Source organism: Ochotona princeps, chromosome 1 (genome assembly GCF_030435755.1).
Source record: "Ochotona princeps isolate mOchPri1 chromosome 1, mOchPri1.hap1, whole genome shotgun sequence".
Classification (NCBI taxonomy): Eukaryota; Metazoa; Chordata; class Mammalia; order Lagomorpha; family Ochotonidae; genus Ochotona; species Ochotona princeps.
Genome location: NC_080832.1, coordinates 131,123,014 through 131,252,081, shown reverse-complemented (window position 1 = coordinate 131,252,081; position 129,068 = coordinate 131,123,014). Strand labels below are relative to the sequence as shown.

At 46.7% G+C, this 129,068-nt stretch overlaps 1 protein-coding gene and 1 pseudogene across 4 annotated transcripts; one reads left to right on the top strand and one right to left on the bottom strand.

The window, feature by feature from the left end:
* Window positions 1–26,768: 26,768 nt before the first annotated feature.
* GFOD1 (Gfo/Idh/MocA-like oxidoreductase domain containing 1) lies at window positions 26,769–128,414 on the bottom strand. Of its 4 annotated transcripts, XM_058667939.1 has the most exons (3): window positions 81,448–81,751; window positions 57,721–57,954; window positions 26,769–29,848 (listed from the first exon to the last, which is right to left on the bottom strand). In XM_058667939.1, exon 3 carries the CDS (start codon window positions 29,790–29,792, stop codon window positions 28,929–28,931), a length of 864 nt encoding a protein of 287 aa, XP_058523922.1. In that variant the 5' UTR covers window positions 29,793–29,848; window positions 57,721–57,954; window positions 81,448–81,751; the 3' UTR covers window positions 26,769–28,928. The 4 variants fall into 4 exon arrangements, with proteins under 4 accessions (XP_058523922.1, XP_004593166.1, XP_058523917.1 ...); XM_004593109.2 differs by lacking the exons at window positions 57,721–57,954; window positions 81,448–81,751 and adding an exon at window positions 127,369–128,414; XM_058667934.1 differs by lacking the exon at window positions 81,448–81,751 and having other exon boundaries at window positions 57,721–58,212.
* LOC118758326 (U2 spliceosomal RNA) lies at window positions 30,705–30,812 on the top strand (annotated as a pseudogene).
* Window positions 128,415–129,068: the final 654 nt, after the last annotated feature.

Genomic DNA, 129,068 nt, shown 5'->3' with positions numbered 1-129,068 from the left:
TAATGCTAATGCTAAGGTTTGCCCTAACAGTAAATCTAAATTCCAGCCTTAATCCTAAAACTAACTTTCACCCTTGTCATAATGATATACCTAAATTCTAGCCCAAATTCTGACTCTTAGCTTAGATTTAACAGTAAGACTAACCCTAGCTCTAACTATAACTCTAACCTTAAATCTAACACAAGAATCACCCATGACATGAATTATAGTTCAAACCCAGCCCTAAACATAAACTTTACAAAGATGACTTGTTTGCTGGGAGGTGGTAGTGACTGCAAGGAGGGGGGGATCACAAATAGGTGATTACCTAATAACGCCACCAAAATCTGCAAAAAGAACATTGTTAGAGGTTTCTTGAGCACCCGTTTGGACAGTAGAATCACCTGAGCCTAGTGGGCTGGTTTTGGGGTGAGCAGGTGGGTAACACAATAGACCAGATCCAGCATTCAAAGCCAAAAAAACATGGAAGAGAGTATGGACTCACATATGGTGGTCTCTCTCTTTCAATGAAGTTCTGGGGTAGATCCAAAGCTGCCTGCCACCATCCAGACTGTAAGTGAAAGATGATGATATTTGTTCCCTGCACTGAGAGTGAAGTCTCTTTTAAAAATGCAGGCTAGGACTCATTACATTTGGAAACATCTCTTCTTCAAAAGGCTGTAAACGGGGACCACTGTGATAGCTCAGTTGCTAAACCCTCCCTTTACAAGGGCCAGGATCTCATACGGGCCCCAGTTCATGTCGTGGCTGCTCCACTTCTCATCCAGTTTGTGAACTAGGAAAGCACTGGAGGCTGGTCCTAGCCTTGGCACCCTGAACCTATGTGGAAGACCCAGAGGAAGCTCCTGGCTCCTGGTTTTAGATGGGTTCAGCTCTGGCCGTTGTTGCCATTTGGGGAGTGAACCAACAAATGTGAAATCTTTCTGTCTCTCCTCCTCTGTAAATCTGCCTTTCCAAAAATAAATATTTTTTAAAGGCTGTAAATTATAAAGCAGCAGGAAATAGGGCCTGTATCTCAAGGAAAAGGCAACTCACCTTGCACAATTAGGGTCTGCTTTACGTAGGAAGGAGACAGCTGAGCAGCTCTCAAATGAACTGCTCAGAGAAGCTTGCAGTCACCCTGGCCCTCCCAACCTGAGATTATCTCTGTGAAATAATAATGGGCTGAGTGATGAGGGAAGGCCCTTGAAGGAGCCACACAGTACTGGGAGAAGGCGGCATTTACCAGACCCTACTGCGGAAACTCTCGCCAAGCCATAGAAGCAAGCCCCTGCAAGGTGGGAAGGACTGAGCAGCAGTTTTCCCTGGTGTTTAACAGGGAGCATGTGGACAATTTGCCTGGATCACCAAAGCCCGTTCAGTGAGGAACTCGCCCTGTGCCCTGTCCACAGCCAGGTCAAAGCACTCCCTCCCTGGACTTCTCTGTGATGTTTGTTGAGGAGGGACTGAGGGGATCCACCTGGGGACAGGCTTCTGAAGACCGGCCTCCAGAGTCGGCAGGTAACATCCTTCAGTAGATGTAATCTGAGGTATTTAATGTTTGTTTTAGTTACCATGAATGAGACTGCTTTTTTCCTTAGCAAGTTTGCTATGGGTGTGTATAAATGCTGTTGATGAGTTCTCTTGGAACCTCTAGGTTGTATTCTCTGAAATCACATAAAAATGAAGCAGGGATACTTTCCAATTCTCCCTGTTTGTGTGCCTTTCCTTTCTTTGGGCTAAGTGCTAAGACTTCTGGTGCTATATTGCATTGAGCAATGACGATGGATCTCAAAGACGTTCAGCTTTCCCCCGTTACATATCATGGATTACTTTTCTTGAGTGAATATACGTTCCCTCTGTACCTAATTTTGCTCAAGGTTTTTTGCTTATTTGTTTTGGTTTTTTAGTCATGAATGCAGTTGAATTTTATGTATGTTGAATGTTTCTCCACCCCCACATCTATTGAGTCGGTCATGTAAATTTTTTTTGGTCCCTCCCTCTGTTGATGATCACATCAACTTCCTGTTTATTGGCTTGCCTCATCCCTGCTCCCCTGGGATATATCGCACTGGGACATGATGAGTGATCTGGTTAAGTGTTGCTGGGTTCGATTCGCCAGTATTGTGCTGAGTGGTTTTTTGCACTAGTATTCATCAACAATGTTGGCCTACAGTTCCCTATACTGTGTCTCTGATGGGTTTGGGGCCCAAAGGAGTGGTGTTTGAATGGGTGGAAGACAGAGTTTTCCAAGTCGCAGGGCACTGTGTCTCAGGCTGTCAACTTCACAGCATCGCGTTTGGGAAAATGCATTTTTCCCAAGCCTCTTATCTGTACCAAAGACAGAAACAACAGTGGCTGAATATATAACGATGCTTTCATGCACAACTCCTGGGCGACCATGAGCACCTCTGGCGTCAGGAGCTTCAGCCTGATTTCCGCTGTGCTTTCCACAAGGAGAGGATGGGAGGCCAGAAAAAAAGTCTCTATCCACTGGGAGGCAGGCTGAGGCAAGAAACCTTTCACGTCCGCGCAGGAAAGAACTCTGCTATCTGAAAAAATGCATGCAACCCATCCTGCATTTAGCTTCTGGGGCTCACAAAAGGAGAGGTTCCCAAAGCGTCCAGCTGCCATCCATGAAAGGAACCAGGAGAGGGAGCTGCAGCTCTGTTATCTGAAGAGCGTTAACTTTTTGTTGTTAAACACATACGGAATTCTTTTTTTTTTTTAAACATATATTTTTATTGCATTTCCTTTTTTAAAAAATTAATTACATTGCATTATGTGATACATTTTTTTATGCACTGGGATTCTCCCCACCCCTCCCAAAACCCTCCCCTCACGGTGGATTGCTCCACCTTGTTGCATTTCCATAGTTCAAATTCAGTTGAGATTCTTTCATTGGAGATATTTACCAAACATAAAGTCCAGCATCTTATTGTCCTCGTAAGTTCAATGGCTTCTTGGTGAGACCATCTCTGGTCTGAAGGCAGAGCCAGCAGAGCATCATCCCAACCAATTAAGAGTCCCAACATAATATTTCCAACCATTTACAACATTGTGGCATTAATTGACATGGTATTGATTAACCAATATGTTAATAGGAAAATGCAGGTTTTCTACCACAACCTGTGACTTCTTCATAGACATTTCAATTTTGGTTTACATTCAACCATGTTCTATACACCTTAAAATGACTTAGATTGCTATTCAGCTGTCTCATGCCTATTTTAATTTTAGTCTTTAGCAGTTTATAGCATTGAAGCATGATTTCACTGAACCTGGCTGTTTTTCAGGTGATCTAACTCTACAATTCTAACAGGATATATGTCAACAGTTTAGATGAGCATGTTTAGGAGGGGTGTGCAGAGAAATCTTCCACACTCCAGTGAGGAGTAACTAATCTTTGTGTCCCACCCAGTGAGTTATAAGTGCATCCCCGCTGACCATTTCCTGTCTATTTCTAAGCTTTCCTTGTTGTTCTCTGTCTATTCTAGTTTGGTTTGTTTGTTTGTTTGTTTGTTTGTTTGTTTGTTTGTTTTGAGGGGTTTCTGGAGCATTCCTGATGGTTATTACAAGAGGGGGTGGGGACCCAAAGTTGGAACCAGGCAAGGACCAGAGAAAGCTCCTCTCCCTAGTTCCCCAAGGAAGTTTACTGTTCTCCTGTTTCTGCGGACTGCTCAGGTTTCCTGGTTGTTGTTCCGATGACCTTGGATCCTGCAAGGCAGGACTTGAGCTTCTTCCATCCCATGTGGTAGATCCAAATGGGGGTGGGTGACCTCAGAGTTCCTGGTCTCCGAAGGCACTCCATTTCCCCGTGGTCTCCTTGGCAGTAGGGATGTAGTCCTCGGTGCTCCTTGGTACTGATAGTCCTTGGTGAGTATCTGAGAGTCTTCAGGGTTGGGATAAAAGCCTCCTCCTGTCCGCCTGCCACTCTGGGGTCCCCCCTGCTCTTTGCGTGTGACCTCCTGTTAAGAGGTTGTTAGGATTACTCCTGATTCCTCCATATGCCTTTGTAGTTTTACTATTGTCTAATGCTAATTCGAATCTGTTGTCCATGAGTTACCGGTTATGATCCTGATAGGCTATATTTCCTGTCTGCCTCACACCTTCTAGGGTGATGTAGGATTTCTCTGCTCTCCCTCCCCTTTTCCAAGTATCATGGAGCCTTACAAGTACATCAGGTTTAATTTTCTTTTTCTTTTTTTTTTTCTTGCCCTAGTGTTTATGTTTACTATTGCTGGGAATCACCAGAAATTCATCTCTGACCTACACAAAGGCTGGCCTTATTCAAGAGTATCCCTAAGCAGCTTTTTCTGATCGTAAAAACTCCATAGCTCGCCACCAGGTGGCCAGCAGGCAGAGCCTGGCACCATTTGGTGCACTGGCCACCCAAAGCCAGGGACCTCCTCACTGCCTTGTGGCGGTGGTCTTGGCATGCTGAGTCCTCATTCTCGGATCCGGCCAGGGCTGCCCCGAGCCCTGGGGGGCAGCCAGCCGCCTCTAGGCCAGCCAAGGTTCCAAACCTCCCTCACTCGCCCCACCTCTAGCTTATGGCCGAGGGGCAGAGCTAGCCCTCTAGCCCTGGTCCGGAGGTTCCCTCCTGGCGGGCTTGCCCAGGGGGAGGTGGTAGCTCTTGGGCCTGGGAAATAGCCAGGGACCCCCCTCACTGCCTTGTGGCGGTGGTCTTGGCATGCCGAGTCCTCGTTCTCGGATTCGGCCTGGCTGGACCGCCCCCCCAGGGTCAATACATACGGAATTCTTACCACTTCTTAACTGTGGAGGTCAATGACATTCAGTGCATTCACGTAACTGTGCAACCACCACCACTATCCATTTCCAGAACTTAGATTAAGAAAAAAAATTAGAATCTTTAAAGGCAGATTTCATAAAGCTATGGGAATTTATGAATAAGGATCATATATGTTGATGTGAAAAGATGTTTAAACCAATGACTTATTAAAAGAAATAGGGCGAGTGTATATGGTATATCCACTGTGTATATGTGTGCATGTGTGTTTGCATATCTAAACTTCAAGAAGGGGACAGAATGCTCTGCTTGGCTTATCTATAGCAAGAAGATTGAGGGGTTGGGTCATGCAGGTTTCAGATTTTCATTGTAGACAATTTTTTACATGTTGAGCTTTATCATAGACGTTCATGGTGTGTGCATTTCTGAAACTCTGGTCACCTGTCCTATCTAAAGATGAATTGGCTGTGGAGTGGCATCCCAGAGTTGTGGAGTGGGATCCCAGAGCTGTGGAGTGGTATCCCAGAGCTGCATAAGCTGGGATGGCTGTTTGGGTTAGCTACGTAACTGTATTTGGGAAGAAGCTCATGAAGTGAGCTCTCCTTCTTCAGGCTTTGAACACCTTGCTTAGCTCTCTGGCTCTCAGTGTATCTGTTTAGAGCCTTTGAATCGCATCCACTAAGCAGTAGAAATATTTTCTTGGGGGAGCAGGCTCCTGTGAAGGGTGTTTCAGCTAGACCTGGAGGCTCTGCTTTCTCCAAAATGTTGTGTTTACTCCGGCAGTCTGCTGAAGTGCAGGACTGTTTCTGGGAATTGTGGTTCCTTCCTCTCTTCAAATAGGGTTTTAAAATGTGTCAAATAGTATTCTGTGGCTACAGAGTAACTGATCAGAGTATAGTTATCCCATCTTTAAGAATTGATAGATCCATGTGTGGGCTTTTTGTAATAAGACGTGGGTTTTTTAAATATTTTCTAATTTATTTTTCATGATACAGCTTTATAGGCATAATAGATTCAACCCTTCCCCTCCCCCTTCTCCCATCCCCATTTTTCCCTCCGACCATTTGTCCTTGTGTTATCATGACATTAAGACCATCTGTGCAAGGTAAAAGCTTAACTTTGCTATTTAAATGTATCATAACATGGTAAATATGGAAAAAGGTAGAAAACCTAGTATTGTAATGTAAAAGTATATTTAAAAGTTTCATTGGGAGTCTTAATTTTAGGAGTAAAGATGAATACTGTATAGTACCTTTTCTTCTTGATATGCTAATCACCCTTGTACAGTTCACATATATAGACATATATATATATAGCACTCTTTGTACTAGCTGTCTTATCAGAGAGAATATGATATTTGTTCTTTTGGAATTGACTTATATCACTAAGAATAATGGTTTTCAACTAGGATCATTTTGTTGTAAATGGTAAGATATCATTCTTTTTATGGCTGAATAGTATTCCATAGAGTACATATATCACAATTTTTTTATATATTCCTCAGCTGATGGGCATATAGGTTGTTTCCATGTCTTACCTATTATTTTTTTAAAGATTTATTTATTTTTATTGCAAAGTCAGATATACACAGAGAAGGAGAGACAGAGAGGCAGATCTTCCATCTGATGATTCACTCCCCAAGTGACTGCCACAGCCAGTGCTGCCCTGACCCGAAGCCAGGAGTCAGGAACCTCCTCCAGGTCTCCCACGCGGGTGCAGGGTCCCAAGACTTTGGGCCATCCTCAACTGCTTTCCCTGGCCACAAGCAAGGAGCTGGATGGGAAGTGGAGTTGCTGGGATTAGAACTGACGCCCACATGGGATCTTGGCACGTTCAAGGTGAGAACTTTAGCTGCTAGGCCATGGTGCCAGGCCCTTACCTGTTATGAATGGTCTGTTATAAGCATATGGTTGCAGGTCACTCTCAGAGATTTCATTTTGTGTATATACATTCCTAGAGATAGAATGGCTGGGTTGTATGGGAGACTGCTTTTCAGTTGTCTGAGAACTTTCCATACTGACTTCAACAGTGGTTGTACTAGTTTACATGAACACCAACAGCGGATTAGCAAAACTTCCCCTCCTCCCATCCTCATTCCGATTGTCTTTGGCTGATTTCTTTATGCAGGTCAATCTCACTGGAGTTAGGTGGGAACTCATTGTGGTTTTTTATTTGCATTTCCCTCATAGCTACAGAATCTTAGCATTTTTTCAGCTGTCCATGAGCCTTTTAAATTACATCTTTGAAAAATATCTGTTCATGTCTTTCACCCATTTCTTAACAGGATTGTGTTTTGCTATTGTTCAGTTTCTGAAACTCTTTGTAGATTAGCCCCTACCTGTTGTGTAGCACATAAAATTTTCATCCATTCTATTGATTGTCTCCTCACTTTATTGATCATTTATATTGCTGTACAAAAGCTTCTTACTTTGATTTATTAATTTTTGCTTTAACTGCCTGTGCTTTTTGGTGTCTTCTCTAAGAAGTTTTTTCCACATCTACATCTTTAGAGTGTTCCCTGGTTTTCCTCTAGTAACTTGATAATGTCTGGACATAGATTTAGATACTTGATCCATTTAGAGCTAATTTTTATATAAAATGAAAGGTAGGGATTTTATTTCTTACATATGCAAGCATATATGCACTTTTCCCAGTAGAATTTGCTAGACTATCTTTTCTCACTGAGTTGTTTTCGGTTCACTTGTCTAAAATTAATTGGTTATAGATGTGTAGCCTCATTTGGGGGATTTCTATTCAGTTTCATTGATCTTCTCTGTTTTTGTTCCAGTATCAGGCTGTCTTGATTACCACTGTCCTGTACTATGTCATGAAATCTCGTATTGTGATTTCTCTAGCTTTGTTTTTTTTTTAATGATAGCTTTGATTATTCAGATCTCTTGTGTCTCCATATGAATTTTAGTGTCACCTGTTCTGACTCTGAGAAGAATGTCATTGGAATTTTGATTGGGATCACATTAAATTGTAGATTAGTTTCAATAATATGGTTATTTGGTAATGTTGATCCTACCAATCCACAAACATGGAAAATTCCTCCATCATTTTCATGTCTTTTTCTTTCTTTAATATGTTATACTTTTCGGGTCGCTCCAACTAGGCTGCAGCTCCCACCTTTTTATGCAAGGGCCGAGTATGTGCTGGGCTGGACTGCAACACCCATTGGTTCCAATGGAAGTCGGGACTGAAAACAGAACCAACTCAGCAATTGCAACCACCAGCTGATCGAGGCGATGGACTGTGCCGGGCCCTGTACTTGCTAGTACATACAAGAATCTGGTCTGAGAACACCTCAGGCAAAGTTTCTTTGCAGATCTCCCCAATCAAAATGCTAGACTCAGAACCCTAACCAAGAAAAGACAGAAGACAGAACAGGTCAATCAACCATCTCAGTTTTATGTTGGCAACGAAACACGGGGCAAACGGAGACTCTATGATGGACTGTGTCAATCAGTGGATTCTTCAGTGACCTCATAGTGCTTGGAGTGGCAAGATTGGCAGTGATTCATAACTGGTGAATTATCAAAACCACTTGAGCAATTACCTTGGAGCATGCCCTACATCCGGGACCTGGGGTGGGTGGGAAACTGGGTGGGGCTTCTCCCTTAATATCCCCCTTTAAACATGAAGGAAACAATATGAAAATAATAATCTTACCTGCTTTTCTATAGTCCTTGAACCTTTTTACCCTAATTAACTATATAAAGATTGTCAAAAATAAAAAAAAAATTTTAATGTTATACTTTTCATCATAGAGGTCTTTCATGTCTTTGGTTAGGTTTATTCCAAAAATTTTAAGTTTCTTTCTTACTATCTGAATGGGATTGATCTTAAAAGTTCTAAGACATGAAGTTGCCTACCCTAAGAACATCAATTTATGTGTATTGATTTTATATCCTCTTAAATTTATGAATTTGAATAGTGTCTTTGTGAAATCTTTTGATTACCCTTTATAGGAAATCATGTAGTCTGTAACTAGGTAATTTAACTTCCTCATTTCTAATTTGTGTTCCTTTAATTTCTTTGTCTTACCTAATAGCACTGGCTAGGACTTCAATACTATGTTGAACAGCAGTGGTAAGAGTGGGCATCCTTGATATTCTACCAGCTCTAACTTCGGACCAGAAATGGTCTCCCCAAGAAACTGTTCAACCCATCTGGACAATAAGTAGCTGGACTCCATGCTTGGTATATGTTTGCAAGGAAAGAATCTTGATTGAATTTGAACTGTAACACTGCATCAAGGTGGAGGAATCCACCAGGGAGGAGGGGCGTGGGGAGGAGTGGGGGGGATTCCCAGAGCCTATGAAACTGTCACATAATGCAAAATAATTAATAAAAAAATCAAAAAAAAAAAAAAAGAGTGAGCATCCTTGTCTGGCTTCAGCTCTTAGTGGGAAAACTTCCAGGTGTTCCCTTCAATATGGTGCCAGCACTGGATTTTTCTTTTTTTTAACATATATTTTTATTATACTATTTATGTATCTGAGGTGAAGGGGGATATTGAGGGAGAATCCCCACCCAGTCTCCCACCCGCCCAAAGTCCCGGATACGGGGCATGCTCTGAGATACTTGCTCAAGTGGTCTTAATAGTCCTCCAGTTATAGTTCGCTGCCAGTCACATCACTCCCAGCTCGATTAGGTCATTGAAGAATTCACTGATTGTCACAGTCCATCACAGACTCTTCATTTGCCCAGTATTTCACTGCCCAACGTTTAGCTGAGGTGGTTGATTGACCTGTTCCGTCCTCTGTCCTCTCCTAGCCAGGGCTCTGAGTCCAGCAGTACGATTGGGGAGATCACCAAAGAAACTTTGAGGTATTCCCAGATCAGATTCCCGCATGTTCCAGCAAGCACCAGGCCCGGCACAGTCCATTGCCACGATCAGTTGGTGGTTGCAATCACTGGGCTGGCTCCGCTCTCAGTCCTGACTTGCACTGGAACCAAGGGTGTTGCAGTCCAGCCTGGTTCTGCCCAGCACACACTCGACTCTTTAATCAACCAGTGGGGTCTGCAGCCCACTCGGCCCGCCCCCCACCCTGGCCTGCCAGTATGCATAGCAGACTAGTCCAGTCTGTCCCGCTTCCTGTTTGGCTCCAGTACCTGTCAATGGACATTGAAACTTAGTTCCCTCCAACCAACTCAACTATCCAGCCCTCACGGATATTGCTGAGTGCCTCTCCTTCTAGCCACCCCAGCCCCCGTCCTACTTTTCATGCCCTCCTGCGGGAGTAGTGACCCAAGAGGGGGAACCCACCACTTCCCTCTTGGGTCTCTCTCAGCCCCAGTTTATGATCTCTTTGGGTGGTTCTGTGGTTTGACTTGAAAGAATTAGCCCCCAGTGCCAGCTTCTGCCAGCTGTCTGCGGTTAAGCCCAAACAACCTTCACCCACTCCAATTTATGCTAGAACCAGAAGGAATAATCAGCCCAACCTGGCTTTTCCCTGATCTAGTCCACATGCGGCGCTCAGGTGTTGCAGCCCTGCCCAGTCTGGTCTGTCCCCATCCCAGCCCACACTATCCAGTGAGAGTAGCTGTCCGGCGAGGGGACCAGCCCCTCCATCCCCCCGCTGGCTCTGCCCTCTCCCTTCCTGGTTCTCACATGTGTTGGTTGGGTGCTGCATTCAAATTCAGTACAGGTAATCTCACCCTGGCATTCCATATCATGCACTAGTTTTTGTCGCGACCAAACCTGGCAGGACCCACACTCTCCTCTGGTGTTCGGGTTTGCCAGTGGATGACATGAACTGATTCAGCCTGGTCCGCCCCTGACCCATGCCAAATGTATGCCAGTGGGAAACTTTCCATGGCCCGTTCTGGGCTGTTTCCTATCATACTTCTTGCGCTTATTTTGCGCATACCAGGGGGTCCATGAGCCAGCCCTTCTCAGTTCACCTTCTGTCCTAGCAGGAACAGTGGCTTTTCATGGCTGGCTTTCACCCCACTCTGGTTTCCGTTGCTGGATGTCTCAGCCCAGCCATGGCTCGTCCATACCCCTGTATAGCTCGCACATGGCTCAGTAGGGGATTGAGACCTAGCCAAGTCAGTCCCACATCCACCCTGGTTCCCCAGGACACCAGATGGTGCTGGGGTGTGGCCCGGCCCAGTGCATCCAATCCCAGCCATACTAGTGCCATGGGAGACTACAACTGTTTTCTAGTCAGAACGCTGCCCCCATTCCAGCACATGTGCCCCTTGGTGGGAACCTCAACCCGGATAGGGTGTCCCCCCAGCTGTCCAACTTGGCCTGCTCCTAGCTGCAGATCACACACCCGACAGTGGCTGTTCTGACTCAGCTTGTCTCAGGACCTCTCCTGTCCTGGCCTCTGCCCCAGACACCGTGGCTCAGCATCCACGACTAAAGTAGACCTGCAGGTGCAAGCGCAAAGAATTACATGTCCCTATCACTGGCAATCGCCAGGAATTCATGTTTCACCTATACTAAAGTTGGCCTAATTCATGAGTGTCCCTTAGCAGCTATTACAAATCATAAAAGCCCCAGAGCTTGCCGCTGGGCAGCCAGCAGGCAGAGCATGGCACCAATTGGTACACTGGCCGCCACTGCCTTGTGGGGTGGTTTTGGCTCGAACCCTTAGCCGGATTCCACTTAGCCAAGGCGCCTCCCCGCCCACTGGATTTTTCATATGTTGCTTTGATCACGTTGAGAATGTTCTTTCTATGCCTAATCTGGCTTAGATTTTGTAGAATGAAGTGAAATTGAATTTTAGCAAATGTTTTTTGTGTATCTGCTGAGGCGATATGGTTTTCATTCATTTTGTTGATGTGCTGTATCACATATATTGATTTGTATGTATTGAAACATTTCTGCATTCCAGGCATAAATCACACCTGGTCTGAGTGAATGATCTGTCTGATGTGTTGTTGAATTCTATTGGCTAGCATTTTATTAAGAATTTATGCATCGGGCCCAGCACCATGGCCTAGCAGCTGAAGTCCTCACCTTCAATGTGCCAGAATCCCATATGGGCATCAGTTCTAATCCCGGCAGCTCCACTTCCCATCCAGCTCCCTGCTTGTGGCCTAGGAAAGCAGCTGAAGATGGTCCAAAGTCTTGGGACCCTGCACCCATGTGGGAGACCTGGAGGAGGTTCCTGGCTCCTGGCTTCGGATCGGCACAGCACCGGCCATGGCGGTCACTTGGGGAGTGAATCATCGGATGGAAGATCTTCCTCTCTGTCTCTCCTCCTCTCTAAACATATCTGACTTTGCAATAAAAATAAATCTTTTAAAAAAAAGAATTTACACATCTATGTAAATCAGGAATATTCATCTATAGTTCTCTTTCTCTATTGTGTCTTTTTTCTGGTCTTGGAATTAAGATGATATTGGCCTCATACAAAGAATTTGGGAGTATTGCCTTCCTTTGTATTGTTTTGAATATATTGTGGAAGATTACAGTTAGTTCTTGGAAAGTTTCGTAGAATTTAGAAGTGAAGCCAACCAGCTCTGGGCTTTTCTTTACTCGGAGGGATTTGTTATTACTAGTTCAACCTCAGTCATCGTTTTTGGTTTATTTAGGTTTTCAGTGCCCTCATGTTGCAGTTTTGGTAAATTGTATGTGCCCAAAAATCTACTCATTTCTTCTAGGGTTTCCAATACGTTAGCATATAGTTGTTTATAACAGCTCCAGATGATTCTTTGTATGTTGGTGGTATCCATTGGTATTTCTTTTCTCATCTCTAATCTTATTGGCTTGTATATTTACTCTTTTTAGATTTTACTTTTTCTTTTTGGATTAGATCAGTCAACAGTGTATCTACTTTAAATTTTCAAAGCATCTCTTCAATTCATGGATTTATATTTCTTTTGGTTTGGTTTTGTTTATTTCATCCCTAATTTTCTTTCTTTCTGCTAATTTTGAGTTTATCTTGTTATTGTTCTTCTAGAATCTTCAGTTTTATCGTTAACTTGTTTACCAGCCTTTCTAGTTTGTTGATATAGGCACTAATTGCAATGAATTTCCCATTGCGTATGCTGCTTCCCATAGGTTTTTGTATGCTGTGGTGACGCCTTCATTCCTTTCTATGAATTTTATTATTTCCTCTTTAAATTTTACTTATTTAATATATTATTTCATGATACAGTCCCATAGGAGCCCATGTTTACCCATATCTCCCTCCCCAATCCCCATCTTCCCCCACTAGTTTTTCCCATGTCATTACAATAGTATGGTCCTTCACAATCAGTTGTAAGTCCATCATTCTGCTATTTAACTGTATCCTGACATCGTAGGCAGAGAGCTTAGCAGCATCCTATTGTCAAGACACATTCGACAGTTTCATTGGGAGTCCATCTGTGATTTGCAAGTAGAGATGCAAACTGCATTGTATATTCACATCTGTATACGGTAATCTCTACTACACAGTTATTATGCATCCCCTTAAATGAAAAGCCATAAAACAAAATCAACAAGGATAAAAGTAGAAATAGAAAATTGACAACAATATGAAGTGAAATAATATGCTGCTGAATGACCAATGTGTCACTGAAGTAATGAGAAGGGAAATCAAAGACCTTCCTGAAGCAAATGATGCAATGATGTGACTTGTGGGTCAGCAAGGAAATTAAGAAGAAACACAAAAACTTTGTTTTGAATAAATGAAAATAAAAACAAAATATCAAACCCCCTGAGATGTAGCAAAAACAGTGTAGGAAGGGCTGTTGATATCATATTTTGCATGAAGGATCATTGTTGGATCCTGTTGGCTAGTATTTTGTTGAGCATCTTTGTGTCTCTGTTCATTAGGGATATTGGTCTGTAGTTCATCTTTTATGTTGAATCTCTATCTGGCTTTCGTATTAAGACAATATTGGCTTCATAGAAAGAACTTGGAAGGATTATCTCCCTTTTTTATTGCTTGGAATATCTTGTGGAGAACTGGGGTAAACTCTGCTTGAAACCTTTGGTAGAATTCTGCATTGGCTGGGAGATATTTAATTACCGATTCAATGCCAGCATTTGTTATAGGTCTATTTAGATTTGTAATTGCCTCATGATTCAGTTTTGGTAGACTGCATATGTCCAAAAATATATCCATTTCTTCTAGGTTTTCTGATTTGTTGGCATATAGTTGCTTGTAATAGTTTCTAAGAATTCTGTGTATGTCTGAGGTATCTGTTGTTCTGTTTCCTTTTTTTGTCTCTGATCCTATTGATTCATATCTTCTCCCACCTTGCTTTGATTTGTTGGGCTAGCAGGGAATCTATTTTGTTGATTTTCTCAAAGAATCAGCTCTTTGAATCATTGATCTTATGCACAGTTCTCTTGGTCTCTACTTGGTTTATTTGCTCCCTTATTTTGATTATTTCTTTTTTTCTGCTAATCTTGGGACTGTTTTGCTGCTGTTTTCTAGCTCCATTAGTTGTAAGGTTAGCTCATCTACTTGCTGCTTTTCTAATTTCTTAACATAAGCATTGATTGAGATAAACTTCCCTCTTAACTCTGACTTGATTGTGTCCCAAAAGCTTTGATATGTTTCATTGATACCTCCATTTGTTTCAAGCATTTTTAAATTTTGCCTTTGGTTTCTCTACAACTCATTGTTCATTTAGCAGCATATTATTCAGTCTCCAGGTACTTGCATGTTTTCCTGGGTGTTTTGACTTCTTGGTCTCTAATTTTGCTCCTTGATGTTTTGAGAAGATTCATGGTACAATTTTGAGGTGTTTTTTTTTTTTAATTTGCTAAGGATCTTTTTGTGAGCTATAACATGGTTAACCCTGGAGAAGGTTGCATGTACTAATGAAAAAAATTTTTTATTCTCAGTCTGTAGGATTAAAGGTTTGGTAGATATCAGTTGAGTCCATTTGCTCTAATGTCTGGGTGAACTCTGTTGTTACTTGCTGAGTTTCTGTCTGTTGATGTTAATGGGATAATAAATTCCCCAGCTATTATTGTATTGGAGTCTATTTCTCCTCTTAAATCCATTATCGTTTGTCTCACATAATGTGCCCTGGCATTTGGTGTGTATACATTTATTATGGTGATCTCTTCCTGCTGCATGGATTCTTTGATCATTATGGGGTGTCCTTCATCTCTTGTAATGTTTTTCACACCAAAATCTGTATTATTTAATATAAGAATGGCTACATATTCTCGTTATTCATTTCCATTAGCCTGGAATATCTTTTTTTTTTTTTTAAAGATTTATTCAGTTTATTACAAAGTCAGATATACAGAGAGGAGGAGAGACAGAGAGGAAGATCTTCCGTCAGATGATTCACTCCCCAAGTGAGCCACAACGGGCCAGTGCGCGCCGATCCGAAGCCGGGAACCAGGAACCTCTTCCAGGTCTCCCACATGGGTGCAGGGTCCCAATGCATTGGGCCATACTCGACTGCTTTCCCAGGCCACAAACAGGGAGCTGGACGGGAAGTGGAGGTGCCGGGATTAGAACCGGCGTCCATATGGGATCCCGGGACGTTCAAGGCGAGGACTTTAGCCACTAGGCCACGCCGCCGGGCCCAAAAACTGATTTTTTTCATGTGCATAATTTAAGGATATTTTCCTTACATTTGACTGAAGAGAGATTATCATGTGTCATGGTGATGATCACTTTTGGTTAACCCAGTTGAGAGTTCTGTGCCCCTCCTGTATGTTGTTTCCTAATTCTTTCTTCATATTAGGGAAGTTTTCATTCAATATTTCATTGAATATATTTTTAAATCCAGCTTCTCTTTCCGTGCCTACTGGAACTCCCATGGCTCTTGTGTTTAGCCTTTTAAAAATGTCTCTTAATGCCTGAGTATTTTTTTCAGTCAGATTAATTTCTGGTTTTTTAATTGTTTCCCCACTGTGGCAAGAAATATCTTCCAGTTCTGAGATCTTTTCTTCTGAGTCACTCATTCCATTACTGAGGCTTTACACTGAAATTTTCATTTATTGCACTATTATTAATTTCTAACATATCAGCTCTCAATTGATTCATTGCTGCTATTTCCTACATAACGTATTCCTTAAATCCCTTGAACTCCCATATGTGCTTCTCATTGTTGATAAGAAGCTTTATAACAAGTTTTTAAAATTCTTTATCACCCATTTCCTTGATGTCTTCTTCAGTTTACTCTGGGGTTTATAAAGGCTTTTGCTCCTTTGCAGTGGAGGCATCAGTAATATTCATTGTGCTTCTGGCTTTTCTTTTGCTCTTGGTCATTGCTATTCTGGTTAGCAGATTCCTCTCCTTGGGACTGGTTTCTAAGCTGTGTTGTCCACTGGTTTGCAGGTCAATCTTATTGATTGCATTTGGTACCCCGTTCTTCACTTGCAATCTCTTGTGCCACTCCCTCCAGCAAATTTCAGTCCAGTTCTTATGCTAGGCTTCTACCATGATCTCCTTAACCCCAGCTCCCGGCTCTCCACTCTCCAGCCCCTGTGATTCCATGATGTGGCCGCACCTTTGCCTATACAATCTTTCTCCCACTGCCGGCTCCAGCAATGCCTGGGATTAGGGAGATACCAGCTGTCCTAAATCATGGGGTGCTGGTCTTGCTAAAGCCTGCTGGCTTTTAGGTATGAGGGCCACCCAGACCTATTTCATTGGAACCCGTAGAATACCAAATCCATAGTGATTTCCCCATGGGACCAAAGAAATGTGCTGAGCCAGAATTGATTTTGCTCCTGGCTTAACACATATGCAGCTCGCTGTTGTCCCTTCAGTCCTTCAGCTTTAGCCACAGTGTGTAAAATGGCTTCTGATCACTCCTGGCTTTGGACATGTGCAGTTCACTGAAGCTTTTGCCACAACATAGTGCCTGATGTGGCACTGGTGGGGTTTGTTTGGCACCTTGTTTCTGCTCCACCACTTGGGGTATGCTGCTCTGTCTCTGCTCATGGTCTGATCACACAAATCACCAGAACAGGCAGTTCTTTGCCTTGGTTCACCTCCTGATCTTGTGAACTCCCCTTGCCACCTGGTCATCAGTAGAGTTCTAATCACCAATTGCCAACAGTGACACTGCTAGGGTATCTGGTCACTGCAACATCATTCCATTGTCTCTCTTGCTTCACCATGTCAGTGGGTCTCCAATGTCCCTCTACCATAGGTCTGTCCCCTCCTATTTCCTGAAAGCTGTCCTCTGTGCTTCATTCTGGCTAATTATTCTCCATCAGTTTAAACCTATCCTCATCCTATACTGCCATCTTGAGAACCCCCCCATTTCATCTTTTTGTTTTCTTATTTCCTTTATGATTTTTCTATGACCCATTCTGTGTCTATAGGATGAAATGTTTTGTAAACGTCAATTAAGTTCATTTGACTTATGGTATAAGTTAGTTCCGCTGTTTCTTTGAGTTTGTCTTGTCAATCTGTCCCATGAAGTTAGTGGAGTCTTAAGACCACCCCCCACTTATTGCAGTGATAAATAATAAAAATATGGTGAAGGAGAAACCCAGATGTCCCAGAAAATGCACTGAAACATTTTGAGGAGAGAGGAACTAAACCGGGGAGAGCACTAAGCCAGAGAGTTGAGGAAAGCATAGACCAGGGGCTGGTGGAATCAGTGAGCACCCACTTCTCTGGCAAGCCAGCGTTCCCAGGAATGTTTGCACGTGCTATGCTGTAGCAGGAGAAAAAGCAGTTGGTGATCTTTTGAGCTAGGTCTTTAAGTCCTGACAGAGGTAGGAGCTGCCATGTACATACAAAAGCAGAAGGCTAATCCACAGGAGGTTCCTGAATAGAAAGCCAAGGAAGGAACCAACAAATGGCAGCTCTTGAGTGCACTGGCATTTTGAGGTTTGCAAATAGGAAGAGCAACAAGAAAGAAGTGGTCCAGGGTACAGTTCATGTCCCACTATGGTGCTTATTTAACACAGTGACTGGCATTGAAACGCTTGCAGCAAATACCAAAGTCTGGTAGCTTTGGACAAACCTAGACGCAAATCAAACAGATTGTTAAAGTTTCCTCATTGTTTTTCATCTATCATCTTCTTCCTAATTCTCCTCCTCCTCATACAAGCTGTTTCCAGAGCGCAGATTTAGGCTGTCAGCCACCAATAGCTCATGCCATCTTTATTTACCTTCAAAACCTTCCATATCAGCACATAGTTGTCTGGCCTTTCATCTGGTTTGGTTTTTAGCTTTGGTTTTTTCCTTCCATTCTTGCCCTTGTTGTGAGCTACCATTGTTGTTATTACTGTCTCCTCCCCTGCTGTCCCTTAACTGCCAGATCCTTCCTCTGTCTCCTTTCTTCCCAATGCTTCCCTCACTTTTGCCTCCAGCCAGGATTACTTGAACAGACAACAAGAAGAAGCTTAACAGAGCAATGATTCTATTATTCTACACTGCGGTCATCATCCACACTTTCAGGATGACGCACTTTATTTGAGAATACAGAGACTTTTATACCGCAAAAGAATGCAGATGTCACACAAAGGCTTTCATTAATTCTTATGTGAAGCTAGCAATTCTTAAAATAATTATTCCAATGTTAGTAAAACTAAAAAAAAAGTAAGAGAGAAGACATTAACACAGCATATTGGTATGTTTTGCTCTGTTATTTACAACTCAAGGAAAGCATAAGAAAAGATAGTATTGAGGTCAGGGACACTCTCTTCTGTAATTTTTAACCAGAGGAAGTCACAAAGGAAGGATAGCACTGTGCATTTTGGTCTGCTACTTGGTGATCCAAGGTTAGACACAAGCCCAGGTGTTCCTGGCTTGTGAATTGCTCCTTTGTCCACTGATGCACTCAGCTCCTTCACCTCCTCCACCACCCAAATGGCTTAGCACCTCTTGGCCAGGCTGGCAATCTTCTGCCCTTTGTAGATGAACACTGCCTTCTGCTTCACAGCATGAAACCTGAAAGGCAAGTCTAGAGTCCTTGGTCCAGCACCACAGAGGGTGAGCCTCATCTTTTAGCTGCTGCATCCTAGACAAGTGATCTTGAAAGATCTAGAAGGATGGTGGAGGTCTCGGTCTTGTCCCCTCCCTTAGTATCCCTCAATCTATGATGCCGTCTTGGTCTTTTATTTTTAAGGGATCTGGAATGATTCCCCATCCCTGAGGAATCTCAACTAGCCTCTGAGAACTCTTGGTTTTGTCTAAGAGGCAGTTATTGACTTAGGGGAGCCCAAGAATAAGCATGAACCTGTGATATTCATACACTTATTGTGATGTACATGTATACTGTACATCAGCTGCAGCCACTGCGGCCTTGCTGGGATTACTCTTTCCTAGACCCTGATGGCCAAAGATGAGCGAGTCAGAGATAATGGAGTACACAGATATCTGCTTTCACGCTGTGCTCCTGGGATAAAGCCCATCAGTAACCAAGAGCTAAATTAGTCCAGTTTAGTGATATGTGATTCATATCTGTGGGTTCCATGTTACAAATGCAACCAGTTGTGCATGCCACTAAAGAATAACCTGAAGGACTTGCTGTGCAATTGTCATGTTTTTTGACACCAGTTCAGAGACCATGAATGCAACCCCTGTGACTTGGTAGGATATGGTGAAATCTCTGGTGTACAAAGCAAGAAATTGGCCTAAATTGGGAGAAACCAATTTCCAAAGAGAATCTAAAAGTTGTGAAGGAACAGTTACCTCCTGGTTGGAGACTTTATATCAGTGCTCCAGAGATCTGAGCCTTGCATTGAGCATTGACTGATTCCCAGGTCACTTTTTGGAGAAAATCTTCGAGACCTGAATCTCAAGACAATAATAACTTTTGTTTTAGGTTGTGCTGTGACTTAAACATGGTTTAGCTTCTGAATTCATGCAAATGTTAACCCTCAAAGTCATAGGTTAATGGTACTAAGTGGGTAGGAAATCCAATTATGCTAGATAGAGGATTTCCTAATAGGAAATCCTTCAGTCATTTGGGAGATGAGCCACGAGAACAGGGTTGGTTATTAAAAGCCTAGCCGCGCTCTCTGCTCTCTGCCTTGACATATCAGCCTCCTTCTAAACATGTTCCACTATTGTCATCCTCACCATACACCTAAACCGATGGGTTGCATCTGATCTTGATCTGGGAGCTCCCTAAACCATAAGCTGAAATTCCTTCTTAAGAGTGGGTCTTGGGGCCCAGCGGCGTGGTCTAGCGGCTAAAGTCCTCGCCTTGAAAGCCCCGGGATCCCATATGGGCGCCGGTTCTAATCCCGGCAGCTCCACTTCCCATCCAGCTCCCTGCTTGTGGCCTGGGAAAGCAGTTGAGGACAGCCCAATGCATTGGGACACTGCACCCGCGTGGGAGACCTGGAAGAGGTTCCTGGTTCCCGGCATCGGATCGGCGCGCATCGGCCCGTTGCGGCTCACTTGGGGAGTGAATCATCGGATGGAAGATCTTCCTCTCTGTCTCTCCTCCTCTCTGTATATCTGACTGTAATAAAATGAATAAATCTTTAAAAAAAAAAAAAAAAAAGAGTGGGTCTTAGTTCCAGCACCCACTGGTGCTTGTGAGAACCAGGGTAGGTGTAGGATGAGCGGGGCTAGGTCTCTGCCCTTGTGGAGCCATGTGTGAGCTGTGTCTGCTTCGTTAGGCTGTAGCACCCAACAACAAGAACTGGAATGGGTGAAGGCTGGCCAGGAAAACTCATTGCTCCTGCTGGGACAGGAGGTGGACTAAATAAGGCTGGACCATGGACCCACCAGTATGTGCAAGATATGGCTTTTGGAGAGGTTCTGATAGAGGAGCTTGGGGAACTCCTCTGTCAGGACACAGTCCCTGCAGGTGAATGAAACAATTAAGACAGGGAGCAGCCCATATCAGGCCAGGTTTCTGTACCCACTGGCATACATTTGGCTCAGGTCAGGCACGAGCCAGGCTGGGCTAGTTCATATCACCTGCTGGCAAATCTTAGAACCAGAATGGAGTGTGGGACATGCCGAGTCAGGCCGCAATACTAGCCAGTCCACATTAGGGCCAGGACTGAAGGCTGGCTGAGAGCTGGGTTAGGTTGTAGCCCCCGCCAGGGTGAGCTGGAAATAAGAGTGGGCCAGGCCATGCTACAGCACCCACTGGAAAACACCAAGGTGAGGCAGGCCATGTCAGGCCAGGCAGCAGCACCCAACCAGCACATGTGAGACCTGGGGGTGGGGTGGGGATGAACCCAGTAGGGGAGTTGCAGGGTTCTCCCTGTTGGGCCACTACTTTCATTGGTGAGCATGAGAGCTGGGATCAGGGGTAGACCAGACCAGGCAGAGCTATAACATCTGTTGGCCTGCACGTGAGCTGGATCAGGGGAAAACCAGACTGCGCTAACTATACCTTTTGGTACCTGCATAAGCTAGTGTGGGTGTGGGTTGGTTGGGCTTTGCCTCAAAATCGGCTGATAGATGCTGGCATGGGGGAGGGGGGCAAATTCTGTCAAGCTAAACTGCAGAACCACCTGGAGAGTGCAAGATCTGGGAATGGGAATGGAATCACCTCCCTCTTGGGTTGCCACTTCCACTGGTAAGCATGAGCACCAGGACTAGAGATAGGCATGGCTAGACGGAGGGGGTTGGGATGAACCAGGCTTCAACACTCATTGATATGTACAAGAGCTGAGTAGGTTGTGGAATAGACTGACCCAGTCTGCTGTACATACATGCAGGGGGGCAGGCCTGGTGAGGATTACTGCAGGTCACTCTGACTAGGCTGCAGTTCCCACTGGTTTGTGTGAAGGTCAAGTGTGTGTTGGGCAGGATGAGGCTGAGCTGCAACACCCACTGGTTTGCATAGAAGACAGGGCTAGAGACAAATGATCCAGGAATAGCAACTACCCATATGTGCGTAGGCTGATTTCGGTGCCAGACTGTGCCGGACCCAGTTTTGGCAAGTGCACACAAGAATCAGGTCGGGGATCACCTCAGATAAGGTATCTTTGGGAATTTCTGCCTCCATCCACTCCCACCCCCATCCCAATTGAACCACTGGACTCCGAACTCTAACCATGGAGAGCATTGCATTTTCCATGGTCTGACCATCAAGTACATGTGTCAGAGCTAAGCTTCTTCAACGGCTTAGATGGAGCAGTAGACAGCATACCCAGCTGAACAAGGAGGATACGGCAGAGTATTGGAGCCTGCAGAGGACGCCTGGTACCATAACGAAGGACAGAGGACAGAACAAATTGATCAACTACCCTAACCAAGTGTTTGCAGTAAATATCTGGGCAAACGAAGACTCTAAGGTAGATTATATCAGCCAGTGGATTCTGCAGAGATTTCATCATGACTGGATAGGCAAGATCGGTAGTAATTCAGAACTGTTGAACTATCAAAACCACTTTAGCAGGACCCTCAGAACATGTCCCACATCGGGGACCCTGGGATGACTGGGAGACTGGGTGTGGCTTCTCCCCAATCTCCCCTCTCCCTCCACATACAGGAAGGAAAAAAAGAGAATGTGGAAATAATAGTCTCATCCATTTTCCTCTAGCACTTGACCCTTCACACTATAATCAACTATGTAAAAACCATCCAAAAAAAAAAAAAAAAAAAAGAAGAGTGGGTCTTAGGAACTTCATGGTGGTAATGAAAAGCTGTTAGGAGTGGATAGGGTTTTGAGCTTTGACAAAGCACTCTCCTTTGTTTTGCTTAGCACTAATTTTATACCCCACTACAGAACCCTAAGGAATATGCGTGTTAGATGTGTATAGTAATAATTTGTGTACACAGAGCATTGCTGTAGTTCCACATTATTACTTGATTTTGAATAGGAGAACCTGCCCACGAAGGCAATGAGATCTCAGGTTTTGTAACAGTATTGGCTTTTAAGTAAAAGCAAAGCGTGAACTTGGTGTGCATTCTATTAAGACTCAGCAGACATTAGAAAGGCAAGGCTAGTCCTTCCCTCTCTCCCCTACTCCACCATCCTTCCCAGTGTATATAAACTCCAAATCAGTGTGAGTTCAATTGAAGATAATTGACAAACACTACTAAGAAATAAACAGAGAGGTTCTTTGAAACAGTCAAATGAGCCTGACAACGGGTCTTTCAATGTCAGTGTTAGCTATTCAGTTGCCATCTTAACATAAGGGAGAGTAGATGTGTTCCCAAAGTATAGTTATTTTGTTATCCCTTCTTTGCCTGGAGCAGCATTTTCTACACACTGCGCACACTCACACATGCACAAACACATATTCTTTCACACAGGTACCCAAGTTCTTAGGCTAGTAGTTCCTCTCCATTTATATATTTTAAAAATGAGGATATGAACCAAACAATGATGAAGTGCCTCTGGTTCTCATGCTCAGTGATTCTCAGAGGCAGGAGGCCAGTTGATTCCCGCTGCGTAGTTTCAAGAATGCCGACACATGAACACTCCCTCATGACAACACACACACTCTAGCATTCACCAACAACGCTTCAGGTCCCACAGGTGGTCAGGGGCCTAAACAGTGAGCATCTTGGTTTAGAAAATCAGAAAGAACCAGAATCATTATCATTTAAATATTTATTTGCCACTTTCATTCTTTTGATCCCATCACTACAAACTATGGAGAATGGCTGGAAGCCATGTGTGAACATGCAGCTGGCTGAGTGACACCCATGGCTCAAGCAAGGCAGAGGTCACAGCGAGCTTGAGCTGCAGGGTCTGGAACCACAGCAAGTGATCCATTGGAGGATCTCAGCAGAGAAGGCCACCTCCCAACTCCCAGTCATTTTACCTTTAAAACACTAAGAATGGCTGCATTCATTATCTTTTTTTTTTTTTTTGCTCTAATAATAAAAAACCAAAACCTTCTATAATTTATAGGTTATCTTTTTACTATCTACATTATATATAAAATATAAGACTCTGTTTACTTTATAACATACACCTTTTTTTCCTTGATAAATAACTCTTTAAAATATCTAGGATACATGCCTTGACTTTTTATATATGTTTGGTTTTATACATATATTAACACACACACAAATATATACTCATGATTGTAAAACAATAAATATATACTCAACAATGACAACCAAACCAATGTAATTTTGGTTTCAAAGCACAAGAAAGTAAAAATAAAAATGAAGTATGTTAAAATCACCAGGCAGCAAACAGGAAGTTGTAATGACTAGAAACTTCTCCCTCCCCTGGCAAAGCGTAGGACAAAACACTCAGTCTGGATGCCTGAAAGAGAAAGAGGGCAGCAGAGGGGACAGGGAAGGGCACAATCTCTGTCCTTTAATCTGGGGTCTAGGCTCAGCATCACAAAGAAGCCATCACTTTGAGAAGGGGCAACAAAGTGGCTCATGCACTAACTTAGTCCCTGTGGTGGCTGCTGAAACATGGATGGCGAAAGGAGACCAGTGGTTGAGCCTCCACAGACTAGCCACTAGTCTCTGGCCAGGCAACCTTCGGCTGCCATGCTAAGCATCGAGCCATTGTGGTATGTTCTTATCACTCTACTTACTGCTGATGCAAACAGAAAGGAGTGCATCGCATTCAAGAGTGGTCAGTAGTGTAGTACTCCAAGCTTCTACAAGCCTAAAGGAGGCTCCTCAGAGGCTTCTCAAGGGTGCCAACAAGTAGGGACCATGATATGGTCCCTACCGAGAGAAGGCTAGTGGGCCTCTGCCTCCCACTCCTAACAGATGTGATCCGTCAGCCACAGTACTGGTTTCCCCTCTGGACTCCAGTGGGACCACAAAACCAATCACCTTGTGAAGATGCACAGGAAGTCTTACCTCCTCGGAAGATCCCTAGTCAGTCTGGCTGTCCCAAACCTCCTGGACCCCCACCTGTTGGCTCCTGGCCTGGGATGACACTGATGGGCATATGCACACCACTGCCCCAGACACTAGAATCACACTGCACATGTACTCATGGCTCTCATCACCCTCCTCCTGCTTCCAAAATGGAAACTGAAATGCAAGGGTCTGAGGTTGCTGTTTGTTTTGTTTTTGTCAATAAGTTCCCTGATGTCATGGCCTCTGTCCTATGAACTTCAGGGCTAGAACAAAGAAAGTAGATGGTAGGGGGCCCAACACAGTACCTTAGCAGCTAAAGTCCTTGCCTTGCACACACTGGAATCCTATATGGGCACTGGTTCTACTCCCAGCAGCCCCGCTTCCCATCCATCTCCCTGCCTGTGGCTTGAGAAAGTAGTAGAGGACAGCCAATCATATCCATGTGGGAGACCTGGAAGAGGCTCCGGGCTCCTGGTTTCAGATTGGCTCAGCTCCAGCAGTTACAGCTACTTGGGGAGTGAATCAGTGGATAGACAATCTTCCCATCTCCCCTCTTCTCTGCATATCTCACATTCCAATAAAAACAAATCTTAAAAAAAAAAATAAGTAGATGGTGAGCGTAATTGGAGTTGTAAAGTAGTTGGGGCCTAATTTTGTGTATAGGGGTAGAGTTTAGTGGGAAAGAGGCAATAGAAGTAGAATGGGCCTCAGGAAATTCCAAAGACAAAATACAAATGTGTGCACCCCTCCCCCATTGGAATCCTTGCCAAATAAAATACAAATTTGAGGCCAACATTCACCTAATAAGAATAACACAGCTTTTTAAATAGCTACTTTCCTGAATATGGTCAAGGCATAACTGGTTTTGTAATACATTTATCTTTTCCAAATGACTGATTTGCAACAGCTCAGAGGAATAGTATCTTGCAGGTATGAGTTCCAATTCCAGCTTCTCTACTGACAGCCCTGGGACAAGCCATGCCACTTGGCAGAGCCTTCTTGCCCCACCTGAGTGTGCTGAAGTTGCTGTATGAAGCAAGGTACCACGTGGAGTTAGAGAACTCGGCTTGCCATCCAGGATCCGCCCCCATTGAGAACCAATCCTGGTGATACACTCCCTGGCGGGGGTGATAATAAAACTGAAAGCAAGGCATGAAGATTGGACGTGGAGGCACATTCCCATGCAACTGGATTTATTTCCCCTCCAGGAACTGCCAGAATCCCCTTCCCGAGAACAGGCATGTTCCTATGTCACATCCAGGTGTCCCTAGCACCATGTTCCAAAGACCACCTACAGTAGTTGCTCAGCAATGTTTCTGAAATCCCCAGCCCTGAGGTATGCTTCATCACCTGCATGTTAAGTCCATTTCAAGGAAGCTAAGTGGTAATTCCATTGTGGAAGGGGAAGGAAAATTGACTGCTTCTCTTGGAAGTCCCATAAGGAAACTGTGGCTGACAGGAACGGGAACCACGTTCTGCAGGAGGGTTTCAGTCAGCTGTGTGGCGCTGCAGTCTCTGCTCATCCATACCCCCATGGCTCCTTGAGGGGGTTAGGGAAAGACTCCCTCCCTCCGCACCAGTGTCTGATGAGAAGCAGGCCTTGAGCCTTTCCTCTTGGGAGGCAGGTGTGATTTGGAGTCAGGGTTCAAGTGACCAACTCCCCAGCCCCAGCTTCTGGCGAATAACTGTGGTTCTGCGCAAGTTATTTTCTCCTGTGTTAAAGGAGAATAACAATACCTGATACTCTGGGGTTGGTTCATAGGCAGAAGGAATAGAAAGGAATAGACTGAAAATACTGTACACAGAGTAGCTGAGCTTTGGAGATGGCCAGTCTTAGAGGATGCCCCCAAAGTGTGCAGACACCTGTCACAGTGGCCTCTTCTGCCAGGTTGGCTAAGTTGTGTATGAGATACGCCTCACAGTGGTCACAAACTCTGAACTGCCTGGGTAAGCGCAAAGCACTCCCAGGTGCCAAGTGGACTTTCACCAACGCTGTCACTGAGAACCTGGAATTCAGGCCAGCTGCTACAGGTAACCAGGGCCGTGCACACATGATGGGAATAAGGGAGGAAACTCATACAAAGAACTAAAACACCGCCTCAGTTACATCAGGCCTTTGAATACATTAAACAAGCAGAAAGGAGTTGGGTTATTTCTGTGATTCATCTTGATGGCACCACAGCCCCCGAAGGCACAACTAGGGGTGCTGGCCTCAACAAAATCCCTCTGCTGTGTGGTGCTGACAGCTCATGATCTCAGCTTCCAGTTGCTGTTTGCAATCAATTCCACTTTGACGCAGAAAAATGTTGGAAAACAAAGGCAAAAGGAGCACTAGGGAAATACCGTGCATCTGTTGACCAAGATTTCTTTTTAATACTGAACAAATTAACTGCCTAGGCCTGTTCTTATATTCCTACATCTATTTACCACATGCATGTCAGCAGCTAAGAGTTTAATACACATATTAAAATGTCTCATGCTTCTCACAGAAATCTATCCCCTTTCTGTCTAACCTAGTCCCACATGAGAATGTTTGTTTTACACGGTGCATATTTATCACTGCACTGAGCGGCATTTGCCTGGGGGAGAAAAATCCTCCAAAGTAGTGTGGCTAAAAGTACAGAAAAATATCCTCATTTGTGTTTTAATTGACTCAGAAAAATAAGCCTCCTTGACCTTAATTACAGTCATGAAGGCTAGCTAGTAGAAAACAACCATTCTTTCCACTCACTTTTCACAGAAACCACTTCTGCAGAGGATAACCTGGGAGAAAAAGAACCGCAAGGGCACAGGACAGGACTTCCTATCCAGGGCTTGGAGCCTTCCACCCCATTGAGCTCCCTGTGTGGAAGCAGCAGTGGCAATGCTGGGACACTGAACGTGATGTCTGCCACCAAGTGAGGGACAGGAACAGGTCAAAGAGTTTCAGCTCTCAGGCCCTCCCATGTGACGGGCGGACAGGCAGGACACAGTGCGAGGCATGGTTCCTCCCAGGAAGGTGACACTTACTCCTCTCTGCTAGAGACACATACCCAGCAGTCGAGGTATGTGTCGGACACACCTCTGGGTAGTCAAAGGGAGGAGGATATGATTGGTGGGATATTTTGTTCTCAGATGTCACTGCTGTGAGGCTGGGGGACAGGGGACTCCAGATATCTGATTCCCTCTAGTTCTACATGGAGAGAAGTCCGATTTGCAGCTGCCTGCCTGTGACCGAAAACCATGCAGACAGACACAGGAGTTACACTGTACCGGATAACAAAAGGATCACTCTTCATTCTCAAAATGGACCTGACTCGTGTTTTTAAGTCCCATGTTTTTGGAGAATGCTTTTAGGGATACTGGACCACAAGACCCGAGTGTGTGTATGTGTGTTTTGCCATCTGCCTTTGACTGCCCTGGCCTTCTATTTCCCCATCCATAATGAAAGCTCTGTAAATAGAGGGTGAAAAGACAAGCGAGACAGGAAAACCAAACAGAATTGTTGTCTACCATCTGCCTCCTCAATCCTAAATGTACTCTTGCTTTGGACACACTGAAAAGTCACATTCATGGTTATCCTTCAGTTTTAATATCTATTCACAAATGTGCAGGCACCAGAACCCTGAAAGCAAAGGCCAACCTAAGAAAAAAAAAAGTATTTGTCTGTCTCTCTCTCCATGAAAGAGGATTCTGTCAAGTGCAACAGAAGGTTTCCCTTTTAAATCCACACAGATGGGTATGTCTCCTCAGAGTCCCCCAGCGTAGTTAAGAGAAGATGGGTTAGTTAGTGAACAACACCAGTACTGAGGGCTAGACCATCCTGCCTCTGGTCTCTCTGTTTACTCTGTAGTACTGATGCATGGGACTGTTCCCAACCTGGTAGCCTCCTGGCTGTGGCCCAGAGTCGCCTCCAAGCTTCCACAGCAAATGCCTCTGCACCCAGTTCCACCCACCCTGCGTATTGGGTGGTTAAGGGGGTTCCTTGCAGGTGCCCACTGCTAACAAGCTCAGAGGCTAGCTTAGTCTCTGTCCCACCTGTTGTCACACAGCCCATGCTTGCTGACACCTTTGAGCTTCTGAACCTTGCTCATACTCCCAGACCCATTCCAGAGGAGAGGTGGCGGGTCATTGAAGCAGGGCTTCCTTAGCAGAGACCCAATCTATCATGAGACCTGTACCCTTTGCTGCTCGGCACTTTTCCCTTCTCAGACTTAAAGACAGCTGTATAGGTAGCTTGCCCCCTCCTCCACCTCTTCCCAGATGGGCAGGCTTGCACAGGGGAGTGGTGGCTAACCCAGCTCCCACTAAGTGCCATCTGATCTAGTGCCTTGACCTTGCAGAGTTTGTCCCACTGTGTGTGGGTGGATGAGGTAGGGAGGGAAGCATACCCTCCTTGCTTCTCACAGTAAAGGGCAGCAGAAGCAGCTAACCTACCTGTAGGGTGTGCACAGCTGTGCAACCCCACCCTGCTGCACTCCCAAGCCAAAAGCCTCAGCTTGCCTTCCCCACACATTCCTGCCATCACCCCCTTCTCTGGGCACCCCATGCAGAAGGTCCCAGGCCCTCCCCAGCCGGCATCAGCAATAAAGGGACATCCGGCTGCGGCGCATGGCCTCGCTGATCAGGTAGGCAGGGCTCAGATCAGGCTCCTCAGTCATGACAGCAATGTTCTGCCACTCCCCGGTCTGGCTCGATCGCTTGATGGTGTCCACCACACACAGGGCATAGAGGCAGTCATCGAAGGTGGCAGCCATGGTGAGCGGCCGGCCATCCCACGTGCGCCTGTCAGCCTGGTCCTGAAAGGCCTGGCGCACAGCCTGCATCATCTTGATGGTGCCTCGCAGGTAGGGCGACGGGATGTCACTGAAGGCCTTCTCAGGCAGCAGCGAGTTGCTCACGGGCGTGGCATCCTGTAGCAACAGCTCCTGGGCGGGGGCACTATTGCGTTGTCCATACAGGTCGGTGCCCATGGCCAGCAGGCGCCCAGCTGAGCCTACCACCGTCACGTGCTGCTTGAACTCACCCGGCACGTTGAAGTTGAGGGTGACAGTGCAACAAACGCCACCCTCCAGCACCATCTGGAAGGTGCAGAAGTCATCGCTAGTGATCTGACGGATGCCCTTGATGTGGTCCGTCTGCTTGACAAAGGTCCGCAGCAGCCCATGTACCTTGACCGCCTTCTGGCCTGTGAGGAAGGTAAGCAGGTCGATGATGTAGGTGCCCACCGAATGCAGGCCACCACCGCCCATCAGATCGTCGCAACTCCAGTTGTACTTGGTGCCCAGGAGGCTGCCACTGTGCACCTGCACCTCACACACCAGCAGCTCGCCCACGTAGCCCTCCTCCAGCAGCTGCTTCATGCGCACAAAGGCCGGCAGGAAGCGCAGCACGTTGCCCATTATGCTCATGAGCTTAGGGTAGTAGTGGGCAGCTGACATCATGCGGAAGGCGTCTAATGGTGTCGCTGTACGGTCACAGATGACGTTCTTGCCGATGCCTGCCGGGGAGAAGGGGGAGGAGAGAGAGGGTCAGTGAGGCCAACACCCTGGTGCCTGCTGCTTCGCACGGGACCACCGCATGTCGCTGTAAGCAAAGCCCACATTCTAGGCATTTCAATGTTAACTGTTTAATATTTCTATCCATATGGAGAAACGTAGACTCTCACATCTAACTAACCCACACATGGGGACTTTAAAAAATTGGCAAGAAAATGAAGTTTTGTTTTGTACCCTCTTCCCCATGCACATTTTTGAAGACCCTCCCAGAATGCATGGATTTCAGGATTTAGGGGGGAAGAGTGGGGTGCAACCAAACTAAACTTTTAATTCTATTTTCCATAGATAATTCTGAAGTGATCTCGAACTTTACAAGTGTGTTTTTAAAATATTTGCCAATATTTTAAAAAAATATAAAAGGCTTCATTTGATATCTATAGACACCTATGGTATCTTATATGCAAACATGGTTTCCTTAGAAAATATTTCATCCATGGGCCCAGAGTGATAGCGTAGTGGTTAAAGTCCTCGCCTAAAAAAGCCCCGGGATCCCATATGGGCGCTGGTTCTAATCCCGGCAGACCTGCTTCACTTCCCATCCAGCTCCCTGCTTGTGGCCTGGGAAAGCAGTCGAAGACAGCCCAAAGCCTTGGGACCCTGCACCCGCATGGGAGACCTGGAAGAAGCTCCTGGCTCCTGGCTTCGGACTGGCTCAGCTCCAGCAGTTGTGGTCACTTGGGGAGTGAACCACTGGACAGAAGATCTTCCTCTCTGTCTCTCCTCCTCTCTGTATATCCGCCTTGCCAATAAACAAATAAATAAATAAATCTTTTTAAAAAAGAAAATATTTCATCTTGTATCACTTCTAGGCTTTTTAGCTGAGATAAAGTGTAGTGTCTGTGCTTATTAGTTTAATATTTCATCTATTAATAGTTGTTAATATTTTATATGTAATTTATACAATATGTATGCAATTATGTTTTATTTCATAGGCAAACAATTTTATTTAAAATGTATTAATACACAGAGACTGCTAGAACTTATACGAGAGTTTGGTAGAGTGGCAGGGTACAAAATTAATGAACAAAAATCAACAGCCATAGTGTATGCGAACAGCCCCAAGTTGGAAAAAGATTTAACCAGCAAGATACCATTCAAAATAACAGAGAAAAGTATGAAATATCTGGGAGTAAATCTAACCAAAAATGCAAGAGACCTATTTGAAGAAAACTACAAACTACTTAAAAAGGAAATTAAACGAGACCTCGAAAGATGGAGTAACATCCCATGCTCCTGGATAGGTAAAATCAATATCATTAAAATGTCTATACTGCCAAAAGCAATATATACATTCAACGCAATCCCAATCAAATTGCCCAAAACATTCTTCATGGAACTGGAAACAATGATCCAAAGGTTCATCTGGAAACACAAAAACCACGGACAGCTAGAACCATCCTGAAGAACAGGAAGTTAGCAGGGGGAATCATAGTTCCGGACCTCTGGACATACTATAGGGCAGTGGTTATCAAAATAGCCTGGTACTGGCACAAAGACAGAGAGGAAATTCAATGGAGCAGAACAGAAACACCAGAAGGGAACCCAAACAGGTACAGCCAAATAATCTTTGACAAAAAGACAAACGACAATCCAGGCAAATGGGAAGGTCTGTTCAATAAATGCTGTTGGGACAACTGGTTAATAGCCTGCAGAAACAAAAAGATAGATCCACATCTCTCACCATACACTAAGATCAGATCTAAATGGATAACAGATCTAAACCTACATCCAGAAACCTTCAAACTTTTGGAAGAAAATGTTGGAAATACTCTGCAAGATCTAAGGGTAGGTCCCTACTTCCTAAGAAGGACACCAAAAGCAACAGAAATCAAGACCAGAATAAACAAATGGGACTTCATCAAACTAAGAAGCTTCTGTACAGCCAGGGACATAATCAACAAAGTACAACCAACAGAATGGGAGAAGATCTTCGCGCACTACATAGGTGATAGAGGGCTAATCTCCAGAATATACAAAGAGCTACAAAACAACCAAAATGTCAAAACAAACAAGCCACTCAAGAAATGGGCACAGGAAGTGGGCAGACACTTCACAAAGGAACAAACCCAAATGGCAAATAAACATATGAAAAAATGCTCAAGTTCCCTGGCAATAAGGGAAATCCAAATTAAAACATCAATGAGGTACCACCTAACGCCAGTAAGACTGGCCCACATGAATAAAAGCACCAACAACACTTGTTGGCAAGGTTGCGGCGGGAAAAGGGAACCCTACTCCACTGCTGGTGGGGCTGCAGGCTGGTACAGCCTCTATGGAAATCAGTATGGAGAACATTCAAACAACTCAAAATCGACATACCGTATGATCCAGCAATAGCACTCCTAGGAATATATCCAGAACAATTGTTTTATGAGAAACCAACATGCACTCCTATGTTCATAGCAGCACAATCAGTAATTGCAAAAACATGGAAGCAGCCAAAATGCCCATCAGCAGAGGATTAGATAAGAAAGCTATGGTTCATCTACTCCATGGAATACTACTCAGCTATTAAACAAAACAAAATGCAGTTCTTTGTGGCCAAATGGGCCAAACTGGAAACCATAATGCTAAGGGAAATGAGCCAATCCCAAAAGATTAGATACCACATGTTTGCCTTAATTTAAGATGATATGATGTTATGTATAACATGTTATGTTAGGTTTGTTATATGTTGTGTATATACTAAAATTGAAATGTCAATGAGGTGGTCACAGAAGGTGGTTAAGAACTCGCATTTAATTTTAACATATTGGTTACTCATTACTATGTCAATTAATTCCATAATGATGTAAATTTTCGCTGATGGTATGTTGGAGCTTTTAATTGACTGGGATGATACTCTGCTGGCTCTGTCTTCAGACCAGAAAGGGTATACCTAAGAAGCCGTTGAACTTGACTGGACAATAAGATGCTGGACTCTATGTTTGGTATATACTTGCAATGGGGGAATCTCAACTGAACTTGAACTGTGGTTATGCAACAAGGTGGAGGAATTCACCACGGTGGGAGGGTTTGGGGAGGGGTGGGGAGAACCCAAGTACCTATGAAACTGTGTCACATAATACAATGTAATTAATGAATTAAAAATAATTAAAAAAATAAAATGCATTAATACATACATGAGATAAATATATATGTATAGTATATGTATACTCATTATTTCATATTAGCATATATACATATATACTATATCAAATATGCTGTCCATATCTGGACAGAACCACAATACATAAGTTCAAATACTAGCCAAGGGGAATGTGACTTACAGCACAGAAGAATGTCTTTATGATAGCTCTGAAGCTCTAAGCTGTTGGCTGTTTTATTCCCCACCCTCTCCTCTCCACTTCCCAGGAACATATTTTTGAGTATTATCTCGTGTGTTTATTTTGCATTCTGGATTAGGGCTGGCAGAACAAGGATGTATTTGTTTGATGTTTTCTTCAAACCTGCCTGCCTCTGGGAAGGTGGGCAGCATCTGGTTCTTCCCCAACTCCCCCTGCCCCCGGCGTGGGATTTGCTGCTCTTGGCCCACAAAGCTCAGATAACATAAACATTAGTCTAACACTGTAAAGAGTAGAGAGTATACAGGGAGACACCAGGTGTCTTTTGGAGCCCCTCATGAGGCGAAGCAGCTTGGAACCTGGAATGAACGGGATCAAAGCAAAGGAGGGTGGCAGGGAACAAGGGGACTTATGCTGCAGAAGCTGGAGAAGCAGCAGAGAAGGGCAATAGCTCTACCTTGACAGAGGACCCCTGGAACTCAGAGGTAGTAAGTACAGATTTTCCAGCAAGCTACAGATGTTGGGTACTAGAGAAGATACAAGGAGCCACTGAATCCAAGCATGCACCATCCATGCACTCACACAGACCCTCCAGCTCAGACCTGGGTACTCCAGTCACAGATGAGAGAGAGGCCCCAGAGGCTACATATCCCTGTTCTACCCAACCGACAAAATCCATTAACTCCTGCAAAAAGCTGAGCTAAGCTGCTGTGGCAGAAGTTGCCTGTCCAGGGAAGGTGCCTGGACAGGACTGCGGCCTAACACATGGCAATCTCCCATTGAAAGAGGTGGCACCAGCGAAAGTGACAGAAAAGAGACAAATTATGGCCATCTATTTTCATGTGCACTTCTAGTGCTGGCCCTGAGCACAAGGCGCCAGTCGCTACAACAAAACCCACATCCCCTTGCTGCCTCTTCTTTCATTGGGACAGCATGACCATGCATGAGCTATGAGCAGCTCTCTGAACTCCAGCGACCAGGTGATAACGGAGGTTCTGATAGGAGATGAGGCAACACAGGTTTGCAATGCCAGCAGAGACTTGTACCTGCACCAAGTAATGCTCTGGTAGCATGATCTGAATGGCAATAGGATAGGTATAAGGTTTTTATGTAAACAGATTGGTGTTTCACTGCAGGGACAGGTGACAGGTACTGCCAGTATCTGCTTGACCCGTGATGGCTTTAGGCTATTCTTTGTGACGCCTTACCTCAAGGTCTGCATGATCAAGATGATTGGCTCCATCTCCTTAGTGTGTATTCTAGTGGTCATATTACTGGCACTTGTCTATTTCTTCTATTATAGATATAGATTATAATCTCTTGATCTCTAATTCTTGATCTCTCAAGCTCTGCATTTTTCTATATAATAATATCTGCCCCTTTACCTCTCCATCTCCCTCTACATATATAATCCATAAGTCTGTATGTATTATACATATTGTATCTAAAATCTGTATCTCTGTCTATATCTTTCTCTACAAAGGGAGATACAGAGAGTGAGAAAGGGGTAAAGGAGAGGCGAAGATGATAGAGAGGGAGAGCAAGAGACACACGGATATGGAAACAGAGAGCTAGAGCTAAAGAAAGATACAGACAGAAACAGAGCGAGAGAGCCAGGCAGAGGAAGAAGGCCAAATATAAAGATACCAAGACAGACAGATACTACAGTGAGAGACAGAGCAAGAGAGGGTGAGACACAGCTGCAGAGACAGACACAGTGACAAGCACACAGTGCAAGGACAGAAAGCAAGACGAGCTGGAGAGAAAGGAGAGATACCCAACAAGAACACAAACGACACATACAGACAGAGTGAGAGGGTAAGATACAGAAGTACAGCGACAGGTAGAGTGAGACAGAGCAAGCCAGAGACAGTGAGACACAGCAACAGACAGCAATACAGATTCAGAGGAAGCAAGAGTGAGATGCAGATAAAGTAAGAGAGACGCAGAGAGCGGGACAGAGTGACAGAGATACAGACAGTAAAGAGAAAGAGAGAGATGGCTACAGAAAGAGAGCACGAGGCAGGCATACAGGGATACAGCGAGCAAGAAATGGAGCAAAACAGCAAGAGAGAAATAGAGAGCTACAGCTAGTCAGATACGGAGCAAGACGACTGAGACGGATCAAGATAGAGTTGCAGAGACACACAGAATGAAAGAGGTGCAGAGATAGAGAGTGAGAGAGATTCCACCTTCACTGCAACTTCACTCCCCAAATGGCCACGTTGGGTTGGGGCTGAGTCACACCAAAGCCAGGAGCCTGAACCTCCATCCAAATTGGGTATGTGGGCCCAGTTTCCTGGGCCATCTTCTGCTTTCTCAGGCACAGTGGCAGGGAGCAGGATATGAACTAGAGTAGCCAGGACTCAAACTAGTGCCAATATGGAATGTCAGCACTGTAGGCGGCAGCCTAACTCACTGCTCCACAATGCTGGCCCCTGGGTCCTGTCATCTCTTAACTCACTGCTATGCTCCCGCTCCCAACAAGTAGCATGAGCTGCGTATGACACAACCCAGGAAGTTTCTCCTAGCCCCAATTCTTTCTAGTCAATCTTTGCAATATCCATGCTTCAGAGATGGGACCGGAGCATATATGACACACTCCAAAATCATCTGCGACTTCCAGGAATCTATCTCAAACAAGTCACCTAAAACACAGGTGCAGCTTCTTGTCCAATGAGCTCTTCAATGCATTATTTATTAAAGCAAAGTGAACAGTGCAAATGCCCAACAATACAAGAATGGACAGGTGAAATGCCCACCAGCCCTATAGTAGAACACTGTGCAATCAGAGAAAATACTTACGAAGATGGGCCAATGGCAAGTGGGATGACACTCATGTCATGTTCCTTGAGAAGGGCTCTATTAATAAACATGCTATGACCTCAGCTCTCTACTTAAAAAAAAAAAGAAAGAAACAAAAAAGCCTGGAAGGGAATCTCTCAATATGTTTACACTAAGAAGTAAAATTAATTTTTAGATTCTTCTCGATACACTTTCTCTGTATTTTCTGTTTAGATTTTTGCAAAGGGAAAAAAAATCAAAATCCTTGGATTAAAAAAAAGTTAGGAACATGCTTCTTTAAATGCAGTATTCACACTGGTGGTTAAAAGAGCTCCCATGGTCCAGGAGATACGGGAGAAGAGGATTCCCATCTCCTGTGCCCTTGGGAGCCCGCCACTGGCCCAGAGCATTGTGCATTCCAGTGGCTCAGGATCCCTTTCTGAATCTGGGTGGCAGTGGTGGCCTCCCTTCAGCACATGCAATTCACACATACATACACCCCACTTGACTCCCAGCTTTCTTTACAATTTGAGCTACAAGCATCTTCAGTGTCCTTCTTAAAGCTCTTGGGACATGGTACCAAGTTTAAGTCAATGCTCCCAGTTCAAACGACCCTGTCAGGAGGCACCAGCAGACCCTTCACAAGTTAGTAAGGCAAAGTTCTGCCTTCTCCTTGCTGTGTAGACCATCCAGTCAGCCATGGTTCTGGCTTTGCAGGATTCCTACACTGAGCAGCCACTTGGATTGTTCCTGGAGGAAGCAGACAACTGCTCTGTGTATCACCTATCGTGTTCAGCCTGGGTTCTGGATCTGGCTCTCCAACAGATACCAGGGGCCTTCAAGACTCTTCTGTCCCAGCATGCTAACTTTCTTGCCACCACCAGAGCAAACACTGGAATGGATTCTGTTTCAAAGCCCCCTCTCTATCTCTAGCACTGGAAAGAGTTCAGTCAGGGCAGTCTTACCCTCCCCTCCAAAGCACATGCTATGACATTTCTGAGGCAGGAGGGTCGCTAGGTTCCACCAGGGAGAAAGAAAATGAGGGGTCCTGGAAGAGGCAGAGAGCTGCTGGTATGAGCCCTGGGGGAACACCAGGTCTAGTTCCCAGTGGGGGACCCCAGAGGAGCTCGCCTTGCCTTAAATGGAAGCTACCACCTGGGCTCACTGTGCACTGTCAGGGGGAAGAAAGAATGAACTTTCTCACTCATGGATGGACAGAGCTGACAGTAGAGACAAGCACATGCCTCTGACACCTGCAGCCATGCACCCCTTAGAGTGCCAAGCCAAATAAATGGTTCTGGCTTCAGACTCATGTCCTCTTTGGCTAAAGATCCAAATGGCAGTATTGAAATTGGAAGTAAACAAGAGATGGAAAATGTTCAGGCTCTAGTCCACTCCAGAGTGAGCTCATGAGAGGCACAGGGGGAGAATGAATGTGAGAGGGCGGCCCTCGGCATAGTAGCCTAGTGGCTAAAGTCCTCTCCCTGCATGCGTCGGGAACCCATGGGTACTGGTTCGTGTCCTTGGCTGCCCCACTTTCCATCCAGCTCCCTGTTTGTGGCCTGGAAAGGCAGTCAAGGACAGCCCAATGCCTTGGGGCTCTGCACCTGCATGGGAGACCCAGAAGTGGCTCCAGGCTCTTGGCTTCAGATCGGCTCAACTCCAGCAACTGTTGCCACCAGTAGACAGTAGACAGAAGATCACTCTCACTGTCTCTGTAAATCTGACTTTCCAATCAAAATAAATAAATCTTTCAAAAAAAAAAAAAAACCAACAAGTGTGAGAGAGCTTCAGTGAGGCCCTCTGCTGCTTGATGGAGCGAGGAAACGCTAGAGCTACTCTGGGCACACCCAGAACACTGCAGCCACCTACTGCTTCTGTCCGGGGATTCTGAGCCATTGTCCTGCCACTCTGCACAGGTGGATCTGTCCCTGACTCCAGAAGTGGATGTCTTGCAATGTTGCCATTTTTGTTGACCTGTTGGGCAGCAGAGAACACATCAAGGCTGATACTTGAGTTTTCTGAAGTCTCTGTTGTCACCCAAGTGGGCACCAATCCCTGTGCACAGGGAAAGGAACTTAAGCTGGGTGTTCTGGGCACCTCAAGGCTCAAAGTAACTTTGAAACTATGACCCTGGGCCCAGCGTGGTGGTGTAGAGGCTAAAGTCCTTGTCTTGCATGTGTCAGGATCCAATATGGGCATGGGTTCTAACCCCAGCAGCCTCACTTTCCATCCAGCTCCATGCCTATAGCCTGGGAAAGCAGTAGAGGACAGCCCAAAGCCTTGGGGCCCTGCACCCACGTGGGAGACCTGGAAGAGACTCCAGGCTCCTAGCGTCAGATCAGTTCTGCACCAGTCATTGTGGCCACTTGTGGAGCGAATCAGTGGACGGAAGATCTTCCTCTCTGTCTCTCCTCCTTTCTGTATATCTGACTTTCCAATAAAAATAAATAAATCTTAAAAAAAAAACTATGACCCCTTGTTATCAAATGAAGCAGGAACCACAGGTCCACAATCAAATGGGACCAACACTTTCCCAACTGTCCTGGTTGCGGGAGGAAGACGAAGGATGCAGAAAGAACTCTGAGGCAGGACACCTGCTCTCCAACTGAAGCTTCCAGATGACAGTTTACTGCCCCCATGACAAGTCCCCTGGAGAAATAAAACTCAGGCCCCTCCCCTCCCAAAGCCTATTTATCATGTGTGCCATGGAGCCAGAACAACCCTGTCAGTGCCATGGGGAGCAGGCATCCCTAGCCAAGACACCCTAAGACCCTTTCAGGTGGCTGATCCACCTCTGGCACAGGATCTCCAAGCAGGGGCCTAGTGCCCAGTCACACAGCTGTCTTATCACCAGGAAAGACCAAGGCTTTTGCAGGGTGGGGTGGGGGGAAGAGAGGTACCTATACTTGAGCCAAGAGGCATCTTCCAGGAGCCTAGGCAATGACTTTTCCACAGACCGCTTCTTAGGACAGCTCTCTGCTGTCCCATAGAGCAGGTGTCTTCGGCTGCCCTTGATCAAGAAACTGGTCCCTGGGTACCCTGGAAGATAGATGTCCTGTCAAGAACAGAGACCTCCCCCTTGGCTTCCTCAGTCTGAAAATTCAGAGCAAGCCACCTTTGCCTGCCCAACTCCATCAAATGCCACCTTATCTAATCCTAGTTGGGGTCTGGGGCTGGAGCTACTTTCCCTCCCACTCCTTGCCCCACTGTGTCGACAGCCCCATGTCTTCAGGACATCAGAACAGATACTCGTTCTGCCACCTGGCACAGCCCCTGGAGTGTCACCAGATACTGCTCTCTGCCTTTCAAAGCCAGAAGCTCCTTTTTACACACATTCTGTTCCATCAGCACTTGTGTGCAAAGCTCAGGGACACAATCCAAGTAAGGAAGACCAAGGCGAGCTCATCACGGTCTAGCAGGGGAGGCCACCCAGGAAATGGGTGACAGCAGTGTGTAGAACAAGCAGCCAAGGACAAGGAGAGGTGGGAGGAGGGGCTACCCGGCTGATATGGAGCTGGCAGAAAGCTCTGCAAAGCAAGGTTCTGAAGCGTGTGCAGGAGTTGGCCCATCCAACATTTGGAAAACAATCTAAAACTTCATCTGGGAGACCAGCATGCTAGTTTCGTGGCTAAAGTCCTTGCCTTGCATGCGTCAGGATCCAAACTGGGTGCCTGCTTGTGTCCTAGCTGCTGCACTTCCCATCCAGCTCCCTCCTTGTGGCCTGAGAAAACAGCTGAGGACAGCTCAAAGCCTTGGGACCCTGCACCTGCGAGGGAGACCCAGAAGAGGCTCCAGGCTCTGGGCTTCGGATCAGCTCAGCTCCAGCCATTGGCAGCCACTTGAGAGTGAACCAGCGGGTAGAAGATCTTTCTCTTTGCCTTTCCTTCTCTCTGTAAATCTGACTTTCCAATAAGGTAAGCAAATCTAACAACAACAACAACAAAGCCTTCTTCTGGGGATCTGAGAAACTACAAAACATGGACTGTTTATAACTGTTATAATGTTTATAAACATTATCTAAAAAATAAATAAATAAATAAACATTATCTTTTAAATCTTTACTTGCAAGACAGACACAGTGGTCCCTCCTCAACTAGTTTACTCTCCAAATGCTGGCAATAGACAGGGCTGAGCGAGATGGAGTCCAAAAGCCTTAAACCTAATCTGGGTCTCTGCTGTACATGGCAGTAACCCAATTACTTGAGTCACTACCTGCTGCCTTCCAAGGCACATATTGGCAGAAAGCCAACCAAGTCACTCCAATATGGAATACAGGTATTACAAGCAGCTCCTTACCCAATGTACCAAATGTTCACTGTTGCATGTATGTATCTTGTTCAGTAGTTTTCTCAAAGGAATCTATTTCTGGGCCCAGCACTGTGACATAGTAGGCTAAGCCTCTGTCTGTGGCACCAGCATCCCATTTGGACACCCATTTGTTCATGTCCCAGGAGCTTCACTTTCAATCCCGCTCCCTGGGAAAGCAGCACAGGATGGCTCAAATCCTTGGGAAACTGCACTCATGTGGGAGACCCAGAGGAAGCTCCTGGCTCTGAATTGGCACAGCTCCAGCTGTTGTGGCCATTCGGGGAATGAGCCAGCAGGTGAAAGACCTCCCTCCTCTATCTTTCCTTCTGTCTCTGTACCTTTGTATGTGTGTGTGTGTGTGTGTGTGTTAGTTTAAATCAGAATCTGTTTCAAAAAAGATCAAGCAGAACTGGAGGATAGCCTGAAAAAGAAAACAGGTTCAAGACAAGTATGGTTCAACCAAAACTAAGCATAGGACCAGCCAGAGTCACTTAACATTCCTTCCCTGCACCCCAAAGAGCAGGAATGCTGAGGGGGGTTCACCCTCTCCTTGAACTGCAGTTCAATCCAGCTCTGTCTCCTTCCCCAACACTCACACTCATTCCAGCTTCACACAGAATGAGAAGTGGTAGGGGACACAGTGAGGCTACTCCCAGTCTGTCCTCCAGCCCGCCTCCCATCCCTCATACCACATGGGAGGAGGGCCCTGTGGTTGAGCTGAAATCCACAATTCTTGCCTACCGCACCAATTTCTTACATAAACACCAATTTCCAATGGAAAAGACAGGTGTGATCCCTAATAGACACACACTTAAGACAACAGCAATAGCCATGGTGGAGCAGTTACTTTGGATCAGAGGAGGCTGAGAATTTTGAATCCATTCCTATGTCTTGGTCCATACAATCCCACAAGGCAGCTACTATGAACCCTGTACCCATCTGAGATGTAGCTCTCTTACTGCTTTGCACCTGTGTGCCCCAAGAATGACACCCTAATTCAGGCTACCATTCTCACTGGCTACAGGTGCCTGTGTGCACTGGTGTATGCTGCACACAGCCCAAAGGCGGCCCTGCACCAGAATCCAGTGCAAGCATCCGACATCTCCAAGCTGCTTGATTAAGTTTCTGTCCTGATTTCAAATGTGAACAGAAAACGGGTCAGGGTAACCCATATTCTTCTTCCTTTGCCAACTCCCCTTGGTCATCAGTGGGCTTAGAAAGTGGGTCATAAGGAATGGAAGAAACACAGTCTTTGCTGGCAGTGATAGGATGGGATACTGAACTAGGTTAGCTGTTCAGTGCTGTCAGCATCCAGGCCTCCCATGAGGCCTACCCCGTCCCACTCGGCCCCATGTTTCCAGGTCCCTCTTGAGCTCTCCTTTTGCATAGGGACCCCTCTGAGCTTTGGATATTCTCAAGCAAGTCCATGGGTATTAGTACTATCTATTGACTGAGCCCCTCACATCTGCGCTAGGGACTGTCCTTGTGAAACACTTTTTTGGTAAATCCAATTAAGTAATGTCCATCATTGCAGCTCCTACAAGGCTCAAGTTGAGAAGGAAGATGTCATTCTGGCAGGTCACTAGATCAGCTCATTCCAACACAGGGAAGAGTAGGGTGACGGTTTAGAAGCAGTAGGTAGGGATATAGAAACCAGAGACAATCCAGGTTATACACCTTGTTCCCAGGTAGGAAGGCCAAAACAGAACTTCACTGCACCAGGGTGGCACTTACAATCTTAATGTCCACATGAGCATGCAGGTGTTGGTTGGATGCAGGGGGCCAGGGTGATAGTGACCAGGGACAGAGAGGACTTAAGAGCCCCTGTAATCAGGCTACCCCCACCCAGACACTCAACTACCTAGCAAAGACCCAAGCCCAGAAGGAAAAGTGGGAGAGGGTGCCATCTTAGGAGTCTGCCTAACACAGGTAGCCCAGCCCAATCTGCTCATTCCCAGGACCTGACCAGGAGATCCAGAAAACCTGACAAAAGAGGAGGAATCCCAAGTGTTCCTGACAGACAGGAGCGCAGGCAAATATCTATACCTACTTATCCCTCCCTTTGTAAGCAGGCTCTTTCAGTACTTCTTACTGCATTGAAAAGAATCAGTGAAGTCCTCTAGGGCTTTTTAAACATATTATTTGTCTCCTTGTTGCCACGAGATTGTGTCCTCAACTCTGGACTCTGTAGTGGGAGCAGGTATAGGGCCAGTGCCTCATCTCTGGCGTCGAGAGAGAACACAAGAAATGAAAGAGGAATTAATGTGGCTGCATATCTGCTGTATATCCAGTCAGGGACTTTCCATCGGTCCATTTAAGAACCATTCCAGGGACTGGTGCTGTGCCATATTGCATGAAGCCACTGCCCATTCTGCCAGCATCCCATATAGATGCTGCTTTATGTCCTGGCTGTTTGACTTCTGATCAAGTTCCCAGCTAGGAAAAGAAGCAGAAGATGGACCAAGGACTTGGGCCCCTACCACCTGCTTGAGAGACCCAAATGAAGCTCCTGGCTCCTGGCCCAGACCCTGCTGATGTGGCCATCTGGAGAGTATATGAGCAGATGGACCAAAAAAAAAAAAAAAAAATCACTCTCTCTCTCTCTTCCTAACTCTAACTTTCAAAGAAATAAATCTTCACAAGCGTAAGAACCATACCAGCATCATTGTCCCTATTTCTACAAAATGGGGAGACTGGGGTTTTGAGATTACAAGAACTCAAGGTGAGGCATATGTGGCAGGGCCAGGCTGACAGCTTCATCGCTATGATCCCAAAAGCTCAAACAGCCCCTCTTTCATCTACAGCATGGCTACCAGAGGAAGGGCACAAGCTACCAGATGGGTTAGCACTGGGGACCCCTCGGACACTGTATTGAGAAGTGACTTGGGATGACCACTGAGAGTGCAAAGGTGAAGTACATGAGGGCAGAAGAGCTAGGGAGCAAGAAAGGTCAACCCCAGGGAGGATGGGGCAGTTGTCCCCTGCAAAGGCCAATCTCTGCTCCACACTGTGGCAGTGCACCAGCCAAAAGCTGTAAAGAGCTCTCCAGGAAGGCATGTGGCTGGGGAAGCCAGCCACAGTGACGTCAACTGTCTTGGTTAAAGGTACTGGGTGGCAATTGGCTTGCCACAGGCTTCACTGCTATGAAGCAGGGTGTTGGCGGGAAAACCACCTCAAAGTTATGCTTGCCATACATTGGGCATCCCAGGAATGCAGACCCTTAGTGGGCGGCAAAGATAAAAAAAACCACCCTGGTAGTCAAATCCTGTCCAAGAAAGGAAAGCAGCCCAGTACCCCAACCTACCAGGTGATGATCAGAGTCAACTGGCAGTCAGCAGAGTTCAAGTTCCAAACGCTTGATAGCTCACAGCTGGTATGTTCCAATAGGAGTGGCAGGCCTGCCTTCTTCTCTAACTGCTGACCAGAGATAATCTGGTTACCTAGCAACCAAGCAGCAGTGATGGGTGTCAAGTACTGTGAGGCCAACTTTGACTGAGCCCAGGCATGTGCCAGTCTCGTGTGTGTGTGTGTGTGTGTGTGTGTGTGTGTGTAACTTACAATGGGATAGGCAGGAGAGATTCCACCTAGTCACTGCCTCCCTGAGTTCTGGACCTGGTAACCTGGAGATGCTATCAGCAATCTGCAGGGGTCATTGGAAATGACATGAAGCAGTTCATGGAACAGTAATGTCAAAAACCAGCAGATGATGATGATGGGAACATGCCCTAAACATTCACTGGTTTGCAAAAGGATGCCAGGATGGTAGGGGTCAATGAGAAGCTCCCACATCTGCTAGGAGAGGGTACGAAGCCCTGAATCCTATTTTGTTCTTTCTCAGTACAGCAAGTTGAACCAATCATCAGGTTCTACGGCTAGAACTGGCCAGACTTCAGCATTACCTCAAACAATCAAGGAATCAAGGAATCAAGGGCTGTCTATGTGAGGCTAACTTCTACTAGTGACAGGGAGGGAGGAATGAAAAGGAGATGTAAGGGGGAGAGCATCAGGGAACAGTAGGCTAAGTCAGTTTTCGTTGTTGACATCCCAGTCTGGAGACATGGAGGGAGTTCCTGGCTCCTGGCTTCAGACTGACACAGCCTGGGCTGTTGCAGGTGTTTGAAGAATGAACCAGTGGATGGAAGACACTCTTTCTGCCTTCCAAGTAGGGTGTAACACCCCCCACTTCTCTAGTACATGTCCAATGGAATGACATTTAGACTTGACCAAGTTACCTGTGATTCACCTCCCCCAAGAAGATCCCCTGCATTTCTTTTGCTCAGTCAACTTCAAACAGGTCATCCTCCCCAGGCACATTCCCACCCTCCTCATATGTCTGCTCCCTGTTGTGTTGTGCTAGCACCACCATGTAGGTCCATCTTAGGTCCTACCTCCTCTTAGACTTCCTCCCCCAGGACCCCAACCCATAGAGCTCCCTGCTGCTCTTTCACTTGCTGCCTGAGCCCTCTATGGCCTTCTGTGCCTTTATCACATAACACTGGGAATCCTTAGTTATATCTTCTTGTATACAGAAGCTCAAGCCACTTGTGAATTCTGTGACAGCAAGCAAGCTCCCCCAGACCTGGGTTCCAATTCACTTTTGGCTTATATAAAGTAAAAGTCATAATAGTTGGTAGAGCCATTGAATGAGACCATGTTGAGTTCCTAGAAGTGCTATATAAATGCCAGCTGAGACTAATCAGGCGGATAAACCCTTTGCAACAATCAGGATACTGTCTATGTGTTTCTTAAAAATCTTCTTAATGAATTAGCTAATTAATTAGAAAGGGCATCAGCAGAAAAACAAGAGCAAATGTCCATTCTCTGATTCACTCCCAGCTGCCCACAACAACCAGGGATGGGCCAGACTGAAGCCAGGATCCAGCAGCTCCATCCACTTCTCCCACATGGGTGGCAGGGACCCAGCTATACCTTGGCCTTTATCTGCTCCCTTCCAGGCACATGAGCAGGAAACATGTTCAGAAGTGGAGGTGAAGGTGGGACTTCATCACAAGCACCCTGATATAGAATGCAGGTGTCCTACACAGTGGTTTTAACCTAAGCCCACAAACCTGCTCTGTGTTTTCAAGTCCTCCAATGACCTAGCACAATGACCACCCTCAATACATCTTTGTCATTTGAAGTTAGCCCAGCAAAGGAAGGAAGAAATAAATTCAGAGAAGGATCAAAGGTTTACTTCATTATCATGGTTTTCAAGGATATAAAGGGTCATTTCACAAAGGTTGGTGGACTTTGAGATTCTTTTGTTTCTTTGAAGGCAAAAAGTGTGACCGGAGCTTAAATGTCAACAGTTTTGACTAGAACTTCCTGCTGGTGCCAGCTTCAGTAAAGAACACTGACAAACGTCACAGGCAGGGAGCCAGATCAACAGCTGAGTCTTACTTCAGAGTCTACACAACCATCATGGTTGTGTAGCAGGTAAAGCTGGCACAATGTACACTGGCATCCCACACAGGTGCCACTTTACAGCCCAGATGTTCCTCTTCCAATCCAGCTCCCTACTAGCAGTCTGGGAGAATCAGTGGAAGATGACCCAAATGCTTAGGCCCCAGTCACCCACATGGAAGACTTGGCAGAAGCTCATTACTTTAGCCTGGCCCATCCCTAGCCATTGGAGCCATCTGGGGGTAAAGCAGTGGATGGAAAATCTCATCTGTCACTCCCTTTCTCTCTGTATAATTCTGACTTTCAAATACATAAGTAAACCTTTTTTTTTTTAAAGTTCCACCACCTGTTTAGACAAGTAACTTGGCCTCCCTAAACCTCAACTTCCCCATCTTCAAAATGGGTGTCAACTTGAGAACTTAGGAATCTGGCATATAGAAGTGAGATGTTGTGACCAATGGAGTTGGCTTCATAAGAAGCCAACAGTGACTTGCAGTAGGAACTGTTGGGCATGTGGGAACACTATTTGAAATTCAGAAATCAATCAGTCCAGAAACCACTGCAGTGACCATAGCTCCACCACTGACTGGCGTGGCTCACTGCCCCTGCTCCTTTAATGGATGCTACTTCTGGTCAGCGTGCTTGACTCCCACTCTTGTTGTGGCCTTACTGGGGCAGTTGGGAGTGAGCAAATGTGGTGGTGGGTAGGAGCTCAGAAGTCAGGGAAGAAAAGGAAAGGAATGAGGTGGCCATGCCCCCAACCTGCCATCTTGGTGAAAGGTACCCCAAGCTGGTCCGGAGGGTGGGGCGGGTACCTGAGGCAGCTACAGAAGGGTTCTACGCCTGGGGTCAGCCTGGAGGTCCCTCTGATCAGTCTCCCCCCTTTCTTGAGTCTCTGACACCAAATTTAATAAAATCTGCTTCCTGTTTGTTTTTGAAATTCATTTGAAAGGCAGCCAGACAGCTCCTATTCATGGGTTCACTCTTGAACTGGCTGGACAAGGCCAAGATGGGAACCAAGGCCCTCCAGCCAGGTCTCCCCAAGAGGGTGGCAGGAACCCAACTACTTGAGTCTTCAACTTGCTGCCTCCCAGGGATGCCCTCACCTCAAGCTGGAAGTGTAATCAAAGCTGGGACTCAGAACCTTTCAAATGGGATGGTGGCATCCCAACAGGTATTTTATGCTTGAGTCTTCCAAAACTATGAAGTCACTTGAAAACAACTGTCCTTAATTGGGGAAAGGGAGATAAGAAGAAAGAGTTACTCAACTAATTTGGACTCCATAAAATAGCACATTTTCTTCAGCCAACTTCCTTTTTGTTTAAAGATTTATTTTTATTAGGAAGGCAGATCATATTTATGAACAGAAGGAGAGACAGAGAGAAATATCTTCCACCTGCCGGTTCACTCCCCAAATGGCCTTATAGTTGGAGCTGAGCCGATCTGAAGCCAGGAGCTAGGAGCATATTCCAGGTCTCCCACACGAGCGCAGGGTCCCAAGGCTTTGGGCCATCCTTTACTGCTTTCCCAGCCCACAAGCAGGAGTTGGATGGGAAATGGAGCAGCCAGGACAGGAACTGGCATCCATATGGGATCCCAGAACTTGCAAGGTGAGCATTTAACCATTGAACCATTTAACCATTGCCAGGCCCTTTAGCCAACTCTTAAAAACAATCATGTGTAGGTATTTTGCTAGCCATCTTACTGTTACAGTCAGGTTCAAAGCTATTTGTCTTCTCATTAGTCATACAATATCTTTTTCTTGGTTTTATGGAAATGATTTAATTTCATGTGAATAAATGAGAAAACACCAGATGCCTGAAACGCATACCTAACCTACAAGGGGTGGACACAGCCCAACATACATGACACACTCTCTCATCTGTTAGGAAGAAAGACAGCTGACTCATATTTGCCTGTGTTTCTGGAACACATCTCTGGCAGGGAACCACGACAGGAGAAAGGTAGTGGAAAGGCCCTTGCCACTCTGAACCTGCTGATGATGCAACATGACCTACCAGCTCAAAAACAAACAGAATTAAAATTTGCTTTGCAAAACGAAAAGAATAAACCCTTGTAGTGCTCTGTGGGTGGGGAGTGGAAGTCCAAGTCTCAGGAAGGAAATCCGGCTGGGGGAGCCCAGGACCTGCTGTACCCAACAGCCCCACAGCAGCAACCTTTGCAGGGCCCTCTCCCACAGATCTGGGAGAAGCAGCCTATAAGCCATCCATGAAGCCCAGCAGTGACGAAGCCTGTGTCTCACACTGCAGAACCCCGTTCTGGCTCCAGCCCCTGACTTCAGATCCCCACCAGTGCAGTCATTGGGAGACAGTGGTGACAGCTCAAGCTCCCACCCAAGTGGGTGTCCTGGGTGGAGGTCACGGCTCCTGATTCTGACACTGGCCCAGCGACAGTCAGTGCTGACATTTGGGAAGTGAATCAGCAGATAAGAGCTTGTACTCTCCCCTTCTGCTCCCTCTCCCCCTACCTCTCGGCCTCTGAAGCAGAAACTGCAACTCGTATGTTATTACTTCACCTCTGATAGGGCAGTCTGGTTTTCTCTTTTCTTACATTACAATAGAGATTCATGAATTAGCAAGAAATTTCAATACTGTGGTGTCTCAGAATGGTCAGCTTAGGTGATGGTAAGATGCCAGACCTGCTCCAGTGGACCATGTGAACGCAGATAAGAGCTCTCCTCCCAGAGCCCTTGCTTCCTCTTTAGAAAGTCATGGACATCTGATGTCAAGACAAAGATAATGTAGATAAAGTGGTCAGCCTTCACACACAGACATTAGCCCCTCCTGGCTGCAGTCAAGCCCCGCAGCCACCCAGTTAAGCTTCCTGGTCTCTGCTTCTACTGGAGAGACTTCTGAGTATCACTCTATCCTTTCAGAGTCATTTCCTGGCAACAAGCACGAATTCCAAGAATTTCTGGGGTTCTACGCAAGTGTAATCTGGGCAATTCCAGACGCAACTGCAGATATTCGGTTACAGGGGAAACCAGACCTGGGACACACAGGGGAACGCAGGAGTGTTGCCCTTAAATGTCGCTCTCACCTTCCCTTTCCACAACAGGTTTTGGCATACGGGAGCCTGGGGAACAGCATGTCTGTGTATCATTCCCTTGTTTTGTATAAGGAATCTTGAAGACGCCACCTAATGTGCAAGCTAAACGAGAGACAATTTTCCAATTGTAACTGTCCCTTCTGTTTGTAAGATATATTTAAAAGGTAGAGTTAGAGGAGGGAAGAGAGCAAGATCTTCCATTTGCTAGTTCACACCCCAAAATGGCTGCAGTGACCAGGGCAGTGGCAGATTGAAGACAGGAGCTGGTGCTTCCTCCAGATCTCTCATACGGGTGCAGGGGCCCAAGGACTTGGATCATCCTCCACTGCTTTTTCCCAGGTATATTAGCAGGGATTTGGATCAGAAATGGAGCAGCCAAGACTTAAACAAGCATGCATATGAGATACCAGTGTCAGCAGCAGTGGCTTAACTCTCTATGCCACAGTGCTGGTCCCAGGTACCACTCATTGAGCACCCACGGTGCTGGATGCTTTTCCTTCCATGTTCTCTGCCAGATCAGATCTCTACCTCTATTGTGTGCACACACATAGTTAGTTCATTGAATCTGCTAACACCTGGGTCAGGATCTGAATTCTAGTCAGAGAACCCACATATTCCCAGCTGTGACTCTGAAAGAGTATCACACGGAGGGACAGAGCTCTACCACCACCACCACCAGCAGCAGCAGCAGCTCTGGCTAGAGACTCCATGTCCCCCCTGGCTAGGCAGCTGAATGTCAACATCATGATCTGTACAACCTGTCAATGTTCCCTTACACACAGACTTTACAGATGGGATTATGCTAAGGCTTGAGAGGTAGGGAGATGATCCCGGATTATCCAGGTGGGCCTGATGTGATCACAGGCTCTCCATCAGATGGAAGCACGAGGCCAGGATGGGTAATAACAGCTGCATATTGGATGTGGGGGGTGGCAGTGAGCCAAGAAAGGGCTCGTGAGCCAAGACAACAAGGGCTGCATCCAGAGATAGGGGAAGCACAAGTAGGAGACACAGCACCACCAACATACAGAATCCTTCCCCCAGGAACTGTTGGCAGAACAAAGCTGTTTTGTTTCATGCTGTTTGCTAGGGCAACAAGAAAGCCCATAAATACCTGGGGACATTTCAGGTCGTGACTTCCCAGGAGGACAGTGGGGAAGAGATTCTGAAGTGGCTGAAAATCACAGGCGGGCATGACTCACTGGACACTACCCAGGGATCTCACAGAGCCACTTGGAAGCAGACTGCTGGGCACTCAGGAGGGCCACTTAGGGAGCAGACGAGCAGGCCTACTGGGGAGCCCCAAAGCTGGCCCCTGGCACGGCTCCAGGCCCCTGGCTTCTCCCCTGGAGAAGCGGACCTTCACCTTCACTGCAAGGCCTGCCACTTCCTCTTTTACTTTCAGGCTTTGTGTCACCTCTGGGGCAGCTTCTGCCACTTCCTGAGGGGTGGAGACACAGCAATGAATCATAAAACCCAGAAGCAAGCTGCAAGGGATATAACTCAGGCCCTGTTAACCATCTGCAGGGCATACATTTGCTCCGCCTGCTGTCCATGCAAAACAGGAAAGTAGTCCAAGGTGCCTTCCAAACGCCTGTGAGCAAAGGGGAGGAAAAGTCAAGCCACTGGGGCAAACATGTTTGGAATCAATGCATCATTTTTGCTAACCTGCATTTTCCCTGAGCTTTCTGAAGGGACCGTACATGCAGCCACGCACCAACTCAGTTTTGGAGAAGGTTCTATGCTCATGCAGTAGGTGTCTGGGGAGTGACAAACTCACCCAGCTTTACCCTGGAGCTTCCCTTCTCTTGGGAAATTGGGAGAAGAGGGGAAGAGGATTTTACACCAACCAGATTTTATAAGAGAATAAACACAAGCACATTTAGAGCCCCAAACACATTTTTGCACTCATTTTAAAGGAAGACATTTCCAAGTATCAACCACACTCCCAGTGCCTGGCTTCCAGAAAATGCATTTCCTTTTCTTTGTCCTGAACACAAACTTTAGAGGAGAATTAGAAAAGTTAGGTTTATAGAGAATGCAGATGCCCCAGGAGACCTAGATGGAGCTCCTGGATCCTGGCTGCAGCCTGGCCCAGCTCCAATTCTTGTAAGGCACTAGAGAGTGAAACAACAAACAGATGTCCCTCTTGCCAAATCCTTCCCTTGGCCTCTCCCTCTCTTTCACCTCTATGCATCTCTCTACTTTTCAAATAAATAAACCGATAAACAAATTTCATGGGAAAATGGAGTTAATGGGTTAGTGTCGGGGCTGGCATTGTGGTGCACTGGAATAAGCCCATAGCGGAGCACTGGCTCCAGTCCTAACTGCTTGGCTTGCCACCCAGATCCCTGCTAATGCACCTGGAAAAGCACCAGAAGATGGCCCAAGTACTTAGGTCCCTGTTACTTCCATAAGAGACCCGGGTGGAATTCTGCAGACCTAGCTTTGGCACAGCCAGGCACTCGTGGCCATTGGACAGGGAATGAACCAGTGAAGCAGTAGGTGGGAGATACTGACTGCTTTCAAACAGTGTCACTATCTGCTTCTCAAGCACCAAAATAAATCTTTTTAAAATGAAAAGTTTGTTTTGTTCTCTAAGATGTTGAAACCCATACATAATTTTTCCCACAACCAGCATTTTCCATAACTTCTTAAAGACTCTTGTATGGGGAGCCCAGTGCAATAGCGTAGTGGTTAAAGTCCTTGCCTTAAACGTGCCGGGATCCTATATGGGTGCTGGTTCTAATCCTGGTGGCCCTGTTTCCCATCCAGCTCCCTGCTTGTGGCCTAGGAAAGCAGTGGAGGACGGCCCAAAGCCTTGGCACTCTGCACTTGAAAGGGAGACCTGGAAGAAGTTCCCGGCTCCTGGCTTCGGATTGGCTCAGCTCCAGCTGTTGCGGCCTCTTGGGGAGTGAATCATCAGATGGAAGATCTTCCTCTCTGTCTCTCCTCCTCTCTGTATATCTGCTTTTCCAATAAAAAAATAAATAAATCTTTTTTAAAAGATGACTCTTGTGTGTATTTCAAAAATGTCTTTCACCAGAAAAAAAGCATTTGTCAGTACCATTTTCCATTATCTTTTCCCAGTGCCTTCCTCATGCCTGGCTTCCTACATGAGCATCCCTCACATGGCTTCTTACTTTACCATGCTTCCTAGTTACTGTGTCTTTCAAATGGAAGGTTTCTCACAAACCTGCCTTGAGCAGGTCTATCAGCATCGTTTTACCAATAATGCTGGTAGTCATTAGCAGTTTTTTAGCAATAGCGTATTTGAAAATTAAGAAATACACGGGTTCTTAGCCATAATGCTTTAGCATACTTAACAGGCATATGGGATTAGCATTATTTTTACGGGTACTGGAAAACCAAAAGCATATATGATCTGCTTTATTGCAGCATTTGTTTTATTGAGTGGTCATGACATCTTGGAGTATATCTGTTTGTGGCAATTATTACTAGATTAATGATATCAATAGACATCTGATTAGGATCTATTGTAAGACTCTGTTTCTAGGCTGGGCAAGGATCGGGAACTTAGACAAGTCCAGATGGAGTTTCCTTGTCAAGCACAGCCCTTTGAAATGTTCAGAATCTTGATTGGGTATAGACACCTACTAAAACTCGGTAAATTGTACATTTCACTGTATGAAAATGAACCTCAATAAAGTTATGTCTCCAAAATATTGCCCCTTTGTCCTCAAACTACCATTTGCATATTTAACTCAGACTGTGCAGGTCAGTTCACAAACGCACACCAGGTGTCTAGCTTTGAGTGAAATCAGGTGACCAAGCTTCCCCTGAATTTGAGACAGGATCAGTTGCCCAGAGGCAGGATGCAGCCAATGTTGAGCCTTCAGGCCTTCCCAGGCCTTCCCGTCCACAGCTCCCAGCCCTGCCTCTCAGACAGCACTGATTTCCCTTTCCGGGCAGCCCAGAGCAGCACCCCAGGAGCCAGAGATACTTGCAGCTCAGAGCTTTTTATTATTATTATTAAAACAAAACAACAACAACAACAAAAACCAACCTTTCTTAGTCTCATTTCATTGGTACCTGGCCTTCCTAGGTAAGGAAATACTTCAGATAATCCCCACCCTAACCCTCCCTTGCCTCAGGAACAACACAATCAGGCATGAGCCACAAGCATAGTGATCAGAAAAGCACACACTGGGCTCAGCCAGGTAGCCTAGCAGCTAAAGAATCACAGTTGCCCAGAGGCAGTATTGTCTTGCACGTACCAGGATCCCATATGGGCACCGGTTCTAATCCCAGCAACCCTGTTTCCCATCCAGCTGCCTGCTTGTGGCCTGGGAAAGTAGTCGAGGACAGCCCAAAATCTTGGGACCTTGCACCCACATGGGAGACCTAGAAGAGGCTCCTGGCTCCTGGCTTTGGATCAGTTCAGCTCTAGACCTTGTGGCAGCATGGAGATCAACGGACAGATCTTCCTCTCTGTCTCTCCTCCTGTCTATATACCTGACTTTCCAATAAAAATAAATAATTCTTTAAAACACACACACACACACACACACACACACACACACACACACACTGTCAGAACCAAGGGCTGCCAGGGGAAACAGTGCAACTCTGGGCAAGTGTTCCATTTCTGAGCCTTTCACTGACCCTCCCTGCAGACTTATGATGAACTTCCAGATCAGCACAAAATAGTTTTGGAAAACCAGACAGAAGACTGGATCTGGTGGGCAGAGGGGAGTAAGTGGGAAAAGGAGAAGTCCTGGAGAATAAATTCATTTTTAGGGGCAGAAGAAACCAGTTCTCCACTCTATTAAAAAAGGAGAGAAAGCCCAGAGCCCTGTCCATTGCTTTGTATGAAAATCAATCCTTGACACTCCGGAGTGCTAAGGGAGGAGAACCCATCAAGGCTGCTCCCTCCAAGGTCTCAGCAGGGCTGTGTTCTCCCCAGCAGGTGCTTGGGGAGCCAACAGCAGTGCCACACACTGGTGTACACCCAGGGCCTTCAGCGGAGGAGATCGTTATTTCAAATTTCTTGATATGAAATGAAGGAGTGATAAGAACTGCTGGATGAGCAGTGACAATAGAGAGTAATTCTTTGACTCCCGATTCAAGAAGAAGTGAGGAGAAACCTGAACTTGAACTGTGCAGTAGAGCAGAGCAAGGACTTTTTGTTCATTGCCACAGCAGTGTGGAGCTATAGAAAAGAACAATAAATCCTTATCAGTTAGGAATGCTAGCTTTACAATGGAATGTCGCATAAGGGTTTACACACATGGTGTGACCACTTACAGTACTATAAAAAGTGAGCACCTCAAAAATTAGGTGAACAAGTTTATTTACAAACAGCATCCAAATGAACAAAATAGCTTACTTATGAAGTGTAGAGTTTATAGTCTGAACACTAAAAGAATTGTTTAAACTGAAAATCTAAATAATTGGAATAATGTTCTGAATAGCAAGTCTTAATATTGTTAGGATAGTAAGTCTATAATCAAGAGTAGGGAAGAGGGCCATGCAAGATAGCATAATGGTTAAAGTCCTCGCCTTGAACGCCCCGGGATCCCATGTGGGCTCCAGTTCTATTCCTGGCAGCTCCACTTCCCATCCAGCTCCCTGCCTGTGGCCTGGGAAAGCAGTTGAGGATGGCCCAAAGCCTTGGGACTCTGCACCTGCATGGGACACCTGGAAAGAAGTTCCTGGTTCCCGGCTTCAGATCGGCACAGCACCACCGGCCCGTTGCGGCTCACTTGGGAAGTGAATCATCGGACAAAGGTCTTCCTCTCTGTCTTTCCTCCTCTCTGCACATCTGCCTTTCAAAAAAAAATATATTAAAAAAAGAAAGAGTAGGGAAGAAAATACTTGCAAATTACACAACTGAGAATAAAACTGTATTCAATATATGCAAATAACTTTTTCAAGTGACTAATAAAGACAGCTGAAGGAGCGGGGGATGGGTGAAGGATCTTAATACTATAGACATTTCTCCAAATAAGACATATAAACAAACAAAATGTACAGAAAAAAGATGTTTATCATCAGCAGCCATTAAGGAAATGCAAATCAAAACAATCAAAAAGACAAAGAACAGCAAGCTGTGAGAGTAACTGGGATCCTCCAACATTACTAGTGGGCATATACTATGGGGTAGTCACTTTTACAACATTCTGGCAATTCCACTCCTAGATATATCCCAAAGAATTGAAATTACCCTACCAAGTACTTGTTCATAAATAATCACAGTAGCACTGCTCACCAGAGCCAAAAGGAAGAAGCAACTCAAATATCCATCAACTGCTGAATGAATAAACCAAGTGCGATGCCTCCATTTAAATTTGACCATAAAAAGAAAATAAGTAGGGCCCACCATGATGATTCAGTTGCTTCATCCTCAGCCTACAAGTGCCAGAATCCCATGTGGTGCCTTCCAGCCCCATGCTTATGGCTTAGTAAAGCACAGGAAGATGGCCCAAAGCCTTGAAACCCGGTACCCACGTGGAAGACCCAGAGGAAGTTCCTAACTCCTGGCTTCAGATGGGCTCAGCTCGGGCTGTTGCAGTCATTTGGGGAGTGAATCAGCAGATGGAAGATCTTTCTGTCTCTCCTCTTTGTAAATCTGTCTTTCAAATAAAAAATTAGTAAATCTTTTTTAAAAGAAGTATTGATATGCTACAACATGAAGGAACCTTAAAAACAATATCTGTAAAAGTCTCACAAAGATCACTTATTTATATGGAATTCAAAACAGGTAAATCAATAATAACATTAAAGTAGGGGTTGTTTAGGGGTGCAGTGGGGGAAGGAATGCTAGCTTTAATGTTATATATATGGTTCCTAACAGATATATATGGTTCCTTTGTGGGGTAAGGAAACATTCTGAGGATGGCTGTATGATGACTGTACAACTCAAATACATGACATCTTTCAGGGAAAGAATTGGCAATATCATAGAGGAAGCACAAATATAAAAATGTTTGAATGCTTCTTTGTTTTTGCAAGGTAAAAAAGTGCTAAGTAACAATAGCCTGATATCAAATTTTGGTTTTTTAATTTATTTTTAAAGGTATATTTATTCCATTTGAATGGTAGAGTTACAAGTGAGAATGAGTGAGATCTTCCATCCACCGGTTTACTCTCCAAATGGTCCCAATAGCTGGAGTAGGCCAAAGCCAGGAGTCTGAAGCTCCATCCTCAACTCCCACAGAGACGCAGAGGCCCAAGTACTTGGGCCAGCTTCTGCTACTTTCCCAGGCACATTAGCTGGAAGTTGGATGGAATGTGGAACAACCAGGACTTGAATTGGCACTTATGGGATGCTGGCATTTAAGACATTAGCTTGGGCCCAGTGCGGTGGCCTAGCAGCTGAAGTCCTTGTCTTGAAAACACCGGGATCCCATATGGATGCCGGATATAATCCCAGCTGCACTGCTCCACCTTTTACATTAGGTAGGACATGTTCCTGCATGCCCAGTCCAAGAACCTGGGCCAGGTATCCCAAGCACTGATGGATTCCCCACCCCTGGGGTTCACGAACTTGACACATCCACCTAGTTTGTGGGTCCTAGAACCCGGACCGGGAGACCCAAACCCCACCAGATTCACCCCGGGATTCATGGAACCAACACCCACTTAGAAGGCAAGCCCCAGGATCTGGACCAAGTGACCCATACCCCATCAGTTAGTTCCCCTGTCCCTGGGGCTCAGCAGCCCATCCTCCATCAACATGTGGGCCCCACGACCTGAACCAATCTATCCAAGCCCTGTCAGATCCCCTGTCACTGGGATTCACGTACCCAGCCCCCGCTTGGCCCAGGCTGGCATGATGTGCCTCACCTGAGCTTCTGCAGTCGTACTGCACTGTCTGGCCTAGTCTAGCCTGTTCGCTGTTCCAGCTCCTGTTGGTGGGTGCTACAGTCCAGACTGATTGCTCTCCCAGTCCTAATGTGAACTGGCTGGTGTTGCGGCCAGATCTGGCTCCTCTTGCCCCCTGCCCTGATTCTCAGATCTGCCAGTGGATGTTATGTGCTGGTCCAGACTGGTCTGTCCCCAGACCTGACTCACATGTATGCCAGCGGGAACTGTAACCTGGCATGATCTGGGTTGCTCTTGCGTTGGCTTCTTGCGCTCTCCTGCAGGGGCTGCGTCTCAACGAAGGAGCTTCCCAAGCTCCTCCATCAAGTCTTCTCCCAGTGGCAGTTCTCGCACAAACCAGTGGGTCATTGGCCCAGGCTGACATTGTCCACCTCCTGTCCTGACAAGAGCAGTGGCCTTGCTCAGCTGGCCACACCAATTCTGGTTCTTGTTGTTGGTTTTTGTAGCCCAGCGCTATCTGGTCTGCACCCAGACACAGCTTTCACTGGTTCAGCGGGAGTCAAGACCTAGTCTGGCTGGTTGCACACCAAAACTGGCTCTCACAAGTACCAGTGGGGGCTGCAGTTAAGCCCAATCCGTCGCTCTACCATTCCAGTGCACACCCATGCCAGTGCAGTCTGTAGCCATGCGCAGCCATGCCTGCTGCATTCAATCCTACTCTTGTTTGTTTTCATCTTTTGTCCCAGGCAAAGATGAAAGATACGGGCATCGTAACTGCTACACCAAATGCCCATTCCAAAGGCTAACTTTTCTTTTTTTTTTTTTTTTAAAGATTTATTTTATTTTTATTACAAAGTCAGATATACTGAGAGGAGGAGAGATAGAGAGGAAGTGGAGCTGCCGGGATCAGAACCAGCGGCCATATGGGATCAAGGCGAGGACCTCAGCCACTAGGCCACGCTGCCAAGCCTGCAAAGGCTAACTTTTCAAACAAAACCCAGAATAAATTCCCAGTGGTATCTAAAATATGGCCTATCATTTTAACACATGCAGAGCACAACTGGAAAGGACTTTACAAGATGTTCTATGGTAGGGAACCAGTCCCAAGGGCGGAAGTCGAATCTAGGCTCAGCCTTTGTTGTATGGACTAGGAAGTAACAAAGTCACAGACTTACCAAATAGTCATCTCATGCAGATCCTGCACAGAATTGAGGGAAGCCAGCAAGACTGGAGGACCAGCCCTAGCTTCCTGCCTTTTAGAAAGTTTTTGTAACAATCAAATGAGACAATGGGCAGCACACAGCTGTATAAGTCCTTTGGATTGCGGTTTGGCATCCAAAATACATGGCCTTGAAATTCTCCTGCCACTTTCAAGCTGTAGCTGAGTGACTGGTTTTCTCAGAGCTTCCCTAAAACAGGCAGAATTTGTTTGAGAAATACATTGACTTTAATTCCGCACACACAAAACTTCATTAGCACATGGTCATAAAAAACATTTAAGACAAATTTACATGTGTCTTTCACACTGAATCAGTGGAGCCCATCAATATTGTACACTTCCAATCTATCTCAGCCGGGGGCTCAATGGCCACACGTGGGTATTGGCTCCCAAACTGGACATTGCATATGTAGACAACCAGCTGCAAACCATGCCCCCAGAAGACCCCGGAGGCCAATGAATTTACTACAGCAAACTCAAAATGAGAAATTTCAGCGGCCTTGCGGTCATGGCGGTAACTACGGGTGAGATGAGAGTTGAGACACAATGTACCTTACATCACACCAGTTCAGCAGAAAGGGGAAACAGATGCTACCCAGAGTTTTCTGCTTGTATTCTCTATCCTCTTTGCTACCCAATCTGTACTAGGGGTTGGGAGAGGGAAGTGTTACAGACAAAAGGAACAAAGAGTTGAGTGAACTAGAGAGATGATGCTGTTCCTCACACATCTCTTGCTTTGGGCCCTGGCCTCAACCCCCAATGGCCTTAAGGCTCCCTGGGGCCTGAAGTCCGACATGTCCAGTGGGGACCTTTCCTCTGCCTCCTGCCTTCCCTCCTCACTGCAGAGGCAACATGCTCCAGCTCCAAAGAACAGGCCTCCCATCTCCACTATTCAGGAAATGTTATGTTCTCCCAACTGTGATATTTTGGGCCTCTCTGGCAGGTGGTGGGCATGAGCAGGAGTGGAAACCACTTGCGCATGTTCTCCCAGTGAGGAAAAGGCAAGGGACAGGCCCCAGGATCCGGCTGACTCCAGGGACGTCATCATAAACCTACTAATGGTAATTGCTTTCCCGTCTGTTCCCCTCGCTTGTGGATACTAAATGCCTCTCTGGCTAATGGAACACGAAAGGCCTGCTTGCTGTTTGTTCACTGCATTATGTAAGATCTCTTTGAGCTGCCTCTCCTAGCCCAGTCCCCAGATCAGGGTACTCCTCCATCCTAAACAGATGGGAGGCAAAGGCAGAAAGAACAGGAGGAGGAAGGGTAGGAGAGGAGGAGAAACAGGAAGGAGAGAAGGAATCCTAATCATTTGAAGTTCATGCTTGCAGGAATATTCGACTTTTTCTTTTTTTTTGATATGAACACAATGGCCCAGAGTAGCTAATTGAACCTCAACTTCAAAATTCAGTTCCCCCAACGAAGAAGGGGAGATCCAATTCCAAGAAGCATCTAAAAAAAATAGACTCCCAACCGGTTGGATCTAACACAGAAGTCTTTAGGGGACACTGCTGGCCCAGCTGGCTGTCTGCTTCCCTCCATGTAAGCGTTCATGACACAGACAGTAATGAGAGCAGCAGCCCCAGCCTGTCCCTCCCTACCCAACATACTCCCCACCTCTCTCTAGAAGCAAAACTACTAATTTTAGCTGGTTGCATGAGTGCCAAGAATAGAAATTCACTTTCTAGAGCCCCTCCCCATACATTAGGTGTGGCATGTTGCTAAGCTCTGACCAATACTGTGTGAGTAAAGGGGCATGTAAACTTCCCACGGGGCAGTTCACCATTCCTCCCCATCCTGCATTAACACTGACAGGGGGAGGCCACATCAGGCCACGCAGGCAAGGACAAGACAGAGGGTTCTGGATCCTAGACACTGTGGAGCTACCAGACTACCAAGGGAGGGACAGGCATGTGATAGAAAAATGTGGTTTGGGATCCATGTTACAGTAGCAGAAATTGTATGCTTGGGGTATATTTGTGGAAAAAAAAAAGAAAGGAGGCAACCTCTGGCATTCCTCCTTCTTTTCCTGATGAAGAATGCCACTTGCCTTCTTTTATCTCCATCTGCCTCTATTTGTTGCGTACTCCACGGCTGGACACAGAGAATCATCCCTGACCGGCCCAACCCTAACACCTGATGCAAAGGCCCATGTTCAAATCAAAGCCTTGGGACCAGAATTGATGGCACAGCTTGTTAAGCTCCCAGCTGTGGTGCCAGCATCCAACATCAAATGGACAGTGCATCCCACATCAGAGGTTCAGCTGCTCTTTTTCTAATCCAGTTCCTGCTAATGCACCTGGGAAGGTGGCATTGGTTGGCCCATGTTTACAGAACCTGGCTTCATTCTGGCCCAGTCCCAACCACTGCGGCCATTTGAGGAGTGAATCAGCAGATGGAAGACATCTCTCTCCCCCTCTCTTCCCTACCCTCATTACTCTGCCTTTCAAATAAAATAAATATGTCTTTTTAGAGGTCTTTTCCTTGGAATGCCTTTGAGAAATGTGGTTACAATAGCCAAGAAAACTGTCCAAAAAGACCAAGTTTGAAGGATTTCCCCAGACTCCAAACCTTCTTCAAATCAGAGATTGACTTTTTGTGTAAACACTGCCTTGTGCCTTAGACAGGAAATTCTATGGAGCAAACTTTGGGGAATATCTGAGAGCAAACAGGGCTCAAAGGATCAGCTGTTACAACATAACCATGTCCAATGTCTTTTTCTGCGTCACTCGGTTTCATCAGCAAAGAATTGCAAACACAAACCCTTTGGTCAATATAGATGGTGATGAAATACATCGGGTGACTTTGACGCAACCACTCCCCACACCACATCCACTCAACCCACTCCACAGACATCGCCCAAGAAAAGAGAACAAACCTACACGCTACTTCTCCTTGGGTCCACTTTCTAAGTATTGGAACGCTTGGCCTGGCTCCCAGAGAAGCTGGGATCTGGCCAAGGTATGTAAGAAAACACACCCTTCCCTGGTAAACACTGCAGAGGGTGGCCCAGAGCCCAGTGAGAGTAGCATGTACCCTCCACATGGAAAGCACTTAGGAGCTGGCAGGTTCCACTTCAGCTCCAGAAACAGCCACCTTCTCAGAACATAATTGAACATGACCTTGAGCCTCGCTATGGCAGGCTGAGGTTAATTTCCTTTCTTTCCTAGGTCAGGACCCAGTTTGAATTGTTCTGCTCTGCCTAATTAAATTTTCTGCACAATAGAGCAAAGTGCCTTATCTTGGGCAACCTTCCCCTAGTTCCTCCTGGGGGGATTCAAGTGAAAGTTCAAAGAGGGGCACCTGTGGCTTTAAAAACCAGCACGACCAGGCAAGTGCTTTCTCTACTGGTGGCTGCTACTCTTACTCAAGTAACACCTGTAATGGCTGGGAGGACCTCCCCTGTGACCTGGCACAGAGCAAAAACAGAGCTGGAAATGAACTCAGGTGAACAACTCAGGGCCTGCCAGAAAGTAGGCCAGTAGGTCAAGATAAAGTACAACCACGAGCAAACAAAAGATTTAGTTCACAGGAGATAATCTGCTGTCTGCTCAGTCCCCATGGGGATCCCAGGGCCAATGGTACAGCGCCCACCTGGTTAGCACAGCAGAGCACAGCACAGCAGTATTCACTCCTCTCTTCCTTTTCCTCAGCATAACTTACTGCTTTTAGAGACTTGTTGTTTTTTTTTTTTTTTAACTTAGACAACATAGAAAATTTTGAAGAAGAAAGTGAAACTAGCTTCCAGGCTCACCACCATCAAATATCTGCCGTAAGATATGCTGTGATTTCAGCTACCTCTTTATGCACAGACAGGTGTAGAGATATGTACAGGTAGAAATAACTTTAAATGGATGGGAACACACACTTTTTATAAAGATCCGGTGTTTAGGAATCCAAAGAGCCATCACTGCTGCCTTCTGGGCATTAGCAGCAAGCAGGAATCAGGGCTAGGACTGCAACCCAGGCAGTCCAACATGGGATGCAGGCATCTTAACTAGCTTCTTAACTTCTGGGCTTAATTTCTACCAATTTACACCCTCCACACACCCATTTTCAAAACTACCAGCTACATAATATGGCAGAACATCTGCACACAGAGCCATTTACTGTTCATGTCCTATGGGGCATCAGGAGGAAAGAATGCAAGGGGCTTAAACACCTACCCAGGAAAAAGCTCCGTGGGTGCTGGCCACCTGTTAGCTAGGGGTCATCCTGTTGTGGACCTCCGCTTCTCTGTCCTGACACCATAGGCTGTGAGCACGGCCAGAGCTAGCATGCGCAATGACAAGTGATGATAAATATGCATTGCTTGTCCAGAAGGTAATCAAAAGATGAGCCTGATCTAAGAAAAACCAATACAATCCTCTGTAATGATTGTTGGCTCCAGCAGGGCTGGGAACTCCCGAATGGCTAGAATTTAGCTCATTACTGTCCTCACCCAAGGTAGCCATGGGTGAAGAAGTCGGAAAAGAATTTCACAGAATGCCTTGGCCAAAAAGTAGGTAGAGCACCACTCTGAAGCCAGCACTGATCCCCTCCTCTCTGTGGCTGCACCAGCTCCCAAAGCCTGTACCACAGGGGACAGCCTGTGTTGACTTCCAAGACCAGCCCTTGTGTGGTGAACAGCAGTCACCCCAGAAGTCACCCTAGTATCAACAGGCCAGTATGAAACACACAAGAAGGTCAAGGGCCTGCAACCACTCAGTCAGGTTCTGGATTATATGGACAATTCCTCCCTTGGCTCCATGGCTGCCAAAGCAAACCACTCCTGTTTTTAAGGAAGATAAGGGATTGCTCCCACCGGTCTAATGTGGTTCTGCGCGCGCGTGCGCACGCACACACACACACACACACACAAAGTTTCAGGAGAGCCCATTCTGTTATCAGCCAGGCTGAGTGGCATCACAGCACTTCTAAGTATCACGCCAAGTGCCCTGGGGAAAATGGAGAAAAGGCCCCCAGTCCTGTGACTTGCAATTTGGATGAGAAAAGACATGCATATTTGGAAATGAATTATGATGGCTGTGCATTCACACTGGATGCCAGGTCTGTGACGACTCGAGAATTGGCAGCAACAGCCAACCCCACTGAATTCCAGCCAGCTGAACATAGCTCACCAGCAGAGGTCCCAGAGGCCTGGAAGCTGAGCTGCTTGGGCTAGGTGGGGGGTGTGACCCCTTTGGAGTCCAAGGTCATCACAAGCAGGAGAGTACAAAGCTGATGAGCATGAGCCCTGGAGTCACACCGGCCAGGTTCACTTCCTGCCATGGCCTCTGGGGCCTCATACCAGATCTCTCTCTACTTCCAGAACCCCACCTGTAAAACAGAGCCCAGTCACCAGGAATTACAGCATAGTGCCTGGCAATGGCTGGCTGAGATCAACCTGGATGTGAACTCCTGAAAGGCTTCCCCTTGGTTTAAAGCAGGAACCAGGACACTCAGTTTATGTAGAAGAGACAGCTTATTTAGTACAAAATGATTCGGGGGGCTGACCTTGTAGTGCAGTTGGTAAAGTCACTACTGGTATAACTGTAATCCCTCATCACAGCATCAATTCAAATCTCAAATGCTCCATTTCTAACCCAGCATCCTGCTAATGCTCCTGAGAAGGGAACAGAAGATGGCCTAAGCGTTCCATACACCCATATGTGGGAGACAGAGAATTCTGGGCTCCAGGCATTAGCATTGGCCCAGAACCAGCCATTGCAGTCATTTGGGGAGTAAGCCACAAATGGAAACTTTCTCTCTCTCTCTCTCTCTCTCTTCCTTTCTTTCCATATCGCTCCTTATCAAATAAATAAATAAATCTTTAAAAATGATCATAGACCAGGACACTGGCTGAACCCAAACACCTACTTTCCCAATACCTTCCTAAAACCAATCAAAACTTGCTGCTTCTACACTTTCAGCACTCCAGCACACAGGTCTCTCCTGGGCAGCAGCTGGCCTGGCCTGGGGACATGGTTCAAGGAGATCCACAGAGCTCATCGTAGTTGAGGTTTTAGCATGTGACGGCCATTAACCTAACCACCCATTAGCCTTGTGATCTATGTGGGCGTCATGATCAGCATTTGGTTTCCTGTTCATTCTTTCAGCATACAGTGACTGTGCCTTTCCAGTGCTGACCTTGTGACCCTGCACACAGCAAAGACAGACAGGGTTCCATCCCTCTGAGAAGGAAGAGACCGCCAATAAATAAGCAAACTAAGAGCAGAGCCTCATTTGGGAGCACAGTGGTGATATGACACAAGCAAGCAGAGTCCATGATAGAAAATAACAAGTGGGGGGCCCGGCAGCGTGGCCTAGTGGCTAAAGTCCTCACCTTGAAAGCCCCGGGATCCCATATGGACGCCGGTTCTAATCCCGGCAGCTCCACTTCCCATCCAGCTCCCTGCCTGTGGCCTGGGAAAGCAGTCGAGGATGGCCCAATGCACTGGGACCCTGCACCCGCGTAGGAGACCTGGAAGAGGTTCCTGGTTCCCGGCATTGGATTGGCGCGCATCAGCCCGTTGCGGCTCACTTGGGGAGTGAATCAATGGATGGAAGATCTTCCTCTCTGTCTCTCCTCCTCTCTGTATATCCGCCTTTGTAATAAAAAATAAATAAATCTTTAAAAAAAAAAAAAGAAAGAAAGAAAGAAAATAACAAGTGGGAACTCAGAGGAAAGGCCTCTGGGGGTTGGGGGACATGCCAGAATGGAAAGGACAGGATTTGAAGAACCAACCAAGGGGAGGGACTTGAAAGGTCTGAGAACTCGAAGACAGTCATATGGCTGATACCTTCACAAAGGGGAGATGTAGACCTGGTGGGATGTTTTGATTCTGTCCTCCAGGAAATGATGTAAAGATTTCATCCAAGGCAGGTAGCTCATCCCGACGCAACACTCTTTGATCTATGTGTTGCAAAGAGCCTTTTGTAAACATGCCTGAGTGAGTACACCCTGAGAGCTTGCCTCTGAGCTATCAAGTTTACACTTGGTAACCAGGCATGGCCTGCCAGAGCTGGGCAGTGAAACGACAAAGAATGGGGACAGGTCCTCAGAAGCACAGAAAGGACAAGAGTGTACCCCAGCTTTGTCGAGGGCATGCAGGGGACCCAGGGAAAAATCCAGTTCAGACATTGCCGAAAGTGCCTCAAACAGTACCATCACCACCACCATTATCATCTCAGACATGGCCAACATCTCAGATTAACCCACCAACACCACCTGCATCCTCATCAACAGCTCCCAGAAATATTATTGCACTAAGTAACACCATTAAATCAGTACCCATGACCCACTGGGGCCAGCGCGATGGTGTAGGAAGCTAAACAAGCATCTGTAGCTCTGGCATCTCCTATGGGTGCTTGCTCTAGTCCTGGTTGCTCCAATTCTGATCCCGCTCTCTGCTTATGGCCTGGGAAGGTAGCAGAGCATGCCCGAGTCCTTGGCCCCAGCACTCACATGGAAGACATGGAAGAGGCTCCTGGCTTCAGCTGGTCCCAGATCTAGCCATTGTAGCTATATGGGAAATACAGTAGCTGAAGGAATATCTGTGTGCCTCTCCTTATCTCTGTAAATCTGCCTTTCATATAAACATTTCTAAAACATCAGTCTCTCCCTCTCTCTCCACACACGCACACTGTGTTTCTATCTATACATACACACCTATAGTATAATTTGGTTTATAAAGTGTGGGTCCATTGGCTCCACTGGAAAAAGGGACCATTCACATCCTGTGAAGGCCCAGGGAAGAGAGTGAGACAGCTGGTCTGAAATGTCATCACACTACCCACGAACACATGCAGTTTCCAGCTGATGAGTTGTTTATTTCTGGAATTTTAAATAACTTCAGGCCACAGTTGGTCACGGTAATGGAGGCTGCGCAAAGTGAGGCTCAGGCTAAGAATATATTGCTGTAATCCACAGAGAGTAACTAAGGTGCTTCTTCATGACCCACCTCCAAAGGACTCAGTCTGGAAAACTTCCCCAAGGAATCTGATGTGTTGCTAAACAGTCCAACGGATGGATAGAAGGTGGCTCCCAGGGGAAAAAATGAAAAGAGAGAACTGACTTATAGACTCAGAGTGCTATTACTGTTCACCAGCTACAGAGGTGCTGTTAACAGATGGTCACGAGGCACAGCAGGGCATCTCTTGAGGCAGGCAAAGACCCAGACAATGGCAGGTTCAAAGCAGCAGAGCCCAGAGCCCACTCATAAACAACAGGAAAAGAATAGTCGGAACCTGGATTCTTTCAACCACAGCATGAACAGCAATATCATTTGCCAGAGGCATCAGGCAAACAATAATGTGTGACTGTACTCAAAACCTGCCAGGAAAAGATTAGGCTGAGAAACTGTGGTCAAGCCTGCTCGTTTTCATAAGAATGTATTCTGGAAAATACAGGTCACTGTCATTAGTGCACATACTTCCCAGCCACACACAGTGCTCAGAGAGAACATGATAACAAAGGGGACTTTCTAAGGGCAGAAGCCTTGGGTCTGCCCTCCCCCTCCAATACCCAGAAAGAATGATTAATGTAAAGGAAGAGGGAGAAAGATGGCGGACTCTCCTGACCTGGCTTCAGCTTCAGCCCTAGACTAGGGATGCCACTTTTAAACCTTGTTCCCAAGTCACTACCTGGGGACAGGCTGGACTAAAAGTCGGTGGAAGATGAGAAATGGACGTTCCTCCACCCCACCTGCCAAAAGAAAAAAAAAAAAAAAAAAAAAAAACAAGGAAGGCTGGAAGTGGGGGAAACTGAGCTATCTCTGGGTGTCTCTGTCTGACTCTGGTAACTCTCTTGAGATGCAAAACTCCAAGCCCAGAAACCCAACCGGATTAGCACAGGAGGGCTCAGCAAAGTCTTCCTGCAGCATGGACAGCCCTTGGGGAAGGTTCACCTTGCACAGGTGGTTTTATTTTCATCTCAGCCTCCTGTGCGCTCCTCTTTCCCTTATCTGAGTGCATCAGGTCACACAGCCTGGACAGCATGACAGTAATGAATATGGACCCACTGGGAGGCACCCAGGAGCCTGCCCTGACCTAGGACCTGAGACACCCTGGACAGGGGATCTCCTAAAGCCCAGATCACTGGTTTCATCTTTGCCTCTGCTCCTTATGTCTTATTTGTACTCTTAGCTTCCATCATGAGATGTTCCCCTGTCAGGTGTTCTTAGAAATCAACCAGTGCAATAGTGTAGCGGCTAAAGTCCTCACCTTGAACGCACTGGGATCCCATATGAGCACCAGTTCTAATCCCGGCAGCCCCACTTCCCATCCAGCTCCCTGCTTGTGGCCTGGGAAAGCAGTCGAGGACAACCCAAAGCCTTGGAACCCTGCATGCACATGACAGACCTGGAGGAAGCTCCTGGCTTCAGATTGGCTCATATCCAGCCATTGCGGCCTTTTGGGGAGTGATCTATCAGATCTCTTTTCTGTATATCTGCCTTTCCAATAAAAATAAATAAACCTTTTTTTAAAAAAGGTATAGAAATCAAGTTGCTTAAGGCTCATGTGGAAGATGAAGGCACAGGGTAGGTGTTTGGTAAAAAGGGGTAAGACACCACTGAGGGGCCAGTACAATGGCTCAATAACCAAATTCTTCACCTGAAAGTGAAAGTATCTGACATGGATTCTGCTTCTAGCCCAAGTCACTCCACTTCTGATCCATCTCCCTGTTTATGGCCTAGGAAGGCAGGCAAGGATGGCCAAAAGCCTTGGGATCTTGCACCCAGATGGGAGATTGGAAGAGGCTCCTGGCTTCAAATTGACTCAGCTCTTTCCACCGCAGTCATTTGGGGTGTGAACCAGAGGGTGGAAGTTCTTTCTCTCTCCTTCCCTCTGTAAATCTGTCTCTTCAATAAAAATCTATAAATCTGAAAGAAGAAAAAAGATACCACTGGAAAACTCCTGTCCCGAGTGCTCAATTCAAGACCTGGCTATTCCACTTTTGATCTAGCTTCCGGCTAATGCCCCTGGGAGGCAGCACTAACGGCTCTCATGTTCCTGGGTATGAGGACCTGCATTGAGCTCTGGGCTCCTGCCTTCAATCTGACTCTGCAAAGGGCATCTGGGGAATAAATAACAGGATGGGAGAACTCTCTCCATCTTCCTGCCTCTGTTTTTCTCTCTGTGGTTTTCAAATACATATATATATACACACACACACACATATATATATATATATGTATATAAATATGAAGATGAAGTTTCAGCAAGGCTGTTTGGTTGAAGACAGCAGCAAAGTTGGGATGAAAATCAAGGTCTCCCAAGCACAAGTCTGGAGAGGGCCTCCCCATCAACCTGGGACACATTTCCTGGCCTTGTCCACAAACACTATGAAAAGCATGCTTCCTGGCCAGGCTGCAGAGCTTGGGAGCACCAGCACGTGGTTCCTGGTTTTGCATTTCTGCTGAGGTTCCCACCTTGTAGAAGACTCAAAGCAAGGAAGCACAGATGATTTTTGCAAAAGCATGTGTGGCCCTAACAAATTTCTACAACCTTTCTTGCTCAAGAAAACAGGAAAAAGGAAGATGTGCGCCCATCAGAGAAGCGAGCACCTCTCCTGAGGGAGATGGGTTCAGGGCCAATTGCAAGTCATGACCGAGACCTGGATTTTACGATTCCCGAGAGAGAACAGACTTCTTGAGAAGCTTCTGCTCTTCCTGAGGAAGGGAGGAATACCAGAGAACTGTCTCCCGAGGCACTGAACAAAACAAATGGCATCCCATCTCCCTAGAGTGTGTATTCCCCCTGGCCGCCTGTCACTTTCCACTGCAACACCACCATCCTCTCTCACTAGCCATGGGAGTAGCTGCTGGTCTCCTTGTTTCTACCTCTGAGACTGCTAAGCCAGGGCCAACACTAAACTTCCTATAATGGGATGTCAGATCCCGACACTCCCCTCCCATGACCCCCTTGGAGGACTCAGCAATACAATTATCTCAGCTATCTACCACCTGCCTCCTGCCTCCACAGCCCCAGGCTACAAGACCCAAGCTGCCAGCTCTGTGACTTCTTTCCATCCCTCGCTCCCTTCCAGCCCACTGCTCCCTGCAGAGGCACACACAGGCATGCCCCTCACCTTTTTCATGCCTGCTGTTGCTGCTCCCTGGAGCCTTCAGCTCAGCTTCCCGGGATGTCTAGTAAGGCACAGGCTGATGCCTCAAGTTCCATGAGGAGCAGATTCTTACAGGCCTCCAAGGAGAGGGCAGCATAGGTTAGTTCCTCCCTGCTGTGAAGTCGTGCAACACAGCCCCAAAGACAGGCTACAACATGTTCTTAAAAATTCCATGCCCAATAACTGCGCTCAGAGGAATCCACTTTCAACAGGATGTCATAAATCAGACAAGAAGTTATATGCAAAGATATTCATCTAAACACTATTTATAACAGAGGGGAAAGGTTGAAAATAATCTAAATGTCTAAAAAGCAAGAAGGATAACACATACAGAGTTCTTAGGCCAGCGCCTGCCACATAGGGAGCACTCAGTGAGTGGCACATAAGTGAGTTATTAAAGGAAGTACAGTGTGAGCCTATGGACGCCCATCTATTTTCAAGGGAAATTAAAAAAAAAAAAAACACCTTTTCACATGTCTCTAACCTGTGTTTCTGGCAACTGCACAAAACACAGACATCACCCACCATCCTCTCCACCTTGGGGTGGGCACTGCTGTCTTCATTATCCTTCCCTGAGAGGCAGGTAGGAGTGGAGCGTGGAAACCACACTTTAATTCAGTCAGCCCTTTTCAGCATCTGTGTATACCAAGCCCTGGCTAGGCTGAGCATGCCAGGACCAGTCACCCAGACAGGGGCTGGAAGCCTAACCCATCTCAGCAGGCTAGTGAAGGAACACACAGCCTTTCCTCCGGGCCATCAATCAAATACAGATAGCAACCAGCAATGAATGGTACACAGTCCTCGGCTCCTGCCCCTATGGAGACATCATCCTGGAGCCCAACTCTGAAATCAAGAGTCCTAAGTCTTTTGAGGGAAAAAACTAGGGAAGGAGGAAAATCAAACAACAGGCTTATGAAATCGGTTGGAGTTCCTTTTCACCTATACACGCACACACTCAGGTGCACACATGCAGATACATACTAGCACACACACATGCACAAGCACACATACAAGCTTTGGTATATGCTCATACACAATACATTAACATGTACATACATGGCACACACACACACACACACACACACACTTCCCTCCTTTCCCTCTAATCAGGTCCTTCTGTTGTTAAGGCTGCAGTGCATTCTTCATTTGGGTCTCCCATGTGGGTACAGAGGCCCAGGGACTTAGGCCATCTTCTGTTACTTTCTCAGCCATAAGCAGGAAGCTGACGGGTGGGACTAGCCCAACATGCCACTGCGCCAGTCACCAAAGCTGCCCATTCTACCATCAAAAAGGAAAAGGAAAATCACTCCCATCTTGGTCTCTGATAGCGACTTTAGGAGAACACATCCTTTCTGTGACTTCCAAACCCCTGCCCCATCCTAGCCCTCTCCTGCAGAGTCATGAGCCACAGTCACTTTGAGCTGTGAAAGCCAGGGCCAGGAGGAAACAGGTAGTGCACATAAGTGTCAGCAGGGCCCTGCGGCCAGCCAAGGAAACACAAGCTTGACATGTCCACCTCCCCATTACCTTCTGAGTTCAGGCAGCCAGTGTAACTGCACCACTACCTGTTACATCCAGCAAGAGTACAGCCCACTTCAAGAACAAAACTTTAAAGACTCGAGTTCCTCTTTCTGTTAAGATCTTGTCCATTTCTTTGGAAGGCAGAGTGACAGGGAAAGACAGAGATCTTCCATAGGCTGATCCACCCCCCAGTTGAGCTAGGCCAGCCTAAAGCCTCAAAGACCATCTGGATCTCCAATGTGGTTGGCAGGGGCCCAAACATGTGGGTCATCCTCTGCTGTTTTGCCAGACACATTAGCAGGTGACTGGACTGCTAACAGGGCAACTGGGACTTGAAATAGTGCCCACATGGGAAGCTGGTGTTCCAGGTAGGGGCTTAACCCACTGTGCCCCAATGCCGGCCCCAGGATCAAGGCTCTAAATCACGAGCCTGAGGGAATCCAGCAGTGTCTCCATCTCCCGTAACCAAAGCAATGCAAACCTTGCATGAGCAGAGCCCCAGGCCCCCAAACCATCATCTACACTTGTGCCCCCAAGTGCCTCCCCCTTCCCTCTTGCACCCCTGCAGCCTCATCATCAGCTTTCTCCTCCTCTGTAGCAGAGGACTTTCAGACTTCCTGATTCTGATAAAAAGGTTCACTAAGAACCATAAGATACAGAGCTTCACGCACAGTTCGTTCCTAATTAAGAAGCCCCGTATTAGATATCTTCTTCCTTACCTACACAGTGGGATTTAATATCTCAGTACCCAAGTTCCTGAACATGGCAGCTCACTGGACTCTGTGTGAACCTGGTTCCCTATAGTTCCCAGATGAAGCCTGGAGCAAAGATCCTGGCTGCCCTCCGGGGTTAGGGGAGAAACCTTAAGCCCCATGAAGGAGAGAGAAACCTGCGGTCACCTCCTGGCTGGCCTTTGCACACCACCCAGCCTCCTGCCTCAACTGCCCTTGCTTGGAATGGCACAACAGAACCCAAGTCCCATGTTCCTTTCAGAGAGAAAGTCTGGCACCTCCTGCTGGCCAAGAAGGAGTTGTCCAGGAACCGCTGGTGGAAAAAGCTAGGCCACAGGTGGTGTTGGATGGTACCCTGGGTCTCAGGGCACGGCCCAGATGCCAGAGCTTGTAAAGGCAGAGCTTTTCCCAGGGCTGCCTGGGGAATCCAGTCCATGACACAACACCACAGCAAGCCAGGGAAGCAATTAGCATGTGGCAAAGGGCAGCTGCCTTTAAAGCATGGAAGAAGAAAAGGAACGTATCACATGTAAGAAAGGAAAAGCTTGATGAAATCTTGTCCTTATTCAGGTGTGTGAATATATTCAAGTAATTTTTAATGTTTGTTGTTTGTTTTCATTGAGCTGAAAGCTAGAAAGACAGGGACAGAGATCTTCCCTAACCTGGTTCATTTACTCCCTAAATGTTCACAACACACAGGGCTGGACCAGAAAGTTAGAAGCTCAGAACTCAATCCAGTCCTTCACATGGGTCACAAGGAGTCAACCACCTGAGCCATTACCTGCTACCTCCCAGGAGATGTGCTAGCAGGAAGCTGGATTAAAAACAGAGCCAGGGGGCCCAGCGGCGTGGCCTAGTGGCTAAAGTCCTCACCTTGAAAGCCCCAGGATCCAATATGGAAGCCGGTTCTAATCCCGGCAGCTCCACTTCCCATCCAGCTCCCTGCCTGTGGCCTGGGAAAGCAGTCAAGGACAGCCCAAAGCTTTGGGACCCTGCACCCGCGTGGGAAACCCGGAAGAGGTTCCTGGCTCCCGGCTTCGGATCGGCGTGCACCGGCCCGTTGCGGCTCACTTGGGGAGTGAAACATCGGATGGAAGATCTTCCTCTCTGTCTCTCCTCCTCTCTGTATATCCGGCTTTCCAATAATAATAAAATCTTTAAAAAAACACACAGAGCCAGGACTCAAACCCAGGTAGTCCAATACGGGATGTGGGTATCTTAACCACTGTGCGAAGCACCGGCTTCATAAATATGCTATTATCAGTGAGTAACTCCTCTCATGCCTCTTTCCAAGACCCTGCCACTCACTGACGAAGTGGTGGAATCCATGCCTCTCTCCTTCAGTGCAGGTGAGCCTTTGTGATGGGCTAATGAAGAAAAAGCACGGTGCAAACAGCCTTTTGTGACCTCCAAATTTTGCTCACAAAAGATCACAACAGATTCTGCTTGCACAGGCTTTCTCTAGGGATGTCTGGCACCTAGCCAGCATGCTGTGAGGAAGCCCAGGCCACATCCAGTTGTTCCCACTGCCAGCTGGAACCCAGGTCTCAGGGAAGAGTCCATACCAACTGTCTGACCCAGGACAGGGTAGCCTTCCAATAACCCCACCTCTCTCTTTCGAGCTACAGGAATGACAGATCAAAGCTAAACTGACCCCACCAACCTGGCCCAAATTACAGAGCTGAGAACTAAATGTGTGTATGAGTGTCTGTGTTTTAGTCATAAAGGCTTTGGGGTGACTCATCAAGCAGCCACAGAGAAACAGAATCAATGAGTTGTAATATAAAACTTAGCTTTTACTGCAGATCATATTAAAAAGAAAAGTCTGAGACACACTGAACCAGACCACCTGTATGAACAAGACTTAAAGATTATTCATTCATTTGCTTAATTACTCTATAAATACCTACTGGGTCAGATGGACTATTCTGGGCACACACACCTGTCAATGCTTTGGACTCTGCACGTCTGAGGGTACCTACCTCATTCTTAATCCCACTTCACAGAAAGTGGAACTCTTCTTCAAGATAATGGGCAAATTCTTAGTCCTACCCAGGACACCAGCAAAGAAAGACAAAGAAGGGGGGGAATGTGAGCAGACCTTAGCTGGGGAGACAGAGCAGAGAAAGGCTTCTTCCCAAAGGAACTTACACAGAGACATTTCCCAAGAACTCACACAAGTAAAAATTCAGAAATCATCTAACCCAAACTTTCCTTCTACAGAGGAGACCCTGGATACCAGAAAACAGTAGCAACATGCCCACAGTTACAGAGCTACAACAGCCAAGCTGGCACCCACACCCACGTACAGCTACATGTCTCAGTTCCCAGGGGAGCAAGTACTCTCTCAACCACACTTTCCCCAGCTCTATGATTTGGTTCACAGACCAAAGTAATTTTCTTCTAAGAGAAATGGAAACCACACTATGGTCTGTTAATCATCAAGAATTAGCACAGAGAAGGGGTTTGCCATGTTATTACCCAAGGTCCCAGCACTCCTATTACAGGTCCCTTACATGCAATGAGGAAGACACCAGTAACAAAATGAAATTCAAGGGGTGGGTCCTGCGCAGGGTAGTTAAGACCCGCTTAGGGCATCTGCATCCCATCCCAGAATGCCTGGGTTCAAGTTTTGCCTGTGCTTCTCATCCCAGCTTCCTGCTAATGTCCACCCCTGAAGGCAGCAGAGCAGCTGGGTTCCTGCCAGCCATATGAGAGGCCTAGATTGAGAAACCAGGTCCCAGCTTTTGCCTGATGCAACCCTGGCCATTGTGGATATTTGGGAATGTACTAGCAGAAGGTATATCTCTCAGCGTGTCTCCATCTTTGTCTTTCAAATACAATGTTGGGAGCCATGCAGGTGGGTCGGATGGCATGGGTGTGTGATGAGCACTGCTCCTTGGTTAGCAAGGTTACGAGGAGTTTCTAGCAGCGAGGCAAGGCCCGGCGGAATGTCTCTGGTCACCTCATTGCTGCCTCAGCCCATTGTATGGACACTCAACCACCTCTCTGATGTTTCATAGAATTCTCCTGAGGGTGTTGTTGTTTTTCTGCTAATGTGAAGTGATTCCTGTAACGGGTATGACACCTCAGATTGATCAATCATGATATGATAAAAACATCTTTAGCAACGTAAGGCTATGACACACAGCTAAAAGTATACAATAGTACAATTGAGCCCACAATGTCTCCAAACATCCTGTTATGTGCCCACTTTTGTCCTGGAATTTGCCCTAGTATAAGTAATGTTTTCCTTAAGAAATGGCTTGATAATATCTTGCAACTGATGGCAATAATGGAGGTACAAAGAGTTTGTTTACCATGCGCCTCGAACTGTTACAACACATGATATGACGTATTCTAGTTTCTCACCACAGAAAGCAAAAGTATATGCGGCATCTTCTAAAGGGAAACGAATGTGAACCCCCTCAAAATGGCTTAAAATCTCAATCTTATATTGGCACTTATGTTTAGGGAAAGAAAATAGTTTATAAAAACTTTTGTCTTATATTGGCAAGGGAAAGAAAACAGTTTATATAGATAAAAGGAAGTTTCTTGTAAAGGCCCTCTGTAGATTGGCTGTGCTGCCTTGATCCCTTTCACTGCCCTTTAACAAAAGAACAAAAAACAATTGAATCAGCACTAGGTGAAGGTGACGGTAATTAATGCATGACTTGATTATAAGATTTAGCAAATAACCTATGTTATATGCTTTTATAAGATCCTTTTATTTATAATCTTTTAATTCTGTACTGTTAATATTTTAATCAATATTAGTTTGTGTTTGGTAAAAGTTGATTTTGAGTGTAAAATTAATTTTGAGTATAAGTAAACTACTTCTCACTATGTAACTGCATGTGCTGCCAACCGTGGAATTCCTGGCTTCAGCCAGGTCACTGCAGATTTCAATGAGTAATGGTTTGCCAAAAATGTTTTCTTTAAGGTAAATAATATTTTAGGGTTGTTTTTTGCATTCTCTTAATCAGGATGTAAAAATGAAACAACTGGATATTGTGCAAAAGCTTGTCGATGATTTGTGTATAAATAAAGAAGGCAGCTTTTCTGAGTTGTCCATTATGAGCATCAAGCCATAGTGGTCCGTGTCTTATCTTTTCCTCTTACAGTCTCGCCGATCCACGCATCCTTTGCAAGCTCTCAGTCAGCTAGAGCTGGTCTCCGGCACAATGCTTTAAAAAAAATGTCGATACCTCTTTTTTTAAAAAAGGAAATGAAAAAAAAAGTTTCAGGAGCCCTCCCATTTCAGAGTAGGTGGGGCTGAAGGTAGGGCCAGGAGTGCTCCTCATAGACCCCAGCATGGAGACCAGGGGTATCTGTAGTCTTGGGAAGGCTTTCCCTGATGGGTGCTTCTTCTACTTCCAGACTCATGGACCTATTTATCCTTAAGCAAACCAAGGCATGAACAAAGAGATAAAGATGTGTCTATCAAGTTCAAACAGCTGAAAGTTTGGGACTGGTACTGAATCAGAGCTATCTGGCTTTGCCTGGATCATTCTGACTCACCAAGATATATTCTGGAAAACAAGGGGAGCCAGAAAGGGTAAGTCAAAGACTGTGATGCCTGGAGGTGAAGATGGTGTTGACGATGGTGGCAGTACCTGCTTTGCCACACTTTGCCACAGGGTCAGGGTTTCTGATCTTCACCTTGTCACTCACTGACATAGGCAAGTAAGAGCCACAAATCCTGCTTGATTTACAATGGAGTTGTATCTGGATAAGCTGATTGGAAGCTTAAAACCCCACAAGCGAAAACTGCAATGCGTGTGCCTGACCTCCCACACATCCTCACTCAGCAAAACAGAGCGTGCTGCAGTGTTCGGGATTTCCCTTCGTGACCACAGGAGCTGCACTCACTGCTGGAGCCTGACAGCACCGACTGCAGCTGGACCACACAGCATCAGTCCTGGCAAAGACCCCAGCTCCACAACCCAAGTTAGGCTTTCTACTGAGTGCACATCAGCCTTACCTAGGGACGGCCTGCATAATTATGGCCTGCTTTGCAAAAAAAAAAAAAAAAAAAAAAAATTTGAGGTTCAGAAACATTAAGAAATTGTTCCAAAGTCACTTAGTCAGAGTCAAGATTCAATCCCACGCCTCTTCCCCATCTGCCACCACTCATGTCTTCTAATCAACCAAAAACAGCATTCAGCCTTGGCCAGGCAAGTTTTCACAGCACTTGCTTAAGCTGCCATTTTCTCTCTTTTCCTCACCTAATGTCGCATGTCTCTTGCCTGTCCCAGACCACCACACATGTGTAGCACACAGAGGGCAATGGCCCACTCACAGCCCAGTTCCAGACTTCTTCCTGAATTCTAATCCTATGTGTAAACAGTGACTCTTAGAATGACTAACAGGGACAAAAGCCCTTTTCACTATGGAGTTTGGTGGCACTTCTGTAACCAGGAATAACAACAAAAGTAAAACAAAGCCCTCACCTACACTCTTCTCTTTAAGCTGGACTCCAGGCAGCATTATGCTAATTGCATCTTAGGGACACAGCTTTGCATTAACCATTCCTCCCTCCACACAAAACTGAATCACTATTCACAGTGAGCTCTGAGGCTGCCAACTAAGAACCTCTAATCTTGCCAGCTAAGAACCTCTAATGTGGCCACAGTGCGGCAGCCTAGCAGCTAAAGTGCTCACCTTACATGCGCCGAAATCCCATATGGGCATCAGTTCTAATCCCGGCAGCCCTGCTTCCCATCCAGCTCCCTACTTGCACCCTGGGAAAGCAGTAGAGGATGGCCCAAAGCCTTGGGACCCTGCACCTACATGGGAGAACTGGAAGCAGCTTCTGGCTCCTGGCTTTGGATTGGCTCAATACCGATCATTGCGGCTACTTGGGGAGTGAATCAATGGATGGAAGATCTTCCTCTCTGTCTCTCCTCCCCTCTGTATATCTGATTTTCCAATAAAAATAAATCTTTTTGAAAAATAACCTCTAATGCAACTCTCCTCCCTTAAGTCCTTCCTCCTTTTGCTTCAAAATCCAATGGCTTGGGCCCAGCGGCGTGGCCTAGCAGCTAAAGTCCTCGCCTTGAAAGCCCCGGGATCCCATATGGGCGCCGGTTCTAATCCCGGCAGCTCCACTTCCCATCCAACTCCCTGCTTGTGGCCTGGGAAAGCAGTCGAGGACGGCCCAATGTATTGGGACCCTGCACCCACGTGGGAGACCTGGAAGAGGTTCCTGGTTCCCAGCATTGGATCGGCGTGCACCGGCCCATTGCGGCTCACTTGGGGAGTGAAACAACGAATGGAAGATCTTCCTCTCTGTCTCTCCTCCTCTCTGTATATCCGGCTTTCCAATAATAATAAAATCTTAAAAAAAAAAAAAACCAATGGCTTGTCGAAGCTATTGATCCTTCAGAGCTTCCACTGGCTTATTTCGTGAATCATCTCTGTCCACTCTCTGTGATCGCTGAGATCTAGAGCCGTTTCCCCAGCAGCACCCTCTCTGTCTTCATGGAACTCAAGGCAAACAGGCTCCACAAAATGTAGCCCCCCGCTGTGCCATGCTGCACAGCCAAACATCCCAACAAACTACAAGTGCTACTGCATGGACAGCCCAGAAGACAGACAATCCCACTTCAGCAGTCCCTGGTTAAATCATGCCCAAAATAGATAAGAATCTTAGAAAGAAAATCAAAGAGGGAATCAGGTTGAGAGCCCTGTTTCCACAGGAACCAACAATAACACTTCCACTGAATTGGAATTTCAGGAAAGGTGGAGTCAAAAAAATACGGTGGCCCTATCCAGTGACCTCCTTTGCCTCTAGTCAGGACCCCTTCCTGCACAGTGTCCTGGGGGTCCCAGCTCATCAAAGGCCTGTGCATGCCCCACCTGTTGCTGCTTCTACTCACACCTTACTCAGCCTCCCATGTGTCTTCTTGTCCCACACCCTAGCCACAGGACCAACTAGACTTGGGTCCAAGTGATGAAAGAAAATATCAGACATCGATCAACAAATCAACTTACCCTAAACCCACTTCTCTACTGGATGTCAGGTCGTAAAGCACAGCAGGGCACCGCTGTCATACATATGTATAGTTAGAAACATCCAACATATACAGCCCCAGACTGCATAACCATCACATGCTAAGCCACCATCTGTTTAATTCAGCATTTCTCAATGGCAGTGCAACCAATATTCTGGGCTGGGTTCGCTGTTATAGCATGTTCAGCAATAGCCCTGGCTTCAATTCACCAGACACTGGTAGTTACCAGTGTGGCCAACAGAACACATCTCTAGACATTACCAAATGTTTCCTGGGAGACAAAACCTCCAGCTGAAAATCAACAGGTTAGCCTCAGGGAGGACTTCCAGGGGGACAGTCTTGCAGGGGAGCTTTCACACAGTCAGGATCCCATATGGATACCAATTTGTGTCCCAGCTGCTCCACTTCCCTTCCAGCTCCCTGCTTGTGGACTGGGAAGGCAGTAGAGGATGGCCCAAGTGCTTGGGACCCAGCCACTCACACGGGAGACCTGGAAGAAGCTCTTGGCACCCAACTTCCGGTCAGCTCAGCTCTGGCTATTTTGGCCATCTGAGGAGTGAACCAGCGGATGGAAGACTTCTCTCTCTCTCTCTGCCTCTACTTTTTTCTCTGTAAAAATCTTCCTTTCAAACAAAAACAAATAAATCATTTTTTTAAAATAGCCTTTATTGTTTCCTCCAGTCCTCACAGACCATCTGCCCCAGTTCTTAGGGTACTGATTTGTAGACCTCTAACTCAAGAAACATTTTCAAAGTCTTCTGACATGGCCTGCACTAGGTCCCTGAATACCATGAGAAGCAGGTACCAATGGTGTCTGACCAGTGTTAGAGCCTGGTGTAGGGTGCGTGGGGAACATCAAATATAGAACATTACAGAAACACAAAGGTCAGGTGCAGAGCACTGTGGGAACACAGAAGTCAAGCAACCAGCTCTTGCACTGGAGGGAGAGGGGGAAGGAATAGACACCCAGAGAAATGCATGCTCAAGCCCAATCTTGGCAGATCAGTAGGGAACAGCCGGCAGACAGAGCAGGGTAGAGGAAAGCATGTAAGGTCCTCAGGGACAGCAGGCTAGAAGCCAGAGCCAGAAGAGTCAAAAATAAATTCCAAGGCACAATGCAGCTAAAGGCATTTGGAAGGTGTAGAGAAAATAATCCAAGCAGGAGCATCTCTGATCAAATTCATCACACAAGCCACCAGTAGCAGCAAGGTCACTGTCCAAATCTGCACATCCTGAGAGGGCCATTCCAATCTAAATGCAACAGGATCATCTCAGAGCTGCCTCCATCTAGAGGTTTCTCTCCCAGGTCACAACCAAGTCACCCCACCTTTCTTCTCCCCCAGCGCCATCAAACAGGAAGTCAGACACTTGAGATCCTTCTGCCTACTGATGGGTAACCAGCCATGGTTCCAACGCCACTGCCCGCCTTCCCCTGGACCTACACTCACCCCAGACTACCACAGCTTTTATAACACAGCCTGTGAACAAGGGGCAGGCCCTCATACCTGGCTACCCTGGCACTCTGAACCTCTGCTTCCATCCATGATTAGTATCCTTGGAATAGTTGAGCTTCTTCCCCAAGAAGCTCTCTTTTTAAAAACTGCATGTTAAAAATATAAGACAAGCAGCAATGAGCTAAGGGGATGTTAGCATTTCTTATCAGCTTATAATTAGAAATGAACTTTAAGAAACATCTTTGCACACACATAGAATGCCATCTTTATTATGATTTGGATGTAGATTAGTGTGTCCCCTCAAGGATTCTGTACTGAAAGCTTGGTCTTGCATGTGACAGTGCTGGCAGGGGGCAGGACCTTTAAGAGTTGCAGCCCAAAGGTTACACAGGGTACCATGCTCAGAATCCATGAATGTACTACCAGTGAACTCAGTTAGCACCTACAAGGACAGGATGTTATCCAAGAAGCAAGCCTGACCCCTAAGCCTCTCCGGCCTCACATCTTTCTATTGCAGTTTCTCTGGCTATGATGATGTCACGCACCACTGTGATGCAAGAACCATTATGCTGCCACCAAAGACCAAACAGTTGAAGACACCAAATCAGATCACTAGATTGAGTCCTGGGTACTCCAGTTACAATCTAGATTCCTGCCGATGCACCAGGGACAGCAGCAGAACACGGTCCAAGTACTTGAACCCCTGCCACCCATAAACGAGACCTGGATGGAAGATTTCTCTTTATCTCTCCATCTATGTCACAGTGCCTTTCAAACAAAACAAATCTTGAAAATTGTTTTTAAATTTAGTTTTGAAAGCATGTAAGTCAAATTTAGTCTTAAAGTAAAATTGAAATGTTCTTTTAAAAGATCTAACACTTCAGCAAAGAAATGAAACAAAAAATACATTTTTCGGTCTCAACTCTTATTATCCTATATAAAATTATGAATTGTCTCAAATAGTCTCCTGTAATATCCTTTAAAGGTAATGAACTGGAATTTATAATGCTGACATTCGATTTCACATCTTCATATTTCGCTTAACATGTCTTAGAGATCTTTCCAAAACGGCACATTAAGTCTTCAGTACAGCTTTAAAGGCTGCATCATAGAACATCAGATTAATATAATAAACTTAACCCACTCCCCAATCCACAGGCACAGAGGGGATAATTGCTTCCAGTTGTTCTATGTTATAATGCTGCAAAAAACAGCCATCTAAATCTAGCTAAATAAACTCCCAAGAGTAAATCTGCTGAGATGTTTAACTCTGACAGCTACTGCCTAGTTGCCAGGCACATACCTAAACATTCTACGGCCTTCTTTTCTCCATTTGTCAGTCAGAAAAATATTGATGGGCTATCAGGTTATGCCTGTGAAAGGCTTGGCTAGCTTCCTTAGTACAAAGCAAGGTCATTGTGGGCAGCTTTTGGTCAAAGGTTGTGCGAGTGTTTGGGCAAAGCTCTAGCTCAGGGCTTTGCTGTGTCCAACTTGCCCAAAGGGCTTCAAGCCAGGCTGCCAGCCCAAGCACCAGGGCCTCCAGGACTCTGGGAGGACAGGGCCACACACTCTGGGAATGAATCACAGGTCTGCACAATACAGAAGGAGTGTGTGTTTACCTCCTAAGTACACTTTCAGAAAAATAGAATGCTGTCATGAGCAAAGTAGGGAGCAAAGACCCAAAGGAGTGCATCATGATATAGGCAGTGATGAAAAGGCAAGGAGAGTTCCCAGCGCACGGCCCTGAACTGGTACTGGATTTCTACACTGCTTTCACCTCTTCCCAGCTCTGCCACCAAGTCCAGGGTGGGAAGTGGGGGGAGGGAGACATGCCCAGCTCACTGAAGAGTTTACCTTTGAAAATGTCCTTCCATCCTTGCTGTCATCATGGTAAATACAGGAGGCAGGCTCAAGAAGGACCATCCTCACTCTCAAGGATGCCCTAAACTCTTCCCTCCCTCCAGTACAGTGTTGCCCAGTCCAGCAGGATTTTCTGTGATGTCACAATGGCACCCTGGGCTGCTGAATACACAGGGAAAGAACCTCTGAACACTTGGGGTAGTTGCTGGCTACTGTGCTGGACACAGCAGCAGCAATGTCCCCTAAGTACAAGTGCTCTTCCAGTCTAAATCTCTCTCAACCTGTCCATTTGAAAGACAAACCATGGCCTAGCGGCTAGAGTCCTCGCCTTGAACGCCCCAGGATCCCATGTGGGTGCCGGTTCTAATCCTGGCAGCCCCACTTCCCATCCAGCTCCCTGCTTGTAGCCTGGGAAAGTATTCGGGGACTGCCCAAAGCTTTGGGACCCTGCACCCGTGTGGGAGACCTGGAGGAGGTTCCTGGTTCCGGGCTTTGGATCGGCGCAGCACTGACGGTTGCGCTCACTTGGGGAGTCAATCATTGGATGGAGGATCTTCCTCTCTCTCCTCCTCTTTGTATATCTGACTTTGTAATAAAAACAAATAAATCTTAAAAAAAAAAAAAAGACAGACAAACCAGCTGCCCATGTTAAGTCACTCCTTGCAATTGCCAGTATCCAATAACAGTCAGTCAGTTTGGGTCCTAGCTGCTCTGCTTCTGACCCAGTTTCTTGCTAATACAGCTGGGAAAAAAACAGGAGATGCTCCTGCCATCCCATGGGAGAGACCTAGGTGGAGCTGCTGGCTTCTGGCTTCTGGCTTCAGTCCAGCCCAGCCCAAGTTGGTTGTGGCCATTGGTGGAGTGAATCAGCAGATGAAATCTCTCCCAATAACTCAGTCTCCCTCCTTCCCTCCAACCCTTTCACCCTCTTTTGCAGTTCTGACTTTCAAATAAACAAATCTAAACAGACAAAACACCCTCCAATTATCACATTGTAGAGGGACATTTAACAACAAGATCAACTATGGGCCAAAGTACCAGTCAGGGCCATTCGACACTGGTCTTACCCAGCCACACACTCATGGGAACACACTGGCTCACTTAGGTCTGTGAAAGAAAAACTGTCCTCATTTACCTTCTGTCCAAGAAATATCCAGTAAAGCTGTGCTGTTCTGGGTAGCAGAGTCATGGCGACGCTGAAGGAGTGGGTCAGGAGAAGGCGAAGGAAGAAAAAACAAATACATTCCCCTCAAAAAGTTTACAAAAAATAAATTAAAACATGCTTATTTTGGTGAAAAATATATTGAAACATATGTATAGGTTTTTTCATAATACACATTTTGCATGACTATTCCAAAGATTCCACATAGCCACAAATTTCCAACATTTTTTGTAGCAAAATACATCTCTCTTTTTCATGTCCCTCTGCTTATTTGCATATATGCATGGACAGAAAGAGACAGAGCCAACCCACATGCTATATGTTCTACAAGAGCTTTGCAACGTGTCATTTCATTTGCTGCGTTTAAAGTATGAGATTCAGAAATGCCAAGTGACAGTGACATGACTGAGGCTGCAGCCCCATGTGCCATTTTGCAGATTTAATCCTGAGGATCTTGGTCCTGGACAGTCCTGGACCCTTCCACTCTGAAGAAGCCCAAGATAAAGGTACTGAACACACTACACTTGCGTTAGACTAGAACATTCACTTAAATATAAAATTATATACCTCCTCGACAATGAAGGAGAAAAAAAATCAAAAACCATGAGTGATTGGTTTCTCAATTAGTGCTACATTAATATAAAATAATCTGTACTACCAAGCACTTACAAAGGCATTGACACATGGTATTTACTATTTTTAATCTTCACTGCCCATCACCCTGCAGAATGAGTCACCGCCACTTTAGAAATAAACCAAGGTTCAATAGCTAAGGATCGACCTAGGATTCTAATCTCCACTTTCTAGGGTCTGAAGTGCATAGGCTAGCCTGCCTGGTAGCAAATGTCCTAGTACCCCATCATGTCAGCAAAGGTCCTTGGACAAGGCAATCTCTGCTGCAGCAGGTCCCAAGGTCAAAGTAATGTCCAAGAGTGGAATTGCCAACCCAGGCAGAGTACTTTTTAATTAATGTTTATGGGAGCAATATAGCAGAATGATTTTCAAGTGTGTTTATCCTTTGCATGGAGAAATGATACAACACACACACACAAAGCCCATGTTCCTCACAGCTCTCACCACAGTCTTATTTTCCAAGCTTGCTTGGGGATGCAGCCCATTCATACGGAGTTTTTTTTTTTAATTATTTATTACTTAACTTCATTAATTACATTGTATTATGTGACACGGTTACATAGACATACGGAGTTTTAAGAGTCCGTTGGATGATTCTAACATGTGGTCAGGGTGGTGAAGCCCTAGACAAAAGCAAGAAGCACATCGCTTGTCTCCCCAGTCCCAGCACCTGAGATGATCACTGCTGAGCCCTGCTGCCCTTTACACTGAAATTAAGACTCTGGGTGCTGACCAGCAGCAACTGTTCAAGCAAACTCAGGCTAACCCATGGCTACTATTCCAGGTTGCCCAGGCCCTCCATGCAGTTCTAGGTCTTTCCATTTAAGGGCTGAGTTGTTTGTACACTCTGTCTACCTCCAGGCCTGGCCTCAGACAGTTATTGAATGATAGCCTGACAGTCGGCAGCACTCCTATCGCTAGAAAACCAGGACTCCAGACTTTCTCTCCTGCCTGCACAGGCTCAATCTCCTGACAGCAAATTTGCTCACCAATGTTTTCCAAAATCAAAACCAGATATGTGTCCTATTAAATCAGAGAGCAGCCTTCAATACTAACAGGACTTGGGTTATTCCCCAAAACATCCCTTAGTTTACTTCAAAACAACCCAGAGCCTGTTAATAGACATGACTTTAAAACAAGCACTTTCAGGCCTTCAGCTTGGCCAGTGCCAAGATTAATGTCTGTCTTGTTCTTCTCTTGCTTACCAATCCCTCCACACACAGTCAGCAACTGTTGTCATAACTTGCATATGGAGATAGACAAGAACGAGCAGCATGGATCCCACAGTGATTCTGCACCAGCTTTTTAGAATTAAAACCTTGGGGAGGGATCCTCCCACAACTCTAGCCTGCCAGAGCTGTTATACCCACATCATGCCACATGCATTTCACAGTGTGTTCTGCTCCAGTAGCCCCAGCAGGGCCAGGGGCAATGCTGTGCCAACAGAGGGCCTGGGTCTCCATTCATGGATTCTGAGCCCTCTCCCTCCTTGCCTGGCAGGTAGCTCCACAGCTCCATGAGTTCCACCATGGACATCCACTCTTCCTCGTGCTCCCACATCCACTGAAGAACTATGAGCGTCAGTGACCCTCTTTGTTTCTAAATAGGGAGGCTTGGGGGAAAAGGTCCCTGGGAAATAGCAAATCTAAGACCCAAAGACAGGCAGCTCTGTGAGTGTCTCAAATGAAATATGTCGCCCAGGACTGACCTTTCCCACAGGAAAACAGGAAATATATGAATTTAGATTTATCTCCAACTTCATACCTTTGTGGAAAACATGCACCTTTTTCTGAAAATCGCTAAAATAATAGACATTTTAAAAGATTGATTCGTTGGGGCCAGCACAATGTCTCAACTGGCTAAGTCTTCACCTTCAAGCTCTAGCATCTCAATGGGTACTAGTTCATGTCCTGGCTGCTCTATTTCCCATTCAGCTTCCTGCTTGTGGGCTGGGAAAGCAGTGGAGGATGGCCCAAAGCTTTGGGATCCTGCACCTACATGGGAGACTCAAAAGAGACCCTGGCTCTTGGCTCCAGATTGACTCAGCTCCACGCACTGTGGACTTGTGGGGAGTGAACCAGCGGGCAGAAGATCTTTCTTTCTCTCCTCTCTGCAAATCTGCCTTCCCAGTAAAAATAGCTAAATCTTTTTAAAAATTTATTTGCTTATTTGAAATACAGACTGATGGATAATTTATTTTATTTGTTTATTTATTTGGAAGAACAAGAGAGAGAGAAAGCTGCAAGGAGGGGTGGTAGGAAGGAGAGAGCACAGGATCTTACACCATCTGGTTCACCCCCAGGATGGTTGCAACAGCCATAGCTGGGCCAGGTTGAAACCAGGAGCCTGGATTTCAATCTGGGACTCCCAGGTGAGTGTCAGGGGTTCAAGTACTTGAGCTACTTTCTTAGACTTTTCCCAGCACATTGACAAGGAGCTAGATCAGGAGTGAAGAAGCCAGGACTCACACTAGCGCTCCCATGTGGAATGCTGACTTTATAAACGACGGCTTAACGTACACCATAACACCAGTCCCAAAGAGATTTTAAGTGCTTTCACCACAAAAAAAGAAGCTTAAATGTAAAGTGAAAATACATAGATGTTAATTAGCTTATTTCACTAAACCCAATATTACATACATATTCAAAAATCTTAGGAAAGTGGAATTAAAACAGAAGTTTATTTTGATTCATAAACAGGATGACACTATAGGATGAGGAGTAGGCAGATGTGAAGGGGAGAAGGTGATCCAAGATTACAAAGTGATCAACTACAGGACCACGGTTAGCAACAATGCATGTCGCAAAACTGCTATAAGGACAGATGTTCAATATTTCCACTATAAAATAATAAGTTGGTGAGGCGATATGTTACTTCATTTGGTTGAATCTTTCTGAAATGAATACACAGGTGAAAATATCACATTGTACCACACAAAACTACACCATTATTTTAACCTTTGCCTTAAAATGCATGTTGTGGAGCGGGCTTTTGGCCTGGTGTGTTTGAATTCAATTTCTGGCTCCAGCTTTGGATTCCAGCTTCCTACCAATGCAGACCCAGATAGCAGAATGTCTAACTAATTGGGCCTCCCAAACGAGTTAGTTTCCAGCTCTTGGTTTTGGCCCAACGTAACCTGGACTGTTGTGAACATTTGGGGAGTGTACCAGAAGGGTCTGTCTCTACTTCTCAAATAAACAAACAACTAACATCACATAACAATATGATACACCTATACACTTTCAGCCATTAAAAACAAAAAGAAGGGGCAGGAATTTGGCATAGTAATTAAAACGTCTCTTGGGATGCCTGCCTCCAGTCTCAGAGTATTAAGAGCCATCTCTGGTCCTGATTTCAGCTCCCTGACACTGCATACCTTGGGAGGAAGCAGGCAATAGCTCAAGCCCTGGTCCCCGGGTGGAGACCTGGATAGAGTTCCAGACTCCTGGCTTCAGTGTGGTTCAGCCCCAGCTGCTGCAGGCATTTGGCAAGTGAATCTGCAGATGGAAAATCTGACTCTCTGCCTTTCAAATACAAGTAAGTAAATAGTAAATAAATGATTGTTTAAATTGTGTATCACAGCTGCACTATAAAAATCCACCCCCTCTATTGATTAAATTAATAGAACCTGATTAACAATGCAAACACCAGTCTGGCTATTAACAGCAATATTCATTGCCAGGCATACAGTAAGGGATCAGCTTTTGCACATGGTGCAGGGAGCTGAACATAGCAAAAGGAGGGTTTAGCAGCTCCCAACCCACAGGTGGCACGTGCAGAGTGAGAAGAAAGCAGTCAGCGTTCGGGCGAAGGCGTAGCCTGGCAGCCTTCCAGGCTCACAGATGCTCCCCAACTGACACTCACGCAGTGCCTCTTCCCACACGCTTATTTGAATATCACAGCACCGCATGCATCTCAACCAGGTGGCGAGGCCACCCACACCATAACCTCGCAAAGGGCAATGGTCTTAATATTTTTGCGCTTGCACTGGACCATCAACCCTTGAATACCACTATCAGAACGGCTGTAGAAACAAGTTCATTTCCCATTTTCACAGAGCTCAAGGCAAGCAGATACTGCTCCTTAGAAAACTTAGCATCTTTCAAACACTAGGGTCTGAATGCAGAAAAGATCTCTGGGCCAATGAACCAGGAGGGATAGTGTGCTGGGCCTAGCACCTCAGTTCCTCAGTTAGCACCAGAATTGCTGTCCTAAGAAAATCAGCATGTTCTCTTACTGCTGTAGAGTCAAGAAGCTTAGTCAATAACCAGAAATTTCACTACTACAGCCTACAGGATGCACCAACACTGTGAAATGCAGATCTGACTTTTCAGGGACCACTGGCCTCAGGATACTTGGGACAAAGGCTCATCCAGATGGAGGGTCCAAATCTTGGCTCTCCTAAGTCTCCTGGCTAAGTGCTAATCATGTGTCCTTCCAGGGAGCCAGGGGAGGCCTGTAGCCTTGGCCAGAAGGGTGCCAGGTGGCCAAGGGTAGGCTGGACAACACCAACCGATGGAAGATAGTGAGCAAAGGAAGAGAGATGTCACAAGTCACCATCCTGGAGTGTGGACCTACCATCATGTCTCCTTACTAACAAGGACAGCCCCATGCTGAGCTTATTAGCAAGGCCAAGTACTAACGATGAACACAGTTGCACGCATGGGGCCTATAACACAGCAGGAAAAGGTTTTAGAAATGGAATTTATTTCAACTCCCCCTTAAAACCTCAAACACAAATCTATTCACAGTGACACCCACAACCGTCTGTCCTACAGCATTCCAGGTTGCCCAAGGAAGGTAAAGACAACATCCAGATAGTGAATGCTTGGGTCTAGAGGGAAGGATTACGAACTGTCATCCACTGACACTGAGCAAGCACTAAGCAAGAGCCTGCTACAGGGTGAGGAGATCCATCCAGCCCAGGAAGAGCAGACACAGGACAGGGTGAAGAGAAGCTGGGGGCCACATTCAAGAGTCCCAGCAGGCCAGCTGGGGTCACCTGCCAATGCCAGTGTGGCCTGCTCAAGCGGTAGCAAACACAGCCCAGACACCTGAATAGGCCACAGCTTCTCCCCCAAACTCAGGAGAGCAAGTAGCAGTCAGCAACAGTAGGGACAGACTCCCAAGGAAATGAGGGTTCCAAGTTGAAAAGTAAAGGATGGCAAGACCCTGCTAAGCCAGCCCCCTGGCAATGGAAAGACAGCCCAGAGAATGGGAGCGCCTATTTGAGCCTTTCCTCATTTTATCAGCAACAGCTACATATTTCCACCCCCATCAGATTCTTTCTCCTTTCCTCATCCTTTAGGTGCCTAAGCATAGGTGATTTCCTGAATGCAAGATCCATTTGGCCCTTGGTGTGCAAGATTTATTGGTGAAAACGTACTACTATGAAAAGGATACCATTGGAACCTAAGTCTTCTTCTAGATCTTAACCCCCAGATTTTTTCATTGCACCACAAGATCAGAGTAGAGTCCATGGGTAGGCATTGTGGTACAGCAGTTCAAATCACCACCTGGGATGCTGGCTTCCTACATAAACACATGTTCTAGTAAGTCCTGGATGCTCCACTTCCTAGCCATCTCCCAGCTAATGCATCCAAGAAAGCAGCAGAACTTAGCCCACATGGTTAAGTCCCTGGCAACCACATGGAAGACTCATTCAGATGGAGGTCCTAATTCCTGGGTTTGGCAGAGCCCAGCCCAGATACTGGGGTCATGTGGAGAAGGAATCACGAAATGGAAGATCACTTGCTCATATTCATTCTCTCTCTCTCTCTCTCTCTCTCTCTCTCTCTCTCTGTGTGTGTGTGTGTGTGTGTTTCTAACTCTGCCTTTCAAGTAAGCAAATCTTTCAAGTTTTGTGAAAAATGGACTTGAAAGATACATTTATTACATTAAAAAAACAGAAACTGGGGCTCGGCAGTGTGGCCTAGTGGCTAAGGTCCTCGCCTTGATCCCATGTGGCTGCTGGTTCTGATCCCGGCAGCTCCACTTCCTCTCTATCTCTCCTCCTCTCAGTATATCTGACTTTGCAATAAAAATAAAATAAATCTTTAAAATAAAATAAAATAAAATAAAAAAACAGAAACTGAAAGTTGTACCTGTCTGTAAAGGCCACTGTAAAAAAGGACCACAAACTGGGGACTCAAACCACAGATTTAGTGTCTCATAGCCCTGTAGGTTGCAGTCCAAGATCCAGATGTGTGCAAAGAACTGTTTCTGAGCTGGAAGAAGAACTTGCTCCATGCTTCGTGCAGCTTGGGCTGCATGCTTGGCCTTGCTCAGCTCATAGAAGCATCAGCAAAACCTCTACCTTCAACTCCACATGGCATTCTTCATACATGTGTCTATATCAAAATAGCCCCTTTGTAGGACACAAGTCCATCTGGAAGAGTGCCAACTCTAGTGGGTGCATTTGAACATGATGACCCTATTTTCAAACTAAATACAAAGGATATTCAAAAATTCATAGAAAACAAATATTATGGCAAAACTACGCATGAATTTCAAAGTTTTAATAAAATTATTTGAAAGGCAGAGTGACAGAGATCTGCTATGTACTATTCAACTCCCCAAATGTCCATGACAACAGAGGCTGGGCCTGGGTGAAGACAGGAGCCAGGAACTCCATCCAGGCCTCTCATGGGGTGACAGGAACTCAACATCTCGAGCCATTACCTGCTGTTTTCACATGGTTCCCTTTATCAGGTAGCCAGAATCAGAAGCAGAGGCAGAAATTGAGCCCAGGTGCTCTAATACAGGATACAGACACCCAAAGTGTTGTCCTAAACATGGCATCCAATGCCTAACCTTTATGTTACTAATGCCTTAGCAAATATATTTTTTAATCCCATTTGTCCATTAACTTTTCCAAGGCCTCTGACATTCTGAAGTGCTGGGGGTTAAGATTCCTATCAACAGGAATGTTTTTGGATGTGGGGCCACAACAGATGGAATGTCATGGATTCAGGAATTTCCCATATGTATTTTATGAACTCCAACTTTCACAAATGCCCTTCAAAAACCAAATTATTAGCAAATTCTTAGGACAGGTGTTATGGAGCAGTGAATTAAGTCACTGCTTGCCATGTCCACATAACATAGTGGAGGGCTGTTTAAGTCTGCTGTGAGTTCAGCTTCCTGCTAACGTACCTGGGAAGTAGCAGAAGATAACTCACAGGCTTGGGTTCTCTCCCCACCACGCAGGAGACCCAGATCGAGTCCCAGGCTCTTAGCTTTGCCCTGGCCCAGCCCTAGCAGGTACAAGCATTTGGGAAGTAAACCAATGAATGCCACATGTATCTTCATCTCTTCGCCAACCCCCTTTCCACTAATAAAAACAAGTAAGTAAATAAACGTGTTAAAATTTTCTGTCAAAATTAAAATTAAAAGGAAATTCTCTAGTCCAATGAAAATGCAAGAAGACCCACGACTAAACACAAGTTGTAGATGTGACTATTCTAAGCCAGATGCAGAGCTCTGCTCAGAGACTCCAAAGGCAATGAGGCTATTGGGAGAGGGGCTGGAAGCCAGTTCCAGTGCCCCGTGGTAGGAGTCATGATCAATGCAGGCCAGGTTTCCATGGGACCCAGAAAGCAGTGGTGGATCTTAGCTTTGGAGAAGAAGGGGAGAGATACTGAGGAAAGGCTTCCAGCAGATGAAATCAGATTGTGTGTGTTCTCTATGTGTGAGTCTTCAAAACCGTACTTTATCTTTTGTTGTCACATGATATTTTCCCACATGAGATATAGTATGACATTTCAATTCACAGGTATAAGTCTTATAATCAGATCAAGATAAAGGCAATCTATCACCTTAAATACATGAACTTTCTTTGCTTTGGGGACATCCAAAACCGTTTCTATTCAGTGTTGCAGTATGAGGTCTTCAAAAGCTATGTGGGAAATGCATATTATGAAAAAAAAAAACATGGATTCCAAAAGTTTTTGTACCACGATGAATTGATCTTGTTAATTCCATTTTTTATGAACTTTCCAAATACACTTGTCAACCATAGTTTCCCTACTGTGCTATAGAATATTGGCAGCAATTCTCCTATCTGAATACCCTCTACAACCAGACAAACACACTCTTTCTAGCCCCCACCCACCCCCGCCTGGCATCTGGCAACCGTCCATCTATTCTCTACTCTTATGAGACCAAGTTGTTCGGTTCCGCATACGAATGATGTCATGTGGTATTTGGGTGTTTGTCTTTCTGCACTGGCTTATTTCTCTTTGGCATAATATCTTCCAGGTTCGTCTCTGTTGTTGTATAGTTGAATGAGTTTGAAAGAGTGCATATGAGTTTTCCACTCAGACACTAAGGAAAAGGCTTTCTTAGTCAAAACAGCAAAGAAGGGCTGGCATTGGGGTAGCAGGTAAAGTTGCCATCTGTGGTCCTGGCACTATGGCTCAACTGGCTAATTCTCCACTTTTCATGCACTGGGATCCTATATGGGTGCTGGTCCATGTCCCTGCTGCTCTATTTCCTACCTAGTTCCCTGCTTGTGGCCTGGGAAAGCAGTGGAAGATCACGCAAATCCTTGAGATCCTGCACCCACGTGGGAAACCCAGAAGAAGCTCCCAGCTCCTGGCTTCGGACCAGCTCAGCTTCAGCTGTTGTGACCATTTGGAGAGTAAATCAATAGATGGAAGATCTTTCTGTCTATCCTTCTCTATAAATCTTCCTTTTCAACAAATAAATATTTTGAAAGTTTCTTTAAAAAATTAAAGTTGTTATCCGTAACACCAGCATCCTATATGGGCGTCATTCATGTCCCAGCTAAGTCATTTGTTCAGCTCCCTGCTAATGCCCTGAGCAAGGTAGTAGAGGATGGCCCAAGTATTTGGGTCCCTACCACCCACATGGGAGGTAAAGCTCCTAGCTTCAGCCTGGCCCAGCTCCAGCCACTGTGACCATTTAAAAAGTGAACCAGCGGATGGAAAACCTCAGTCAGTCTCTTTCTCTCTGTCTCTCTTTCTCTCCCCCCGCCCCCATTGCCTTCCTCCCTCCCTCTTTGTAATTCTGCCTTTCAAATACAACTTTTTTTTAAAGAAAAGAGAAGAGCAGCATGAAACAGTATGCTTTGGAGACCAAGTTACAAGCTCAGCATGACTCAGTGCGGGAGGACAAAGCTAGCAGAACAGGAGTGAAAACGAAGGGACATGAGGGCATGAACTCCACCTGAGAATAACTGGCAGCAATTCACCCCCAATCTGCATTCATAGTATCTGTGGGGTTGGTTACTGGTGGTCAACTGTAGTCCCAAACAGGACATGGAAAATTCCAGAAGCAAGCAATCACAAAGCTTAAATCATCTGCTATTCAGAGCAGCATAATGAAATCCCACACTGTCCTGCTCTTTCCCACTTAGGATACAAGTCATCCCTTTGCATCCATGGCATATGCACTGCCTGTCTGGTAGTCTCTTAGCAGCCATCATGGGTTACTGCATCGACAGGTGTGCTACAGCAAGGCTTGTGCAGAGGGCCGGTACTATCTGTGGTTTAGAATACCTATTGTGCTGCTTGTAACCTACCTCCTGTAGGAAAGGGCAGACCTCTGTGCTATAGGAATGGCAGAACCAGAACCACATTGGAAAAGGCAACAGAAGCAAAGAAGTCATGGAGAGGCTGCTGGATATATTTCCAGGCTTGATGAAGCTAGAGAGATCACAGTGAGAAACCCGCTGTTTTGCAGCCCCTATCATAAAGACTGGAAAGCTAAGCAACATCACAGTGTGCTAATCTGGGAAGAAATCCTGATAATGAGCCAGTTTTAAAGCACGTCCCTCCCAACTGCATATGAGTTACAATGGAAAAAAGTAGAAACACACAAAGGAGAAATGGAACAGCACCTTGACCAAGTGATCAGAATGACAACCAGCCACCCACGCTGGAGAAAAGGGTGACCTAAGCATTCTAACCCCTTAGGTCCTACCTCTCTTAAAGGCACAGCCTCACAACATAACCACACTGGGGACCAAACATCAACATGAGGTTTGGGTGGGGAAGAGCCGCATTCCATCCATAGCAGCAGCTGATATGGCAGTTAATGCTCTTCACCATTTACAGACTCAGCTTCTACCAGGGAAACAGCCCTCTCTGGGCAGGAGGAGGAATATGGTTTCTATCCATAGTTCATAGAAGCAGTCTGTGTATACTGTTGGAACTTTGCACTACTTCCTTTCCTCCAACAGAAATTTGTTCCTAATATATAAGACCATCTGGCTTTCCTAACTTGGTGCCGAAGCATCTGTGAGGTGTCTTTCCTACAGCATACTGCTGGAGTTTGCCAGAACTGCTAGGGTGAGAAGACACGCCAGCCAAATCTGTCCAAGAGAATTTCCTTCATGTTCTGGAATGTTAAGCAAGGGCAAGACTTTCTTGCTGACTCTCAGACCAGATCAGGGATGTCAATAGATAGCACAACATTTGGATTCTAGATGGGACTGATGAGGATATGGATCCTCAGGATACAACAGCTACAGACAACTTAAGCCGAAGCTCCTGCTAGAATCGACAAAGGCACCCCCTAGTCTGCACCATGAATTGGCCCTGGTGAATGGCCCAGGGGTGAAAGGAAAGTCGATGCTTGTTTTCAGTCGCTGCGGACACACTCAAGCACATTAGAGACTCCGTAGCCACCTCTAGTTGGTTGAGCGGTGGCAGGGATAGAGGATTCTGCATGCAGTTGTACCCATGGCTGAGAGTTCTCCCAGCAAACAATGATGAAACACAGCTGGAACAGAAAGGTACATAGGGTAAAGTCCAGATGAAACTGGGTCCAGTGATCAAGAGTCCCCTCCCAGGGCAGCTGCACAGGACCTGCTCAGTTATGAACACAGATGTGGAGCACAGTCCTCCATGATACCTGTGAAAAACACACCGCTCTGCTTTACTTGGCCATTGCAGCCGCCCTCTGCCCTGTACCCAAATCCCAGTATCCCAAAAGGGCAAGCAGGTGCTCTGTATTTATCTGCACACATAGTTGAGGTCTCTCCCTAGTTAATTCTGAAGATGCCATGGGGTTATACCTGTGTGGTACTTCACAGAATACCTCTGACCTCCCACTGTGACCTCTTCCTCTTCACCACCTGTGTATCTGCCTCAGCACCTGGCAAAGTGTTTTGTGCATAGCGAGGCTTGAACAAATGTTTATTACATGAAAAAAACCTAACTTCACAGACAATTCTTTTAAGTTTTTATGCAAAACTTTTTAAAGTTTTATGCAAAATCCTCACAGATTTCCTGGAGAAGACAATTTCTGAGTCATCTGAAGACAGATAAATCTGGAAATTCAGGCAGTAACATGCTACTCCATTCAATCTATCTCTCTTTAAGGCAGTCTCGATAACTTCACATTCTGATCACTTAAACCAGAGCAGAGGTAGTAGCAACACCAGCAGAAGCAAGTTGGACTTAGTGAGCATTACTAAATTTAGTGAGCCTAGTAGTATTTACAGAGCCTTATGTGTATTAACTTACATGAACGTGACAGGCACCATTTTTTTTAAGATTCTATTTATTTTTATTGCAAAATCAGATATACAGAGAGGAGGAGGGACAGAGAGGAAGATCTCCCGTCCACTGATTCACTCTCCAAGTGACAGCAACAGCTGGAATACGCCAATCTGAAGCCAGGAGCCCAGAGCTTCTTCCGGGTCTCCCACGTGGGTGCAGGGTCCCAAGGCTTTGGGCCGTCCCCGACTGCTTTCCCAGGCCACAAGCAGGGAGCTGGATGGGAAGCAGGGCTGCTGGGGTTAGAACCAGCACCCATATGGGATCCTGGCACATTCAAGGCAAGGACTTTAGCTACTAGGCCACCGTGCCAGGCCCACCATTTACTTTTTTACTACTTGTCTATTTATTTAAAAGGAAGACAGAGAGAGAAAAACAATGACAGATCTTCCATTTGTTGAGTCCCTTAAATGCCAGCAACAGCAAAGACTGGGCTAAGCTAAAACAAGGAGCCAAGAGTTCAATCCATGTCTTCCACATGAAAGACAGAGACAGTACAGGGTAGCTGTCAAACATAAGTCAACAGCCTGTCACCTATGCTCCTCGGCCTCTCATAGTTGGTGAACATAAAACCCTGAGGTGGTGACTTGGGTCTCCAAATGATGTTGAATCTCTAACCCTCAAAACAAGGGAACTTCAAAAAGGTTCATAGGAAAATGTAAATGTGAATTAAAACATAATGTACATTTTCTATGAATTTTTCAAAAAATTTATTTACCTATTTGAGAGGCAGAGATACGGAACGGAATGAGAGAGTTCCTATACCACGGTTCACTTCCCAGATGCCTACAATGGCTGCAGCTAGGCCAAGTCAATGCCAGAAGCCAAGAACTCAACCCAGTCTCCCACATGGATGGAGGGAACCCAGTAACCTAAGCCATCACATCACTGTCTCCCAGGGTCTTCATTAGCAGGAAGCTGGAGTCGGAGCTGCAGCCAGGAATTCAACCATCCAGTGTGGGATGCCAGCATCCTAACTGGTGTTTTAACCATTCAGCCAGGGGCCTACCCTGATTTCCATAAATTGTTTTGAAGCCCTCCTCATCAGAGAATATGACCTTCTTTGAAAACATAGTTAAGATGAAACCATTTGAAAGTTGGTACTGTAGCACAGTGAGTAAAGCCACTGCCTGCAGCACTGGCATCCCATAAGGGTGCTGGTTTGAGTTCCGGCCGTTACATTTCTAATCTAACTCCCTGTTAATGCAGCCAGGAAAGCACCATGTGATAGCACAAGTTCTTGGGCCCCTGTATCCATGTGGGAGCCCCATATGAAGCTCCTGGTTCCCAGCTTCAGTATGGCCCAGCCCTGGCTGATGTGGTCATTCAGATGGCAAATCAATCAATCAATTGATTGCTCAATCAATCTCTCTCTCCCTCCCTCTCCCCCCTTCTCTTCTATCTGTAACCTTGACTTTCAAATAAAAGTCTTTAAAAAAAAAAAAAAAAGAGAAGGATGTCATTAAGCCCCAATCCAATACGACCTGAATCCTTATAAAAACAGAAGTTGAAACACAGACACAGGGAGACCACCAGTGGTCACAGAAGCAGGGATGGAGTGATGGTGACAGCCTGGGAGTGGAGCTGTAGGAGAGGCTCATGCCAGACTCTCCCTCACAATCCTCAGAAGGGAAAGGCACCTTGCCAACACATTGATAGCTGAGACTTCTGCTCTTCCAAAATAAGAGACAATGAATTTCGGATGCTTAAGTTTCCTGGTTTATATGCAGCTCCTACAAATGAATAAGCCTACCACACCACTATTTATTTTTTAAAAATTGTTTTAAAAATTGGCTGGACAACAAGGTGGAGGAATCCACCATGAGGGGAAGGTATGGGAAGGGGTTGGGGGAATCCCAGAGCCTATGAAACTGTGTCACACAATGCAATGTAATTAATAAATAAATATAAATATATATATATATTTTTTAAATTGGCTGGAAACAGCAGCACAAGTAGTAAGTAACCACACAGAAGCTCACCCATAAGAGACTTGGAGGGCCCGGCGGCATGACCTAGTGGCTAAAGTCCTCACCTTGAAAGCCCCGGGATCCCATATGGGCGCTGGTTCTAATCCCGGCAGCTCCACTTCCCATCCAGCTCCCTGCTTGTGGCCTGGGAAAGCAGTTGAGGACGGCCCAAAGCTTTGGGACCCTGCACCCGCGTGGGAGACCTGGAGGAGGTTCCTGGTTCCCAGCATCGGATCGGCGCGTACCGTCCCGTTGCGGCTCACTTGGGGAGTGAATCATTGGATGGAAGATCTTCCTCTCTGTCTCTCCTCCTCTCTGTATATCTGACTTTGTAATAAAAATAAATCTTTAAAAAAAAAAAGAGTCACTTGGAGCCTGGAGAAGCTAGAGCAGTGGTGTAGAACATTAGAGCTTCTCCCCTGCTGGCCCGATCCCAAATCCCACTTCCTGGCCTTGCAGTGATGCTGTGATTACTTCTTTTTTTTACAAGCCAAAACAGAACCACAAGAAGATCCACTTCAGTGCTTCCAGCAGTGCCTTGGTGTAAGCAGCAACCACTCCCCACTGCCAAGGCCTGTCCATGAGCACAGAGCATTTCATCTCCCACTTCCCACCATGCACATCTACTGGCAGCAACCTACACATCTCTCCCACACACCTCTCTGGAGTCACAGACAACAGCTGGCAGCTCGGGCCGGATGTCACACTTCCCAGGCCCATAGGCTGCCACAGAGAGGCAGGTGGCCCCAATATAGAAGTTGGTGTGGGGTCTCTGGCTGTAATTCCCAGCGAAACTCTGGTTGTCCGATATGAAAATCCCAAGCAAGCTACAGAAGTGCTTGGATGAGATGCCCCCACCAGCTGATGCTATGACTGTTGCTGGAGTTTGGGTTTCAGTCATCAGACGTTCTATGATCTCCTGATCTCTCTCTTGGCATGTGCTCTTGTCACACACATGCCCACACAGCCCCAGCTCTTGTCTTCACACATGCCTTGGCAGAAGCACAGACTTCCCTGTGAAATACGGGAATCCTGGCAACAAGCACGTACACCCGAGAGGTGCAGACAGCTCAGGTTTCTGACCCGATCACAAGTTTCCATCAGGTTTGTTCCTTCAGAAGTCCCTATCACTCAGTGTCTGTGGTAATTCCAGATGCCCGTCAGGGGTTTTGTTTCCTGACAGGAAGTCAAGCCAAGCTCACCAAAAGACAGGGGGACTTCTGAAACTGCAGACAGAGGTTTACCATTGAGGTGAAAACATTGCAAACCAGAATCCTGCCACAGCCATCAGCAGCACCCACCACAGACCACTGGGCATTCTACAGTTTGAATCTTGGAAGCGTAATCATAAGAGACACAAATGGAGTAGGTGAGGGGCACAGAAGTGAAGGCATTGTTGGGATACACATGGCCCATTTGGGGATGTCTGGTTCAGGACTCTGCCCCCTTCCCAATTCCAGCTTCCTGCTAATGCAGACCCTGGAAGACTCCAGGTAACAGCTCAGGTACTTGGGTGCCAACCACCCACATGGGAGACTCAGACTGAATTCTCAGCTCCACGGTTAGGTAGGCCTGGCCCGTTCCTGGATGCTGAGGGCATTTGGGGAAGTAAGGCAACACATAGAATCAATCAATCAATCAATCAATCTCTCTCTCCAATAGCTCTCTCTCTCTCTCTCCCCTCCCCCTTTGTGTGACTCTGCCTTTCAAATACTTTTTTTAAAGTTGCATGAGCAGCTCCCATAACTCTTATATTCACAAATTTACTGTAAGGGATATAAACACAGAGAAGCCGAGGGATGGCACAGGATTGGAACAGAGCTCCCACACCCTCGCTGGAGGCCCATACCCCAGCAGCATCCCTCTGTTCACCTCTCAGGAAGCTCCCTGTCCTTTTGGGTCTGGACTGAGGATCCATCACACAAGCATGATTAATGACAGTACTAGCCCCTCATAACCAATCCCATTTACAGAGGTTGGAGAGTGGGCATAGGAAGCCCCACCCTTCTAATGCTGCACTGGTCTTTCCTGCTACCAGTCCCATCCTGAAGCTACTTGCCTTCTAGGCACCAGTCTCTTCCTCAACACATAAGCAGGGTCCGAGGATTCTATAAGTTGTGTGTCAAAAACAGGGAGACAGGTCATTGGATCACAGCTGCCTTGCACAGCATTTCCAACCAGATGGGACAGGGTATGTAGTGGAACTGTTCTTCTAGTTGGAGTGTACTCTTAGCTGGGTAAGTAGGCTGGGGGCTCTTCCCAGTCAGCCCAGCTCAGTCCCTGACTTCATGCTGTCTCTTTGCACTGCCCTCCACTAAGGGATACCTGAGAAGAGAATGCTCTGGCAGGAATGTCCAAGCATCCATTCTGCTAACACTCAGGGAGTACATGCCTGCACATCCATATTCCCATGACTCACATGTCACATTAGTGGCACATGTGGGAAGAATCAAAGATGTGGCTTTTCTCCCCTATACCAGAAGCAAATCAGCCCTGTCATCTACAGCCATATAAAGCCATTCCAGCTGTGGCCAGCAAGGAGACTAGGAAAGATAACTCACCAAGCACACCCTTCCCCTGACACACTCACTCCTGCAGGCCTGTTTCTGGGGGGATCAGCCCTGCATAGACCCTCACTAAATTGCCATCTGGACCATGTAATAGCTCCCCAGTTGGCTGTCACAGCTGAGATGCCTCCCATGCAGCCTCGTCACCATCACTACAGCCCTGGCAGCCAGCCCCCGCTTATCTCTGCAGGCACTGTCAGCTAGCACACCGCCTACCCTCCAGAACATGGTGGGACCGCTCTGCCCCCACACTGCCTGAGTCTCCTACAGCAGCTGGTTCCTGTTGTCCACACCTACCAAGTTGCTGTGATTATCTCCCCTTTTCTGGGGTGTACCTTAGGGTGCGTTCTCTCCTTCCATATAGACTCCTTCCCAGTGACTTCAAAGACAAAGCCAGCAGACCCATTCTCCATCACTTAGCCAGGTCCCAGAAAATACACATGCACCAGGCTTGGCCTGCCATGAAAATCCAGAGTTCAGAGGACCGACATCTCACCTCCTGGGGCAGTGGGTGGCAGGCATGGAAGAGTGATTTGCCAATCCCCTTAGGGCACGCCAGTTCCTCTTTGGGCCATGGGGCCTCAAGGAGGAGCAATCCGACAGTTTAACAGACCAAATGCTGGGTTCAAGTTTGGCTCAGCTGGTTCCCTGCTGTGCGACACTGGGTAAGATACTGCAGGGGTGGGGCAGGCAGGGAGGTCCCCGCCCCCTCTCCAGTCTTTAGTCGGCTTGACTGCCAAAACAGAAAGCAACAGGAGAAGAAGCACCTGCACACCCCCCCCCCAAAAAAAAAAAATGTTCTGCACCTTAATTGTTGACAAATGTCTTGTTAGAGTTACAAGCCAGTCTAGATTATCCTAAAATCTGCCAAGATCAGTAAAATTATACTTCAACACAACAAATGGCTAAATACTAAAATGAAATAGACACGAGACAGCTGAATGGTGCCTTATAGCCATTTTAAGGTATATAGCAGCTGGTCCTGTATACAAACTAAAATTGAAATGTCAATGATTATAGGTTGTGGTTAAGAACTTGTTTTTTGTTTTTTGTTTTTTTTAACATACTGGTTACGCAAAACCATGTCAATTCCATAATGTTACAAATTGCTGTTAATGTTATATTGGGACTCTTAATTGACTGGGATGATATTCTACCAGCTCTAACTTTGGACCAGAAATGGTCTCCCCAAGAAACTGTTCAACCCATCTGGACAATAAGTAGCTGGACTCTATGTTTGGTATATGTTTGCAAGGAAAGAATCTTGATTGAATTTGAACTGTAATACTGCACCAAGGTGGAGGAATCCACCAGGGGGTAGGGGAGGGGGAGGGGTGGGGGGATTCCCAGAGCCTATGAAACTGTCACATAATGCATAATGCATAATAAAAAAAAAGTTGTTGACCTACCAATAAAAAACACACTGTTTTTATCAATTAAAAAAAAAAAGAGAAGAAGCACCATCATTAATACACATGGAGCATCAGAGGCAGCTGACAGATCAATGACACTCAGACTTACACAACCTTCTCCCTAGGGCAGAGGGAGATGGGACTCAATAGGCAACTTTAACGAGTAGCAAATTGCTTTCTAGAGGCCATGAATGGACCCCAGGAACAAATGATGGGGGCTTGTCAGTTTCTCTGGAAACTGACAGTCTCAAACAGCAGGCTGGTGACAGCCTGTTCAGCTATGTCCTCCCTCCAGCACTGAAGCTTCACCTTCCCTGGTAGTTCAAGCCAAAGTTCAAGGCAATCACTTTGCTTTTGGAGGGGCTTGCCTCAGTCAGGTTCAGAAACCTTGGAGAGCAGTCCTCAGACTACTTCTTCAGCTTGGCACATAGTCACGCTTTGGGATACCATCTTCTAAGGCTCAACAATACTTAAGTCTCTCCAGTTTGTTCATTGCTCAATGAAAGCAATTAATTCTTGTCTTCAGGGGTAAGGACCAAGTGAGATGCCTGGCACAGGGCACACATTCTACTGTTAATAAAAGGTTTGCAATCATGTTGGGGGTGAGGGTTGACGTAACCCCATCTTCAAAGCTATCATTACACCATTTTTTAAAAACCTTCCTCATTACCCATACACAGAAAACAGGAAGCAAAATAAGCCGTAACAGCTCTGAGTCACTTCATTCCACGGGGGCTGGTTATTTTTGTACCCAATTTCTGACAAGCAAAAATAAAGGAATTTCTTTCATTGCCCCTTTCCTCCCTAGACTTCCCATCGGAGCTGAAATAAATCATCAGGCATCTCGGATTACTCCTGACCTTAGCACTCAACCATCAGCACCGACTTGTGCACCCAGGAGGCCAACCATGAGTGCCCAGGGTTCAGGGGGTGGAGGAGAAACAGCCATCTGAAACATCAAAATCACCAAGCAAATCCCCACTCAAGCCACCTCCTTGCACAAGGTTGGCGGCTGTTACTGAACTTTTCAGGGAGTAAAGATGTGAACGTCCCCCGCCCCCATCCTTTCCTGGGGCCCTGAATTTTTCCCAGCAGGCTATTGAGGTCAGGGAAATAAAGGGTCTTCTCCAGCTGCAACTGCTGGAATTTAAACAACTTCTGTCTGCCAAGCCTCAAACTGGATCTCCAACTTTATAAACAAGATACAACAAAGACAAACCAAAGCCAGCCTGGAGGTTAACCTGTGTGCCCACATTCCCGCTGTCAGCCACATGCAGTGCTCCACCCCAGCTGGGTAAAGTGCTCCTCTCTCCTTGAGAAGCAAGAACCCAACCCAGAAAGCAAAACATCCAACCCAGAATCCTCACATGCCAGGGCAGATGGGTGGCAAAGACTTCATCAAGCAGGGAGCCTCTGTCTTCTCAAACTGTCAAGACACGCCAGTGGAAGGAAAGGAAAGGAGGAGGGGTAGCTTGGGTTGCCTAAGGAGCGTTCAAGAATGCAAAATTCGGACATTTCTTCAATGCTTGAACTCCCACAGAACAAACATGCCCGGGCTTCCAGACCCCAGCATGCACAAAGGCGGGGCTGCTTCCCCATGAGGCCTGCACTGGGCCTCCCACTACCCAGATGCTGCCTGCCACTCAACTTCACCCTAGGAACACAGCTAGGGCCAAATCTTATACCTGTGCTTCCCACCGCGGGGGCCACACATGAAGGAAAATAAAAGGAAGTTTAAAACCCCATTCCTGCTATGCAACCACAGTTGACAGGCTCCATGCCAGCCACAGGGTGCTGCAACTCCAGCATGCCAAGCTCCAGACAAAACACATACCCATTGATTGTCACAGAAGCTGCAACCGGGCAGCACAGGTCACAACACATGGTAAGAGCTTTCCACAACACTGAGGCCCAGGACTCCTATCAACCCACAGGCACATCATTAGATCAGCTCAGTGAGCCATGGCCAGATTCTCCTCCTGTTGTGAATAACAGAGCAGACAACAGAAAATACTCAAGACATCAGGCACCAATAAAGGGTAGGTGTGCTGCTCATTATTTTTATAAGCTGGTATTTGGAGAAGTTTATAGGAAATGGCATTAAACAATAAGATACTTTGGGTGCAAAAAAAAAAAAACTTGGTTTCTAAAAAAAAAACAACAGTTTTTTTTTTTGTTTAATCACTATGTATAGAGACCTTTAAAAAAGCTATGGAAAATGATTATCATGAAAACACTAAGTACAGCTTTCCAAAACTTTTGTCAGAATGAGTTCACCTTTTCATATCATTTCTTCCATGGAATTTTTGAAGTGCCCTTGTGTGTGTTTTTGTGTCTGATCTCTTTTTCAAATAACTATATAGTTCTATGACTGACTGGGTCCCTACCAGTGGGGCAGGGACAGAAGAAAGCAAGACTCTCCACACCCCCACAGTGATTTGGTCCCCACTCATTCTCCCCATCTCTGGATGACTAAGCTCACGAGAGCGTGAGACATACCTGTTCCGTGACTCAAGCACAAATTCTCCTCCAGAGCCGATTTCCCATGTGCTGGTCCTGTGATTCCACTTCCTCTGGGCACACAGCCAGGCAAGCAGAGGCTGGAGACCCAGTTAGGCACCAGTGCCCACAGCTCAGGCAAGGACAGACACTCCGCAGGTGGGCTGACACCAGTTCTGAGGCTTGTGAAGCCTGCCTCTTCTGCATGCGCAGAACAGACTTGCCCTGTCAGAAGACACCCAGCAAAGGATGACACTGTACCGCTATGTACTGACTCTCAAACAACACTGGCATCCCATGTTGGAGTGCTGGTTTGAATCCCACTTACGCAACTTTCAATGCAGCTCCCTGCTGGTGAACAAGGAATAGGGTGGATGATAGCTTAAGTACTTGGTCCTCACCAGACACCTGCGAGACCAGGATAGAGTTTGGCTCCTGGCTCAGCCCTAACTATGTGTGGCCATTTGGAGAATGAACCAGTAGATGAAAATTTTTAAAAAGGCAGAGTGACAGATTTTTCTAAGATTGATTTTTATTGGAAAGGCGGGTTTACAGAGAGAAATAGAGGACAGAGAGAAAGATCTTCCTTCCATTAGTTCACTCCCCAAATAGCCACAACAGTGGAAGCTGAACCAATCTGAAGCCAAGAGCTTCTTCTGGGTCTCCCACACAGGTGAAGGGTTCATGGCTTTGGGCCATTGTATACTGCTTTCCCAGGCCACAAGCACAGAGCCGGACAGAAGTGGGACAGCCGGAACACAAACTGGCATGCCAGTGTTTATAGGTGGAGGAGTATCCAGTAGAGCCATTGTGCCAGCTCCCAATCTGCTTTTACAATAATTAAAAATAATAAAGCATTTAAATCTAATCTTGTTTCCCTCCCCAGCCTCTACCCCAAAGCTTACTGTTCACAAACCTCAGAAGAAATTGGAGCACTCTCCTTCGTTGTGATGGTTAATTTTATGCACCAACCAGGCTAGGCCACAGTAGCCGGATGTTTAGTAAAACATTTTGTGAAAATATTTTTCTATGAGATTAACATTTAAGTCAGGAGATTGAGTAATGCTGATCATCTTGCATTGCCTGGGCGGGCCTCATTTAATTAAAAAAGATGATGACAACTGTTGTCTCCTCCAGAGAAGGATTCTGCCAGCAGACCGTTGTCTCTGGATGTGAACTGCAGGACAGCCCAGCCCTGCCTCTTAGCCTATGCTCACACATGATGAAGGGGACGAGTAGATGGATGGATGGATGGATGGATGGATGGATGGAAGGAAACATACATAATGTAGTAAGACATCTATGGGCCCGGCAGCGTGGCCTAGCGGCTAAAGTCCTCGCCTTGAAAGCCCCAGGATCCCATATGGGCGCTGGTTCTAATCCCAGTAGCTCCACTTCCCATCCAGCTCTCTGCTTGTGGCCTGGCAAAGCAGTCGAGGATGGCCCAATGCCTTGGAACCCTGCACCCGCGTGGGAGACCCGGAAGAGGTTCCTGGTTCCCAGCATCGGATCGGCGTGCACCGACCTTTGCGGCTCACTTGGGGAGTGAATCATCGGATGGAAGATCTTCCTCTCTGTCTCTCCTCCTCTCTGTATATCTGACTTTGTAATAAAATGTATAAATCTTTAAAAAAAACAAGGCATCTGTATACACTTTGGACTCTGTTGAAGAAACAGCAATTTCCTTGACTAATACCTTCTTCCACACTCAAGCCCCTCTCTTTGTGCAGGCAACCCTGATTTCCTGTGCCAGAAATAACTGCCCCTTCCTCTCTACTCATTGCTATGGTGTATTGCTTGTGTCGTGCACATTATGCTTTCTAGCATTATTAACTGATCATCGGATTCCTCGACGCCCAGTCCATGAGCTACTGGCATCAGCATTCCCTGGAGCTGACTAGCAGTGCAGAATAGAGGCAAGCAGTCAGCACAGCAATTAAGATGCCGCTCAGCACTCCTACAAACAATATTGCAGAGTCTGAGCTCAAGCTTTGGCTTCGTTTAAGATTCCAGCTTCTTAGTTATGCACAACCTGGAAGGCAGGAGATGATGGCTCAAGTGGTTGGGTCCCTGCCACCTATGTGGGAGACCTGAATGAAGTTTCAGGCTTCTGGCTTCAGCCTGACCCAAGCTTGGCTGCTGTGGGTATCTGGGGAATAAACCAGAGGGTGGAAGATGTCCCTCCCTCCTCCTCCACGTTTCTTCCTTTTTCTCAAATACAAATTTAAAAGGAAACGCAGAATCTGAAGACTCAGAGTGTGAGTCACCCAGGGGATCTGCAGGTACATGAGAGCATGAGACGCACTGTTAGAAGCAGGTGAGTAGGAGGTCCCTAACTTTGTGGAGCCCCAGCACATGCCCATGCCTAGTTCCTCACCAAGGAGTGCTAATGTAACAGAGGGTTAGCCTCGCACTGGGAAGGATGAGACCTTGCAGCTGTTCCCAACATGCAACCAAGCTGAGAGCCACTGTCAACAAGCCCCTCGTTTCATAAAGGCATCAGCAAAGCTCAGGGACATATGTAAGGGTCTCCTACCTCCATTCACATGCTTTTAAAAAATTACCTGTTTGAAAGTCATGGTGACAGGGAGAGAACAATATTCTACCTGCTGACTCACTCCCCAAATAGCCATAATGGTTGGGACTGGACCAGGTTTAAGACAGGAGCCTGGGGCCCGGCGGCATGGCCTAGCGGCTAAAGTCCTCGCCTTGAAAGCCCCGGGATCCCATATGGGCATCAGTTCTAATCCCAGCAGCTCCACTTCCCATCCAGCTCCCTGCCTGTGGCCTGGGAAAGCAGTCGAGGATGGCCCAAACTTTGGGACCCTGCACCAGCGTGGGAGACCCGGAGGAGGTTCCTGGTTCCCGGCTACAGATCGGCACGCAACCGGCCCGTTGCGGCTCACTTGGGGAGTGAATCAGTGGACGGAAGATCTTCCTCTCTGTCTCTCCTCCTCTCTGTATATCTGACTTTGTAATAAAATAAATAAATCTTTAAAAAAAAAAAGACAGGAGCCTGGAGCTCCACCCATCTGGGTGGACTTCTCCCACATGGGTATAGAGGCCTAAACACTTGGGTCATCTGCTGTTTTCCCACGTGCATTCACAGAGAGCCGGATCCTAAGTGGAGCTGCAAAACTCAGACTGGCACCCACATGGTACTAAGCCAGCAGTTTAACTCTGTGCGATAATACCAGCACCCTTAAAACCACATGCCCTGTAAGATAATCAATAGCAAAATCTGGGTTGTCCAACTCCCAGTTGGTAAGGGCCATAACCATCACATCAAGTGTTTCCTCTGTAAAAACTAACAGGATTGTCTATCAACAAAAATAATGACTCAGGGATGGCCCCTCAGCCAAATAGTTAAGATGCTGTTAAGAAGCCCATGTGCAGTCCGGCAGCGTGGCCTAGTGGCTAAAGTCCTCAGCTTGAACGCACCAGGATCCCATATGGGCATCAGTTCTAATCCCAGCAGCTCCACTTCCCATCCAGCTCCCTGCTTGTGGCCTGGGAAAGCAGTTGAGCACGGCCCAAGCTTTGGGACCCTGCACCCATGTGGAAGACCTGGAAGAAGTTCCTGGATCTTGGCTTCAGATCGGTGCAGCTCTGACCGTTACGGTCACTTGGGGAGCGAATCAGTGGACGGAAGATCCTCCTCTCTGTCTCTCCTCCTCTCTGTGTATCTGTCTGACTTTGCAATAAAAATAAAATAAATCTTAAAAAAATGAAGAAGTCCATGTGTGTCAGAGCACTTGGGTTTGACACCTGATTCTAGCTCCAGCTTCCTGCTCATTTAGACCATGGAAAGCAGTAGTGACAGCCCAAGTAATTAGGTCTTTGCCACCCATGTCAGGGACCAGGATTGAATTCCTGGCTCCTGACTTCCTCACTTCCCAGTTCTTTCTCCTGCCACTAAAATAAAGAATTCCACAGTTTGGATTTGGTCTTAGGAACCCTCCTCATTTTGTATGGCTGTCAGACCCTGAAAGGATGTGAAAAACTCCATAACAGGAAAAATATGTGCCACCTGGTCCAAAATAACCCAAAACCATGCCACAGGGATGGAGACCATCTCCTTTGCCCTCCATGGACTCCAAAGCTCATCAGCTGGGTCATTTCTTTGCAAGTTCAAGAGGATGAACTCATATTCTCTCCACGCTGCCACACAGCCTGGATCTTTATCCCAGTTAGGAAAAGACTGGAAGAAAAGATGAGAGGAGCAGATTTCTTCTTCTTTCCAGATCCTCTATCTTGGTCCTTTCTCCACCCTGGCTCAGTGAAGCCTACTAGTTCCTGTATCACAGCCACAGTCAGTAGCAGCATCTTCCTGCCCACAGAAAAGACTAATGCCACATCCGCTGCCTTTTAGCAGGGTGACTATACTCTGTAGGGGAGACCCCAGCCTCAGCAGGTACTCACAGGGAAAGAGATACAGCTGACATCACTCAAGTGAGACAGGGTGGCATTCTCCACTGCCTCCCTCCCAAGGGTATCCTAAGCACTGTCCATAACACAACTTTTGAAGTGGACCTGCATGTAATTTATGTCCCCTGGGTCGGCCATTAAGAGATCAATATTTTTCCGTGGGCAAAATGGCATCTTCATGCTACAAGGCACCTGCAGAAGAGGCTGACCCTGAAGGTCCACTGTGCTGGTGAATATACGACCAGAGATTATGCTCACTTCAACAGCCCACTCAGTGGTCAGGAGGAGTAGTTTACCCACATAGATGTGTTCTCCACAGTGTCATGAAAGCAAACATGTGCGCATGCACACACAAGTACACACAGGCACATGGGAATATCAAAAGGGGAGCAGAAAATGAAACAAAGAGAACACATCTTGATGCCAAGCAAAAATCCAAAGTCCATGCGTAGCTTTCCAGTAGTACTTCTCATGAACTTTTCAAAGACCCTTTGTATGCACACACACACACACACACACACACAAACACACAATACTGGCAAGTAGCCCTCTCACTAAGCCCCACTTGCCATGCTATCAGGCCCTGGAATGCATCCCTTGCCTGGCAGATAAAGGGAAGAAAGCTTCCTGTGTAAAGCAGAGCTGAGCATGTTTGTGTAAATGATAAAAAAAAAAAAAAAACACGGGAGCAACAGCCAAGTTCAAACCCCTGTGACAGAAACAACGATAAAGCAGCACTTAGAAATATTTCCCAAACCAAATAATTTGGCCCTGTCAGTGCCAAGCTTTTAGAGTTATGGCAACAGACATATAAGGTGGGGAAATGGGAAGGATTGTTAAAAGCCAATGCTGATGCCTGTACTTAACAGCTAAGGCGAGTCTCTGGAGGCAAGGTCACTTGCCCAAGGTCATGCAGGCAATTAGCTGTGGTGCTGGGACAAGGACTATCAGTCCAGGCTCCCAGCCTGGCGCTTCCTGGGCTGCCCAGCACCCTACACAGGCCCCAGAAGGAGCTTTGGGCAGATGGCAATTCATTTTCTTAGAACAAAGTCTTCAAAGTGCTAACCATTTACACCTGCATGGGCTTGACTGAAAAGAAATTTTCCCGCAAAGAAAAAGGGAAATAAGATTTGGAAACACTACAGTGAAATGAAATGTCTAGGCTGACGCCGACTGGAGCGCCTCATTCCAGCCTGGACAAGATTAGGAGGCCGAGGAAAATGATAGGACCATGTCAGCTGTTTCCAACAGGGTCTGGGTTTTGGCCACACAGGCTTAAAAGTATGAATAAATTACCTGGGCCCTACGTCATGGTGCAGCAAGGTAAGCTGTTGCCTCAGACACCAGCATCCCACATGAGCGTCACTTTGAGCCCCCACTGTCCCACTTCTGATCCAGCTGCCTGCTAATGCACCTGGAAAAGTAGTAAAAGATGGCCCAAGTGCTTTAGTCCCTGTACCCCTGTGGCTTTGACCTGGCCCAGCCCAAGTTATGGCCATTAAGGGAGTGAGCCAGGAAAATCAAGCTCACTTGCTCTCGCTCTCTCTCTCTCTCTCTCTTTCTCTCTCTCTTTGCATCTGTCTACCTGCCTTTTAGGCAAATAAAATTAAAATCTTATAAAAATAAGCAAATAGGGGCTGGCACAGTAGCCTCTCCTTGCTTTGCTGATATCCCATATGGGCACTGGTTCACCTCCTGGCTGCTCTACTTCACCCAGCAATGGAAGTTGATTCAAGTCCTCGGGCTCCTGCACCCATGTGGGAGACTAGGAAAAAGTTCCTTCTTTCTGGCTCCTGGCTTTATTATGTCAGCTCAGTTCTGGCCACTGCAGCCACCTGTGGAGTAAACCAATAGATGGAAGACTTCTACCTCTCTATCAGCTCTCCCCCTCCTTCCCTTAGTAACTTTGCCTTTCAACTAAAAATTTAAAAATAAATCTTCTAAAAAGAGAATTTTCTTTAAAAATACATACAAAAGCAATGCCCTCACACCTTTCTTTAATTTCTTATACATTGTAGAAGACTGTCTTTTCTCTCTGGCCAATCACATACTTACACTTTGTTCCAAGAACACATGCAGACATCTGGGTATAGCCAATCCAGATCCACAGGGTCACAGGTTTGCACGGTGAGAGCGAGAGGGACACTTAACCAAACCAGCTTCCCCAGGTCTCTTACCTTCTTTAAACAATTGACTTATTGGGCCCAACACGATAGCCAAGTGGCTAAATCCTCACTCTGCATGTGCTGAGACCCCATAAAAGGACTAACTCATATCTTGGCTGCTCTACTTCCCATCCAGCTCCCTGCTTGTGGCCTGAGAAAGCAGGCAAGGATGGTCCAAAGCCTTGGGACCCTGCACCCACATGGGAGCCCCAGAAGAAGCTCCTAACTCCTGTCTTTGGATCAGCTCAGCTCTGACCATTGCTGCCACTTGGGGAATGAACCAGCCGATGGAAGATTTTTCTGTCTCTCCTTCTCTCTGTAAAACTGGCTTTCCAATGAAAATAAATCTTTTTTAAAATCAACTTATTTCTCCATATGAACATATTTTCTAAAAATTAAAAATCCAGAAAAGAAAAAAAAGAGTCTACAAATCCCACAGTGTCCTAACAGAACGCTAGCACCTATCAGAGATTCCTTTTCTGAGTGAGGGAATATGATGGGAAGACTAACCATATAACAGACTAATACATCTGTGTTCTCCCCTCTAATTACATAGTGAGAACATTTACCATTTGGCTACAGGCTCCCATCCTGTAATTCCCCATGATTATTCACTATTTGATCAACCGTCTGTACCATATTTCCCCAGGGATTCTACTCCTGTGGCTCATTTATGTTTGTTTCTGGAGTTTGACTCAAATAGATAAGGCTTCCTGAATGCTGCCATGCACACAGGCATTTTCAACGATATTATTTTTGGTTCCTTCCTTAGGAGAGGCCCCCATAAGAAACAACTCCACGTCCCTTGCCAGAGGAACCCAGGCCCCAAGTGATTCAGCGATGCAGACTGAGAGGTGCTCTCTGTAGAGAGCTGGGTTTGATCCTGATGCAACCATCAATGACAACCTCTGAGAATACAAGCCAGTCTCAACCTCCGGGACTCAGGTGCTGACACCAGGTCCCTCCAAGGCCTAATTTGGGTGTTCTGATCACCAAAGGCCAAGCAGCTTCCTGCCCGAGACACTTACCACCTCAGTAAGTCTCCCTTCTCTCCCCTGCCTTTGATATTGACTGCTGGGCAATGATTCTGTGTGGATAAAGTCCACACTACATCTCCCCACCACAGGCCCATGCTGCTGCTTTCCAAATCCAGGACAGCCGTGGAGTTCAACAGACCTGGCTTCTCAGCTGCAAGAGATAAGGCATTGTGGCAGTGACAAGCCCACTCAGGCTTGCACTTAGTGACTTCCTAGGACTCAGCTCTGCAGAGACAGTTGCTAGTGGCACTTAGGACAGCCCTCCAGGACAGAAAGGTGGCCAGTGGTCACACCCCTTATGAACCTGGCATGCAAAACCTTGCCTTAGCACACAACACACCAGAACAAAAGCAGATATACATCACATCACTTTTCTTTGTTTTTTTTTTTAATATTTGTTTATTTTTATTGGAAAGTCAGATTTTCCAGAGAAGGAGAGACAGAAAGAGCTTCCATCTGCTCGTTCACTCCCCAAGTTGGCCACAACAGCCAGAGCTGAGCTTATCTAAAAACAGGAGTCAGGAGCTTCTTCCAGGTCTCCCATGTGGGTGCAGGGTCCCAAGGCTTTGGCCCATCCTTGCCTGCTTTCCTAGGCCACAAGCAGGGAGCTGGATGGAAGCAGAACAGCCAGGACATAAACTGGTACCATTATGAGACCCCAGTACATGCAAGGTGAGGATTTGCTAATGGGCTACTGCACCAGGCCCCTATTACTTCTGCACCTGACTCACACAGAAGCTTGGTATTCAACTTGACTTTAAAAAAAAAAAAAAAGAGTCATGGTGCTGGCATTAGCACATCATATTAAACTGGCATGGTATATAAGCAACAGTGTGAGTCCTGGCTGATCTGTTTTTGATCCAGTTTCCTGCTAATGCACCTGGGAAAGAAGATGGCCCAAGTGCTTTGGACCCTGCCACCCCCATGGAAGACCCAGATGGAGTTTCAGGCTCCTGGCTTCAATCTGGCCCAGACCTGGATACTGTCAACCATTTGGGGAATGAATCAGCAGATGGAGAATCTCTCTCTGCCTCTCCGTTTCATTCTTCCTTTCAAATAAACAACAACAACAACAACAAAATGCTAAGTGAGTCATAATCCACAGAGAAGAAAAGACAGTAACATTTTCTCAAATTTTCAACAGAGACTTCTAAAAGCACATGGAAACATGGAATTAAAGGGTAACTTTATCTGGACGGAAAGGTTTTGGAATCCACCACAATTTCTTTGTAGTCTGTGTTTTCCATGAGCTTGTAAAGAGCCTGCATCCATGCACCTACCGTGTCCCCAGTCCGCTGCCCTTGGTTACAGAAGTGGATGGCACAAGCTCAGCCCATCAGGTCCATCATCACTTCCACACGGCCTCTGCTCACAGAGGCCACTGATCTCACAACACCTCAGGCTGGAAAACACACATGCTTTCAAGCCAGGCCACCCTCACACTCATTCTGCCTCTGCTGCCTCTGAGCAGTGTGAATTTGATAAAACATCCAATTTCACAGACCCCAAGATGTTACTACAAGGACATGCAATTATCGTCTCACTCTGGAGAAAGAAAAGCCTCATAGGGCCCACCCGGAGTGGAGATGCTAAAATGTGAACCAAGCATGTATCTCAGACTCAGTGACACGTGACATACAGCTTCTCTCATTTGTACAGCAGCAGGTGCTGGACATTCACCCAAGGTTGGCTGGGAGAAGAAAACAAGTAACAATTGGACTATGTCTGGCTCCAGACCTGGTATGCACGAAGTGCTCCTTAGAATATTCATTCCTCTTCTCTTTTCAAAAGCAGTCTAAAGACAGGAGTTCTGGAGAAATGATAAGATTCAACGTGAACATTCTATCTTACTTCTTTGCCCTCTTCTTCACCCCCATGACCTAGACTATCACCTTACAGGTGCTCCGTGAGTCGAGCTGTCCAATTAGTGTGGCAACTCCTACGTACCCAGGAGGGGAAATCTCCCTGGAGGATGAGCCAGTGCAGTGCAGAGCCCCAGGACCTCAACACAATGTAATCCTGCCCAGCGCAGGGTGCTAGGAAGAACGACCAGGCCGACGCTCAGGCTCAACCCTCCCCTCCTGCGACACCCCCTGTACACCTGCAGGCTGTGAACGGCAGCAGCTGTGTTCAGCAAGGCTGAGCCACTGGATCTCAGTGTCCCAACAAATGTGGAATTGAGGTGCCTGTGGGCCTCCCAGTGAAGCCTGGCTGCCTCTGTGTCCTGGTTGAGAAAGGTGTTGCATATTAAGTCAAACAGGCTGCAACCCCATAGCTCCCTATCTAGTACTCCAGGACTCACCCAGAGCAGCCTCTGGGGTATAATAAACGCATGACCCACCTGGGTGATGCTGGAGGCAACAAGAAGTTCAAACTCACAGAGCCACCGATGCTGTTCCCTATGCTCTATTGGGGGAGGAAAAGGGAAGGAGGGAAAACAGGAGACAGAACCCCATTTTTCCAGCGCCCGCTTTTGAATATTCATGTGGAAAATGAACAGCAGTTCCCAGCGACACATGTCACCCATACTCCATCTCCTGTCATCCCTCTGTCCTTTAGTGCAGTCAAGAGGCAGGCAAAGGCACCCTGGGCTCGTGGGCACCCACACCCTGGCAGGTGCATGCTCTCCTCTCCCTACAGGCCCCAGCTCCCTAAGGAGCACTTACACAGATGGCTATTGCTCTCACAATGTTGATGGGATGCCAGGAAAGAAAAGCAGCAATGATAATTAGCAAAAATAGCACTTATGGATGAGTTGAATCTCCCGCTGTAGTATTTATTTAGCCTTTCCATTCAAATAGAAGAGGAGGAAGAAAGGTACAAATAGAACCCTCGTTTCCCTGGGGTACCAGTCATGCCAGCTCCAAAGGTCAAAGCAATCAAAGGCTAAATTCAGACCTCTCTGAGACTTCAGCCTAGGTCCCCTGCGTCCTCACATGGGCTCCTGCAGGATTGTGGGGCCTGCGTCCAGGCCTCCCAGCCATCCTTGCAGACTCTTTGTATTTCTCTGCTTCTGTTTCTCTCTGGACCACGGGGTTGGCTGAGAGGGGCCAGGAAGACATGCCCTGGGGAAAGGGCACAATATTCCTGGTGGAACATCACTGGTGTAGTTGCTTGCTCCCAACATCTCATAGAGAACTGTGATCAGATTAATAGCCCCGGGGTGAGCATCATGGGACCCGGATTGAGCCTGGCCAGGGAGCCAGTGCAAGTGATTCATGAAACTGCTCCACTTCCAGTTCCCTGCTCCTGCACCTAGCAAAGCAAACAAGTGGTGCCCTGAATTCCTTGGACCCCTGCCACTCATGAGGGAGACCTACATGGAGTTCCTGGCTCCTGGCTTCAGTCTGGCCAGCTAGGTTCGTGGGGAATATTTAGAGAGTCAGCTGGCAGATGAAAGATTCCTTTTGTCTCTCCTTCTTTCTGTCACTGTGTCTTTCACATGAATAAAGTAAACCTTGGGAGGGAAAAAAAAAAAAAGGAACCTTCACTACCAAGAAGGCTGCGCTCAAACCTTGCTAAATGTCTAATGATATGTTTTGAGACACCTAAAACCCAACACACAGACTCTACAATTGTATTCCAAGGAGAAAAATCAAACAGACCCAGAGGTTTGGGTTCTCACAACTCCATGGTTCAGTCAGGAAGTGACTGCTGGCTCACTGCTGGCTGCCCATCCTTGAAATCAGTGCTGCCAGAACTCCCTGAGAGAGACGCACCTGAGGCTGCCCAGTCCCACACAGAGGGTACCAGCTAGCCTCGTATGGCCTCTGAATACTAGAAATGTAGTTAGGGAGCGGACTTGAGCTGTTCACTTTATTTGGTAGCTTAAAAGACCCTAAGTGACCAAGGGCTACTAGATGGCACAGCACCACCCCAGATGGTGCCTGGTGCATAATGGTTTTCAATATGTGTTCAAGAAAAGAATGGGTGGACAGCAGTTCTGATTAGCCCCTGTGGGTTATTCTAGCCCTTCTCCAAGCTATCCCCACTCCCACACCCAGGTCCCAACCAACCCCAAAGTCATTTGCCACCATCATCTGTCACCCCTGAGATCTGAGTGGAACTTGCTCTCAGAGAGAAACAGTTGCACCATTTTGGTCATCCTTCAAGCAGAGAGCTGCTCCAGACAGGGGGTGCCTGTAGGAGGGGTTTCTGTGCCTTCCTTGCCCTTTATTCTAATCCCATCAACTTCTCTCACAAAACTTTAATCAAGGGCCAGATCACCCCAGCTCCGAATGCCCTCACCCTCCTTGGCTGTTGGGCAGCATCTATTATCTGCAGGGCCTCTTCCTCAGGGACCACTGGCCTCACACATTTCAACTCCAACCTCAAACTCAAGTTCTTTACTCAAGCTTGCCAGTACAGTGAAAGCAATAATTCATCATCCACTAGACTTAGCTCTTCCAACCCCACCCTGCTGCAAGTATCACATTCGCATACATAGCACACCATCTATCTATCTACTTGAAAGACAAACAGAACCTGGCACGATGGCCCAATTGGTTAATCCTCCCCTTGCAAGTGCTGGGATCCCACATAAGTATGAGTTTGTGTCTTGGCTGCTTCACTTCCTTCCAGCTCCCTGCTTGTAGGCTGGGAAAGCAGCAGAAGATGGCCCAAAGCCTTGGGACCCCATGCTGGTGTGGGGACCCAGAAGAAGTTCCTGGCTCCTGGCTTCAGATCAGCTCAGCTCTGGCAGTTGTGGCCATATGGGGAATGAACAAGCAAATGGAATATCTTTCTGTCTCGCCTTCTCTCTGTAAATCTCATCTGACTTATCAATAAAAATAAATCTGAAAGAAAGAAAGAAAGAAAGAAAGAAAAGAAAGAAAGAAAGAAAGAAAGAAAGAAAGAAAGAAAGAAAGAAAGAAAGAAAGAAAGAAAGAAAAGGAAAAGGAAAGGAGAGAAAAGAAAAGTAGAAACACCTAGATCTCCCCTTGCTGGTTCACTCACCAAACAGCTGGGTTTGCATCAGCTTTGAAGCTGGGTCTCCCATGTGCATGGCAGGGTCTCCAGCAGCTGCGCCATTACTTCCTACCTCCAAGAACATGCATCAGTAGGAAGCCAGAAACAGCAAGCAGCATCAGGACTCAAACCCGAGCACGAAAAGAGAAACACTTTCCAGACACTGGGCAAACCGAGTGAGGGAAGACCCCAGCACAATCACAGAAAATCTCCAAGTTGGAAATGCCCTTCACAGAGTGTCAGTGTGTTACCAGGGCCCAGGCACTGACAAGCCACAGATGGCTAACTCACTCTTCTACATGACAAGACTGTGGAGATTTCACAACGCTCATTGCAACTGGGTTGGAGAATTTGTTCAGTTATGCTTGTTCCAAAATCAAAAACAAAGGAAAATATAGGACAGCCAAGAAAACCTCCACCAAAAACCCTCTTGTAACTGAAGACAAACATCAGAAACCCAATGCTAATAACTCAATAGAAGGCAACAACCCAACTTAGAAATGGACAAGAGATTTGCATGAAATGTCACCGAAGAAGATGAAGAATTGGCTAATAAACACACAAAAAGAAAACACTGTTAGCGTGACAAAAATGCAAATCAAAGTTAAGATAAGATAGCTCTAGGTTCCAACAGCGATGACTATCATGGACAGACAATATGAAGCTGGTGATGACTGGCAGAAATTACAACTCTCCTACACTGCTAGCAAGAATATAAAATGGTGCAACTGCTTTCAAAAATAGCTTCCCAGCTTCTTACAAAGTTAAACACATACTATACAACTCAGACATTTCCATTCTAGCTGTCTCCCACGAGAAATGAAAACACTGCGATACTAAAGGCTTGCATACTAATAGTCACAGCCACATTACTAACAGTAATTAGCAACTAGAACAACAACAAACACCCATCAGAGGATGAACCAATAAACTGGGGCGTATCCATACCATGAAACATCATTCAGGAGTAAAAACAGCTTCCGACAAATGCAAAGCAGTGAACCTCAAAAATGCTATGCTGAATGAAAAAGCTTCAATCACAAGCCCACATATTCTACTAACCTACTTGCATGAAGTTTCTTAGACAGGGAAACTAGAGACAAGCAGGTCAGGGGGGAGGAGTAGCACAAGAAAATGTGTTAGGACATTGGAAGTGCTATGAAGCCAGCACAACTATCTATGTTTCCCAAAAAAAAAAATCAATGGTTCAGAGTGGATGAGCTTTATGGGATAGCTTTCTGGCACTGTGGTAAACCTGCAGCACTGGTTCCAATAAGGGTGTCAGGAACAAAGCTAGGACTTTAACCACTACGCTACTGCACCAGGCCCCCAACTCTTCCTATTGTGACCACTTAGGAATGAACCAGTGAATGAATGCTCTCTCTCCCTCTCTCTCTGTAACTCTTTCAAATAAATAAATCTTACACACAGACACACAATTCTAAACCTGCAAATTAGGCCCAGTGTAGTGGTCTAGTGGCTAAAGTCCTAGCCTTGCATGCACTGGGATCCTATATGAGTGTCAGTACATGCCCTGGCCATTTCGCATCCACCTCCCTGTTTGTGGCCTGGGAAAGTAGTGCAGAATGGTCCAAAGCTTTGGGACCCTGTGCCCATGTGAGAGACCCAGAAGAAGCTCCTGGCACCTGGCTTCAGATTGGCTCAGCTGCAGCTGTTGTGGCCACTTGGCAAATGAACCAGTGCGTGGAAGATCTGTCTCGCCTTCTCTCTATAAAATCTGATTTTCCAATAAAAATAATAAATCTTTAAAGCTGCAAACCAATTTTATTTGATGGATTTTATGCTAATTAAAACACATGAATACCCTGAAGGCTACTACAACTAGAAATTGGAAACCTAAAAAAACCATTAAAGTCATATGTTTTTGCACTTAAAAATATTGTAGAATAACAATTTCTAGGGGTAGCATAAAGCCCTAAGGCACCCTAGCTTTGCCCAAATGTTCCAGACTAGCTTCCCGCAAGTGGGGGAAGTTCACTAGAAGTGTACAGGATAAACTGCCAATGTGGCTCCCAGCAGTAAGTTGGGGCAGCCTTCTTTCCAACATTACCCTTAACTTTGAGCCTGAACCACAAGACGTTTTCACCCTTAAGGTGTTCCTGCATCAGGGATAAATGTTTACTGCAATCCTGGGGTCACCCCTCTGGCAAGGTTCACTGGAGTCCTCCCTCCACCAAGTTGTTCCAGATCCACACTTGGGGACACCACCTCCACAAATCCTGTCACTCAGCTTGCTTGGCCAGGAGACCTTGACCTTGCAAACCCTGTGCCTGTCAGGGTTCCCCAGAGACACAGAACCAATACAGAGGAGAAAGAGAGCGGAAGATCCTCCATCCGATGATTCACTCCTAAGTGACCACAACACCCGGAGCTGAGCCGATCCCAAGCCAGGAGCCAGAAGCTTCATCTGGGTCTCCCACGCGGGTGCAGGGTCCCAAGGCTTTGGACCATCCTCAACTACTTTCCCAGGCCACAAATAGGGAGCAGGTTGGGAAGCAGGGCTGTTGGGATTAGAACCGGTGCCCATATGGGATCCCCGAGGACATGCGGTTCTAAACATAGGAACCCTCACTGACTCGGGGTGGGGCTGGTGCTGACGTGGAAATCCCACTGGATGCAGCAACCTGGCTCACACAGCATAAGGGGGATTTCCCCTTATGACAACAAGGCTGCTGCCATCCATGCTGCCTAGGACAAAATCCAAGTTCAACATTCCTAGTGCTGGATGTGTAAGGCTTCTCCAGCATCGTAAGTCGCACCACTGAATGTCAATGTTGTCTCTGCAGAGAGAGCTGAAGCATTTGGTTCACAAAATGGTGGGTTGGGAAGGCCAACATCTACAGGGCGGGCTGGTCAGAGTTCTGAAACAGCCCACAGGGGAGCAACAGGGAGGAAGGCAGTGTGGAGGCAGACACCCTTCTCCAGGGCCTGAGGCCTGACTCCATCAAGGGCCCCAGCCTCACACAGCTCCCTGGCCTGCCACTCACACCATCTCGTGGCTCCTGGCAAAGCTTCGCAGATCAACCACCAGTGCCCACAAACCGCAAGCCGTGGCTCCACTCCTCTATTTTCCCATTACACGAGGTAGTCTTCTTTATTAGCAATTTCACAAGGTTTCAGTTACTCTAGTCTACCCCGCCCCAAAAATACCACATGGAAAATTCCAGAAATAAGCAATTCCGTTGTGGGTAAGTCATGAATATGTCCTACACCATTCACTTCACTTCTTTCATCACTCACAAGAAAAGGAGTACAATAATGTGTTTCCAGAGAAACACCATAATCACATCTTACTACAGTATGTTAGAACTACTTTAGCCCATAATTAGTTATTGCTGCTAATTTCCTATAAAGCCAATGTTAGCATACTTGTGGATGTATACAAAAAAAATAAGGCAATTAGGGCTTAGTACTGTCTGTGGTTTCACATATCCCCCAAGAATCATGAAACAAACCCCTCACAGTTAAAGGGAGGCATTTAAAACTATACGCACCTTGGGCCTGGCACGGTGGCCTAGCAGTTAAAGTCCTCAGCTTGGACGCACCAGGATCCCATATGGGCGCCGGTTCTAATCCCGGCAGCCCCACTTCCCATCCAGCTCCCTGCTTGTGGCCTGGGAAAGCAGTCGAGGACGGTCCAAAGCCTTGGAACCCTGCATTCACATTCGAGACCTGCAGGAGGTTCCTGGCTCCTGACTTCAGATTGGCGCAGTTCCAGCCATTGCGGTCACTTGAGGAGTGAATCATCAGACGGAAGATCTTCTCTGTCTCTCCTCCTCTCTATATATCTAACTTTGCAATAAGAAAAAAGAAATCTTTTTTAAAAATAAGGAAAAAAGTATTCTCTGAATCCAGCAGGAGCGAATCATCTCCTAATACTATGCACACACACACAAAAAAATGACCTTCAAAAGCAAATAGACTAAAGAACCTGTTATGTAAGCAAAAGTAAAACATTTGTTAAAATCAACAGGAGGGAAAAAAAGAAATTGTCTTGTGGCTTTTCATTTAAGGGGATGTATAGTAACTGTGTAATGGAGACTATCATATCCAGATGTGAGGATACAATGCAGTATGCATCTCTACTTCCAGACAAAGATGGACTCCCAATGACTATATCTTGACAATAGGATGCTGGACTCTCTGCCATTGTCCATGCCCACAATGATGGACATATGATTGTATATGAAGAACTATACGATAGTAATGATATAGGAGAACTCAGTGAGGGGTTGGGAATTGGGGAGGGGATAAGGGAAATCCCAGGGCCCATGGAATTGTATCATAAATTGATAAATATAAAAGGAAGTAAAATTTAAAAAAAAAAAAACCTAACATTTACCAAGCTGATGTATATACGTGTGTTGGTGGGGGAGCCATGGGCTAGATCATTCTTCCCATTTAATTCTTCCCATTTTAATCCCCACATGAGCCTTCTAAGACAGTATCATTGGCTCCATTTTATGGATGAGAAAACTACGACTCAGGAAAGATGAGTATCTCTCCCAAACTCACAGAAGGGAGGAGAAAGGGAGGGGAAGAGAGGAGAGAGCATGGGAAGGGAAGGTAGAGGGAAGAGAGCAGAGTGGCAAGAAGAGGGGGGAGAGAGAAGACCGGAGGGGCACATGGACAGAGACAGAGATCTCTCATCTGCTGACTCCTTCCCCCAAATGACTGGCATAGCCAAGCTTGGCCAGGCCAACACCAGCAGCCAGAATCGATCCACGCCTCAGACGTGGGCGGCATGCACTTGAGCCATCATGCGCTGCTCTCTCAAGGTGTGTATCTGCAGCAGTCTGGAACTCAAACCCACACTCCAACACAGAGTACAGGGTCTTCACCACTGTGCCAAACGCCTTCCCCTGGTGGCTGGTTTCCTGAAAGCCTGGAGTCTCCTGTAATGATGCTCTTTGCTGGGCCATGTTTATCTGAATCAACACACATAACTGATGCCCGAGCACTTCTTGGCAAAATCCTTAAAACATGCCATTCACTTCCACTTTATGGTTGCTGTTGCGCTTCTCCCGTGTCAGCTATCAAAACGTTCAGTTTCTTTCCATAGCATCTTCCGACCCTAATTTCCATCCCTGCAGGATGGTCCATGTGCAAAGCCAGATACCATCAGCAGCATAATTACTCAGCTGCATCTAATCTTTCGATGAGACTGACTGTGCTGGATTTGTCCCAGCAGAAAACAGAGTAACTTGTTTCATTTATATAAATGTCCAAGGATGTCCTCAACTCCACACCAAATTGATAGACCAAAGTCATTTCAATCATTTTGCTTGGTCCTTGGGACCAGGCAAGCCAAAGGGGTGAAAAAAAACCTGCCAGTCACCTTCTCCACATAGCATTAGCACAGGAGCAATTCCAGGAGACACCCCAACAAAGTGGAAGTGCTGGGTTTGCTGGGATTTCAGGGTGAGTCTGTAGCCACATCTGCTTCTGCAGCAGTAAAAGCCAGCAAAGTCCATCTCAGCCCACTCCTGCTCGCTGCCTCACCTCTGCTGCTGCTCTCCTCCACACAAACCACCTGTCGACACCAGAAAGTGGGTCGTGGAAGGGCAGTCGGCTCCAGGTCCTCAGCTAACAATGACAAACAAGTTGGGGTAAGTTTGTGGTGCAGCCCGACTCACCACTCCAAAGAAGCCTGGGTTTCCCGTGGAGAGGAATCACCACCAGGAACATGCCACCGTCTCACAAACCAGGACAGGGATGCTGAAAACAAATGTTACCATCCAGAGTACTGAGGACAGTCTTCTCTTGACTCCAGTGTCTGACTTCCTCATTGTGGCACTGAACCTCAGGTGCCACCCAGACATCTCCATTCTGAAAGGCAGCAGGCTACTACTCACAGGACAAAAATGTTGTGTGTTACTGGACACATCCTGTTAATAAGCTTTTGCCTTCCCCCAATGCAAATGCATCCAATCACCATTCAACAAATATTTACAAAGGCATCTACTAGGTGACCAGGTGCCTGGCACTGTCTAGAGGAGATAAGGCTGCCTTGGTGAGCAGAGCCAGTGAGGCCCCCACCCTCAAAGAATTCACCTGTGTAGACAAATCATAGAGAGGACAACAGCCAAACCAGTGAAACCAGGAGCTTGAAACCAGGAGCTTGGCAAGTGCCATCAACAAGAGACCAAAGGTAACTGGGACTTTATGGGGAGATGGGCAATCTTTGGATTGAAAGGGAAAGGGCCAGAGAGCACCTCCCCGCCACCGACACCCTGCCAATTACACTTGAGCTGGGACTTGAGAACAAACAAGCTATTCAAAGAAATCACAGGGAACCTTGCAGGATGAAAGACAGATACATGCAAAGGCCCAAAGTCAGGGAAGCAGCTAACGCGTCTAAAGAGCAGACCAGAACCCCACGTGGCTGCCTGGTCACCAGTCCCAAGAGAGGGTGCCACAGTCAAACAGGGAAAGCAGAGGGACATGGCATGAGATACATAAGACACTGCACAAAGTACATGAGAAAACAGAATTGATTTTTATGAAAATATCTGTTTTTAAATCTACACATAGATTTCATTTTCCATGTACATTTTTTTTTGCCCTTCCCCATCCATGCACTTTTTGAAGATTGTTCATCTGCATGGAATTGAAAAATTTCCTGCATCAAAACAAACTTCTTAGTCCACTTTTAGAAACTTTTTGAAGTACCACTGACTGGAGAGGAGACAGACAAATAACTATAGCTGGTGTCCACTGTTTAGGTAACAAACTGCATGATAAACAAGATGGGATCACATGGCTTACTATATTAGTCGTGAAAGGGTGGACAACTGGGGGGGGGGGCGGAGGCAAGTTGGAGATGGGGAAGGGGGGTTTTACTGACCTCAAAGGCTGGCTGTGCCTGAGTCCCCAACTGCTTCGGACACAAAGGTGAGCAAAAACAACCTGGGTACCTTCAGGCACCCAGCAGCAGTCAAGCAGCTTACAGAGCTACAGGCACACAAGAAAACAGGCAAAATGCAATGTCATTGCAGATGTCAGTTAATGTGGCAACGTCTTTGTTCAGGGAAATGAACACATACTCTTGGACCAGCTCTTGGTGCAATTCACAGGTGCCAGACGGCCTGGGCTGTGTGCAAAAACAGAGATGTTCAAGAGGAGTCAGTTCACCTGTGTACAAGAGCGAGCTTAGCAACTAGATGATGAGTCCCAGGGAACCAGTTAAATAAGTGGTGATTTATCCAGCGAAATATTCAAAGATGGGAACAAGAATGTACCTACATTCTGAGTTTCACACACATACGATGTATATCAAATATATTTCATATGTGATACATACACATCTGTATATTTATAATGTCAGTTATAAGAGATAACACTATAATTGTAATATTTATAATTTTTCAAAGTAATATTGTGACACAACAAAAGCCACAAACATTTCAGTGTGACTGACATGCCACTAGTGCTATTTTAAAAAGTTTTAGAAATTCTCACACATGAGCTTAACCAGTTGCACCTCAAAACATCTTGAACAGCAGGTATAAAACCCTGGGATTGGTGGGCAACTCCAAACTGAAAACCGGAACCTTTTTAGGGTGAACTTCTATAGCATTTCAAGTTTATACAAGCACAGCACATTATGCCACCACTTGCAATGCCAGCATCTCAGGAGTGCCAGCCTGAGACCTGGCTGCTTTATTTTCCGTCCAGCTCCCTGTAAATGTGCCTGGAAAAGCAAAGGGAAAACAATTCAAGTGCTTGGGGCCTGCTGCCCACATGGGAGATCCCGATGGAGTTCCAGACCTCTGGTCTTGGCCTGGTCCAGCCCTGACTATCACACAGATCCAAGATCAACGATCTCTCTCTCTCTCTCTCTCTCTCTCTCTCTCTCTGTCCTCTCTTCTCACCCTTCTCTCTCCCATTCTGCCTTTCTAATAAATAAAACTCTTTTTAAAAGGAAGAAAGAAATGAAGGAAAGAAGGAAGGAAGAAAAGGAAAACCCACAGCAATGACTCAGTGGCTCAATCCTCGCCTTGGCCACATGGGCCAGTTCATGCTCCGGCTGTTCCACTTCCTATCCAGCTCCCTGCTTATGGCCTGGGAAAGCAGTAGAGTATGGCTTAAGGCCTTGGGATTCTACTCCCATATGGGAGATCTAGAAGTAGTTCCTGGCTCCTGAGCTCAGCTCAGCTCTGGCTATTGTGGCCACTTGGGGAATAAACCAGAGGATAAAAAATCTTTTTGTCTCTTCTTCTCTCTGTAAATCAGCCTTTCCAATAAAAAATAAATCTTTAAGAAAAAAAAAATGTACCTGGTGAATATATACCTTATTCATAATAATGTAAAGGCTACTTTGATTTCAAACACACACACTAAACACTTAAATAGGTGCTAGAAATGATGAGGTCACCAAGTGCTGAAGACATAGATGAAAGGCCGGGCAGGGATCCCAGGAGGTGGTAATCCTAGAACTGCATCTCCAAGGAACAATCACCAGTGGTACCCACGGGGAGAGAAGTGTTCCTGACAGAGGCATGGACACCCAGTGGGACCATTCAAGCAAACCCAAAGGATGCCTTTGCTGGAGCTCACGGGGTTCGAGTGGCTGTCAGGACACACACCTGCACAGGCTCCCGACTGTTTAGGTTCTGCAGCCAGGACCTTTCCTGGAAGCACTGGGGAACCTCCAAAAGGGGGAAGCCCTGGGGTTCCCCAATGTCACTGGCAACAGTATGGTCGGCAGATGAGGGCATGGCCAGCCATGTACCTAATGCAGAAACTAGGTAAGGACCTGAATTTCCCTAAGGGAAGCAAAGCTATAGAAGCAGGAACAGAAACGGGAGATTCAGGAGGTGGCATCACAGCTAGGAAAGAGGAGGAACAAGGACAATCCCAACCGTCATACTCACTGCCATGCAGGAGCATGCTTGGGAGTGAAACTTAAAGTAACGCAGGAGGCGGAATGGCAGGTCCCAGGCCTCAGCTCCATGCCCCTGAACAACTCAAGCTAGGTGTCTGAATGTCAGTTACCTGGTCTGTAAATCACATCAGTAATCAGCATGAGAAGAAATGCTCTGAACAAAGCACCTGTACACTACCTGTGCACACAGTAGGTATTTCATCAGAGGCAGCCCCGGATGGTGAGAAACTTAATGCAGTAGAAACAACTCCACAGCAGACTCGTCCAGGCCACTAAGTAGGGCTTTCAAGCAAACTTAGAAACTAAGGGTTGGAAGTGGAGACAACCAATTGAAAATCTCATTCTTTAGAAACCCTAGATCAGCCCCACTCCTGCAGAGGCCTGTGACTTGCACTGAGGGCCACAAATCCGGTGTCTTCACTCGGCAAGAAACTCAAAGCACACGCCTTAGCTAAATGGACAATTCACCAGAGGTAGGCAAAATTGGCTCATCTCAGCTCCAGGCAAACACTTGTGTCTGCTCAACAGCCAGGCCCACCTTAGAAGTGTTAGGGGTTTCTTGTTTCCTGTGCTGAATGTGCCACATACACCCCTCACTGCACGCAAGCAGGTGCAAACAAGGAGAATCTCATCCAGGAATTTCCCAATAAAGATGAAGTTGAGAGTGAGACTGAAGTCCAGCCACATCTCCATCCCCTGACCTTACATGTCCTGTAATTACAGATTACCTTAAATAACCAGCAAGGACCAGTTGTTGGAAGAGGCAAGCCCTATTCCTTAGTCAATCATGTTTCTTCAGTTTGGTTTTAAAAGGGCAACTCACATTAGTGTTGACAATAAAAAAAAAAAATCACGGAATTTTAAGCATATATTTGGCATATACTATATATACATAGAATATATATATAATATATACATATATGAACAGAATATATATATATTAGGCCAGAATATAATACATATTCTAATAGCATATTAGGACAGAGTATATATATAATACCAGAATATATACATATACATATCATATATAAATGTGTGTATAAACAGAAATGGTGACTCCACACAATGCCTCATTGAATCCAGGGACCTGAAATACATTGAGGATCAAACTGTGAGGAATGATCAGAAATAAAGTATCCTTGTACCCAAACTGGTACTCCACTCTAGGATTGCTGTGTGTGTGAGAGAGGCATGTTGCCAGGGATCGAAGAAGCCACACTGCACCAAGGCCTTGCCGACACAACCAGTCCTGCACACCCTCTGTTACAGGAGTGTGAAAAGGGCCAGTTTTACACAAATTGCCCTAACAGATTTATGCCATGCGATGTTTCGAATCTACTTGATATGCACAGATCCAATGTAAATAAGAGTTTACACTGGCCAACACATAAGTTGCATCAAACAGAAAAGAAATACTGGTCAGAGTTCAGTGTCATTCTATTCAAGGCCAAAGAAACCAGGCTAGAGAGACCAAGCGCTTCATAAAATGAGGGTGAAAGCTGACAGTCTCAGGCAGCGGCAGCCTCCTTAGGAATCCAATCACACATCCACCCCACCTTCTGGTAAGCTTTGCCTCTTCACCCAAACCAACAAAGACTCCAGCTTTCAAAGGTAGGCTGTTCCGTTTTCGCAATCTTCCTGGGGTTGCTTCACGCATGTGGGGACCTTAACGGGGATTCTCTTGACTCTGAGCATGGTAGAGTGGCGGATTCTGGGCCTGGAAGCTGCTTACCCCAGGTGGGTGTGGGTGAACGGCCACTTGTCAACACCACACCTGTGAACAACAACACCTGAGGAGGGAATGGAGGGACTCGTGGCCGCCTCCCAAACGAAACGGCCCGCATTCGATCTTTCCCGGGACAAAGCATCCACGGTTTTAGAACTACAGCGGCCATGCATTAAAACATCTCAGATTCGTTCCAACAAGTCGGCGCGGAGAGCAATTCCTGGGAGGCAGCACGCACAAAGTAAATCCCCCTCCTCCCCGGGTTAAATCCCAAAACAGTCTCTTCGAATCTATGACACCCGGCAGCGTTCTCCCAGATCCTCTCATGCAACCACTCCCACCACCCCAGCCTCCAGCTCGGACAAAAATCCACCCAACCCCATTGTCGGCACCTCTAACCTCACAGCGAAAGCGAATGACTCCAGGCAGAGCGCCAAAGCAGCGGCAGGGTACACCTCCGCCCCCCAACCCGGGAAAACCGGAGACACGTGTGCGGCCCTTTATGCGGGCGTTTCTGGGGCGCGCGCTCGCTTCTCCCAGGCGCGCACGTACGCACACACTCGGGCACTCCACACGCAGCTGGGGACCATTTCCTCTCCCTTTGGAGAGACCCAACCCGGATTTGGCATGTTAACCTCCTGGTTCCCATCCTCCACTCTCGCTCACACACCTCCTCCAGTCTCGGCTGCCGCACGCACGTGGGAGAAGTGCGCCCAGGTGTGCCAGGAGGGCCAAGGGAAACGCAGAGGCAGAGAGAGCCGGGGAGGAGGAAGAAGGAGCTCCAGGTGGGATCTACACTGTCAACTCCCCTGAGGCAAGACAAATACAAGCCCTCCCCTGGCTAGTGGGAGAAGCAACCGGGAATGCAGAGAGAGAAAGCTGGTGGGAGGAAGGGAAGAAGTCGGGGTCACTCACCCAAGGTTTTGACGGCGATCTGCCGGGTGAGGGGTGGAGGTAGGTTGATGCACACCAGGTCGACATCCTGGTGCAGCAGCACCTCGTCGATGCGGCTGGTGTAGAAGGGGACACTCATCTCCTTAGCCAGCTCCTCCGCTTCTTCCTGCGTGCGGCCCCACAGCGCCTTCACCGCGAAGCCCTCGTCTTTAAGCAGCGGGATGATGACACGAGCCGTGAGGCTGGTTCCGAACACGCCCACCCCGGGAAGCATGGCTGCTCAGGTGCTGCGAAATGTGCTTTGGCCCGGATCTCCAGCGGAACACACGCGCACACACTCTCCCAGCTGGTCCGGCCACCGACTCCCGCAGCCGATCTCGCCCCGGCGTGCCAAGCCGTCGCGCATCGGGCAAAGCGCCCGGCTGTCCAAAGCGCACCCAGCTGCAGGCGGAGTTGGCTCCCTCCCGGTGCCTTAGCACGAGAACTGCTGCAGTGTCCGCCACGCGGGGCTCCCGTCCTTCCCGGAGACAGTAGCAGGGAGGCTCCGAAGCCCCTCGGAGCTCTGGTTCAGGCGGCGCTCCTGCTGCTGCACGGGCCGGCTCCATGAGCCCCACGGAGACCGCTCCATTGCCGTCTCATCCCAGCGCCGGTGCTGCCGCAGCCGGGCACCGGCTGTCTCCCGCGTCGTTTCAGCAATCGGCGAGTCGCACACACGAGATTCTACAGCCTACCGGGAGCACGGACCCACTCGGCGCCAGGGTCCCCTTTCTGCGCTGCGCCGCTCGCGTTCGGTTCCCAGTGAAACGAAACAGCAGCCACCAGGAGGCCAGCTAAGGATGCGGCTCGCAGTGAGCCAGGCGCGGATCCCGAGCTACTGTACGGCAGCGGCGGCGGCCCCAACCCGGCGCCAGCCTCCTCATTCTGCTGCCATGTTCGCTTCGCAGCGCTGCTCGCGCGGCCTCGGCCCCAGGCCGGTTCGGTCTCCGGGTTCCCGCGGGGCGGAGGGCGGAGTTGGTGACTTGGACTGTCAGCGGCCCCGGTTCCTGCCCCGCCCCCGCCGCTGCGCCGCGCGCACCGAGTCACCCACCCCCACCCTCCCCGCGCTGCCGGCGCGCGCTGCGCCCGGGCCCGCGTGCCCAGCCCCGCTCCTCCCCGGCTCCGCCTAGCTCGCTCCTACCAGCCTCGCGTCTTCCCTTTCTTTGCCCTTACCGCCCAATGCGTCTCCTCGCGGCGCTCTAAGCCCCGCCCCGAACGAGCGAATCCATCCAACAAGGCAAGGCGCGCCCTCATAGGTTGGAAGGGAAGAAGGGGGCCGTCCCCTGAAAGAAGGCAGCGGACGCCCTGGCCCCAGGGAGGCTCGGGTCCCGAGGAGTTGTGAACGCCGGCTAATTATGGCCTCCGCTGCGGGAGTGTTTGCTACGAGCCGGATAGATACCACGCTAGGGAGACTTTCCAGGCATCCAGCCTCTACATTCTCACACAGACCCCTAAGGTTATTGGAAACCCATTGGACCAATGACGTCAGTAAGCCCGGAGGTAACCAGGGACTTGCTCAAAGTGATACCCACAAGCAACAGGCCTGGGATTATCATCCACCTCCCAGGTTCACCATCTCGCACCATGTGTCACCCCTGGGGCCGCACACAGCAGCCCTGACACAGGCCCTGCAGATCGTGGTGCACCCAGCTGGCACAGCAAGCCCTCTACGTCCAAAAATCTTC

Excerpts from the sequence above, each read along its gene's own strand:
- GFOD1 (XM_004593109.2), bottom strand. The coding sequence starts at position 127,621 with ATGCTTCCCGGGGTGGGCGTGTTCGGAACCAGCCTCACGGCTCGTGTC. Across the intron at positions 29,849-127,368 it reads GATCGCCGTCAAAACCTTGG|GCATCGGCAAGAACGTCATC; the intron begins GTGAGTGACCCC and ends TCTCCCCGGCAG.